At 43.8% G+C, this 126,612-nt stretch overlaps 6 protein-coding genes and 1 long non-coding RNA gene across 14 annotated transcripts; 2 read left to right on the forward strand and 5 right to left on the reverse strand.

Moving 5' to 3' along the window:
• Positions 1-29,954: 29,954 nt before the first annotated feature.
• On the reverse strand, positions 29,955-37,356 carry arrdc2 (arrestin domain containing 2). 2 transcript variants are annotated; one of them, XM_010897526.4, is made up of 7 exons: positions 36,754-37,356; positions 32,999-33,068; positions 32,613-32,863; positions 32,240-32,496; positions 31,907-32,069; positions 31,616-31,770; positions 29,955-31,486 (listed from the first exon to the last, which is right to left on the reverse strand). In XM_010897526.4, exons 1-7 carry the CDS (start codon positions 37,010-37,012, stop codon positions 31,433-31,435), a joined length of 1,209 nt encoding a protein of 402 aa, XP_010895828.2. In that variant the 5' UTR covers positions 37,013-37,356; the 3' UTR covers positions 29,955-31,432. The 2 variants fall into 2 exon arrangements, with proteins under 2 accessions (XP_010895828.2, XP_010895827.2); XM_010897525.4 differs by lacking the exon at positions 36,754-37,356 and adding an exon at positions 33,779-34,490.
• Positions 37,357-39,991: 2,635 nt separating this feature from the next.
• LOC117594799 lies at positions 39,992-42,040 on the reverse strand. The gene is made up of 3 exons (XR_004576047.1): positions 40,568-42,040; positions 40,323-40,475; positions 39,992-40,161 (listed from the first exon to the last, which is right to left on the reverse strand). It is a non-coding gene; the product is annotated as an uncharacterized LOC117594799 (long non-coding RNA).
• Positions 42,041-51,446: 9,406 nt separating this feature from the next.
• On the reverse strand, positions 51,447-60,728 carry LOC105026230. Of its 2 annotated transcripts, XM_020048930.3 has the most exons (10): positions 60,613-60,728; positions 58,855-59,217; positions 58,454-58,560; positions 58,096-58,190; positions 57,838-57,938; positions 56,973-57,091; positions 56,431-56,620; positions 56,218-56,306; positions 52,871-53,012; positions 51,448-52,705 (listed from the first exon to the last, which is right to left on the reverse strand). In XM_020048930.3, the coding sequence occupies exons 1-9, from the start codon at positions 60,614-60,616 to the stop codon at positions 52,872-52,874; spliced, it is 1,209 nt and encodes a 402-aa protein (XP_019904489.2). In that variant the 5' UTR covers positions 60,617-60,728; the 3' UTR covers positions 51,448-52,705; position 52,871. The 2 variants fall into 2 exon arrangements, with proteins under 2 accessions (XP_010895860.3, XP_019904489.2); XM_010897558.4 differs by lacking the exon at positions 60,613-60,728 and having other exon boundaries at positions 51,447-52,705; positions 58,855-60,121.
• Positions 60,729-61,416: 688 nt separating this feature from the next.
• On the forward strand, positions 61,417-64,445 carry LOC105026211 (ubiquitin-60S ribosomal protein L40). The gene is made up of 5 exons (XM_010897524.5): positions 61,417-61,521; positions 61,998-62,109; positions 62,212-62,298; positions 63,880-63,982; positions 64,290-64,445. Exons 2-5 carry the CDS (start codon positions 62,007-62,009, stop codon positions 64,381-64,383), a joined length of 387 nt encoding a protein of 128 aa, XP_010895826.3. The 5' UTR covers positions 61,417-61,521; positions 61,998-62,006; the 3' UTR covers positions 64,384-64,445.
• A 599-nt stretch (positions 64,446-65,044) lies between these two features.
• Positions 65,045-88,808, reverse strand: homer3b (homer scaffold protein 3b). 3 transcript variants are annotated; one of them, XM_010897520.5, is made up of 11 exons: positions 88,278-88,808; positions 87,325-87,375; positions 82,911-83,067; positions 81,384-81,515; positions 81,188-81,295; positions 76,683-76,691; positions 73,341-73,477; positions 71,297-71,453; positions 67,989-68,102; positions 67,484-67,564; positions 65,045-66,788 (listed from the first exon to the last, which is right to left on the reverse strand). In XM_010897520.5, exons 2-11 carry the CDS (start codon positions 87,345-87,347, stop codon positions 66,603-66,605), a joined length of 1,104 nt encoding a protein of 367 aa, XP_010895822.4. In that variant the 5' UTR covers positions 87,348-87,375; positions 88,278-88,808; the 3' UTR covers positions 65,045-66,602. The 3 variants fall into 3 exon arrangements, with proteins under 3 accessions (XP_010895822.4, XP_010895824.4, XP_010895823.4); XM_010897522.5 differs by lacking the exon at positions 87,325-87,375; XM_010897521.5 differs by lacking the exon at positions 76,683-76,691.
• An 8,823-nt stretch (positions 88,809-97,631) lies between these two features.
• Positions 97,632-103,604, forward strand: ddx49 (DEAD (Asp-Glu-Ala-Asp) box polypeptide 49). Its single transcript, XM_010897519.4, has 13 exons — positions 97,632-97,888; positions 98,136-98,259; positions 98,384-98,469; positions 99,129-99,250; positions 99,791-99,978; positions 101,141-101,281; positions 101,442-101,517; positions 101,637-101,713; positions 101,799-101,896; positions 101,991-102,065; positions 102,955-103,043; positions 103,140-103,211; positions 103,311-103,604. Exons 1-13 carry the CDS (start codon positions 97,774-97,776, stop codon positions 103,482-103,484), a joined length of 1,437 nt encoding a protein of 478 aa, XP_010895821.2. The 5' UTR covers positions 97,632-97,773; the 3' UTR covers positions 103,485-103,604.
• Positions 103,605-103,613: 9 nt separating this feature from the next.
• On the reverse strand, positions 103,614-119,373 carry LOC105026208 (UPF1 RNA helicase and ATPase). 4 transcript variants are annotated; one of them, XM_013134866.4, is made up of 24 exons: positions 118,962-119,373; positions 118,057-118,196; positions 117,741-117,830; positions 117,480-117,647; positions 116,759-116,939; positions 115,989-116,150; positions 115,693-115,777; positions 115,349-115,447; positions 114,787-114,895; positions 113,393-113,552; positions 113,114-113,232; positions 112,789-112,953; positions 112,488-112,602; positions 112,169-112,312; positions 111,074-111,287; positions 110,669-110,786; positions 109,671-109,827; positions 109,063-109,205; positions 108,806-108,980; positions 108,503-108,584; positions 108,187-108,348; positions 107,356-107,582; positions 106,619-106,741; positions 103,614-106,481 (listed from the first exon to the last, which is right to left on the reverse strand). In XM_013134866.4, the coding sequence occupies exons 1-23, from the start codon at positions 119,130-119,132 to the stop codon at positions 106,622-106,624; spliced, it is 3,306 nt and encodes a 1,101-aa protein (XP_012990320.1). In that variant the 5' UTR covers positions 119,133-119,373; the 3' UTR covers positions 103,614-106,481; positions 106,619-106,621. The 4 variants fall into 4 exon arrangements, with proteins under 4 accessions (XP_012990320.1, XP_012990318.1, XP_012990319.1 ...); XM_013134864.4 differs by having other exon boundaries at positions 114,787-114,910; XM_013134865.4 differs by having other exon boundaries at positions 115,690-115,777.
• Between the last annotated feature and the right edge of the window lie 7,239 nt (positions 119,374-126,612).

Raw genomic sequence — 126,612 nt, forward strand, 5'->3', positions numbered from 1 at the left:
TTCTGCCCTCTCTGGAAGACTCCTGAAGTACTCTGGAAGACCATGTTCATTTTACCAATGAGCCCGTTGTCTCATGGATCTTCTGGTACCTCTTTGTGGTTCACGCACCCCGACACACCAGATCTACATGTATCGAAACACACCCCGACACACCAGATCTACATGTATCGAAACACACCCCGACACACCAGATCTACATGTATCGAAACACACCCCGACACACCAGATCTACATGTATCGAAACACACCCGACACACCAGATCTACATGTAGCCCAAATGAATGTGCTGTTTGTGTTTTTTAAAGCTAAAAAGTGTTTTTTTTAATGATAAATCATGTTTTTTTTAGTAATCAATAGCTGTAATTTGACCTGGCAGAATGAAGGGCGGTAACCTAGCAGCTAAAGTATAAGACCAGCCCCGTACCCAACGGGTCGATACGCCCAATCCCTGAACCAACAAGCAGGTGACCAAGGCAGGTAGACCTGATGGCTCCATCCACTGTTAATGATTCCCTGGCTGTGACTATTCTCAGGTTGTCTTGTTGAAAACACGGTGGGCAAAAACCAGTTCCAAATTACGCCCCTTCCATTGTGTGTAACAGGACAAATATGAGCACCCAGCAAATTATTAGACTGATAGGAATGCAACAAGACAGTCACTATAATCAGTCACAGGTTGCACTGGAAGGAACAGGTCAGATCAGTGTCAATATTCTGGGGTTGGTCAGCGTCCTAATAGAACTTCCTGACTCAATTACCCCAATTTATTTTGCTTTCTGTAATCTCAGGTAATCAAGTGGAACAATATTATATATATATATATTTTTTTTTAGTTCCTTCACTTATTAGACAAGACAGACTATTTGAATCCCATTGTTTAGACCCAGTCTAGTTTTGCTGTAGCAATTAAACGCTGAGGGTTAATCAATAAACTAAATTGATGATTTTAATCAGTACTGATCCCCAGTGCAAACTTCCTGAGGATTCAATAACTGCCACTATAAATAGGAATGCACACTTGATGTGTGAACCTTTAGGATTTTATGTGCATGTGGGCGATGATAATAATTATTGTAAGTTCATTGTAAATAATGAATCTTCAAAGCGCTTTAAATAGTAAGTTGGAACCTTACCTCATCCACTACGAATGGATGTTTTACAGTTACCACTGGTGCCAGAACATTCACCGCTCAATTGATATCAGGTGGAGAGTTGTGTTGGATGTATGCCACTTAGGAATGAGGGCAATAATTAACTGGACATGATTGGAAAAGGTCCAGGTTGGGGATTGAGCCAGGACACTGGGATCTACACGCTTACACTTCCAATTAGCGCAGTGGGATCTCTAGTGACCACAGAGAGTCTCATCCAAAAAAAGGCACTCTTGTAGCAATGTCCCTTTTACAGCAATGGGGCATTAGGATTTGATCTTAAGACCAGAGGGAAGTGTACCCCCTGCTGGACAGTCAGGGAATGACCAGGACTGACCATACTGCAGTGGGATGCAGGGTGCTATGCTGCTGGCATGCTACTGTATGGCACCACTCCTGTTACTGGTTTATGTAAGAACTTGTTGCACACCACTCCTGTTACTGGATTATGTTAGAACATTTTCTACACCACTCCTGTTACTGGTTTATGTTAGAACATTTTCTACACCACTCCTGTTACTGGATTATGTTAGAACATGTTGTACACGACTCCTGTTACTGGTTTATGTTAGAACATGTTGTACACCACTCCTGTTACTGGTTTATGTTAGAACATGTTGTAAACCACTCCTGTTACTGGTTTATGTTAGAACATGTTGTAAACCACTCCTGTTACTGGTTTATGTTAGAACATGTTGTAAACCACTCCTGTTACTGGTTTATGTTAGAACATTTTCTACACCACTCCTGTTACTGGCTTATGTTCGAACGTGATATTTACTACTCCTGTTATTGGCTTATATTAGAACATGTTGTACACTACTCCTGTTACTGGTTTATGTAAGAACATGTGGTTTACTACTCCTGTTACTGATTTATGTCAGAACATTATATTTACTACTCCTGTTACTGGTTTATGTAAGAACATGGCATTTAATATTCTTGTTCCTGGTTTATGTTAGAACATGATGTTTGCTACTTCTGTTCCTGGTTTATGTTAGAACTTGTCCAGTCTGGGACCTGCCCCTCATGGTGATTCAGGGGTTTTATAACCTACAACCAAAGAACCATATACTGCCAAGCAGCCCCCTGCTCAGAGAATGTTCCTTATGCACTGGGGACCTGCCTTTAAGGAAACATGAAAAGCGCTTTCCTGGGCAATATATCATTCCGGAACATCAGTACCACCTGGAAGAAACCAAAGCAGAGGTCTATAGAGGTCTATATAGGGATTCTACTGTATAACTCAAGCAGGATTTCTTCAGACACACACACACACCACACCCAAAGAGAAATAACTGGACAGTACATTCCCATCCCCCTCTCAGATGGTGGGGATTAGATGTGGCCTGATCTGGATTGGTGTTGATAGTGAAAGTTGGCTACATGTTCATCTTTCAGCCACAGTACCAATGTTGAGGTTTGGTTTGCGACAGAACACATTGGGACTATGTAACTAAGCATTAAATGTTGTAGATTGCTGAAACAATTTTCAGTGATTACAAAAAGAAAAATAGTACTGACTAAAATAACCTCAATTTGTATACTTCTGAAATGCTTTGATTTGGTTTCTTCCTATCCGGTTGGAAGTGGATAAGCTGAAATTGAAAAAACTGAAACAGCATGAACTCTTCCTGTATCTCAAAAGTCCTTTGTAGCAAATGAAAAACACAGAGAAACAGCCGAGCCTCCCTACATCACTCCTCCCTACATCACTCCTCCCTACATCACTCCTCCCTACATCACTCCTCCCTACATCACTCCTCCCTACATCACTCCTCCCTACATCACTCCTCCCTATATCCCTCCTCCCTACATCACTCCTCCCTACATCACTCCTCCCTACATCAATGCTCCCTACATCACTCCTCCCTACATCACTGCTCCCTACATCACTCCTCCCTACATCACTCCTCCCTATATCCCTCCTCCCTACATCCCTCCTGCCTACATCACTCCTCCCTACATCAATGCTCCCTACATCACTCCTCCCTACATCACTGCTCCCTACATCACTCCTCCCTACATCACTCCTCCCTATATCCCTCCTCCCTACATCCCTCCTGCCTACATCACTCCTCCCTACATCACTCCTCCCTACATCCCTCCTCTCTACTCATGTCCTACATTACTGCCCCAAGGACCGGCAGGCACAATTCAAGCCGAACAGCTGTGTGAGGGAAACCACCCCCCTCCTCACATGGGAGCTTTCTCTCACAGGCTCCCCATTCACAGAGCTAAAGACAAGCCCAAACACAGAGGGGGTGGTGACTGCGACTGCCCTGACAGACCAAAACATCCAAAGGTCCTCTACATTGTTTAGCCGCAGCACAGCAGCAGGCCTGGCTCATGTTCTGTGGCATATGTCTGACTGTTCGCTGATGTCGTACTGGAGCCCTGGGCGTTGGGTCTGTTGTGCAGGCAGGGGGAGGGGTTCGCTGATGTCGTACTGGAGCCCTGGGCGTTGGGTCTGTTGTGCAGGCAGGGGGAGGGGTTCGCTGATGTCGTACTGGAGCCCTGGGCGTTGGGTCTGTTGTGCAGGCAGGGGGAGGGGTTCGCTGATGTCGTACTGGAGCCCTGGGCATTGGTTCTGTTGTGCAGAAAAAATAGAAAATAAATATCCATAACAATGTAAACTAGTAGCAATTCCAAGTGTGTAGAAAAGGGGTACATGGACAATATGAAAGAAATTTAAAAAATTATAAATATAAGTGTAAGTGTAATAGTGTCTATGAATGGTATGTTAAAACACACTCATGTACATTGAATGAGCATAGAAAGTCATCAGAGCATTTGAAGTGTCCAACCGCACAACCATCTCGTTGATGAACACGGAGAGGGGCTACAAACAAACACATTTTACGACGATGAAAACGGTCAAATAAACACTGGTTTGAATGCATCAATATTTTGTAACATTACGTTCATGCCAAAAGTACCTACAACTTCTTGAGTTTCTGCAAAGCCAAAAAATATATATGATTTGTAGGAATATCAGTAAAGAGGTTGGAACTAGAGGCTAATGTAAGTGTAATGTTGCTAGTGGTGGCTTTTAAGAAGAAGAAAATACACCCATAAATACTTTCGGATGTGATTACAGGACTTAATATGTTATAAACAGGGACAATCAGCCATTAGGCCATTGGTGGAAGTGCCCCACTTCTGATTGGTTAAGACAAAGATAGTAGTGTGGTATAGTACAGACCATTATTATTATTATTATTATTAATATATATCCCAAAACTTTTGGTGCACTGAGATAGGGATCCATCCATCCATCTTCTACCGCTTATCCGGGGCCGGGTCGCGGGGGCAGCAGTCTAAGCAGGGATGCCCAGACTTCCCTCTCCCCAGACACTTCCTCTAGCTCTTCCGGGGGGACACCGAGGCGTTCCCAGGCCAGCCGGGAGACATAGTCCCTCCAGCGTGTCCTAGGTCTTCCCCGGGGTCTCCTCCCGGTGGGATGGGACCGGAACACCTTCCCAGGAAGGCGTTCCGGAGGCATCCGAAAAAGATGCCCAAGCCACCTCAGCTGACCCCTCTCGATGTGGAGGAGCAACGGCTCTACTCTGAGCTCCTCCCGGGTGACCGAGCTTCTCACCCTATCTCTAAGGGATCGCCCAGCCACCCTGCGGAGAAAACTCATTTCGGCCGCCTGTATCCGGGATCTTGTCCTTTCGGTCATGACCCAAAGCTCATGACCATAGGTGAGAGTAGGAACGTAGATTGACTGGTAAATCGAGAGCTTCGCCTTGCGGCTCAGCTCTTTCTTCACCACGACAGACCGATACATCGACTGCATTACTGCAGAAGCTGCACCGATCCGTCTGTCAATCTCCCGTTCCATCCTTCCCTCACTCGTGAACAAGACCCCTAGATACTTAAACTCCTCCACTTGAGGCAGGCACTCTCCACCAACCTGAAGTGGGCAAGCCACCCTTTTCCGACTGAGGACCATGGCCTCGGATTTGGAGGTACTGATTTTCATCCCCACCGCTTCACACTCGGCTGCAAACCGTCCCAGTGCATGCTGAAGGTCCTGGTTAGAAGGGGCCAACACGACAACATCATCTGCAAAGAGCAGAGACGAAATCGTGTGGTCCCCAAACCTGACACCCTCCGGCCCCTGGCTGCGCCTAGAAATTCTGTCCATAAAAATTACAAACAGAACCGGTGACAAAGGGCAGCCCTGCCGGAGTCCAACATGCACTGGGAACAAGTCTGACTTACTGCCGGCAATGCGGACCAAGCTCCTGCTTCGGTTGTATAGGGACCTGACAGCCCTTAGCAAAGGACCCAGGACCCCATATTCCCCAAGCACCCTCCACAAGATGCCGCGAGGGACACAGTCGAATGCCTTCTCCAAATCCACAAAACACATGTGGATTGGTTGGGCAAACTCCCATGAACCCTCCAACACCCCGTAGAGGGTATAGAGCTGGTCCAGTGTTCCACGGCCCGGACGAAAACCACACTGTTCCTCCTGAATCCGAGGTTCTACTATCGGCCGTATTCTCCTCTCCAGAACCCTGGCATAGACTTTCCCGGGGAGGCTGAGAAGTGTGATCCCCCTATAGTTGGAACACACCCTCCGGTCCCCCTTCTTAAAAAGAGGGACCACCACCCCGGTCTGCCATCCCAGAGGCACTGTCCCCGACCGCCACGCGATGTTGCACAGGCGTGTCAACCAAGACAGCCCCACAACATCCAGAGACTTGAGGTACTCAGGGCGGATCTCATCCACCCCCGGTGCCTTGCCACCGAGGAGTTTCTTGACCACCTCTGTGACTTCAGCCCGGGTGATGGACGAGTCCACCACTGAGCCCTCATCCTCTGCTTCCTCAATGGAAGACATGTCAGCGGGATTGAGGAGATCCTCGAAGTACTCCTTCCACCGCCCGACGACATCCTCAGTTGAGGTCAACAGCTGCCCACCTCTACTGTAAACAGCGTTGGTAGGGCACTGTTTCCCTCTCCTGAGGCGCCGGATGGTTTGCCAGAATCTCTTCGAGGCCAGCCGATAGTCCTTCTCCATGGCCTCACCGAACTCCTCCCAGGCCCGAGTTTTTGCCTCCACAACCACCCGGGCTGCAGCCCGCTTGGCCTGTCGGTACCCGTCAGCTGCCTCAGGAGTCCCACAAGCCAACCAGGCCTGATAGGACTCCTTCTTCAGCTTGACGGCATCCCTTACTTCCGGTGTGAGAGAGGATGGACTGAGATAGGGAGGCTATGTATAAAGTGTTGTCATTTCTAAAATGTGAAACCAATATGTACAACAAATTCCCTGAAGAAAAGCTGAGTCTATACTGACTCCCCAACCTCATATTGATTTCAAATACAAACATTTGGAGTATAGAGCCTAAAAAAATATTCACTTTACTTAACTTTTACTTATAAAGTTACCTGGGCTGATCAGCTGATGACGATATGCACAGTACATTGCCAATTACTGTCAATTTTGGACGTGTCCACTAACATTAGATAGCCATTGCAATCTTCACAACACATCACTTTGCATAGGCTAGCTGAACTGTTTCGTTAGACTGCTATCGGGGCCAGGAAGTGTTACGTTGGTGTTTTTTGAGGATGACCTTCAAAGAAATGTGTGGTTCCTACTGGTCAAGGATTTGAGGTGAGAGAAATCGTCGGCAATGTTTTTTTAATGTTTGGTTCCATGGTATATTGATGCTTTGATGTCCCATTCTACTTCAATTATTTAATGTCGCAGAGGGCAGTCCAGAACCTCAGACAAAGGATATCAAGTATCTGGATATATTCTGAAGGAATGATGTGTGTGTGTGTTTGTGTTTATGTGTGTGTGTTGTTGTTGTACTATCTGTCCCCACTCAGAAACAAAGGAAAATAATGCCAATTATGGACATTTGGACTTAAACAACAAGCTTTAACTAAGTTACGGGTTAAGTTTATAGTTGGGGTTGATATTTTTCAAGGAACAAAACTGCCAATACTCATCTTAAAATAAAACCCACATGGATGTGTGTGTGTGTGTGTGTGTGTGTGGGGTTAGGGTTGCTGACACACATGTGGCCACAGACAAATATCACCACAAACGTACATGTATCTACACAACAACATGTAAACCGCATCGTCACACACCTGATTACCCCGCAGAAACATTTTGTCCGACAAGCAAGGGGCAGATGAGGCGTTAAGTAACACCCCTGCTAACCTCGCTGTGGCGCGGGGCCAGCTAAAAGCAGCCCGAACCGGAGTGAGCCAGTGCTGTGAGACCCCGCCCACACCGCTGTCATCACCACCCTCGCCCGCTTTCGACAACCCCAGTACACACACGCACGCACACACACACACACACACACACAACCACTTCCTTTTCTCTCCTTCCTCTGTGCTGTGTGCTCTTGTCTCTCTCGTCACACCAACACAGATGTGCACATCCATAGCCAACATCTACACTGATTCGTTTATTCTTCCCCCCCCCAGTCAGAACATGGTCCTGGGCCTATTTCAGGTCCCATTGGCGCCATTGACATGGTCACTGTTTTCTATAAGTCACTGAAGGAGACTCCACCACAGTTGACCTGTGAAGTTCAACTTGAGAGTGTGTCTTTCCTGTTATTCGAGATATGTAGCTGGTGTGGTCTGGGCAAATTACTGTCGAATGGCTGCTTGCTCACACAACAGTTGTTTAAGGACTTTCTAAATCGGTTGCACATTTGAATGGAGGATGATTTCCCTAAATACAATAGTGATTTAAACATGCAATTCTTCTGCCATGGTGCACTTTGTGCCAAATCCATCCCATCTTTCCTCCCCCGAAAAGAATGTGTGTTTGTGTTTATGTCCAGGCTAGGATAAACATTGATGAAAAACACTTGCTAATGCTGTTTTTCTGTTAGTTCCTTTTCATGTATTGCTTCACTCTGTTCTTCATTGCTGCTCCAGTAGATCTTTGAGGAATCGGGGCCTAGACCAACACCTGGTTTCAATCAGTTCCACAGTTGGAGTGATTGGAAAGTGACCCCGGTAATTGTTTCCCGGAACAGAGAATAGCTTTGCGGCTAAAGAGAGTACACATCAAAACTCCCAACCATTCACATCCAGTTCACATCACTGCTTGTCACACACAAAACAACTGACGGGCAAGTACTCTTGACAAACACACAACTTTAGACAAAACAAACAAGTTCCCAAGTTGAGCGTAATTTACTTACAACATTCCTGATTTCCAAGAAAACATGAGTATATTCATCATCGGAAGTGTGTGGGCAATAACTCATTGTTCTTCAGAATGCGCATACTGTGATTTTGTTTATTACTTAACCAGTCAGACATCATACATACAGAATAAACTGAATACTGACTGAGATTGGCATTACACCCTGCAAGGGATGTTCTGACTTTGCCTGCAGTGCTGTTGTCATTCAAAGATGACATGGTTGATGAAGTCAGTGACGGCTTCAGCCTTTGATGCAATTATTTTTCTCGCTTTTTTTTCAGGTGGAAATGCTGTGGGCATCTGGATCTCCGAGTAGATGAGGAAGACAATCACCCCCACTTGGTATGAAAAAGTGACATGAGCTATAAAAAAACTTTGATGGGTCTGTTCACCACTCTGTGAAAGACTGTGTGGGCAAATATAACGTTTCAAGAATAAAGTTTCAAATATAACGTTTCAAGAATAACGTTTCAAATATAACGTTTCAAGAATAACATTTCAAGAATAACGTTTCCCCATGTCAAATTGCAAAGAGTTTGGGGATCTCATCATCTACGGTACACAATATCATTAAAAGATTCAGAGAATCTGGAGTAACCTCTGTAACCATGGGACAAGGCACAAAACCAACATCGGATGGTCGTGATCTTCGGGTCCACAGGTGGCACTGGGATGGCACCCAAACGGCATTGGAGAGAGGGCATCCCAGTGGTAATGACAGCCCATCTGGCAAGTCAGCAAGGGTGGACAGTATCAAGCCTTCCTGGTCACCTTCACTCCCCTGGGCCAGGCTACACCTAATCATAGACCATGCTGTAGAGATGAGTCTTTAGTAGACATTTGAAAGTTTGGACTGAAGTTTGATTGGCAAATCATTCCACAGGAGTGGAGCTCTATGAGAAAAGGCCCTGCCTCCGACTGTTTGTTCAGAAATTCTAGGTACAATTAAAAGGCCTGCATCTTGCGATCGTAGGTTACGTGTAGGTATGTATGGCTGGATCATTTCAGCAAGGTAAGTAGGAGCAAGTCCATGTATTGGTTTATAGGTTAACAATAAAACCTTAAAATCAGCCCTAACCCTATCAGCCAGCCAGGACGCTAGTACAGGAGTAATGTGTTACATTTTTTTTGTTCTAGTTAGTATTCTTTCAGCCGTGTGCAGCACTAATTGAAGTTTATTTATTGATTTGTCAGGGTAACTGGAAAGAAGAGCATTACAGCAATCTAATCTAGAAGTAACAAAAGCATGGATTCGTTTTTCTGCATCCGTTTTTGATAGAAAGTTTCTGATGTTGCAATGATTCGAAGATGAAAATAAGCAACTCTTGAGACATATATGTTCATCAAAGGAGAGGTCAGGGTCAAGGGTAACACCGTGTTTTCTTACAGTCTTTAGGGGTACAACCATGAAGACGGCGTGGTTCACAGTGAGATCTGTTAACAACCCTATTTATAACTGATGAGGGCTGTAGGAGCATTCATCGATCACTGTTTTATTTTTTACTCAGTCATTGAAAAAATCTTCTAGGTGTGATAAGAAGCAGAACATCTTGGCGAATAATAAACATGTTGTCTAAAATATAATTTAAAAAAAAGCGAAGATGATCCAGCATAAGATGTATGTTATACAACAATTTTACCCGAAAAAACTGCAGCCGTAAAAAAATCTCTGGGGTCAGTTTCTTTTAACAATCGTTCCATTCATCAAAGTAATCACATTTTATGTTCAATGAAGGGATAAAACTAGTGTACATCATACACTTCTCAGGTTGCAGAATATATTTATCTCCTCACAAATAGCTGCCTTGTTTTTGATGAAGGCCCCAAACTCAAGCAGTGAAGCATTTCACACCACAAAGCAGCAAAACGTTTTCATGTGGGAGTGTCTCATCATCTACTGAGCCTTTTAAATTTGTTTGCTTTTAATTTTTAAAGCCCCACGATGTTATGGTCACACGCTCTACTTCAGCATGAGACAAGGTGTGGGTAAAGTGGGGAATTTCTGACTCTGCTGTGATTGGCCGCTGCAGGCTTTGTTCTCCCCAGAGCTGCGCCTGACAACAGCTGAGCCAATGGCAGAGGGCCTCAGGCGTGGCTTTTGTGGTGTTCTGACACAGAGAGCTGTTTCCTGTAAAACGACAGAGCTTGGTGTGTTGTGGCCATGCTGTCACTCTGGGGATGTTCAAGCACATGCAGCTGCCTGCCCTCACACTCTGACAGAGACAGAAAGAGCTTTTGGTTTTGCTTCCTCATTGTTGTTATCTCTAGACCTAAAGCCAGGGGCTAATAAGGAAATAATGTAATAAACTTGGTTGATAATTAACAAACTGACACTGTTCCTTTTCTCAGTTTGTTAATTATCAACCAAGTTTATTACACAAACTGACACTGTTCCCCTTTCCTTGAACTGCCACCTTAATGTGGTGGAGGGGTTTGAGTACCCGAGTGACCCTAGGAGCTATGTTTTCTTTGGCTATATGCCCCTGGTAGGGTCTCCCAAGGCAAACAGGTCCTAGGCGACGGGTCAGACTAAGTGCGGTTCAAAAACCCCTTAATGATGAAAAAGATTTTGTGTCCTGTGATGTCGCCCGGTATGGCGCAGCCGGGGCCCCACCCTGGAGCCAGGCCCGGGGTTGGGGCTCGTTCGCGAGCGCCTGGTGACCGAGCCTTTCCCCATGGGGCCCGGCCGGGCCCAGCCCGAACGAGCGACATGGGGCCGCCCTCCCGTGGGCTCACCACCTACAGGAGGGACCACAAGGGGCCGGTGCGGAGAGGATCGGGCGGCAGTCGAAGGCGGGGGCCTAGACAATCCGATCCCTGGACACGGAAACTAGCTCTAGGAACGTGGAACGTCACCTCGCTGGCGGGGAAGGAGCCTGAGATTGTGCGTGAGGTTGAGAGGTTCTGACTAGAGGTAGTCGGGATCACCTCTACGCACGGCTTGGGCTCTGGAACCACACTCCTTGAGAGAGGATGGACTCTTCACCACTCTGGAGTTGCCCATGGTGAGAGGCGGCGGGCTGGTGTGGGTTTGCTTATAGCTCCCCAGCTCTGCCGCCATGTGTTGGAGTTTACCCCGGTGAACGAGAGGGTCGTTTCCCTGCGCCTACGGGTCGGGGATAGGTCTCTCACTGTTGTTTGTGCCTACGGGCCGAACGGCAGTGCAGAGTACCCGACCTTCTTGGAGTCTCTGGGAGGGGTGCTGGAAAGTGCTCCGACTGGGGACTCTATCGTTCTACTGGGGGACTTCAACGCCCACGTGGGGAACGACAGTGACACCTGGAGGGGCATGATTGGGAGGAACGGCCCCCCTGATCTGAACCCGAGCGGTGTTCAGTTATTGGACTTCTGTGCTAGTCACAGTTTGTCCATAACCAACACCATGTTCAAGCATAAGGGTGTCCATCAGTGCACGTGGCACCAGGACACCCTAGGCCGCAGGTCGATGATCGACTTTGTTGTCGTCTCATCTGACCTGCGGCCGTATGTCTTGGACACTCGGGTGAAGAGAGGGGCGGAGCTGTCAACTGATCACCACCTGGTGGTGAGTTGGATCCGATGGCGGAGGAGGAAGCTGGACAGAAGCGTACTGTAAGGGTCTGCTGGGAACGTCTGGCCGAGTCTCCTGTCAGAGAGATTTTTAACTCCCACCTCCAGCAGAGCTTCGACTGGATCCCGAGGGAGGCTGGAGATATTGAGTCCGAGTGGACCATGTTCTCCACCGCCATTGTCGAAGCGGCCGCTCGGAGTTGTGGCCGTAAGGTCTCCGGTGCCTGTCGAGGCGGCAATCCCAGAACCCGGTGGTGGACACCGGAAGTAAGGGATGCTGTCAAGCTGAAGAAGGAGTCCTATCAGGCCTGGTTGGCTTGTGGGACTCCTGAGGCAGCTGGCGGGTACCGACAGGCCAAGCGGACTGCAGCCCGGGTGGTTGTGGAGGCAAAAACTCGGGCCTGGGAGGAGTTTGGTGAGGCCATGGAGAAGGACTATCGGCTGGCCTCGAAGAGATTCTGGCAAACCATCCGGCGCCTCAGGAGAGGGAAACAGTGCCCTACCAACGCTGTTTACAGTAGAGGTGGGCAGCTGTTGACCTCAGCTGGGGATGTCGTCGGGCGGTGGAAGGAGTACTTCGAGGATCTCCTCAATCCCGCTGTCACGTCTTCCACTGAGGAAGCAGAGGTTGAGGGCTCAGAGGTGGACTCGTCCATCACCCAGGCTGAAGTCACAGAGGTGGTCAAGAAACTCCTCGGTGGCAAGGCACCGGGGAAGGAGAATACGGCCGATAGTAGAACCTCGGATTCAGGAGGAACAGTGTGGTTTTCGTCCAGGCCGTGGAACACTGGACCAGCTCCATACCCTCTACAGGGTGATGGAGGGTTCATGGGAGTTTGCCCAACCAATCCACATGTGTTTTGTGGATTTGGAGAAGGCATTCGACTGTGTCCCTCGTGGCATCCTGTGGAGGGTGCTTCGAGAATATGGGGTCCTGGGTCCTTTGCTAAGGGCTGTCAGGTCCCTGTACGACCGAAGCAGGAGCTTGGTCCGCATTGCCGGCAGTAAGTCAGACTTGTTCCCTGTGCATGTTGGACTCCGGCAGGGCTGCCCTTTGTCGCCGGTTCTGTTTGTAATTTTTATGGACAGAATTTCTAGGCGCAGCCAGGGGCCGGAGAGTGTCAGGTTTGGGGACCACACAATTTCGTCTCTGCTCTTTGTGGATGATGTTGTCCTGTTGGCCCCTTCAAGCCAGGACCTTCAGCATGCACTTGGACGGTTTGCAGCCGAGTGTGAAGCGGTGGGGATGAAAATCAGTACCTCCAAATCCGAGGCCATGGTCCTCAGTCGGAAAAGGGTGGCTTGCCCACTTCAGGTTGGTGGAGAGTACCTGCCTCAAGTGGAGGAGTTTAAGTATCTAGGGGTCTTGTTCACGAGTGAGGGAAGGATGGAACGGGAGATTGACAGACGGATTGGTGCAGCTTCTGCAGTAATGCGGTCGATGTATCGGTCTGTCGTGGTGAAGAAAGAGCTGAGCCGCAAGGCGAAGCTCTCGATTTACCGGTCAATCTATGTTCCTACTCTCACCTATGGTCATGAGCTTTGGGTCATGACCAAAAGGACAAGATCCCGGATACAGGCGGACAAAATGAGCTTTCTCCGCAGGGTGGCTGGGCGATCCCTTAGAGATCACCCGGGAGGAGCGCAGAGTAGAGCCGCTGCTCCTCCACATCGAGAGGGGTCAGCTGAGGTGGCTTGGGCATCCGTTTCGGATGCCTCCGGAATGCCTTCCTGGGAAGGTGTTCCGGTCCTGTCCCACCGGGAGGAGACCCCAGGGAAGACCTAGGACACGCTGGAGGGACTATGTCTCCCAGCTGGCCTGGGAACGCCTCGGTGTCCCCCCGGAAGAGCTGGAGGAAGTGTCTGGGGAGAGGGAGGTCTGGGCATCCCTGCTTAGACTGCTGCCCCCGCGACCCGGCCCCGGATAAGCGATAGATGATGCCATGCCATGCCACACTGTTCCTTGAAAAAAAGACATGGACAATTCCATTGGAAGATCAACCTGAGCATAGATGAAGTTAGTCATTGCCAGATGAAACCATTTTCACAATTATTCTTAAGGTCTACATGTAAATGTTCAGGCTTTAAGAAATCAAATGTATTTTGACCATTACAAAGAGGCCATGTATGAAAAAAGTACCTGAAGAAAATCATATTCCATGGCTTTTAGAAAGGGCTTACAGAACATTTTTACATTAATCTTTAGTCTTTTACCAAAAGCTATTGGTAAATATCCTAAAATTAATGTGTTTTGGTTAAGATTGTCTGGAAAAATATCTGCTAAGTTAACTTTATACATAGGTCACAGCAGTACTATTTTTGGAAGCGTTTGAAAAGTTTTATCAGCAACTTTGAATAGTCCTGTTGGAGTGTTTTTATTCTTTAAATGAAAGAACCACAAAATACTTCATACTGTGTAAAGTGAAGTCTTATAATTGTCAGAAAATACATTATTATGGACAGTTAAAAACATGAATGTGTTCTGATGTAGGCTGTTATTATGTAGAGTGGGATGAGTAGTGGGCTGCAGTAGCAGAACATGTTTCAGAGGTGGTGGCTTACATTCCTGAAAAACCCTAGGCCTCAAGAAATCTATACGATTCAAATATAAAATATATAATGACAGTTTGCACTATATGGCTCATGTAATTTGCTGTGCTACTAGCTTTCTAAGCGGGCAAAAATATTCTGCTCCATTCTGCTCCATGCCAAGAAGTACTCTCATCCACCCAGACTAACACTGCTCCAAACAAATTAAATTACCATCCTTCATCCCTACAGAACCCGTAGAAATGTTTGTTAGGGCAGGAAGGTGATCTGTCCCTCAGTCCGCCTGGCTATCCATCCGTCGGTCAGCCACCCCAACCCCAATAGGGTCCTGATGTTGCCTTCCCTGGTGTTGATGGCCGACAGCGAAGCCAGACAATGAGGCCTCTGTAAGAAAGGCATTCCACTGCCCTCTGTCTCTAGAGGGTTCACAATGTCCTCTCCCTTCATGACCCCAATATATGCTTCTCCACCCAGCCTGTCCCTCACCAACACTCCCACACTATCTGATCCAAGCCTCTATTGCTGATCTCCCTGTGCCAGGTTCTGTGATCTGGACTGCGATAGGCACTGGGATAAACAACCACTGTTTAATAACCCAACAGCTTTGAGAAACCAGTAAGGATAAACCACCTTTAATACCTTTTTCTTATTCTCTTATTGCATTATTTCTCCATTGCAGCCGCAAGTGGACAATAAACCACTCTTGAACAATAAACCACATTTGTGGACAATAACCCAGACTTGAACAAACACAAGACTGGGCTTAAGTACATTATAAGCAGGAGGTTTCCATTTGTTGATTAGACAATGTTTTTTCTAATCCTCTGGAGGAGCACTCCAGCTGGGTTTGGGGCCGGAGAAGGAGTGAGGGAGAGAGGGAGAGAAGGAGTGAGGGAGTGAGGGATGAGGGAGAGAGTGACAGAAGGAGTGATGGAGAGAGGGATGAGGGAGCGAGGGATGAGGGAGAGAGGGATGAGGGAGAGAGGGATGAGGGAGAGAGGGAGAGAGGGATGAGGGAGAGAGGGATGAGGGAGAGAGGGATGAGGGAGAGAGGGATGAGGGATGAGGGAGAGAGGGATGAGGGATGAGGGAGAGAAGGATGAGGGATGAGGGAGAGAGGGAGAGTGGGATGAGGGATGAGGGAGAGAGGGATGAGGGAGAGGGGGAGAGAGGGATGAGGGAGAGAGGGATGAGGGAGAGAGGGATGAAGGAGAGAGGGATGAGGGAGAGAGGGATGAGGGATGAGTGAGAGAGGGAGAGAAGGATGAGGGAGAGAGGGATGAGGGATGAGGGAGAGAGTGATGAGGGAGAGAGGGAGAGTGGGATGAGGGATAAGGGAGAGAGGGATGAGGGAGAGAGGGATGAGGCAGCAGGGTTAAAGTGTTCTGACCCAAATTCTTTTACTGAAACTTTTAGTAAATATCCTAAAACAAATGTGTTTTGGTTAAGATTGTCCGGAAAAAGATTTCTTTATACACAGTCAACATCAGTACTATTTTTGGAAGGGTTAGAAAAGTGTTTATCAACATCTTTGAATAGTGACATATTTTCCATTCAAGATCACCTGTGTCGTTCTCGGAAGGACATGGTGCCGCGGGGGGCTAATAATAACAAGCAAAGTGGTCTGGATCTGGATCTGGATCTGGATTTGGGCTAGTGCGGCACAGACTCAATGCTAATCTCGTTCTCAGACACTTTCACCCAATGGGAGCCTTCAGGATCCAAGAAGAAAGTTCCCAGCACAACCAACCAATCATCTCACCTGACACTGTCCCCCGTGTGTCTTGTACAGCCAAACACCAAACATTGCCAGAGCTTACCTGTGAAGTTATTCTGGGACAGGTGAGCACTCAGTTTACCCACGCAGTCTCCATAGACACTGCACTGAATCCATGTTGATTGTGAAAAAATGCTAGCTAACTGTTGTAATATTGTATTTTGTGATGTGGACTATTACCTGGCTAGCTTCTCTTTTGTTCATGAAGTGGCTGGTTAAGTCAAGGTTGGATGTTGTTGAGAAAGTTGTTTGTTTACTTGATCAAATATCAGAAATACCATTCAATCTGGAGCCATGCCTTGCCGTGTATTGATTTGCTAAAATCAAAAGATGACATTTAAGGTCACTCCCTCATCCTGTTTCCATCCACTGAAGAGACCGGAAGCAGTCAAAGTTTAATCTAAAACATTTTGTGTACACAACCAGGCAGTGGTGTGTACAGGCAGCTCCACAATCATTAGGAGCTCCTATTATGCAGCCCCAAACCAACATGTTGGGCTTATATGGCCACAGGCTCCAGTTATCTCCATGAGAAGTAATTGAAGCGCTAAAATGTTTGACATAGAAGTTGAGTAAACAGTAAATCCTACAGAAAATCTGAAAGCAAATGCAGCCCCACTTTCAATTTACTTTGTTATGCCATCGGCGACGTCATTAGTTTGGTGTGCAGAAGTGGGTATGGCTGTAGAAGTGTATCTCTGGTGTATTTCACCCTCTGTTGCAATAATAGTGCAGCCTGTTCATGAGTCTAGCAATGGAGTGGCTGAATTGAAGGGAAATACCCATGACGTATCTGCTTGGCTATACTGCATTTAAGTCACATGTTCTTCAGGAATGCAGATGACACCAAGATGTGCACCCAGTATTCCCCTGGACAAACATGAAAGACAAAACAGGTCTTTTTGCTGACATGTCAAAATACACTAGGCTCTAACCTTCGAACAGCATTACTCAAGCATGTATTTCAATTCATCCAATGACCTGCTTTTACACAAGCACTTGGGCTTTAGCTCAGTGAAAACAAACCAGGCAGGTTTCATTTTCTTTTTTAAATGAAAGATTAAACAAGGAGGGCAGGGTAATGGATAAGATAATTAGGTGTTCAGTCCATCTCAAATGGAGGGTCAGCAGGGATTAGAGGAGCACCTGTTTCATTACCCCTGTCCACGAGCCCTGCCAGGCTTACTCAGAAGTAGCAGTTAGCTGTGAGCTGGAGGACAGATGTTAGCCCGTGGTCCTCTGACTCACCTCCTCTTCTGCCTAGGAACCGGTTCTCCAAAATCACACGTTCCCTCTAAAATGTGTTGAGGAGGGTCATTTTTTACCTATGCACATGAATCAACAGACAAGGAGGCCGAAGATTCTGTTCCCTTGTTGATTTGGTTGCAAATCAGCTCCCCGGTAGGGTCTTCTGCCAACTGGTATGGTGTGGTGGAGAGAGGGGCATGGCGTTTTGGCGTTTTGGTTGCATGCGATGTGGGCACACTGCTATGACTTAAAGAGAGGTGGCCTCTTCGCTGTGCTTTTAAAAGCTTAATTTATATGGGATGCGCCTTGGAGAGTTGGCTGTTTATAGCAGGGCCTTGGGTAGAGAGAGTTGGCAGGGGGTCCCATACTATGATTTACAACTGCCCACTCGGTCACTTTTTCCCACAGGAAACCCTCTGTGGTGCGCTATCACGGTGCTAACGCTAACAACAATGCTTACTCTAACTGGAGTCAGTGTGAAGGATTTTTCTAACTTGGAGGATTGTGCTCATTGTTTGTTAGCTAAAAGAGGAAAGTGGGGTGTTTTTAACAAACTGGAAAGTGAGATGTTTTTAATGTCTTGATTCAGTTAATCTCTACCAAAAATGAGACAAATGCATAAATACAAATAAAAAATGTCACTTAAGAAATAGTGAGTAGTTGACGCCAATTGATAATGCGTGTATCTACAGTTGTGCTCAAACGTTTGCATATCCTTGGAGAATTGGTAATATATGTACCATTTGTAAAGAAAACATGAGTGAGCAGGAAAAACACATGTATTTTATTTCTTATGTGATTCACATTCAACTGTAGGTCATAACAGAATGGCACAATCATAAAACAAAACATGGCAACAAAGAAAAAAGTTAACTGACCCCTGATCAAAAGTCTGCATACCCTTAGTTCTTAATACTGTGTATTACCCCCTTTAGCATCAATGACAGCGTGCAGTCTTTTGTAATAGTTGTCAATGAGGCCCCGAATTCTAGCAGGTGGTATATCTGCCCATTCGTCTTGGAAAAATTCCTCCAGTTCATGCAAAATCTTTGGTCGTCTTGCATGAACCTCACATTTGAGATCTCCCCAGAGTGGCTTGATGATATTAAGGTCAGGAGACTCTGATGGCCACTCCAGAACCTTCAACTTTTTCTGCTGTAACCACTGGAGGGTCAACTTGGCCTTGTGCTTAGGGTCATTGTCATGCTGGAAAGTCCAAGAGCATCCCATATGCAGCTTTCGTACAGAAGAATGCAAATTGTCTGCCAGTATTTTCTCATAACATGCTGCATTCATCTTGCCATAAATGTTCTGAAAATTCCCCCCAGAAGGTGTGAGGTGTGTCAAGGTTTTGTCGGGCATAATGTAACTGGGCTATTTTGTGTAATTGGCACGTTAATGGCTTCTTTCTGGAAACTCGATCATGCTCATCTTTGTCTAAGTATTATCGTATTGTTCTCCTTGAAATAACCACACCATCTTTTTCCAGAGCAGCCTGTGTTTCTCCTGAGGTTACCTGTGGGATTTTCTTTGTGTCCCCAACAATTCTTCTGGCAGTTTTGGTTGAAATCTTTCTTGGTCTATCTGACCTTGGCTTGGTATCAAGCTTGGTATCTAATTGCAATTTAAAAAGCCACAGCCACAGGAAATTCACCTATAATTGTCATTTTAACCTGTGTGTTTCACCTTGTGTGTCTGTAACAATGTAACAATAAACTTTTGATCAGGGCCATTTGGGTGATTTCTCTTGTCATTATGATTTCAAAAGGAGCCAAACAACTATGTGGTAATAAATGGCTTCATATGGTCACTATCCTAAAAAAAAAAAAGAAAAGAAAATGAAACGCAATCGTCATATTTATGCAAACTTATAAACAACTGTATAAATAAAACTGGAAAAATCTAATCTGGTTTATCAGTTGTGTCCGTGAAAACATAATTAACTGTTGTTGGTTGTGGGCTTGTGTCGACTTTACACGCAGCTTTCCACGAATCCTCCTCCACACATCTGCCTGTGGGCTGACATCTCCGTTGTTCGTCGTTCCTCGATGGTGAGTTCATCACTCACATCATTTTAATGCTGTTTTGATAAGACTATCTGTTCTTGTGTCCTGTGAGAGTTAGGTAAAAACAACCCGTTCTCAAAGGTTAAAAACAGAGGCTCTCCATGCCTGACACATTTGGGAGTTTCCGCTGTTTTCATATATTTTCAAACTCCTTCAGGGCTATAGCATTTCTTCCCATCCCTCTATTGTCCTTGAGGGATCTAAATAAATAAACAGACTCAGTTTTGTTTCATTTCATGGTAAAACCTGACCAACATAACATTTTGCATATGTTAGGCACATACTAAAAAAGACACTGTTTTGGGAAATATAATCCAGGTTAAATCTTGGGCCTTTGTTACAGGAATATAATGTACACTGAACAAAATTATAAACGGAACACTTTTATTTTTGCCCCCATTTATCAATCTAAGACTTTCTTTATGTACACAAAAGGCCTATTTCTCTCAAATGTTGTTCACAAATCTGTCTAAATCTGTGTTAGTGAGAACTTCTTTTTTGCAGAGATAATCCATCCACCTCACAGGTGTGGCATATCAAGATTAGACAGCATGATTATTGCACAGGTGTGTATTGGGGTGTCCAAAAACCAGTCAGTATCTGGTGTGACCACCATTTGCCTCACGCAGTGCAACACATCTCTCTTGCATAGAGTTGATCAGGTTGTTGATTGTGGCCTGTGGAATGTTGGTCCACTCCTCTTGCGAAGTTGCTGGATATTGGCAGGACCTGGAACAAGCTGTCGTATATGCCGATCCAGAGCATCCCAAACATGCTCGAAGGCTGACATGTCCGATGAGTATGCTGGCTATGCAAGAACTGGGATGTTTTCAGCTTCCAGGAATTGTGTACAGATCCTTGCAACATGGGGCCGTGCATTATCATGCTGCAACATGAGGTGATGGTCGTAGATGAATGGCACAACAATGGGCCTCAGGATCTCGTCACGGTATCTCTGTGCATTCAAAATGGCATCAAGAAAATTCACCTGTGTTCGTTGTCCATAACACACGCCTGTCCATACCATAACCCCACCGCCACCATGGGCCACTCGACCCACAACGTTGACATCAGCAAACCGCTCACCCACACGACGCCATACACGCTGTCTTCCATCTGCCCTGTACAGTGAAAACTGTGATTCATCCATGAAGAGAACACCTCTCCAAAGTGTCAGATGCCATCGAATGTGAGCATTTGCCCACTCAAGTCGGTAACGACGACGAACTGCAGTCAGGTCGAGTCCCCGATGATGACGACGAGCATGCAGATGAGCTGCCCTGAGACGGTTTCTGACAGTTTGTGCAGAAATCCTTTGGTTATGCAAACCGATTGAAGATGCTGGATTTGGAGGTCCTGGGCTGGTGTGGTTACACGTGGTCTGTGGTTGGATGTACTGCCAAATTCTCTGAAACGCCTTTGGAGACGGCTTATGGTAGAGAAATGAACATTTAATTAATGGGCAACAGCTCTGGTGGACATTCCTGCAGTCAGCATGCCAATTGCACATTCCCTCAAAGCTTGCAACATCTGTGGCATTGTGCTGTGTGATGCAACTGCACATTTTAGAGTGGCCTAAAAAGAGCATCCTTTCTTCCCATGATTGACATTATTTCTACCACACCATTTCTTGGCTGCACATGGCAGGACAAAGGGACTCAATTTCATTGTATGCCAAAGAGAAGCTTGCCATTCTATAGCCAAACTTTAGCCTATGGTCATCTTATACCGCGTTGATGGAATGTACCATGAGGCATTTGCAGATGACCAGTGCAATATGAAGACCATCATTATGAATCTGATAACTTCTCTATTTTCATTTAATAATGAGACATACATATGCAAGTAAAGATCTATTTTGCACATGACTGATAGAGACAAGACTGAGCTGTGGTTTTCTGACCATAACAGGATTTCAGGGAAAGATAAACAAGCTATTGAATGGTGGGGGTGTGGCCTGGGAGCTGTGCAGGCCTACCGTAGGAGGTGTGGCCTGGGAGCTGTGCCAGCCCACTGCAGGAAATATGGCCTGGGAGCTGTGCAGGCCTACTGCAGGAGGTGTGGCTTGGGAGCTGTGCAGGCCTACTGCAGGAGGTGTGTCTTGGGAGCTGTGCAGTGCTCCTGCAGGAGGTGTGGCTTGGGAGCTGTGCAGGCCTACTACAGGAGGTGTGGCTTGGGAGCTGTGCAGGCCTACTGCAGGAAGTGTGGCCTGGGAGCTGTGCAGTGCTACTGCAGGAGGTCCTCAGCACAATCAAAAATGTCATTATTCTTACATTTATTGCCCGCTTTGTTACCAACAGCACTTTGGTAAGGGTTCTGTAGATCTATAGAATTAAGTTGTATAATGTAATATGTAATACTACTGACGCTACTGGAAACCATGGCACTCCATGAATGAAGTACAATTGTAATATTCCCCAAAACTACAAACCTGCAGGTTTCCCCACAGATATGTGTGTACATATTCAATGTTTACAAGTACAATTACCAGCACAGCTGTCAAACTGCGATGAACAATGTGTGCCACATGGTACGATTTTACAGAGACATAGGGGTCCTTGGGGTCCTTGGGGTCCTTGGAGGCCCTGAGACCATTTAATGGCCTTATTTAATGGCCTTATTTAATGGCCTTATTTAATGGCCTTATTTTGGCTGTAACGTACTTTGTCATATTGTACGTATGGCTGATTTCATGGACAGACCGAAAATAGACCAAGGAGATCTGCCATTTACGGCAAAAGTAAAACCGAGTCAATCACAGTCGGTTTAAAGTTGATCTGAGCCTGGTCGTTGTTTGCTAAATGCGTTTAGAAGGGTAAAAACCTTTCTTACGGCCCAACGAGTGAGCAGAGATTAGACCGTGTGAGGATCTGTCGTTGTGTCAGTCACAGAGAGTTCAGATGGGGCAACTGGTCTCCACCAGCTTGAATATCCCCTCTGAGCCCTGCACAGAGGACCCAGCCGCTGCCTGGCGCATTTACCACCTCCACCTAATGCGTTAGACCATCAGCCCTGTGAATTCACTTCTCAATAACTGTAACTCTGCAGAGATACGAAATTGCCCACGGTAAGGAAAGTAGTGGTTCAAGCTTCTGTGAAAGACCCTGGGATAAAAGGGCTGTGACGGATGATGGGTCACTTAGGCCATGACACGTCTGTCAGCTGATGACAGAAAGGTCAGCAGTGAGCGCCCGTAGCTTGTAGAGAACACCCTGACCCAGATAGACCTCTCTAAGTCTGCCTCAGAGTGGAATGGACCGGTAACCCCCTCCCCTCCCCAACCCACTCACACCCCTGCCCTCCCCCATTTGTCTGCCTCTCCCAAATAAAGCTCCCTACTTCATTTAGCCTCAGTGGGTGTTAGTCACCGGAATCTCAATACAAAGCTGTTGATTTAACTCTCCATGGTTCAGCTGACCCCCAAGCTTGGTGGCGTTGTCCAAGAAATATTTTCCAACTTGTGCCCTTAACTCTGCATGAAAAGAAACCCGCCCATTGGCGTAGCCAGGGGTTACGGAGGGGGTGGTTTAAATCTGATGAGAACCCCACTCCGGGTCCCAAAGCCCCCTCCATCCCACTTTAGCGGTCCCTTTTTCCTTTCACAGCCACTTGACCTTGCCCCATGCTCTAGTCAATTCTCTGGATCTTATCGCCATTGACAACAGCCTTGTTTATATCAGGCTCGTCCCTTGTCTAGTCTTTGTTTACTCTAGTCTTTGTTTACTCTAGTCTTTGTTTACTCTAGTCTTTGTTTACTTGCATGCACAGATTGACGTCAAAATGCAGGACAACCCTTCCGCCCTGGGGACCAAAATAAAAGGATGAAGTTTCAGTGGTAAAACGATGAAACCCATAGACCTGTTTTATTGACAGTTTCGTTCATTCTCACAGACCCGTTAAATAAATTGTTGCTTGAGTAGCGAAACAACAGCAAAAGAGGGTTGACCCCAATCTGACCCTTATGGGATATTGCAGTGACTCTGAATGTCAGATGGCGTGACAGAGACGATGTGACATGTCTGTTTGATATTTCAGAGAAAGTGAGAGACAGCCGCAAAGAGTCTGAGTGGTTTTTTACTAAAATAGATGCATGTCTGTTTGATTCATATCTCTATCGTTATTCATGTTGCGTTTCCTCTTCTACTATCTTTTATATCGCGTAAAAAAATTACTGTTTGGAGGATACCCAGAATCAGGAGGGGAAAAATCTTCCAACCAGGATTTTGGAAAAAATTTATTAAATTCTGTTTAAAAAAATGCAAACTATGGGCTAAACCAGTGCAAACATATAGATTCAGACATCCCACTGAAAATCAAGATGATGTTTTCCCTTTTGGTGATGATAAAATGATACAAACGGCACAGAGCAGCCTCCACTGATATAACCCAGGCTGAGTGTGCTGTATTAACATCTGTTGGAATCCCGGGCCACTTCTCTAGGGAAAGGAAACACCCCCCAACGGGACAGAGATGGAATTACGTATCCAGTGGCCGGCACAAAACAACGCTCCCGTTACACAGAGGCTCAGACACGGTCAGACGGAGTGGTCAGATTCTGGTCCCACTCGGACACAAAAACGTGAGAACAGTTGTTCTTAATAGCATGTTTGTCCACTGGAGTGAAACTGTTTTTGGCAGTAGCACTGGTCGTTCAATATATTAACATCGATGGATTATTCAATAGATCTATATAGTGGTGGGCAGCTTGCTTATCCCAACAAATATATATGACATGTATGAATCTCTACTGTTGTTGGTTTTATTCAGCATAGACCAAACAAACAGGGGATGTCATAAGGTCTCCCAGGGGACTGTGTCAAAACCTCCCAGTGTTCAGAGTGTATCTCACAACAAGTTCTCATTTGCAGGGCAGTGTGCCGATATGCAGTGGGTGATAATGAACTTCAAAGGTTATATTCAAAGCTGCAAGCCTACATCAAAATATGTTATGGTCCAGTACACCATAAGATAAGAATCACAAGTCTGTCTTGACATTGTGGATTGGGTTCCATCTGCCCTTGCTTTAACGGGACATGGTGTTCTATTTTCCTGGAAAGCGTGTCCATTGAGCAATACGTTTAAGTCAAAACGAACTTGTCTCAACAGCTTACACGCCTTTGTTTTCATTTTCCAGCCTGAGAATATTATGTGCTAATCTCACTTTCAAAGCTGAAGAAAATACATTCCTCGCTGCACTCCGAAGTTATGCAGGCAAAACTCTGCAGTTGCCTTGTAGAGCTGGCGCGTGGCCAACAGGCAACACAATAACACGGCCGTGCGCATGCTATTCCGCTGCACCAGAGGGAGGGAAAATCACTTGAATATTCCTTTGACGCAAATAACACTGAAGGAACACATTTGCACTATTTAGATACGTCCGCTATGCCTCTCCCCGCCCAACATCACCACCAAAAACATTTCAGCTTCACACTTCACAGTGGCTAGGCTAAGATAGATTGAAACATAAAGTCATAGTAGGCTTACAATTATTTAATATTTGAATAAAGAAGTTATCGTTGCTTAAATCTTTTACAGAAGCTTATATGCTATATGGCACTGGAACGGGCATTCATGACCAAATACGTTTTTGAGACCTGTTTGTTCCCCAATAGAGAAGACGTGTGCCTGGAAAAGAGCAGTTCTTTCAAAATGACCATGTCAAATTCTACAGGATTTCTATCTAGTATGAGTTGTTTAAGCCTGGCACAGATATTTTTACTAAAATCTCTGCTACTAACACCTCTGCCTAAAATCGTTTTACAAAAATCTCTGCTGATGTAGCATATAATGAGACAAAACAAGAGAGATGAGAGAAAATCATCTGACATCATCATTCTCTTTGTATGGTGTGTGTGTGTGTGTGTGTGTGTGTGTGTGGACATTTCAGTGGCATGTGAAAGAGCTCTCAACAAAGAGCATAGCAGTCAGAGGAAGCAGCGGCAGACATATACCAAGAAGAGCAATAAACAAAAAGCCTTGTATGAACCAACGTGTTGACATCTGTCAAGGGAGAAATGACCGCCTTCGGATAACTCTGAGGGTTGACTGGAAAGGATTGGTCCAAAAAGGGGTCTAGAATGTTTTTTTTTTTGCCAGACCCACATGACATCAGTGAAAAGTTCAACACCAGGCACAGGACATCTTAGTACAGCAGCTATAATGGATTGCTTTGGACTGTTGTTACTCTGTTGTTACTCTGATTTGTTACTCTGATTTGACCTTTAGGGACTGGGTTCAACAGCTAACAGCCCCGAGTGTCAACAAGTGTCAACAAGACACTCATATGGTCCACTCCCCCCTCATCCCCCGACTTCACACTGCCTCTCCTGATGAAAAGACAAAAAGACAATACATTTGAAAAATGTATCTGTACTGTGATTTGGTGAGTTGTGTCTTGGTCAGTTGTAGAGACACTGCAAACAATGCAGGGACTTCACAGGCCTAAACTGAATTGACATTTAGGACTTTTGGTTATAAATGCAGATTGTGCAGATTTTGTGTCCTCTAGTAGCACTAACAGATTTCCAAAATGTATTTTGTGTGATAGGTGGAGATAATGTCTGAGTCATTTTAGATGTTAGAGGCTGAGGTCCGTGCATAGGAACACTGTGTTCAGCAAGAGTTTGGACATTTTAATAGGGTGATCATGTGATTGTATTTCCCCTGTAAGAAATCTTAGAAATGATCATATTTCATAGTTTATATTTGGGGATATATCGACAAATACCCAGAGTTTTCTGTGTAAAAGAAGACACATCAATGGAAGTTAGAAAAGTTTAATTTGAACAACAACTCCTGCTGCTGTGTTAGCCAATACAAGCATGCTGACTCGCGTGGAGAACTGGCAAGAAAACTGGCAAATTGTTTTTCTTATCTGATCAAACTTCAGCTTTTGTGCTGTTATAACCAGTACTTTTAGACAAATTAAAAACAAAAAGTTAGGTAGACAGGTGAGCTGGTGGGAGTTGTTGAAAGGGAGACATGCATCAGGTGGGAGTTGTAGTTTTTGAGGAAATTTTTTAAAACTGGCACAGGGGAGGTTAATTCACTCTACAACGTGTAGGTATTTGAACATGTATCATAAGAATATGACAATGCACAGTTTCATGTCAATTTCATTTGTAAACTTTTGCTCAACTTCCGGTGTATAGTTTTGCTATAACATACTGGCTTCCGCCAAACACCCCCAGAAAACGAATCACTTTTTAAAGACACAGTGCTTCTGTCTAAAAGGCAAACAAACACACAAACACAAAAAAGGCCGATACAAACGGTGTTAGGAAGGAATGTCAGGCTCTCCGGCTCAAGACGAAACATTCTGCCACCATGGATGGTGGGATGGTTTTATCTGGACGCTGCATTCCCTGTGTCACAACTCCAAAAACAACAACGACTACGTCTTTGACATGTGCCTTCCGAGGACACAGTGGTGCTCCTCGGCCATTTCCAGAGGCTGCTGTAGTTGCCTGGATGCCAGCCAATGTGGAATATCATGGTTACGTTTTTGAAAGGGATGTAAAACAGGACAAGCAACTTCCTTGTTGCGACCTTGACACCCTGTCCTGGCAATGCCGCACGGGTGTATATGCCTGTGTTCTGGTTGGCCCTCATTCCCTCATGTTTGGGTCAGAGCAGACAGAAGATGAGGGGAGGTAACGTAATAATACATTGCTGCTTTGTTTTGTCACAACAGTATAGCAACACAATGCTACGTAGCATTCCCATAGGTTAGATTGGTGTTCAACCACTATGGGAGGTAATAACATACAAGGGCATTATAATGGATTTCCTTGGGCAGTTACCATGAAAAAGCATCCCATATTGGTGACAGTTCCCCCAGCTACTCCCAGTTGAATGCATATGAAAGTGGATTCCCCGTTTCAAACACTTTACAAATATTAATTTGTGTGAAATTATCACAGTAGCACACTAAATGGAGAAAGGAGGTCCCTTAGAAGTAAGAACATTTGCTCTGACATCACTCTCTCACACTTTCTGAAACTTGCACAAATTCCTTAAGGCCTTTTCCAATTTGTGTTTTCTAGTTTTCCTTGTTACATGCAGACCTGCATGTTGGAGGCAGGAGTGCTAGAGAACCTTCCTGTGTACACAACTGGAATAAACTACCAGAAGATCTGAGATGTGCCCCAAACATATGAAATTTTCAATCCCGGTTAAAAACACTTCTCTTTTCACGTGCCAATGACTGAGCACTTAAACTTAACCACACTGTTTAACCTTATAGCTTCCTATGTTTACATCCGGTTTTTTATCTTTATATGTTTTCTCTTTGTATTTTTTATTATTATGTTTTCATTTGTTTTTATGTTTTCATTTGAGTATTTGTTTTTATGTTATTCTATTTCTATATTTTTTTTCTTTTTCTTTGTAAAGCACATTGAATTGCTTCGATGTATGAATTGCGCTATATAAATGCACTTGCTAACTTGCTGTGAGCAACTAACAACCCCCGGGTGACCTGGTTTCTGATACAGGCTTCTTTCGGGATTCTTTGGAAGAACCCAAGCATAGACCATTTGTAACTATTTGAGATTGTAGAAGCGGCCATGTAGAACCAGCACGCTGGCTTGAAAATGACTCACATACTGATGTATTTTTTGAAACATAATTTTGTCAGGAAGTCGTACTGAGACTGAGATGATCCCTCATGATAAACGTGTGCTAGGCCTGATGCAGCCTTGAAAAAAGTAGTTTGGACCAAAACCTTGGGTGTGATATGTCTGTCTCTGTCTATTCATTATCAGCCAGGAGGTTCCGCTTGCTGCTTGTTTACAATGTCTGGCAGTAAATGAGTGAAATACAAATGATAACTGAATCAATGGCAAGGCAAGGCAATTTTATTTATATAGCACATTTCATACCCAATGGTCATTCAAAGTGCTTTACATAAATATCCATTTGACAGAGGCACAATGCACACACAGACACACACACTGTCAGCCTGCTGCCACATGATTAACCAAGTGTTATAACCATGGAACAAGCACACTCAGCAGACACAACAGAAGAAAAAAAAACAGCACTGTGACGAGACGAAGAATCAGTCCATCCAGAGGAGCCAAAAGAACGTATTCCCACACTGGGAAACGAAGAACGACACGGACTGCTATGCTTTCCCTTCTTCCTCTTTGTTCTTTCAAACACTCAGTGCAGTTCCCCTTTCTGTATGAGGATTAGCTGATGTAACATCACACAACACAGGCGTGTGTGCTGCCACAGTAACGTATCCCAGGCTCTGCTCCTGCTTGCTACAGGTGGAATTTGTCCAGCAGAACACCAGGCACACCAGGCACACCATCATTCCAGCGGGAGAATCCCGACAGCCAGCTGAATGGTTCAAAGCCCTGTTGGTTTGTAATCTGTGTCATAACCTCCAAGTTTAATTTGTCAGGACACACACTGTATAGTAAAGGTATCGCTTAACTGCACGCCAAGCCATTATCTCACCATTAGCTCAAGCCAGAGTCTGCACCTATAGGTTCGGTGAGAGATTCAAACTGTTTGGGGTCATGGTTTGAAACCTTCTGTAGTGAGAGAAGTGTATTGTCACTGATGCACTGCCAAATCAATAACACAACCGTGGCGTTGTTTCATCCAGCGCAGATAGAAGGCATATTAGCCCACAGATGTTCTGTTTCCGGTGAAAGAGATTAAAATGCAGCTAACACATTGCCACCTAAAACAAGGCATTGAACGTTTGGTCATGTAAACCAGCCACAGGTGGTTTCAGTTTTATAAAAGAAAAAAAATGAAAACATGAATCAAACTGTAGCAGGTCAGTGCAATCATTATATACTGTTCTCAATGTATACAAAAGAAACAAACACCTGCCAAAGGTAGATATATAATGTAACTGTACAATGTGAAAATAACCAGCCATTGCCACTTCAGAGGCCAGTAATAATTTTTTCCATGGCCTGCTCAATCTGATTTAGTGTTCTTCAGGTAAACCATGTCGGTTGCACTGAACTGCTATACATTATTTTTCTAAACCAGATCATTTAACCCGAGCCATTCAGCTCGATCAAATAACTATTTATACTACTGATAAAATGTGTTCATATTAACGATAAGAAACCATCAAGCGTGTTGCTATTACCAGTTTGCAGATTTAAAACAATCCAATTTAGCATGTTTCTTTCAAATGCATGTCACAGGTTCTCTTTTTAAAATGCTTTTCCAGCAAGCTCAGTACAATATGCATGTAATATCCTCTTCTTTTGGCACTTTTTGGCATTTCTGAACAAGCAGAATTCAACCTATAGTCAATTCTGACCAATGCAATTGTTCGGGACCTGAATGGAGGCAAATAAAAAATGTTCAAGGTTATTTCCTCTTTGTCCTTTATGTGGCAGATATCACAGTTCCTGAACAGAAAACACAAAATCCAAAAATATATATCAGTTTTTTTATTAGGAAAATAATTACAAAAACATTGGCATGTCTGCTCAGTCAACAATGGCATTTGTATAAAATACATTCAGTTTTAGGCATGTGCCACTAAAGTGCACCACAGCCTAGCTGCAATGCTGACCTGAAGTTACCAGTCTCTTCACCACTTGGAAAGGAGGTACAAATCCTCTTTTCTGGAATGTTCTCAAACACACTTCTTTAAGTGAACTCCCAACTTAAGGTGTTACATAACAGTGAGCAAACGTTTCTGCGTAACGTGGTCAACGTTTATAGACTATTTCGAAAACGTCAAGGCACAAGCATCTGGGTTGAATCAAACGGCTGAACTACGCGGGTCAGCTGTTTCCTCTCTAGCTGATTACAAAGCTAATGATCTGATCCTGTAGCAAATACAAACACACACGTCATCCTCTCATCATCATAGCTGCAAAACTTTATACTGACAATCAGTGCCAGCCTCGGTTTTCTGAGGATATGTTATGCTCAGGTTTGTGCTATCAAACTCGCTTAAGCGTAACACCAGCTTGTCTTTCAAATGTATCCACATGCAAAGAACCGAATGGGTTTTCTCCCACATCCGTTACAGTCGTATTAACATTCAGAACATATTGACCATGTCCGTACAGAGGACAGTTGCGGCTTCTGAATCTCTCATGCAATAATTTCTTCGCTTGACACTAAAGGCCTCTGGTATTCCCTTTTGCATAGAATTACCCGTGTACAGTGGCTAAATATTCAACTGTTCTTCACCAAACCATGACTTCTCGGATAAGTGCTTACTTGGAATCATTTGCTTGACTAAAAGTAGAAACAGTCATGGGAACGTCATGATTCGGTCACCATGATACATAACGTCACATCTAGGCTATGTTACCAGGCAACGGGGGAGGGGTTGGGGAGAACAGATGATAGTTACAGCTGCATCAACACCAAATTAGCAGGTCATTTGTTCATTTGCAGAGGTAAACTGAACATATCACATGGCATTCTTTAAGGCACAGCTATCGTCTGCAACTCCAACTCGCCCCCTTAAAAAAATAAAAAAATAAAGTGATCCTCCTGAAATATTTCCCCAAGCTCGGTAAAACACAAAATACATGTTGCGTGGGAATCATTGATTGGCAGGAGGGGCAGCTCTGTTCCCTCAATCAGAGCACAAATCACTTTGGAGGTCAGAAACCATGAGAAAATATTTCCTCTTGTTATTTCCATGTGCTTTACGGAACATGTCCCTCTTTTTTTTTTTTTTTATAAAAAAAAAAGGACTTCTTCCATGAAAAGGTCCCTTTGCCTCCCATCTCCTTCACCCTGTGTGGTACTCCCAGTCCCGTCCAACTACAGAGGCCACATCTTGGGACTGGGTCGCCGGTTTCGGAGAGTAATCGAGGAGAAGACAAATCTCTTCACTTCGTTTGGTTTAAGTTGGGTCATCGCGTGACACTCAAGCGGGTCTCAGGGCTCAACACGTCATGCAACGGCGTCTTATGTTGAGGGGCTGGGGGTTTGGGTCGACCTGTGTGGCCACAAAAGATACAGACGTTTTAATGAAGCACAATGGGGTCTCCACGTTGCACAGAGGCTTGGGTTCATCAAAAAGAAACCTAGGGTTCATTTTACAGAGTATTACGGGGTGCCAGCTCACCTCACAGTACATCGGAGGGGGGCGGAAGCGGAATTCCTGGACAAAGGCCCTAAAAGGATGCTCCAGGATCCCGCCCAGTTCCTCCTCAGGACGGGGGGACGTGGCATTTTGCTGGGCCTCTTCATCGGTCACCACAGAACAGTAGTCGGGAGGAGCTGTGCGGAGAGAGGAATGGAGGGGGCAGGGGTTAGTCAACCACTTCCCTCACGGGTGGAGATTTTTGACAGACGACCGACACCGCGCTTCGGGGGGCGGGGGGGAACACCGTCAGCCCCCAAAACAGACACTTACGCTCGGGCTGCTCGGGGATGGCCATGCGAAGCCACTCCAGGTTGACGCTGTACTGGCTACTGACGCTCGAGGTGCGGCTGCCGAATGGATGCAGGGGGATGGTGCCCATGACCAGGGGCAGCTCCAGGCACAGCTTGGAGGTCCCGGGGACATCCACGCACACCTGCGGCGAAACACACAGAAGGAAGACGGCTATCAGAACTACAGCCCTGACCACTCGGCAGGTTGTGCGGCAGCAACCGTAGACACCAAGCGAATGGGGGGGGGGGCACGACTGGGAACACAACCATGAATGCGCCCGGGGTGCTTTCGGTTGACCGTCGGTGAACTCACCCTGAGCACATACTCCACTCTGATGATGCGGCACTGAAGGATGGAGGGGCCTACGGGCGGGATCTTCATGGCACGACCGTGCCACGTCTCCCGGCGCTGGGCACCCACGATTTCACCGCTAAGTGTGGCCACCACCGCCCGCTTCTGCTTCATGGTCCCCCGGGCGATAAACGTCTGCGTCTGTGTGATGTAGGCCTTGGGCACCACGGAGCGAGATGTGGCGTTGTCAAACTCGGCAAAGACGGGGATCACCTCGCCTGGAAGACGGAGAACAGTGGCGATGAGGCGAAATGTGGCACATTCAGTTAAGTGTTTGACTAAATGACCTGTTTTTCAGGGTCACAAAGTTAAAGGAGGCGCGCTCGGCTCTTACCTGGGGTGTAACCTTTGCGGTCGATCTTTGCGGTTACAGACACCTGTCCGATGTTTCGGTACCACACGCGGGCCATCTTTTCCTTCGTGCCGGCCTGGGGGGCCAACAATGCTGGGGTGTTAATGTCAATGGGCTCAATGACTGTGAATTCTTTCTTGATCTTCTTGACTGTAGCCCAGGGCCTATGAAGCTTCACTTTCACCCAGTAGCGGATGCTTCCATGCTTGCCTTCGAAAGATGTCACCAGTGTCCTGTGTGGGGGGTGGCACTAATTGGTTAAAATGTAGTGGTTTGGATTCGATTTGGGCCTATTTAAATGTGCCCACATTGTGTAGTTGTATGCAGATTCCTAACCAAAACCTTTATGCACACAGGACGATACTTACTCTTCAGGCAACTGGAAACTGAATGGGAACTCATGTCTACCAGCTGGGAGGAGAGTGAGCTCGCCATTATCTAAAGAGAAATGATAAGAACAAGCATTAATGAGTTGAAGCCCTTTCTTAAACACTCATTGGTCACATAATGGATTCCTTCTTGACATATTAATTTACAAACGAAAATGAATACAGACATCACAGAGATCCATTATCATTGTAATGAAAGAGTAATCTTCTGCGTCTCTATTTTCTCATCCAACACAAGAACACCATCACATGGCCTATACTGTTTGAAAGGGGTGGTTCCTTTATTGTCCCGAGAACATGTTTTTGTCAAACTGGGTGCTCTAGCCTGAATGGATCTTTGCAGCATAACCTTGTTTTCTTGGCGATTTAACTTTCATCTTATACAATTTAGGGCTGCATTAAGGACGTATTTTTTTAATTTTGTTTTCAGGGTGAATCCAAACCTAATCGAATTTGCATAACAATTACTGTCAAAATCATTTGACAGGATCAAGTGCTTTGTTTTAAACGGAACACGGAATCAGAAAAAAACTGTCCCCATTTAGCATTGGCAACACGTAAAGGAATTACTTACAAGTTAGTTAAGTCGTTATAACAAAATGTACACATTAGAGAAAAGCCCCACAAAACCGACCCACTTATGTAGTCACAATAAAAACTAATTTCTCTTTAGCAAAATATAATCGAGTTTGTTTGTACATTTAGTTCAATAACAGATCACTTCGTTGCTTTCATTCACAGAGCGAGTGAATGACTAACCTGCTTGCAGAAGCACTTCTCTCCGGTTGAGATATTCAACTTCATCGCTGTAGTTTTGAGTATAAGCTGTACTGGACCCTGCAGAACGAGACTCGGTCCAATGCACTTTAGCAAAACCTTCGGCGTGCAACTTTAGCGAGTGCACTTTTCCTTCCCTTGCAAGATCCAAAACAACTTTCCCAGAGACAACGTCCCCGCTGCTGAAGACGGGTGAGTCGATTTCTGGAGAGTCGAAGACTATGTAAAACTTTTTCACATTGTCAAAAATCATCTTGAGGCTTGTTAATTCCAAATAAAATACTTCACTTAAAATGCTCTTGCTCCTTGCTCTAGTTGTCAAAGAAGTCTGACAGGAAAAGTTTGGCTCTTGAAATCCTTCTTGCTACACTTGCAAAACAAAACTGTTCGAGTGATCGCAGCTACGGCTCCTTTTTGCAAGACGAGAAAGGGGGCGGGCTCTCCGGTTATGTAAGGCCCAGGCAAAGAGTGTAGCAGACTAATAAACGTCTTCCCTGGGTGTGGAGCACCGAAGCGAACGGGGAAAACAGACCCTGGTGATTGATGGTTACAGGTTCTTAGACGAAAACAGGGCAACTGAGCATGCCCCAAGACTGCCAAAGATCCTCCCATTTGACAAAATAGTTTCACATAACATATCACAAGGTAACTGTTATCACTTTTTACCTGTTTATTACATGTTGTGCATGTGCTATGCTTTAGCTGCGAGAACGGTAACTAATTTAGTATAGCTTACGTTTTTTTTTTTTTTATATAAAAGACTGTCAAGGCTAATGACCTATGATGAAGTTCCTTTTTGTCACATCTAGAAAATGTAATTAAAATATGTTACAAGTGCAAAAACACGAAACGTACACGAAGTACGTTTGCTTGGAATGCAAATGCATCGACCTTAAAGAACTTTGAGTAACATTGCGATTGCAAAATCGAAGCTATAATCTTGTCCCAAAAACCCAAGTTGTTTACTTCTGTGTTTCCTGAAAAGTATTCGGGTGTTATACTGCCTCCCTGTGGCGTGAGCGTGATGCAGGGAACAGCTGCACTTAGTCATGAAATGAAAACTACTGCATATGCTACTGACTGGTACTTTAATTCTGTTACCAAACGCCTCCTAGCGGCTATAAAGGAACTGAAAAAGTGCCAACAGTCACGTAGGCCTTCACGTTCTCTAATCCACCTCAGTGAACTAACCCTAGACTGCCTGTAAATGCCGGTTCATATTAGATGAAAACATCTATACATGCATGCACAGCCACACAATATCAAATAATGAATGGCATGAGGAATCATCATCATATAAGTTAGAACTGTGTCAACAGAGTTCTGGTTCTTTACCATATAAAGGAACAACCACACTGCTTTAATGTTTTGCAGTTTACTTTACCTACCATGATTAAATATGTATTTATTTCATATGTAAAAATCCAAAAGCCACAGACATTTAACAATTACTCTGACTAAAGGCACAAAAAAACAGGGTTTCATTTCAGCAGCTATATTAAGAGTCTGTTTACAAATACAATCTAATAGACTGTTCTTGTCTTAACTGATTTTATTCAGCCAAAGCCTAATCAAAGGCATCACTGTAGCACCTATTATGCATTCACTACTAAAACATTCTCAGGAATAACAAAAACCTGGTCAAAGACATTTGACTGTGAAAAAGGGAAAGACTTGAATTAGTGTGTGAAAGCTAAGGTCTGGTTTAAGATTTGGCCACAAGCTCCCACGTGTTGTTTTTCCTGTTGCCTGAGAGACAGAGGCAGCATTTTTTAAAACCCCCAACCCCTTTTCAGATGAGCAGCTGCCTCTGCCTTCTGAGCTTCTCCACTCGCACTTCTTCCGCTTTAGGTGATGCGTTACCAGACCACTAGTCACAGTTTTCTAATGGTCATAATGAAAGAGTGAAGACCCCAAATAATTACCATGTTCTTATTCTGATCAACCTGATCAGATCTAAAACGATGTTCACAATCATACAAAAATGTAGACATTTATGAGTGTATGATGATCATTCGTTTGGCACAAAATCTGGTATCTATAGTTTTTCAAAATATTACATCCTAGGTTACCACAGCTTTTGATCTCAACTAGCAGAACATCCACACTAGATGGGCTAATTCATCAGTTTATTGAAGTCAACACACATTCTTCTTGGGTGAAATGCCATATTTGTTACTCTCACCTCTGAAATGACTCCAGCTCTGTGTACCTCCCTGATCAAAACCTTCTAGACCAACCAATGGATCCGATGGATTGGGCCAAAGCCAAAACATAAAAAAAGTGTTAGGAAAATGTCAGCTGCTACAGACAACTTTTTGTTTTGGAGTTTCCCCAGAATTTTGTGCATGTGTGGATCATGTGAGGCAAATCTTTATTAGACACACAAAAACACCACTGCTTTCAATTACATGCGTTTTACCAGTGAAACTCTCATTCAGCAACGTTATCTATTAATTTCAATTAACCTTTTTCAATTAATTTCATGTTTTGTGTTGCTTTGAAGTAGCCTACGGTGTTGTTTTGAATGATGAATGCCTACTACAAAGACTTTTCAGAGCAGATCAAAAAAGTAGGATTCACAGTTTCAAAATTCATCATTGGCTTTGATATTTTGATTGGTTAGAGACAATTCATTATCTGATTTGTTATGTTTTGTAAAACGCCCCTCATTGAGGTCCCCCTAACAAATTCAATGGAATCAATCTGAAGTATCTACCAAATAATAGGATAGCAGAGGAATTTACTTGCAATCATCAGGCAAGTCTTTACCTGTCCAAGAGTGAGCTTGGCGAAATCAAAACGCATGATTTTACTATGCAATGACATTTGCTAAGCATATGGTCAAATGAATTCAACGAACCTCAAATGATGCTAAACCATTTAAACAAGTGTATTCTACTGAGAAGTAATACATCAGTTGCCAACAGTCAGTGTGCTTTTCCACGAATACATACCTCGGATGAGATGTTGCCTCTTCCTGAAGTAGGTCATCTTAGACGTGTAGTCGTTGTAAATTGAATTAATGCCCACACTGCGATTCTCAAGCCAATGGGCAGTCGCAATTCCTCTTCCAAGGACCTTCATGGAGTTCACTTTTGTCCCTCTATTCAGCTCCAAAACGACCTTACCGGACACTATCACACCACTGGCATACACTGCATCGTCCGGCCCGTCCAACTCCAGTTTAAAACTTTTGATAGTCTTGAAAGTCATTTTAGCAAAACAATAAGCAAAACAATTTCTACCACAAGAAAATATATACTGTGATCCAAGAAGTCGATCCCAGACGGTTTGTAAATCTCGAATTTTAAAACTCTAAACAATTACCAGAAAACAAAAATCGTTCACACCAAGAGATGAAAAATCTTCCAATGAAGGCAAACCAAACGTACCTTCCAAATTAGGATATGGATTCGAGATGGCTGAACACGCTTACAGTAGTCTTTTGAATTCTTTACTGTTACATTGATATGTAGCCTATATTTTTATAATATGATTCATAGATCAAGTTATTATTTAGATACGCGGGTTTCGAAAAAGAAAAAACACATGAAACACAGCGAAGCTCACAGTTTGAAGAATAAACCGAAACCAACATCTGCGGAGTGTTAGATGATTACATCCGGTTTCCAGGGATACAGTCATTTTTAACACAGCTTCCTTCCCCCTAAAAGCAGTATGTTGGAACTGCGCTCAGGCATTTACTTTACGCTTGCTACGTGACAGGATGCTAAGGTCTACTTCAGTGCCTGAAGCCTTCGGTTCGAGGTGCTTAGCGTTCATATATCAACCTCGATTTGACTTGTAGTCCTTTTATGTCCCAATACCCCGTCCCCATTAGTATACGTGTCATGTTATAGCATGTTTGGTAGCCTAATTGTTATCAGAATTAATTAGTTAAATTGAGTTACGTCTAAGCAATTTTAGTGAATTGTCGTATTTCATTGTCTGAAAGCAAGATCCTACGTCATCAACAAGCCAAGCCAGTTTCGGTTTAGTGTCATTTCACAAGAATGACACATCGAAATAGGCATCAAGTGAGAAACTAAGAAAATGGTTCGAGTAATAGATAAAACATTTCCCCAACAGGTTAGAATAAGTGTATTTTCTCAAATATAGAAATAAAAAAAAAACATTCTGTCACAGTAAAAACATTTCAAGTTACTCTAACAACAACTGAATTTTGCTCTGCCAGGAGTATACAGTACACCCCGTAATGTGCATTTTCCCGTTAAACCTACAGTTTGGTCCTACAAATCTTCACAAGCACCTCCCGTATACCCCCTGTAGATAGGCTAATACTTAATACCTGTGAAAGCCTTTTCAACCCTCTTGAACCTCAGTTATCTTGGTGGCAGCCTGGTATACCATATGGATAAGGGGGTCCTACACAGTCATGACCAACAATGTAAATTCAGGTACCAATACCATCAGCCAAATTTAAGGAAAGTAGAAATCTGAGTGGGCAGAAGCAGGCAGACTTGTCCTACATCATCCAGAGGCCCTGGTTTGTATTTAAACTACCTAACTGCTATGTGTGTGGGTATATTGATATTTCAGAATCTAGCTGGATGGTTCACATGTCTGGGTAAATGATTTCTATCTTATTGTGTCAGTAATATTGTCAGGCTTCTTGCAAGGCTCCTCTCGAAGCTTGTACATCATATAGGTAGTTGTGACAGTCAACTCCAGGGATGATTAGTCCGGTCTGAGTTGTTAGTTGATTATGTTACAGTTGTACTCATTAATTTGCATATCCTGGCAATTCCACCAAAATGGTACATGTAGCTTCCTAACATAGCTGCATTAAAGCACACTGGACTAAATTCACTGTTCAAGCCTCCAAGTGGTACTCATTAGGATGTAACCAAACTATAAAGGCCTTCCCACTGCAGACAATGTCAGTCAAGTCACTAAAATGTTTATTATATGTCCTGCTAAAGACACAGCATTGTCACATTAGGTTTTTGCCATTTTTAATGATTTGGACAAACACAACTATGATTTTCATTTGTGAAGTAAAAAATTCACCTGCCAAGCACTGCCAAGAAAAGACCGCCCCTCAGAATTCAGCGTTCAAACAAGAATGGAACTATTGAGAGAAGAAGCCAAAGAAAGGCCAACAATCACTTTGAAGAAACAACAGAGTTTTGGAAAGGAAATCCTATACTATATACAGATGTCCCGGTCTGATCAAATAGGCAAGGAACTAAGAGAAAGCTAATGCTCTTCTCAATGCCATAACCCATTCTAACAAACCTTGCAAATAGTGTTATTTAGTTAGCGAACATTCTTTTTGAATGACTTTTTTTAGGGACTCAGCAGTAACGTCTTTTTTGGGATTAATGGCTGCTGGGAGTTATAGTCTCGGCAGACTTTGCATCCTGTCATGTTAGTTTTTCTAAGTGCTTGGTTGTTGTGAGTTTTTTTTCCAAATTTGAAAGAGATAGTTCTTATCTTACTCGCACATTTGCTCTGGGCTCCTCTCGCTCTCTCTTGCTTGTTTGAAATGACACCGTCCTTTTCCAGGATCTTGTTGAAGCACAGGCTTCATTTCACCACCATTTCTATGACTGAGTACAGTTCACAGTTCAAGAGACAAGGGATATTTGTTAGTTTGCACACATGACATCTCTTTGCTGACTTCCACCAGCGTTGTGCAACGTTGCATGTCTCATCTGCCCTCGTGCATCCCGAAAAGGAGGGGGTGTCGCTAATATTTATGACAGTAAATATAAACTTACTCTCAAACATATCACAGAGTTTCATTCTTTCGAAGTTTTACTCATGAAAGTTAACCAGGCCGATAAATCATTTTACATAGCTACTATTTATAGGCCCCCCGGGCCATACACATTGTTCCTCAATGAGTTTCCAGAATTCTTGTCTAACCTTGTAGTCATGGCAGATAGTATTCTAATTTTTGGCGATTTCAATATCCATATGGAAAACCCCCATGATCCTCTTCAAAAAGCCTTTCAAGCCATAATCGACTCAATGGGTTTCATCCAACATGTCTCAGGTCCAACACATTGCCACAATCACACCTTAGATTTAGTCCTGTCACGAGAAATAGATATTGTAGATCTAATAATTTACCCCCAAAATCCTGGATTATCGGATCACTGTCTTATTACTGTAGCGACCCTGTGTTCATTTAAAGTTCTAAGTTGGTCAGTTATGCTTCATTAGGGGGTGGGGCCTGACAGTTAGGTGGGGCTGGTTTACCTGGTGGGATGTCCCGCAGTGAGGAGGGCATCTCTGGGGGACTTGGGGAAAGCAGGGGCGGGTCCAGGGGTCTCAGGCCATAGCTTATATAAGGTGGGGTTTTGGGAAGCTCTCTCTCTCTCGTGGCTCCACTCCTGTGTGTGATAGAGGACCGTGACAGGTGTACTTGTCTTAGCTAGCTACAGATCTAAGAGGGTTTGTAAAGAACCTGTGTGTTAACAGGTATTGTTGGGCGTAGACAGTGGCCACACAGCTGTCTTGTTAGGGTTAATAAATTCTACCTGGCATTCTTTACCTCTGACTCCGGCTCCTGATTTAGCATCCCGACCAGGGGTGTTACACTGGTGTCAGAAGTGCTTTCGAACTGCCGCCTCGGTCGGAGGGCTAGTTTAGTCGTCAACTCGGATAACGTATCGAGTCGCGTGAGGGAAGATGCTGGGCGCGAGACCTAAGATAAAGAAAGAGCAGGCCGAGGTCAGAATCGACATAGGGGATTGCAGGGCTCCGGGCACATCGTGGTGCTCCGCAGGTGACACCGACCTGAGGGGGAGAGAGAACGTCTTCGTCGGTGCTTTACCCGCCAAGCTGGATCTGACGCAACTACAGGGCGCCGCTCCGGACATAAAGGACCCAATGCCGACGTCACGGCGCGACGATCAGCATTACTATGGCAATGTCAACAAAGATGGCGCGGCGCAGTACCCGGTGGCTAACTGTAGCGTGAAGACACCTAAGTTCTCTGGTGATGCCGACTTTGAAGCTTTCATGGCCCAATTCGAACTTTTAGCAGACTCGGTTGGCTGGAAGGAGGAGCAGAGAGCGCTGCAGTTAGCGATGTGCCTATCCGGAGAAGCAGTTGCTTGCCTGATATTGCTTAGCCCGGATCAAAGACGTGATTATGGGGCGCTAGTCGGGGCACTTACTCGGAGATACGGTCGTGACAGACATCCTGAACTAATTCTTCCGGCACTGGGCCGTAGAGTAAGGTTACCGGGAGAATCGCTCAGATCGTTGGTTAACGACATCGAGGGCCTGACCCGGCGAGCTTACGGTCACATGTCGCCGACCGTGCAGGATGAACTAGCCCGCGACCGTTTCATCTTGGCTTTGACTCCTCCGGAACTGCGAGCACAAACCCAGCTGGCGGGACCACGTTCGCTGCAGGAGGCGTTCGAGGTAGCGAGGAGGAACGAGGTCATCTGGGGGGAGGCTGCCGGGAGGAGAGCAGGAGATTCCGCGGTGGTGAGAACGGCGGAACCATGCACGGTGAGAGAGGAAAAGCCGACGTGGGCGACTGAAATGACAGAGCTTATCCGTGCCATGTCTTTGCATGCTTCGACCCAGGCCAATGAGCAGCGCAGACGGCGTTCTGGCCCCTTAGCCTGCTGGGGGTGTGGCCAGCCCGGTCATTTGCTCCGTGACTGCCCTTCAGCTACCAAGTCCCAGGGAAACGGGAAGGGGTTCGTACAGAGGGGGCGGTACGGACCATAGACACGCCCCCACATACCAGGCAGCTACAGGGCACTCAAGGGAAAGGGAGGGGAAATTCAAATAGAATTGTTGTGGTGGGGCGCACGACGGCTGGCGACTTCTGTCACATACCAATTGCGGTGGAGGGGACAGGGTGTACAGCCTTGGTGGACACTGGGTCCACTGTGACGATTGTGCGGCCGGACATTGTTCCTGAGTGGGTGGCTTGGGAACCAACTGCTGTGCAACTGCGAACTGTTACCGGTGAGACTGCTCCTATGTTAGGAAAAAAACTGATGTCACTGACTGTGGGGGGTAAGACAGTAAAACACCTAGTGTGGGTAGCTAGTGTGCAGGACCCCTGTATCCTGGGCTTAGACTTCCTCAGAGACATTGGCTGCCAGTTAGATCTAGGCACAGGCACCATGCGTTTTGGGGGTGGGCCTGATGTCAAAATGTCCACACCCGGGGTTCTGTTTAGTGGAAAGGGCTGCCGTTCTGCATCCCCTAAGAAGCCGGAAAAAGGGGTGGAAACTCATTTAGACAACGCCACACACGTCCATCAGCTGCCCCCAGATAGCCCCAGTGTCTCACCTCGGGACAACACTGAGACGTCACCAACCACGCCATCATCTCTGCCCCCACCCCTACAGGCCGTAGGGGGGGTTGACGCCTCTCTGGCAGCGGTGGAGGAGGTCTGTCGGAGGAACAACAAGGACCTCAACTCAGAACAAGGGGAGCAGCTGAGACAACTCTTAACCGAGTTCAAGGACAGTTTTGCGTGGAGTGAACAGGATGTGGGCTGTACTCATCTAGTGCAACATGAGATCAACACAGGCGACGCTCAACCGGTGAAGATTCGACCACGTCGCATAGCACTGGCAAGACAGGAAGCAGCGGACAGAGCTGTGGAGGAGATGGAGCAGGCTGACTTCATTGAGCCGTCCAACAGCCCGTGGTCAGCTCCAGTGGTGATGGTACCTAAGAAAGGGGGGAAACTAAGATTCTGTGTCGACTACAGGGGTTTGAATGCAGTGACGCGGAAGGACTCTTACCCAATTCCACGTGTAGACGAGTGCCTCGACCTGGTGAGGGGGTCCTCCTGGTTTTCCTCCCTCGATCTGCGCAGCGGATACTGGCAGGTACCTCTCGCTCCGGAAGCGCGGGCCAAAACCGCGTTTTCTACTCACCGTGGCCACTGGCAGTTCAAGGTGTTGTGTTTTGGGCTGTGCAATGCACCTGCCACATTTGAACGCCTCATGGACCGTGTGCTGTCAGACGTCCCCAGCCAACAGTGTCTGGTGTATCTAGATGACATCCTCGCCCATGGGATCTCCTTTGAAGAGGCACTGGGGGCACTGAGGAGAGTGCTGGAGAGGGTGACGGCGGCAGGTCTGAAACTGCACCCGGAGAAATGCCACTTCATGCGTCGAGAGGTCACGTTCCTCGGGCATCGCGTTGGGGAGAAGGGCATCAGCACCATGCCTGACAAAGTGGAGGCTGTCAGAGACTGGCCGGTCCCAACAACAAAGCAGCAGGTCAAGAGCTTCCTGGGACTGGCCTCCTACTACCGCAGGTTCGTGAGGGGGTTCTCCAACATCGCTTCCCCCATCACGGGCCTACTGGGTAAGGACAGAGAATTTAGTTGGACCAAGGAATGCCAACAAGCGTTTGACTCCCTGAAACGTGCCCTGATCGAAGCCCCCGTCCTTGCTGCCCCTGACCCATCACAGCCGTTTGTACTCGACACCGATGCTAGCAACGTAGGCTTGGGAGCGGTGTTGGCACAGCCTGGTCCAGAAGGAGAGAAAGTGGTGTCATACTTCAGCAGGACCTTCAGTAAGGAAGAACGGCGCTACTGTGTGACACGGCGAGAGCTGTTGGCTGTAGTAGCAGCCATGCGCCACTTCAAATACTATCTATGTGGCATACCTTTCGTTGTGCGCACTGACCACGCTGCTCTCCAGTGGCTGCTGTCCTTTAAGGAGCCCGAGGGGCAGATCGCGCGCTGGCTGGAGGAGCTGCAGTCGTTCAACTTCCGGGTGGAGCACCGGGCCGGTGCTCGCCATGCCAACGCTGACGCACTGTCCCGCCGTCCCTGTGCAGAAGAGGGCTGCGGCTACTGCGAGAAGAGGGTGGCCAGAGAGAGAGAGCTGTGTGAGGAGGAGGGTGCAGTGGCTACGGTGAGCCAGCTGGGGTTTCCGGTGTGCAGAGAGACTCACCTGGTCGACGTCAGTGTGTGGAGGGAGAAACAGGAGGAGGACAGGGAGCTGGCACCGGTGCTACAGTGGGTCCGCGAGGGCCAACGACCGCCGAGAGAGGAGGTGGCACCCCTCTCACCAACAACAAAGAGACTGTGGGCTGGTTTTAACACTTTGAGGCTGGCGGAGGGGGTCCTACAGAGGGGATGGAAGACTCCAGCAACGGGAGAAGTCATCTGGCAGGTAGTGGTTCCAAAAGCTTTGCAGCAGACAGTGTTAGGCCAATTACATGGGGGCCTAGGCTCTGGGCACTTTGGGGCGACCAAGACGCTTAGACGACTTAGGAAAGGGTTTTACTGGGGGCGACATAGACGGGACGTAGAGGACTATTGCAGACAGTGTGACAGCTGTGCAGCAAGGAAGGGCCCACCAGGGCAGTCACATGCCCAACTGCAACAGTTCCCTGTGGGGTCACCTTTGGAAAGGGTGGGGGTTGATGTAGTGGGCCCCTTCCCAGTTTCAGACAAGGGAAATAGGTGGGTGTTGACTGCAATGGACTATTTTACAAAATGGCCTGAAGCATATGCCCTTCCTGACCAAGAGGCTGAGACGGTTGTTGACGCGCTGCTGGGGGGTTTCATCAGCCGGTTTGGGGTACCTGAGGCGATCCACAGCGACCAGGGGAGGAACTTTGAGTCAAGGGTGTTCACCGAAATGTGCCAGCGACTGGGTGTGGAAAAGACCCGCACCACCCCTCTTCATCCTCAGAGTGACGGTCTGGTGGAGAGATTCAACCGCACCTTAGCTCAGCAGCTGGCTATGGTGACGGCAAAACACCAAAAAGATTGGGACACTCACCTTCCCCTGGTCCTCATGGCTTGTCGGTCGGCTGTCCAGGACTCCACCGGCTGCTCACCAGCTCTTCTCATGCTGGGTAGGGAACTCCGCACCCCAGCTGAAATGGTGTTCGGTCACCCTCCAGAGGGAACACCAGTGCTGGCTGGCCTGGACTATGCCCGGAGACTACAGGACCGGCTCGAGTCTGCCCACACCTTCGCCAGAGAGCAGCTACTGAACGCGGGCGCACGACAGAAGCGACACTATGATCTGCGTGCGAGGGGGCGGCACTTCGAGGCGGGTGAACTGGTGTGGCTGCACAATCCAGCAAGGAAGAAGGGGCGATGCCCTAAACTGGACAGTGCCTGGCTAGGCCCCTGCCAGATCTTAGAGCGTGTCGGAGAAGTGGTGTACCGGATCCAAACGCCACCAAGGGGGCGCAAGGTGGTGGTGCACAGGGACAGACTGGCCCCTTACAGGGGCAGACAGACGATGGGGGACGAACAAAGGGACAGTGGGGCCAGCCAGGGGGCGGGGCTTTCAGAGGAGGTTTCCCAGGAGACAGGGACTGAACCACCAGCTGAGTCAGGAGGGGAAGAGACACTTGGTGGGGAGAACAAGTCGAGGCCTCGGAGAGAGAGGAGACCTCCAGGTCGCCTGAGTGACTTTGTTTGTGCCCTCGGGGTCGAGGGCTTGTAAAGGGGGGAGCTGTGTAGCGACCCTGTGTTCATTTAAAGTTCTAAGTTGGTCAGTTATGCTTCATTAGGGGGTGGGGCCTGACAGTTAGGTGGGGCTGGTTTACCTGGTGGGATGTCCCGCAGTGAGGAGGGCATCTCTGGGGGACTTGGGGAAAGCAGGGGCGGGTCCAGGGGTCTCAGGCCATAGCTTATATAAGGTGGGGTTTTGGGAAGCTCTCTCTCTCTCGTGGCTCCACTCCTGTGTGTGATAGAGGACCGTGACAGGTGTACTTGTCTTAGCTAGCTACAGATCTAAGAGGGTTTGTAAAGAACCTGTGTGTTAACAGGTATTGTTGGGCGTAGACAGTGGCCACACAGCTGTCTTGTTAGGGTTAATAAATTCTACCTGGCATTCTTTACCTCTGACTCCGGCTCCTGATTTAGCATCCCGACCAGGGGTGTTACATTACATTTACCGTTAAAACAAGAAATTCACTTGCCCCCCAAACAATGAGTTTCAAAAGCCGTACTATAAATTCTCGGATTACAAATAAATTCCTTGATATTCTTACTAGTTCGCTCTTAAATGACAGAGTAAATAAATCTGTAAACGATCAAATCGAGGATCTAAACTCAATACTGCGAAATACATTAGACATAGTTGCACCACTAAAAACTAAAGAAATACGCAACAAGAAACTTGCTCCCTGGTACACAGACAATACTAGAGCACTTAAGCAAGCCTCCAGAAAATTGGAGCGAAAGTGGCGCTCCACCAAGTTGGAAGTATTTAGACTAGCCTGGATAGACAGTACAGTACAATACCGAAAATCACTCACGTCTGCTCGATCAGCTTATTTCTCCAACCTGATTGAGGCGAACAAAAACAATCCAAAATTTCTCTTTGATACAGTTGCAAAGTTAACAAAAAAGCAAAGCTTAGCATGTGAAGTGGGTCTTCACTTTAGTTGTAATGAATACATGAACTACTTTGATGAAAAGATCGTCACCATTAGAAAACAAATAACTGACTCCCTAAATAGTTATGGTCCTCAAAATCTCAGTTGTCCAAAACATTTCCTGAACCTCCCTGACCAGGTGTCAATGGGGACACTTGAATTTTTTGATACCGTATCGCTCGACACATTTACAAAATGTGTAATGAGTTCTAAACCCACAAACTCTCAGCTAGACCCGATTCCTACAAAATTACTTAAGGAGTTATTTCCTGTGCTAGGTCAGCCAATGCTGAACATAATAAATTGCTCCCTTTCCTCCGGATGCGTACCAAACTCACTAAAAATTGCGGAAATTAAGCCTCTTCTAAAAAAATCTAATCTAGATCCCGACATATTAAACAATTATAGGCCAATATCGAACCTCCCGTTCCTCTCAAAAATCTTAGAAAAATGTGTTTCCCAACAACTGAATGCCTTCCTAAAGACAAAAAACATTTATGAAATATTCCAGTCTGGTTTTAGATCCCATCATAGTACTGAGACTGCACTCGTGAAGGTAACAAATGACCTTCTAATGGCCTCAGACAAAGGTTCCGCATCCGTCCTGTTGCTTCTTGATCTTAGTGCTGCTTTTGACACTATTGATCACTCCCTTCTCTTAGAGAGACTGGAAACCAATATTGGGCTACGTGGACATGTTCTAGCCTGGTTTAAATCTTATTTATCTGAAAGATATCAGTTCGTTAGTGTGGATGGCATATCCTCTGACAAGTCAAAGGTATGCTTTGGAGTTCCTCAAGGCTCGGTTCTGGGCCCATTACTTTTCTCACTATACATGCTCCCTCTGGGCGATGTAATCCGAAATCACAATATTAACTTTCACTGTTATGCTGATGACACACAGTTATATATTTCAATGAAGCATGGAGAAGCCCCTAAATTAGCTATTTTGGAAGCATGCGTTTCAGACATTAGGAAGTGGATGACAGAGAATTTCTTGCTCTTAAACTCAAATAAAACAGAAATGCTCCTTTTAGGACCCAAAAAACAAATAGCGTTGTTAGCAGATCTCACTGTGAACCTCGACGGCTGCATGGTCGTATCCCAAAAAACTGTAAAAAACCTTGGCGTTACCCTTGACCCTGACCTCTCATTTGAAGAACATATAAAATATGTCTCAAGAGTTGCTTATTTTCATCTTCGAAACATCGCAAAAATTAGAAACTTCCTATCAAAAACTGATGCAGAAAAATTAATCCATGCTTTCGTTACTTCTAGATTAGATTACTGCAATGCTCTTATCTCTGGTTATCCAGACAAATTAATAAATAAACTTCAATTAGTGCTGCACACAGCTGCTAGAATCCTAACTAGAACAAAAAAATTTGAACACATTACTCCTGTCCTGGCATCCTTACATTGGCTGCCTGTTAGGGTTAGGGCTGATTTTAAGGTTTTACTCTTAACCTATAAATCAATACATGGACTTGCTCCTACTTACCTTGCTGAAATGATCCAGCCATATATACCTACACGTAACCTTAGATCGCAAGACGCAGGCCTTTTAATTGTACCTAGAATTTCTAAACAAACAATTGGCGGCAGGGCCTTTTCTCATAGAGCTCCACTCCTGTGGAATGATCTGCCAATTAAGGTTAGAAATGCAAACTCAGTGCAAACTTTCAAGTGTCTACTAAAAACTCATCTCTACAGCACGGTTTATAATTAGGTGTAGCCTGGCCCGGGGGCGTGAAGGTGACCAGTAGGCTTGATACTGTCCACCCTTGCTGTCTTGCCAGGTGGGCTCTCGTCGCCACTGGGATGCCCTCCCTCCAATGCCCTTCGGGGGAAGAGTCACTGGCTTGTTGTTGACTCTCTATTGCGCACTTGTGCAGTTGGGCTGTACGCTACTAGCAATACTCGGCCCTCATTCAGGGGGGTTGCGGTTGGTGGGTGTCCCTTTGGTTGATGCCTGGCAATGTGGTTGGATTGATTTCCTGCCTGTTGGGCCCTGTCCGGGGCCTCCCCCGGGTAGGGCCACAGTGTCACCGGACCCCCCCGTCTCAGTTTCCAAGGTGTTACGCTGCTATATTATTGTGCTGGGGGACATGAGGGATGTACTACTAACTTTTCTCAGTTTCCTCCAATTTTAAATTTTAGAAGGAGATGAGGTCCTGGTCCACACCTGCGGATTACCTGGTTTGGGGGGACCGTTGCTGTTCCTGTCCTTGTCCACTTGGTCATACTTCTGACCTAGTCTAAAATCAAATATACTCTGGATTTAGCCAAGAGAAATGTATTTATTATTCCAATTGGACTCTTAATATCTCACCCGGCACAGCCAGAAGAGGACTGGTCACCCCTCTGAGCCTGGGTCCTCTCTAGGTTTCTTCCTAAAATTCGACCTTCTTAGGGAGTTTTTCCTAGCCACTGAAATTCAACACTACTGTTGTTTGCTCCTTGGGGTTTAAGGCCGGGTGTCTCTGTAAAGCACTTTGTGACAACTGCTGTTGTAAAAAGCGCTTTATAAATAAATTTTGATTGATTGATTGATTGATCTGCATACCTCTATGCCGCCCCAGCCACCATTTGCCCCTTGGGAGCTCTTACGTATCTACAGTTGTGCTTCTAAGTTTGCATACCCTTGCAGAAATTGTGAAATCTTGTCTTTTATTTAAGGATAGTGATCATATGAAGCCATTTATTATCACATACTGAAGAGGATTGGGAGAATGTCATATGGTCAGATGAAACCAAAATATAACTTTTTGGTAAAAACTCAACTCGTCATGTTCAGAGGAGAAAGAATGCTGAGTTGCATCCAAAGAACACCATACCTACTGTGAAGCATGGGGGTGGAAACGTCATGCTTTGGGGCTGTTTTTCTGCAAAGGGACCAGGACGACTGATCCATGTAAAGGAAAGAATGAATGTATCGTGAGATTTTGAGTGAAAACCTCCTTCCATCAGCAAGGGCATTGAAGATGAAACGTGGCTGGGTCTTTCAGCATGACAATGATCCCAAACACACCGCCCGGGCAACGAAGGAGTGGCTTCTTAAGAAGCATTTCAAGTTCCTGGAGTGGCCTAGCCAGTCACCAGATCTCAACCCCATTGAAAATCTTTGGAGGGAGTTGAAAGTCTGTGTTGTCCAGCGACAGCCCCAAAACATCACTGCTCTAGAGGAGATCTGCATGGAGGAATGGGCCAAAATACCAGCAACAGTGTGTGAAAACCTTGTGAAGACTTACAGAAAACGTTTGACCTCTGTCATTGCCAAGAAAGGGTATATAACAAAGTATTAAGATTAACTTTTGTTATTGACCAAATACTTATTTTCCACCATAATTTACCAATAAATTCATAAAATATACTACAATGTGATTTTCTGGATTTCTTTTCCTCATTTTGTCTCTCATAGTTGAAGTGTACCTATGATGAAAATTATAGGCCTCTCTCATCTTTTTAAGTGATAGAACTTGCACAATTGGTGGCTGACAAAATTTTTGCCCCACGGTAGCTCCTTTCTAAATCATAGTGATTACAAAAATCACCCAAATGGCCCTGAGCAAAAGTTTACATACCCTTGAATGTTTGGCCTTGTTACAAACACACAAGGTGACACGCACAGGTTAAAATGGCAATTAAAGTTTAATGTAGCTTTTTAAATTGCAATTAGTGTCTGTGTATAAAGAGTCAATAAGTTTGTTAGCTCTGGAGGCAGCAGGCTAGATACTGAGTCATGGGGAGCAGAAATGAACTGTAAAAAGCCCTGTGTAACAAGGTAATGGAACTTTATAAAGATGGAAAATAATATAAAAAGATATCCAAAGCCTTGCACATGCCAGTCAGTACTGTTCAATCACTTATGAAGAAGTGGAAAATTCAGGGATCTCTTGATACCAAGCCAAGGTGAGGTAGACCAAGAAAGATTTCAGCCAAAACTGCCAGAAGAATTGTTCGGGATACTAAGAAAAACACACAGGTAACCTCAGGAGAAATACAGGCTGCTCTGGAAAAAGACAGTGTGGTTGTTTCAAGGAGCACAATACGATGATACTTGAACAGAAATGAGCTACATGGTCGAGTTGCAAGAAAGAAGCCTTTACTGTGCCAATGCCACATAAAATCCAGGTAACAATTTGCCCGACAACACCTTGACACACCTCACACCTTCTGGCACACTGTAATTTTGAGTGACGAGACCAAAATAGAGCTTTACGGTCACAATCATGCAAGACGACCAAAGACTTTGCATAACCTGGAGGCCTTTTGCCAAGATGAATGGGCAGCAATACCACCTGCAATAATTTGGGGCCTCATAGGCAGCTATTACAAAAGACTGCACGCTGTCATTGATGCTAAAGGGGGCAATACACAGCATTAAGATCTAAGGATATGCAGACTTTTGAAAAGGGATCAGTTCACCTTTTGCCGGACCGCGTAAGTGAAGACGGCTAAGAGCGAATGTCACTGACTGACTGACTGACTCACTCACCTCACTGAATGAAAAAAAATATGTTTTTATGCCATGAAATTAAATACCTTTGGCAGACTCGCTAGCAATTTTTCAATTCCTATGACTAGTCCAGTAAGTTAGTAGATACTGGTAAAGCCTATTACTGGCTAATAATTTGTTCAAACGGCCAGTGGCAAAAGTTAACAGTTCATAAATGCTATTTGTGGTGGAGGCAAACTTAGTAAGAAACTTTAGTCTGTTTAACTGTATCAGTATCATTCACAAATAGCCAATTAGTTGTTAAAACCGCCAGTGGCAAAAGAAGGTATATTGACACACATCAAACATAGAGCTCTGTAGTGAAGTGGTTAGCAACACAGCCTTTCACATGGGTGATCCAGGTTCAAATCTCAAGGGGACAATACTTTCTACTGCAGTCTGGCTGAACTAGGCTTGCCTGGTTTCTTTGTTGCCATGTTTTGTTTTATGATAGTGCCATTCTGTTATGACCTACAGTTCAATATGAATCCCATAAGAAATGAAATAAATGTGTTTTGCCTGCTCACTCATGTTTTCTTTACAAATGGTACATATATTACCAATTCTCCAAGGGTATGCAAACCTTGGAGCACAACTGTATGTTATCTCTGGATCATATACTCATCCCTTTTTTGTATCAATCACTCCTTTTTATATTATTGTTTTGGGCTGTTTGTATTGTGTACAAAAAACATCAAACAACCACACCTAATTTATATATAATTTCAGTTTTTTTCTTATTATGGGTAGTCCCCAAACAACCGTTTCTGTGCACTCAGAGAGGCAATAAGAAAAGGTAATGTATTGCCTCCATTAAGTCTAAGGAAATGTCTTGTTTTAATTTAGTTTAGTTGTCACATTCATGTCCAGTCCAAATCTTCAGATTAAAATACCAAAGGGCAGCACATGCTCTGTATAGAAAACAGTTGTGGCCTCAGAACAGAGCCCAGTTGGACCCCCTGATTGGCAGAGTTAAGTTTATAATTGACAGAAATTATAAGTGTCAGAAATGATCATTTATTAGTCAGATAGGACTGACACCAAAGGAGTGCTCTCCAGGAGAATTCAAAGAAGGCCGTCATAACCAGAAGGATGCTGGTGTCAGCACTATCAGCTGTCATCAACAAGTCACGTGTTACTCTTAGCAGGGTTGTCTCTGTGCACAGGCGCCAGACTGAAAGGGTGCATGCAGATTGTTGGCTGAGAGGCTGTTCTGAATCTGCATTGAGACCATACATTCAAGGATCTTTAGACCAAAACTCATGCAGTTCTGTAAGGTCACTCAGAAAGAAGGCATTTGGTTTGGGGGGGGTGTAATAGAATACAACCCAATTTTTAAATGTGACAGGTCGATTTTAAATCCACACATTCAACTGAGTTAGTTGAATGGCAGTTTCAACTGCCGACAATATAATCTGCCGAACAGGGAGCGTTGTTACTTAGCAACCTTATGTTGTAAAGTGCTGTAGTTGCAGATGGGAAAGTTCATATGGTAAAAGTTTGTATGGCATACATAGTGTACTCAGCAGTTATTGACACTTTGCAAAGGACATAAGGATTATAATCGCTTTGATCAAGAGTTTAGACTTTTTGGCAAGGTGCCTGGCCAAGCAGGTGATGCCACAGCAGATTAAGCACGTGTTGGGTTTCCTTCAAGTAGCTGTAGGAAGGGGCCTGGGGTACGAATCAGAAATGGGGTTTTGGTGAGTCACTCTAGCATGGGACATTTGGTCTTTAAAAAGCTTTGGTGTCGCTTGTAACACACTGACACTGCTCTTGAGAGAACTGGTTGAGGGTTGTTTTTCTAGCTGTTCTGTCTGGTTCCTCTGGATGTTCAAAGGTCCTGTTTCTTAGATTAGGAACTAGTTTGCTGCACTTGTGGCACGTGGTGGGGTGGTTTCTCAGGATGGCATGTAGCCTAGTGGTTAAAGCATCTGAACAGTAACTGAAATTTGCTAGATTTAATCACAGTCAGTGTGATGTTTTTCCTCCTTAGCGAGCAAAGCAGTTCACTCTAATCACAACCCATGTCATTTCTGTAGGTGAAAAGAAAATGGTACATTTTAGGGCAAAATATGGAGATACATTGAATTGAAAATAAAATGTAACAGGTCTCAGGGAATTACTGAAAGTTAAAAAAAAGTTTTAAAAAAAGTTTCCAAAAAGTTAACTTCCATACACTTTATTAAGTGAGTTCTTACTTTAGATAAGTATGTGACTAATGTGGGGTCTGGGTGGGTTGTCTGAGTAGCTCCTGGAGAGAGGCTTGTGTCCAAAAGCCTCCTTATGGGTCGTGTTGAAATGTTGCTCGTTGTTAGGGGCTGTGATGTGGCTGAATTTAATCTACAGGGAGAGAGAGAGAGAGAGAGAGAGATACAGGGAGAGAAAGAGGCAGAGAGAGAGAGAGAGAGAGAGAGAGATACAGGGAGAGAAAGAAAGAGGCAGAGAGAGAGAGAGAGAGAGAGAGAGAGAGAGAGAGAGAGAGAGAGAGAGAGAGAGAGAGAGAGAGAGAGAGAGAGAGAGAGAGAGAGAGAGAGAGAGAGAGAGAGAGAGAGAGAGAGAGAGAGAGAGAGAGAGAGAGAGAGAGAGAGAGAGAGAGATACAGGGAGAGAAAGAAAGAGGCAGAGAGAGAGAGAGAGAGAGAGAGAGAGAGAGAGAGATACAGGGAGAGAGAGAGAGAGAGAGAGAGAGAGAGAGAGATACAGGGAGAGAAAGAAAGAGGCAGAGAGAGAAAGAAAGAGGCAGAGAGAGAGAGAGAGAGAGAGAGAGAGAGAGAGAGAGAGAGAGAGAGAGAGAGAGAGAGAGAGAGAGAGAGAGAGAGAGAGAGAGAGAGAGAGAGAGAGAGAGAGAGAGAGAGAGAGAGAGAGAGAGAGAGAGAGAGAGAGAGAGAGAGAGAGAGAGAGAGAGAGAGAGAGAAACAGAAACGGACACGGAGATAAAGGGACAAAGTCATTGAAATACACGATTAAAAGACACAGAAACAGAACATCTTACATATGTACGCTAATGGAAGAGCAGTGTGTGTACATTAACAGTGCATTGATGTCAACCCCCTCGGAGGACATTGGCTATTACATATTCCAAAAAGAGAAGGGCATTGATTGAGCTCTGTGGTTGCAACATACCTCCCTGTTCTGACCCCTGGTGGTGATGATTGTAAGTGCACCCCTCACATGTTTCCTACTCATTTGAAAAACAAAGTGGCCATCCGTATCTTCCATACTGCAGAGTCAGGGTGTGAGATCCTCAGCAACAACCCTGGGATTATGAGTGTGTGCCTGCGTGAGTTTGCAGAGGTCTTTGAGCGTTACATGTGTACAACAGCTAATTAGTGTGGTTAGAATTGATTGTCCACACATTTCTTCACAGCGTGCAACCTTTCCCTGCCCGAAAGCATTTTTCTACTCAGCATTAGCCACAGAAAAATCCTAACACCTTTCCTCTCCAGCAATGCTCATGCTGTTGAATCTACCTGCAACAGTAAACACCTTGTCCATGTGATGAATAGCAGTAGTGACTGGCAGCGGTGCTCCGAAGGCAAATCTGAAGACAATCGGTGTCTTCCCTGCCAACCAGTCTGCCTCTGTATTACAAGAGGCTCAGCGTGTGGTCCGTTACCAATGAGTATTTACACACCGCCCCTTGGGTCGACACCCACCCACCCTCTGTGGTTAACCGTCTTAGTGAAGTGAAAACCTTGATGAACAGTTTTTTTTTGGGGGGGGGGGGGGGGGGTTTAACGACAAAATTGCATCAAACATATATCATGTCCCAGAGGCCCAACTACCTCATCCAGAAACTGGGTCAAGTCAGCATGACAATCAACTGCTGCACCGTCCAGTCCAGGCAAGGAACCTGGTGTTGCACTGGACCCACTCCACAGTTCAACACCACACCCTGAACATCCCAGAGTCAGCTTGAGCCACCTTGGAACATTTGACCTTTTAGTCATTTACCAGACACTTTTATCCAGATCAGCTTATCTTTAAAAAGAGCCAGGTGAAACCACCAGACGGGGCGCTAGTAAAACTAACCACACTCTCCCTGACCCCACCACTGAAACCCTCATTCACACCTCTCCAGCAAAATGACTCCACTCGCTTCCAGCTCAACACGGGACCATCTTCAACCTGCTCAGGCTCACCTTTAAAGCCTTCAATGGACCAGCAGCTCACACGTACCTTACTGACCTGCTACTCCTGACACACATCCACCTGTTCACTGGCACTCCTGACACACATCCACCTGTTCACTGGCACGCCTGACACACATCCACCTGTTCACTGGCTCTCCTGACACACATCCACCTGTTCACTGGCACGCCTGACACACATCCACCTGTTCACTGGCACGCCTGACACACATCCACCTGTTCACTGGCACGCCTGACACACATCCACCTGTTCACTGGCACGCCTGACACACATCCACCTGTTCACTGGCTCTCTTGACAAACATCCACCTGTTCACTGGCTCTCCTGACACACATCCACCTGTTCACTGGCTCTCCTGACACACATCCACCTGTTCACTGGCACTCCTGACACAGCTTTTCCCTGATAGGAAATGGGCATGAGAAACTTAACACAACACAGATGTGCTGACTAGGATAGATAGGGAGTGATGCCTGTTACTGAAGGGCCCCATACATCCTGTCCATACATCCTGCTAGGAGTTGCCCATGTGACTGACATAGGCTATATGGATAGGTCCATTGACCATAGGTTGGAACATACCATACAAGGGTCTGTTGTAGGATAAACCTTTCTTATTGGAGGGTATTGGAATGTGTAATGGTTGGTTATGACCAGTGGCCACCTCTTATGTATCTGGGTATAAAAGGACTGTTTTAACTCTGTAATTATGGGAGAGAGAGAAAATGAGAGAAAAAGGTCAACATCATAGACTCGTGCTGAATAAAGATGGCTCTCCCCTGACTTCTGGTTGCATTTATTTTGTTCATGGATCAAACTTGGACAGAATCTAACACCCCCATCATCACTTTGCAACCGGGCTTCGCTCAGTAGAAAACTTTTAGCAGTACAGCCCCAGTGGATCTCAGTCCATCTCCATGTCAGAACTTCATCTGTATACATAATCAATTCCTGTGGTGTTTTTCCCCATTTTATTTGAATGTGGGATTTCTTTCATATTAACATACGCTTTTAATGGATTTCATTGCTCTGTCAAGTGATGTTGGATGTCAGGAAATGTGTTTTAGTTAACGAGACGTCTTATAATTACTATTGTCGTTGTCATCATCATCATCATCTCCTGGCAGTATAAACGATGGCAGATCACGCTAGTTGTCAAGGGAGCATAATGTGAAATATGCACATAATAAGCCTGACCCTGCAAAGCTTGAGGGAATTTCAATGAAATCCAAATGGACATAATTAACAGTAATCAATTGTAGCACACAACCAGACTAGAGACGCTGATGTTCTTGTCCCTTAGCAGGATTGTTCTTCAATCTCAGTAGCACAGGAACATCTGAGCCACTGAAGGACAGTGTCACTCTGGGGAAAGTCCATCTATAATGGCCTACCTGATGAATATGCCTTGGGCTGACTTCCTGCTTCCTGGAGTGTAGTGGGAGGAAATCCTTTTGAAACGTAGTCATGGCTGGTCCAGGCTCTGAGTTTAAAACAGCAGCAGCAAAGGTCATCCATAGAAAGGTCATCCATGTCATTTTGTGTTTTGGGTTAACAATCCCGTCGACAACTATATTTAAGAACATTTTGGTCCCTGTGTCTCTAACCTTGGCCAGCCAGCACGTGGCCTGAGGTATGGGTGCAGGGCCGAACTCGGATCATCTCCCTTTTGGGATAGTCTTCCTGGGCCGCTGTGCTGTAGAATAGCCCTGCCAGACTTGCTCTACCCAACTCCACATTGCTTCTGGTCCTCGCGTTGGCTCCACTGAGACGCACCGGCAGCTCTCTGTGCTTCCGCTGTGGACGGGAGGGAGATTCAATCAGGCCGGTAAGTAAAGCTAGAGTAGAGTCAGGACCCTGCCCGCCTTGACCGGTTACATAAACAGTGTCTGATGAAACTCATGAACAAGCTGTCGCAAAAATGCAATGACGACACTTAACACCTGGAACTAATCAAGGTTGTCGTCGTTTCAAATTGAAAACAGCCTTTTTAAAATGAAATACAATTTCAAGTACATGTATTTTGAACACTAGTTCTAATCCCTTCCTGAATGAAATGCCTTCAATTCTAATTAAACTCAACCTTGATTTGGATGCCGTTGAAGCCAGTAACACATTTTGCTCAAAACTGGGAGGATTGCGGTTTCACCTCAGAGAAGAAAAGGCCATTGGTTGTGGCCATCATCCTCTGTTTGTTGCGGCCAGGATCAGTATCCCCTCTGGGGATGGAGCTCAGAGTTTTGTTGGTCTGCATCACTGGAGCAGGGGCTGGGGAATAGACCCCAATCCAGGCAGTTGGCCAAGCAGGAGAATTAGAACACTGAAGCATTGAAGCCCGTTTCAGATCAACACACCACTCGCGTGTGGACTACTTCTATTTGCACGTTTACATTTTCATTCGAAATTATTCTATGATTCAATCCTGCTGTAACATCGCTTGCATGTGGCAGGACACAGGTGCAGGCAGAACGTAGGCCTTTCAATAAAAAGAACTAAAACAAGACATGACCTGAAGAACGTTACCAAAAGCAATGCAAAAGAGAGAGGATACAATAGTAAAGGAGGAAAGGTAAACAGGAATGTGATAAGGAACGCAGGTTAGGGCAGTAACAACAAACAGGTGTCTGCGCTCCAAACGAGGGTCAGAGGGCGCTGGAAGATGTGACACCTGCGAGGTGTCTTGGCTCAGTTTCTCACACCGACAAGTAAAAACAGATTGGTGTAATTATTGGTCTAATTGGTTCTGTCAGACAATTAAGTTAATGGAAGTTTTTACAGATTAATGAAGATAATCAATTTGGATATGTTATATTTGATGTTTTATATTTATACCTTTTAAAATATTTTTTTGCATTGTTTTTTTTTGCAGATTATATATTTTGGATGTTTTCAGCATTTTTTTTTTTAAGTGATTGTCTATTTAAAGGAAGATTGCACTAAAATTAAAAAAACATAATTTGAGTTAAATGATTAACGCAGACAGCCCATAATAATATTAAATATCCATGACTTACCTGACTTGGCGCCACAAAACGAATCAGCCATTGTTGATGTCCATTTGTTTTCAGAAAAATCCCCAAGATTGACTTTTAACCGTTTCAACGTATTGACCGGACTTGGTCAATGCAATTGATGCAGTAAACATATGAAAACATGTTTAAAATCAGGATCAGGATTTTCACAGTCACATGTTATTTCAGCGATAAAGTGTGTCAAGTTATTTCACTACAAGATTATGAAGTATTTTAGAAGTTATGGGAATGTTGGCATACCTCGTGGCATTGACATGGCCGAAGGACAAACTATGGGTGGTTTCAGTTTCCAGAATCTTCTGTGGATCTCCCATTGCCACAGAGGAGGGGAATTGCTGAACCAGAAAAGGCAAAGTACATTGAATCCCCGATCTCATCTAAAGCCATTGCAAAGACATGGAATGGGTTTGTCGTGGCCTATTCTTTTCACAGAGAGTTATAAATAACAAGAGAGCTATCAAAGGGCCAGTTTAGACCTCCTCATCGCGTATTTAATGACCCGTACGAAAAACTGTCACATGATTCCATTATTCACAAGCAGCTACTGTATGAACACCATCATTGTGCAGTACTCCAGGCAGTCAGTGGATGTGGATACCTTCTCCACAGGCTGGGGCGGGCTGCACCATTGTCCCTTGAACACATCGTTGTGGTTGGAAACAAAGCGGCAGTCATCCCTGATCTCTTTAATGGTGGGTTCTCCCCCTGAATCACACAGGCATTTATAAAATCTCAATCTGACAACAACAAAAAAAGACATTGAGAGTAATTTTCCCCCCTTGTTTTACCAGGAAAGTTGACTGAGAATACTTTCTCATCTGCCACCACAAACGCAATGGTGTAGTGTTTTTTAAAGCAACTGAAGCAGCATGTATGTCAAACATTGTAAATAGCCTGTGCATACAACTTGTCATAGTATTTAAGGAATGAGAGAATGACACCACAGACTCAGTGCTGATACGCCTACAAAAAGGACATAGCTTTAATAGAGCAACTGACCTAGATGTTTGACCTTGGCCTTGACAATGGGCGCCACGTTGTATGGGGTGAACAAAGCTTGATAAGTGGTCTCAGGAAACTCCATTTGATTCTTCTTGATGGTCGTGACAGGACAGGCGGGCCTGGTCTGGGACAAGGCCTGCCGCTGGAAGCCTTCCGCTTGGGTGCTAAGGAAGTTGACCAGCCTGGGGTCTTTATGCATCTGGAAGTTGGTGCATAACTTAGTCCAGGCAGGTGTGCGGATGTGGTGGATCCGTGGATGGTGGGGATATGACCTGACCGTTTCAGTCAAATACTCCTTGATCCGATTCAGGTCTTTGTGTTCGACCTGGGCAGGGGTAGGTCGAGGGACGGCACCCCTCTCTGAAAGAGTGGCAAAGGAGTTGAAGTCTGTCTGAAAGGATGTCGTAAACGTTTCTTTAAGGCCATCAACACTGTTGCCATTCCGAAAGGGAATATGTGAGGACCGAAGGAATTCTTTTCCCATCAAGGGGGCTTGAATAAATGTGGTTACAGCCATATCATGTCTTGAACTGCTCTTCTTTCTATGTTGTCTTTCTCTTCACATCACCAAGCCTCCCTGTTACAGTTCTTTGTTAGAAGTGTGGAAATAGAATGCAGTGGTATCACCATGGAAACCAATCTAACATACAAATTATGATTACGTCACAATACTGTGAGAACTAAAATAAAAACCCTCTGTTTTCTGAAATGTTTATCATCCTGGCAGAGTTTTTAGCAGTAAACATTCAGATGACAAACAGCCACTGACAATAGATTGTTCTTATACATTGTAAACACCAAATGTGGTTCCATTACCCAAAACATTTGAGGAAACAAACTGCACTGAGAATATGTGAGTACAGGTAGTCACTTAAAATAGTTTTTAATCATTACTCAAACAAGTCAAATGTAACGGGGCCCAGATTTAAGTTGTATTAGCTTAAAATAATTGCGTTACATACTAAACCACACCTCCAAAATTATTTCCAAGTATGTATTGCCCATTCAAATGAACTCTTCAGAATTCAACGAGACAAGGTTATTAAAGTCACTCACAGTCTTTAGTCTTTCATTTGAGTTCCTAGACAAATGTTAAATTCATAATACATTATACATCCCAGGGCCTTATTTTGAGGTCATGGTTGGCAAAGTACAGTGGTCTGAAAGGCATGGTTGAAAGATTCTTATAACTTACAATTCCCTGGAAATGTTCGGAATAATCACAACATCTATACTGAGATGTATGTGTTTGATCACTGTATGGCTAAGATCAAACAATCAGTCAAAGTACATGAAAAAAGGGTAAATGAAACAATTTCAGAATATCAACTTGCAGTAGAGCATGATGGGAAAATTTGCATTTGAAACTTTTTTTTTGAAAAGTCAGCATCACATAAACATTTCAAATTATTAGTAATATTTTACTAGCAATGAGTTCAACTTGCTAGAAACAAATGAATAAAATATGCCTTAAGTTAACAGTGTACTATCATTCGCTAACACATTGCGACAGTTGCCTTGTTATGCTAATAAAGCGCATCTCAATCTATGTAATTCCATTCCACTCATCTCCGTCCAATGTAGCCTATCAAATACGGAACACCATGACATGATTAATTCACCTAATAGTGTACATGCATTTGGCTGCTCTGGGTTACAGAGATCTGAATGAACAGGCGTGACATTAAACACGTATAAGAATGTTTCATGTCTGCTACAATGTTTCTTTTTCCTTAGCAAAGAGAAGTGACTTACCCATTCCACAGTGAAGTGCACCACCTGAATAGTTGTAACTACCCACTTCCTTACCTTAAGTGGTTTTCATGCATCATTTAGCAATTCGGTGGATAACCTTACAATATCAACTTGCCTTGTATCGCCTTCATGTATACACACTGTTTGCATGGCAACACGTCCGAAGATGCTGTTTTAAAACGTATAACAATGGTTCCTAAATGACTGTTGCCGTGGGAACACCTTTTTGGTGTTAATGTTTCACTGTGGCCTATTTTTAGCAATCAAGGTGAACCCGTCCTCTTGAATCTATACATTTATCCATTAGCAAATCCACTAGCATAGAAATATATTATCAAAGATATTCATGTTCAGAGGCCATAATGTTTGTTTGCATTCACTTTATTAGATATTACAGTTAAACAAGATTGTATTTTTGTTTCTGACTATGTACAAATATCACAAACTCATGTCATGAGGCTTTAAAATTATTGTTTTTCAAGAAGACTAAATGGGTATAAAATAATAGTATCTCGAAAGCACAACATTTTATCATGCAAGTGCAGATTTCCACTTTTAAAACGCATCTAACAAAATAGACAATGCTGATATTATTCTAGTAAGATGCACACATCACAAATCCTTATTAGAAATGTTGGCGGAGTTAAACCAGCAGATGGCATTATAATTGTATTATGTAATACCTGATAAAAGTACCTTTGATTGATCGTCTGAGCTGAGGATACAAGTAGTATATATCAAGTTTGTATAATTCTAAGCAGAGTTCTAACTTTTTGGGACTCTTTTAGGAACTATGCCGTTAAAAAAGTATGCCGTTAAATAAATATCGTGTGAAGCAACGCAGGATGTAATGTAACGTAACATCCGCCTTGTACAACCTCTTTCCGTTGAGGCTCAGCTAGCGGCCGGGTGGGTGCACGTTTTCGTCCATTTCTTTTTAAAAGAAATGACATATAAGACGCATTTATAAAGCCATGAAAGTACATTGGTGACACTCCGCTAACGGATACGTGTCCAAGTAGAAATTTGGTTGTCACATGTGAGACGTTTAAGTTGTAGTTATTAGTATGAAAGGATAACGAGCATGTGGCATATACAGGCCTTGGCTGGACGGAATGCTCACTACAGTAGCTCGCCACAGCTACCGCTAGTTAGTAAGTTAGCAAAGTGGTTATGGCTGCTTGTTCTGATCGCTAGATAACTATTATTTATATACATTTTAACTCCCGATATGACTCCATAGCATTGCGTTTCGTGTCAATCGAAGCATGTCATAACGTGCCAGGAATTGGCTAGTTACTACTCGGTAGTGTAAGTTACGCAGGCCACCAAAGCCCTACTAGTTAGTCACTAGCATCAACTCACATGAACTGTTCTCCCAACAGCCTGCCAAGATGCAGATCTTCGTAAAGACGTTGACGGGGAAAACCATCACCCTTGAGGTAGAGCCCAGCGATACCATCGAAAATGTCAAGGCTAAGATCCAGGATAAGGAAGGTAAAGTTGTCTAAGTGCTGGTGGCCTTTACACATGGACGTTAAGTGTACTTTAGTGAGTTTCGTAAGCTAGTAGGTAATATACATATTTTGTTACACTCAGGCATTCCCCCTGATCAACAGCGTCTGATATTTGCTGGCAAACAGCTTGAGGATGGTCGCACTTTGTCAGATTACAACATCCAGAAAGGTAAGAATAAGTTAACAGCTAAATACCAATAATAGGATGGTCGGATCAAATTAAAATGTTGGTACTGGTGTTATACTCTGTGTTCCATGATATACAGCAGCTTTGACAGATCACTTTCATGAGGAAAGGACTTAATATTGCTGGATTTTTAACCCCTTGTCAAGAAGGCACCTGAATTCTTATTACTGTCCAATAACTCATCTGGTTTGTTCGTTGTTATGAACATTTCAGGGCAGAGAGAACTGATGATTCACTGAATCCACTGAATCTTTATTTATGCATATCTGAATTCGTAACAATTTGAAACAACTGAAGAAAACTGTACATTTAGCTACATTTTACCTCTTGTAATGCCTCAGTCATTCATTGAAGGTAGTTTTCTCTTCAAATAAAAATATATATTTTGAGATTTACAGCAAAAACAGTACTAACAATCCTTAAGCGACGTCTCATCCTGCGAATAGTGTTATGTACTGTCACACAACTGGCTGTGCCATATATTGCCACAAGGCACTACTTTCTAAACCCATGTATATTTCATGTTTCAAAATGAATGATTTTACCTAATTTAATTCGAAACACCCTAACAACTTGCCAACACGATATCACATCTCAGTCTGGTAGGGTGAGGAATACCTTGACACTTTTGTTTTTACTGAAAGTTTAATAACACATTTTGTGTTGTGGCGCTTTCTATTTGGGCTCATGCAAGTGCTTTCCATTTGGGCTCATGCCACTACTTAAATTATTGATATTTTAGTCTTGGGTAACTACTCAATGTTAATAAATGATTTATGTACTTTGACAACTACATTAATGACACTTGAAAGACCTGTTAAGCAAGTTTTTTGATAGAATTGGAGTCCACTGTTGTCAAGGTTACGGAACACCCCACTAAGGAGTTGTCCATGTGCAAAACATATGTGATAATGACTGGTCTTCTATATTCACACGTATAGAAAAGCTACATGTACATGTTCTAGCCCAATTCCCCAAACATACCCGGAGGCTAAAATCAAGTGCTGAAATGACGTACGTCGCAAATTCTCAATGTGGACCTTAAAAATGACGATTCATACGCACTCCTGCTCCAAAATAATGATGGAACTAATGCATTTCTGATGAGTTGACATGTGGTGTGTTAATCTGTCGCAGTCTGTTATGGTGAATTTGGGACCAACATTTTGAATGTTGGCATCAGCTTCTCGTTCAAAGCGTATTCCGTTAAATTTTTATTTTTTTTGCTTCAAACATTTCTGCCTCCACCTCATAGCATAAGATTAACTGTATTGCTGTTATGCATAGACAGGCTGTCTCTCTACCAGTAGGCAAAAACCTTTTTGACATGCATTCCAATCTATTTAGTCAGGCAATGTCCACATGACCCTGATATCCTGGCGTATATAATGGATTAGCCTTTAAGTTGTCCTCATGCATGCTACTTAGGAGTTTTCCACAATACAACTTAATATTACAGTTGAGTGTTTTTAAGTCCTGATCAAGTTTGACATGCAGACAACATTGTGAAGCATGCATTTCCCCAAAATGAATAGATAAATGAGTGTGATTGGTCCCCTCCAGAGTCCACCCTGCATCTGGTGCTTCGCCTGCGAGGAGGCATCATTGAGCCGTCTCTGAGACAGCTGGCTCAGAAGTACAACTGCGACAAAATGATCTGCCGCAAGTAAGTACTGCCGCTGTAGTTTCCCATTCAGAGTAATAGACATTTGTCTGGATGGGGAAATGAGGTGACGGAAACAGCAGCAGGAAATCTGCTTCAGCACGACTACGGTAATGTTCCTGTGAACAAAGGGAAACGTTAATGGTCCCCGCTGTCAGCGGTAATGGTCAGTTTGAACGGGCCGCTTTATTGTTTCATATCAACCATATGCGTTTTTAGATGACAGACTGTCTTGATTGTATCAGGAAAATGTATTGGAGTTTATTGGGCCGAAAATTGCCAATAAATATTAACCTGTAATGTGTTTCAGGTGCTATGCTCGCCTTCATCCTCGTGCTGTCAACTGCCGCAAGAAGAAGTGTGGGCACACCAACAACCTGCGCCCCAAGAAGAAGCTGAAGTAATCTGTTGGCAAGATATTTTGTGGGATATGCAGAAGCTTTATGTTAAATAAACGTAAAAAAAATATTTGGATGGCCTGCTTTATTTTACATCAAGCAGATTTTAGTGAAATTCTGGGAAATGCTTAATCCTACCTGTAAATATGCAAATACACCTGGACAAACGTGCATCATTGGTTTTCATTGTCTGTTAGAGAAGCTCCCCTCCCACATTTCTCACAGTACAGCTGGTCACTTCAGTGGTAGTTTTGCTGTTATAGTATCCAATACTTCCTGGCCATGGCCACAGTGATCAATTTGCTCACAAAAGCTCCACAAGATTAGGTGTTAGGTGAAGCAGGACCATTTTTATTAGCTCCTTACTGAAAACCTGAATACTATGAAGTTGCTATTACCTAATGGAAGAGCTGCAAGACTTCATCCATGTTGGGTCTGTGCATCCTGTAGACAAATCCAGATAACGCAGCAAAATTTTTAGATGTGGTTGAGATTGCTTATCTTTGGTTTTCCTAAATCTGTCATGTAAAAGGTGAGTGCAGTCAACAGGATTTGACATACAAGATTGTTCTTTTTCAATGGAACACTGGTCCCAAATTAAAGACATGACTGCCAAACCTTCAGGAATTTCATTCGTACTATTCAAATACATAGCGTCACAAAAAACTACAATGCTGCAACGTTTAATGTTAAAACAGTATTCACAATTGAAGTACATTTAGATTTCACAATATAATTGATTTCCACATACAATGCAATTTCAGTTTAATGTTAAAAAGATCCTCTTAATACCTGAAGTAAAATCAGGTGTTCACTGGCTGTTAATACTGCAAAAATGAATCCTCAATTTCTTTCCCCGTAAGAGCCTCTGCCAAACGACCTACCTTTCCATACCCAAAATCAGATAAGGAAACTGTGATTTTATTTGAACAAACTTCAATGAATTTTGAACGCAGGTTGCTGAGGTATTGGTGCTAATTAAGTAACCCATGTCAAGTATATTAAGAGAAGATCGCAACTGATCCTACACTCACATTTCAATGAAAAATCTAAAGGCAATTTGACAGTTGTACAATTGTTTTCTAATGTATTGTGCAGTACTGTTAAGACGGTATGGTTCATCCATCACACATGGGTAAGAAAAGTGCATCTTTGGTACTGTATTTCGTGTTGTGACTACAGTTGTATGACGATACACAATATGTAAACCTTGTAGACTTGTAAAACAACCATGCTGATGGGATAATGTGCCCCCTGACACTGAATATAGGCATCATGATGCAAACACACAGCTGATTAAACTTCTGATTGTCACCTTTGTTGGATTCAGTTTGGTAGCCACATTGTCTACATGCACAAAGCGAAATGACAACATTGTTCAATGGAATTGCAGTTTGTCATCACGAACGCTTCGGTGTAGATGTCACAGCGCACTGGTCAAAAACAGTACTGCTAATTCAACACACATTTACCTTACTTGTACCCAGCTATATAATCATTAGCAAGAAAAACAAAAACTTGTGTGCATCACTTAAATTCCAGATACCAAGTTAGTTTCAATGACTCAAGTACAGTACATTACTTTATTAACGCTACTTGTGCTTTTAAGTCTGTAAAAGGTTGCACATTGGTTAATGCATATAAGTCATTGTACTTGGCAAGTTCCTTTGCTGACCTCATGCACTTTTGTCTTTGAGTACCCTTACTAATTAGGCCTCTGCCGTGTAGGATTCTGCAGAATTATTCTGGTAGGATCACCATATAATTCATGGCAACTTAATGTTATACAATACATAAAATAATAATGGTAAAATTGTATGAATTGATAATACTGACGAATTTCAAACAATTCTTAGGTACCTACATATCTAAGCGCTAGCCCGGATTCAATTCAACCACATCTGAATTTCAAGTTAACCTCTAATTGCATGTTGACTGAATCATAACCAAAAAGCAACATTTACATGAAAACGGTGTTAAGGTCATTGGAACAATTCTCTTCAAGCAACGTAAAAACAAAGACGTGTGAATGTTATGCTCTCACCATCCACCGTGAAAACCACAGTAGAACTGGTTCTCATGTACCTCTGCAACATGTGGACCCAAGGTTCTACCATTACCCACTCCAGTAACGTGCGCGAGCAAACATTGGACAAAAAAAAAAAAAAGCTAGCTTCCTTTCCTTCTTTGTCCATTGCCCTAGAAAATCCTGTAAATGCTGTATGTTATTTGTCAATGAGCTTGGCCAAGCTTTGTCGCAGGTCGTTCAGGTCGTAGATCTTGACGTCCAGGACGTCAATCACCCGCTGAACCTCACTCTCGGCCCGTTCTCGCTCCTCCAGCGAGGAAGCCAGAGTGTGTTCAGCGCTCTTAACCCGTTCTTCCAGTTCTGTGTTACGGGTCTCCAGATCCTAGAATGATCAGAGGGCTTACTATCAATGTCAGAGGACATCTTGTCAATATCATAAACTTTCCCAACATTTCCCATCCATTTTCAGAACTTTAAAATCAATTCATGATAAGGGGTGTGATTTTAATTCATTTTGCATTACATTTTTGCAGGCTATTTTGCAGTACTCATAAGATTGTAACATTAGTATAATGGACATGCAGCAGCTACTCTTCTTTGAATCCACAGACAAACGCAGTTTGCAGAAGAGTTACGGAAGACAACATCTGACTTAAATGGCAAGACATAAAAAATCCAGATATGACTTACACACTATTTGGACATTTATATACCATATAATAAATTATTTAAGAGAGGTGCTCTGATACAATGTTTTACAAATAATACATTGTAAGAGTTAGTAATTTTATGGCACAACATATCTGAGCAGTGGGACTCTGGCCCTCAAAGCCAGTTCTACTAAATTTGTTTTTATAGCAACCCCATAATCAGGGACTAATTCAGACCTGGGACACCAGGTGGGTGCAATTAATGATGAGGTAGAACAGAACACCAGCAGGCTCCAGCCCCCATAGGGTAACAGCTGAATACCCCTGCTATTGAGTGCAGATATTCCACAAAGTATATGATAATGGCAAATGCTATGCAGTGTAGATAACCCATAAAGCATGTTTCGTCCCAATTACCCAAACCCACCTGAAGTCTCTGAACAGCTTCTTCCTTTTGTTTCTCCAACTCATGGATATCTGATTTCTTGCTTTGTAGATTGTGGATTTCCTAAAAAGGATACCTCAGTTAGCCTTCCTTACGAATGAATGTTTTGGACGTTTTCCGTTCATAGCACATTTGAGCAATAGTCCAGGGTTTGCAGATGCTCCTAAATAACTTTAAAAATCCAATAAACCTGTTTGTTTAGTTGACTGACTGGTTTTCCATAATGCTGTCGGGATTAATTTAATCCATCCAATATAGATGTATACCCAAAGCAATTTCCTTTGAACAAAGGTGGACTTAAGTTAAAATCAAATACCTCTACCAAGTCTTTCTGCTTTCAGATAAAAAGCTCTACAAAAACATTAAAACAACAAGTTTCTTGAGATTTGGAAATGAAAAACCATAGCTTTTTCTTAACGTTTTTTTCTTCTTTGAACTGTGCTATTTAAAGAGCCTGGGGACTAGCAGTCTGATCCACAGGTCTTACCTCGTTTTTTGCTTTGAGCAAGGTTTCCAGCTCTTCCAATGATTGAGTCAGCTCATCCCTCATCTCAGATTCACTCGGACCCGCTCGCCTGCTCTGAGCCTCCAGCTCTGCCACCTTATGGCACACAACACCAGAGACATTCAGAAAGACAATAACACTCTTAATAAGGTCTTTAAATTTTAGTGTACATGCAACGACAATGTATGGTTGAACATCTGCTCATGTCTTCGGTCACCTATGTAAGCTGACAGTTATTTCCTGGGTGAAACACATTTTGGAAACAACTTGCAATTCTCAAGGTCGACAGTGGATTGCTCCAACAGACAAGCAGTCATGCAACACTTGTTTGGGGGTAATTTGGCCATTCTTCTTTGCAGTACTGCTTCAACTGTGATGTTCGAGGGCTTTCTACCATGCATGGCCCGCTTCACATCCCCCTGAATCATCTCAATAGATTTGAGATCTGGGGTTTGAATCGGCCACTCCATTAACCACCATTTCTTTCTTTTTTAATTTCTGTTGGAGCTTGGCTTTGTGTGTTTTTGATCATTGTGCTTTTGTGTTTCGTCTTTGCCAAACGTGGCGCCTAGTGTTGCGGCCAAACAACTCCACCTTTGACTCACCTGTCCAGAGCATATTTTTCCATGAGTTTAGGTCTTTACACAAGTTTTGTCTGGGAAAGATCAGTCATGTCTTGATACCCTTTTCTGGTGGCAGAGGCTTCTTCCTTACTGACCTCCCATGTAGGACAAGGTTGTGCAGCCACTATATGACAGTTGTATGGCACTTTGAAGTTGATTGTGACAAGACAGGTCTGTAGATCCTTTGAGGTCACCCAGGGGTCCTTGGAGACTTCCACGTGCATCGTTCGGGTCAGCTGTTGGCCTGAATTTGGTGGGACGACCTGTCCCATGTAGGGCCTCAGATAGGTGTTTCCAGTCTTTATGGAAGACTGGACCTTCCTCTCTGATTTTCTAAATAATCTGTAGCTGTTTAGGTGCACTTGATTCTAGACATTTTATGTGACGGTAAAAGTTAGAGGTTTACTAACTTTCTGGACAAAGAAACAGCATTTCTGCTTATTTAAATTTCATAAACGGTTTCAACATTTCACTTTTGTGTGACTTGTTATGTCGGGTTACCTTCATCAATGAATGTGGTTGGAATTTTACAGTAAAATATCCCTGTGTCCAAATATGTAGTAAAGAAAACTCCTGTCCTTGTCACAGATGGGCTTTTGCAGCAGTAGAACACAGCAAAATAGTTCCATTCCTATCAGGTAAAATCAAGAAGGCCTGACCAGGCCAAATTATGAAGTCTTAGCCCCCCCAATTATCTTCACACCAAACGTGAGCATGAATAGAATCACACTACAAAACTGACCTGTTTATTGAAAACAAACTAGAATTTGTGAGTACGTGCACAGCCTTCACAATTACCCAATCTTTCTTTGCATCTCTGCAGCTTCAGAGGGAATTTCAAAGTTGCCCTTGATGGAGTCCATGCCATCCATCGAAGCCCTAGAAAGCTTCTGTAGGGGGATTTGGCATTTCAACCTCATCCTGTCAAGTCCACGTGACAGCACTTTACAGAGGGAATGATGTTACTGCCTGAGCACAAGAGCCCTTTCATTCCACAACTGAAACCATCGAAAACAGACCTACTGTTATGATCTCTAAAACTCAAATTGCCTTGCAGGAAAAAGATTTGGAGCCCAAGTGGAATACATTACACTGAAATGAGCTGAAAAGAACTTGGCCAATGTTAGCATTGTGGGAGCACCAACAGATGGGATTTAAGAACGGTGAGTGCTCTTCTATGCCTTGTTGATGTGGTTTGTCTTTGCAGAGGACCTCCTCCCTTTGCTCTTACCCCTTCTCAGCTCCTGTCTACAGAAATGCACGCCAAGACATGAGAGAGCAGGCTAGGGAACAGAGCAGGCTAGGGAACAGAGCATCCCTGCAGTGTCAAATATACCCCTGAAAATAAAACCACCAAGCCCACATTCTGTAAAACCTACCTACCACTTTGAGAGCCTGATGATAAATGGGCTTACTTTGAAAGGGGCATGGCTGAAAATCCTAACCAATCGCTTTCCTTCTCTTCCTCTGGTGGTTTGTCTTTTAGCTCTAACTAGGGCTGGGGAAATGGGGTGTCCTCTCCCAAAACAGTCTTCCTGTCCCACCAAGCCCTGGAGACCTGGTCTACTTCCATTCGCTTGGATGACATTGTTGCAGAAGGGTATAACCTTCACTTTGTTAGACAAGAAGAATGTTGTTCCCCTTAGCGCCTGGAGCTAAAAGGAAAAGGAACTGTTGACAGCCATTTCTTCCCAGGCTGATTTGTTACAGTGGTACTTTAATCTGCCACATGAAAGAACTTCATTAAGCTTGACCAAGGGCACATTTATCTTTTCCGAGTTAAGTGTAAGTTATGCAAAACACATTTCACTCTCTGATCGTTGAGGCACGTCAACAGTGACATCCCCAGAAAGGAATCATTTGAATAAACTAGTGGCGTCCACAGCTTTGACCGTGCTGCATTTACCAACTGTCAGTATGGTTCTTTGATATGTATAAACCATCCTGTAACTACCACCGGACCACTGATCTCCAGTAGGTCTGCTGTTGCTCTGAGGACGGTTTAACGTTTAGCATTCCACTTTAAACATGAAACGTGGCGAGGCCTAAAGCAGGAGTAGACTACATTCAGACGCGGAACGATTTATATTGCAAATTGCTCATAACTAAGCCTGAAATGTTAATGTATATAAAATAATACTTGTATACCTTGATTACATTGCCACTTGTTAAAGGTCGTAAGTAAAATCTTTACTGTAATACCATAAATTCAAGCATGAATGACCAGAAGAAATGCAGTTAGTTTTAAGTTAATGTTTTAAATATTTTCTGTACAAAATTGTGGCCAAGTTTATCCCCATTTAAACTTTCTCGCTAGTCCGTTTATCAGTTTGCTTTTACTTCTAGTGTCCTTCAAACTGGCTCCAGATAATTGCAGAACCATTTCCCCCACCCACAACCACCATGACCTAGCTAGTACCATTCTGGATTCGTTGAGTAAGGGAAGAGAAGGAGGCAAGTTGTTATTGTCTAAATTAAGTCCAGAAAGCGTTCGAAGCAGGATTTTACACAGTGCCCTTTTAACATAATATAAACATTTTCAAAAGTACAAAAAACCTTGCTGCTTTCAGTGAGCAAATATGTAATAACGTGAAGGGGCAAGGTTTGGCTTGAGAGAGACCTGGTCTAAGAGTGCCAGAATAGCAGGTCTGTCATCTTAACTCTTACCTGATCTCTGAGCCTCTCAGTCTCCTCCTGATAATCAGCCAGCTGTTTCTTCCACTCCTCCACACCAGTGTTTGCCTCATGAAGTGCTGCTACTAGCTTAGCGTTGCTATCCTGCAGGGTGAACAGCTCTGCCTCCAGATTAATTTCACATATGGACCTGGAGGAAAGGAAAAAACAAGAATAAAAGTGCTCCATTATTAGAGAAATTAGAGGCCGTAGGCAGCATTACAGCACTGCTCACAAAGTAATATTATGGCAACTCAGGGACCACGGAACGCTTGTCATGTCAGAATGTGGGGCCGTCAGACTGAATGGACTATAGGTTCCAAATAACATGAGGGAGATGGGAAAGTTACATTACTCTCAAGATAAGCATCTTGTACAGTAGCCTACGGAGGCCTTAGGCAAGAACACCCAATGCCGTTTCTAAACGCCTGCCAACTGCTAGCCTACTCACCATAGCAACAGGCAAGAAAAGCCTGAGCAGGGGTTGTCAGAGAGCATGGGCTGTTAAATTGTGTTTTTGTGCATGGAGAAGATGTAGTGCAGACAGCTCTGAGTGGCCTTGCTAATGACCATGGCTTTACTACACATGACTCAGCTTCACACAGTCAGTGGGTTAAAATCTCCCAACAGCAACCTCCACAGAAAACTATGCCGCATTCCGCGATTACTTATTGTATCTAGTACATTTCTGCGGCTAAAACACGGCCCACGAATCCTGTAACATGTGAATGGGTCGTAATCTAATGCTTCGCTTTAGGCGCTAATATGCTTTCCTTGGTTAAATGCGCTCCCCCGTGATGTTGTATGAGGTGAATTGTGTGAGACAGTTGCCTGGTCACATCCCCGTATTTTACGACAATATAAGAGTGCAGCACGCGTGTGCATTTCCATTTACTCGGGCACCATATCGGAAGTTATACCAAAAGAAGCTTTATGTCTGCCTTCGTGAGCACATTTATTATTTTGCGTCACAAGCCACTGAACGTTTAGCATAATTTGGCACGTTAGCGAAAAACGCTGCCCTAGAAATCAGACTATGGTGGGTGCACAGCATGCCTGGCCACACAATGATAGCTGCTTAGGGACTCATTAGACAGCCACGCAGTTCCATGACAACACCAGACAGCGGAAGACAATGGGCTACATTTAACAGTGCACATTTAAAAACAATTGACACACTGTGACAATTACAATAAAATGACAAATTCAGGGACAATGGGTCCATGGATTTTCAGATGTACAGTAGCCCCTGAATAATTTTTTTATATCCTTCCCCAGATCTGTGCCTTGACACGTTCTAAATTGAATTTAAAAAGTGATCTTTTTGTATTTTGTTATGCATTTGCTGAAATCTCTGATAAGTAATCTATATACAAATTATTTCCGTTTCTACTTTTGAACAAGCAGGCTTTAATTGTAATTTTTTTATGTTGTATTCATGCATATCTGACCAAGTGGCAAATGTTTTGGACCCTTAATGACCTCTACTCTACACAGTTGACAACATTAAGTCAAGTAATAAAGAACTCACTGGCTGGTGTCCAGTGTGGGCTAGCGGGAAATCTGTGGTTGAATCTATTCTGTTAGTAGTAGCACAGTGATGGTGGTTTCATGAAGTAGGCCTACTTTAAAATGGTTTACTGTGGTCATAATATTTAAAGTGGGAGGGTGTTGCACATTTTAAATACAGCGGGAGGGTCAAGTAGAAATATTTATTCAGTGAACTTTCACTATGAGTTTTTATCAAACTACTAAGGACAACAGGCTTAGTGTAACTGGACAAGATGGACACGAAGTAAGTCAGAGAGAACCAAAATATTCATTATTTAAAAGCAAAAATATAATTTCCGTGCGTTTCCTCAGTATGAAATAATGGATATTTAGGCCACCCCCCACAGCCGCACATTCAGATAGCCTCGTCCAACCCATAATGTCCGAAAACATAAAGACCGGCCGCATCTATCCCAGTGGCCACAATACCGCGTTGGTCCCACGGCCCAGGGGTGACAGGGCACGCGTTCCCACTCAGTAACATTACCCTTCGGACAGCATCTTCTTGATGCGCTCTTTCTCTGACGTCAGCTGCTCCGTGTCGGCGCTCTTGCTACGGAACAGCTTGTCTTCGGGCCCATTGACAGCGAGCAGCGGTGGAGAGTGGCGTTCCTCTGATAGCTCCTGGGGGACCACAGGGAAATGGTTAGGCACCGGCTGGATGCTGAGTATATGAGGTCAAATTCAATATGTTTGTCCAGCTGTTCTTTGCTCACTGTACTCGCAAGTGAGCTGACCATAAGTAATCTATAGTATGAAGGGAAGGCAGTGATGGTGAATCACACTCCTGTGGAGAGCTACTGGGCTTGCGGACTTTGGCCCAAGCCCCTGCTCTAACACAAAGGTGCCTTCGGGAGTATTCAGACCATTTCGCCTTCTCCACACTTTGTTGTTTCATAGACTGTAAACATAGTTGGTTCACATTTTGTTTTGCCATCGATCTGCACACAATACCCCAATATAACACTACAGATATTCCTGCCAATTTACTGCAAATAGAAAAACAGAAATCTGATGCACATATGTAGATTAGATTAATCTAAACTACTTACATAAGTACATAAGTATTCAGACCCCTTTATTCAGTACTTAGTGGAATTGCCTTTGGCATCGCAGCTTTGAATCCTCTTGGGTATACTTCTAGCAGCTTTGAATACTTTCTAAAAATGACTGTGCACACACCTAATTCTATAAAACAGCTGCTATTTAAATTATATTTTCTTGTGAAATAACTCTTTACTTTTACTGTGAAAGCATCACATATACAGTTTTTTTGGTGAAAGTTCCTTTCCTAAACTTCTTTGGCTGGCTTAGTCAATTGCAGGTGATAATGGACAAAAAAAGTATGCAATGTGCTTCAAGGTCATTTTTTGTATTACACATCCTTTCCAGTCTTTTTTTGCCCCTGTCCCAGCACTTTTTTTAAACGTGTCGCTGGCATCAAATTCTAAGGTGGGGGCATATATTTTACATCTTTGCATTCTGTTTTAATTTCCATTTTACACAGCATCCCAACCTTTTGGGAAATGGGGTTGTAAAATATTTCTTTACTAACCACTTACTTAGATCACACTGAAGCACGCAAAATAAACATTTATTGTTTAAGGCTCATAATCATGCCATGCTAGCCAGTGGAATTGGACTCCCATGTATTCTGATTTAAATATATTTAAACGTGGTCTTGGTTTGGAGCCTCCAGTGCACATATACTTCAGAACGGGTCTGAATCTGACCCCCTGCTCTTTCTGCAAATACTCTGTCTTTCACTACTATGCCTATTTATACTGCCAATCACACGTATAAGTGCAAAAATAAATTAAACTGTAAAAAAATTTTTACAATATAAAAATTCAAGCGATCCATCTTTGTAGCCAGCTATTATATATATTTTTTACCTATGTCATCTGTATTCTTATTCATTGTGCTAGGTGCATTCAGCTGGTTTTCCTTATTCATCTAATGAATAACCAAGGGCACTGTTGACAGTTGCGAGATAACAAGCAGACTCCATTGTGTTCAAATAGTTTCTCACTTACGTGGAACAAAATCAACAGTGTACTTCGGTTGAAGTAGCTAAAGTTTTCTTTAAAAGGACTTATTGGATAATTTGGCATTTGAAAGGTAATACTTTCATATACACCCCTGAAAACAATCTTTCACATTTTCTGTGTGTTTTGAAGCACATTGCTGTGGGTTTCCAGAGAGCCTGTCCACAGTCATTAGTATGAATCCAACAAAGCCAAGCTTAGAAATGGCAAAACAGCCTGGATGATGCTAAAACTGCACTACATATTTCTATTTGTCAACAATTTCCCAGTCAATTAGGGCATGAAGCTATATTCACACCGAAATTCAGGGGACATATGGTCATCTGAAAAATGATCTACACTTGCTGGAAAGTTCTTTTACATTTTTGGAGATATGGATGTGTGCTCTAAATTTACACCACATTCATTGTGATCCTTTTTTTGTTTTTTATTTTGAAACCATTCATAGAATTAAAATTAACAGAATTTACAGACTTTACAAATGTTTGTTGGTTACATTGGGATTTATTTTTGGGGAGTAGTGTGTGTATGTGTATATATATATATATATATATATATATATATATATATATATATATAAAATATACTTTATTAAGTGTTGAACTTGTGTTTTTTTAATCATGTATTTAATTGTCGTTTTGTATTTGTGTTGTATATATAGGTTTGGTGTGTGGTAACACCATGCCAAGAACTGTCCTTGTTTCTTAGAAGAAAGATTATTGATGCTTCCACCATTGACTTTGTTGGTGCATACTTGACGAAATGTCTGTGTGTGATGACTAAACATGGACTCTGATAAACGTCCAGCCCATTCGCGTTTGCTCCGTCGTACTAAGGGCAGCTTTAAGGTCTCTCTTTTGTCAACTACAGCTTAGTTACATAAAAGTTCAGTACAGCTGGAAGCTCATCCCTAAAAAAGACACATGAATCGGTGAGGTACATCTTCACAACTCTTCCTCTTTGGACAGATAGAAAACTAAACCTGAGCTTGACAAGTGCCAAATGTAAGGCCTTACACTTCAGCACTCAGAAAAGCTTGTATTATTAATTAATCTCACAGTCTGTATGTATTCCCCCAAGGATGTTCTTCCATTTCTAAGGCCCAGCAAGTCGCTCAATATACTGTACTGTATCATACGGAGGAAAAAACGTCAAAATAAAACGCACAGGGCCAACATTCAAACGAAGCTGGCCAGGTCCAAAAGGCGAGGGCAAAATAAATTTAAATCAAAGCTAAGACAACTCAACACACCAAAGTCAACAGCTAGGGAGCACATCTCTAAATTATTCATACTGTAGATCATGTTTAAGTAATAAAGGATTACCCATTTTCTATCCGTTTTCACTCATCGCTTACTAATGCATTCCAATTGGAGCAAATGCAAACATGAGACGAGAAGCATCATCATCATCATTTTTTCTTTTTTAAACACTCAGTGTTACGAGAGGGATTGCTTCTTAGGACTGGTGTTCAAAGGATGACATCTCAAGTGCAGAAGTTGACCTAAATGTACCGACAGTGCAGTTATCCTTCCTTTGGTTTCCCAACACTCATAATGAGCTCTTATCATTACACTGTAACTGCATTACCGTAAACAATGGCCTACTAGTGGATATGGGGTCTTCTACAACAATTGGTTCTGAACTCCCAAGTCCCACTAACAATATGCACAAAGACCTCCTGGGCAAGGTGGTGGGGATCATGCCTCTGGAAGAAAGAGCAGTGAGTGTGCCAGTTGGCAGCAGACTGTATAGAGACCTGCAATAGAGCTGACACTCACCTGAGAGAGCTGGGACATGAGCAGTGCAATGGTGTGGCAGTGGCAGCGAGGCAGAGGGCATCCGCGTGGGATGAAAGGAGAGCAGGTAAAAAAAGAGGACAGAAACAGACAGAAGGAAGGCGTTCATGAACAAAGTAGACAAACAAAACGTCAGCATCAGTTATTATACGGAGTCTGTCCCACTGCACACCATCTTATGCAAATCAATATATCGAAAATGGAGTAGCTGACAGTGCATTACTTCAGTCATTCCGTTGTAAAGTTAAAAATGAAACCACAACTATATTTGAATGGAGGTAAATACTAATTGTGCGGAATACTTTGACGTATGTACCATGAGGTACTCTTTTTTTATTTCTACCACATTTTCACTGGGGAAATCAATACTAGGGGAATTACCACTATACCAAAACAACTGAGAAACTAAACACTTTATGTCTTAACATTTTTCAAGCCTTCAAGAAGTTACAGCCATGTGCTCCTGCAAGTACATCGCCACTATTTACTTATTTACTGGAGTCTTTGCTAAATCTATTTCCACGTCTTATACCTCTCCCTTTCCTACACACTTGGTTTCATTGAGACCCTGGAGCAGCTTTATTAATTGATAAGAGCTTTCATCAGAGGCATAGTCAGGGCCAGTCTTCGCCGGCGCTCTTTGTGGGTTTTTAACGGTGAGGTCATATTAAATATAGATAGGCCTCGTACTTGAGCACACCCATCCATCTGCCTTTTCCATATGGCTGCCATGATGTGTGGCACCGGATTGCAGAGAAGCTCCTAGATGCCGTCAAGAATCACTGTGATGCACGACTTGACACATACCCCCAAAATGACCACTAGCCTAATCCGGTTATCTCTCCTTTACTTCCTTGCTGGGGCGGAAAAAGATGTAAGATGCGTAGTGAAGGAACTGTTCAGTAGATGTCAAGATGTCCTAACACTGGGTATTTACTTTGAGTTTTCCCTTTTTTGTCACATTAGGAAGTGGGAAGAAAAAAGGATTTACACGGCCTTGAAATTATTTTCCAAGTTATGTAGATAACTATTCAGACCCTTTGCCATGAAACTCCAAATCAAAGGACAAGATGCATCCTGTCCTTTCATCATCCTTGAGCTGTTGCTAGAAATTCAGTTGACTGGACATTATTTAGACAGGCACACACCTGTTTACATAAGGATGCCAGAGCAAAAACCAAGCTATAAAATCCAAGGAAGACTTCGTAGATCTATGAGAATTGTGTTGAGGCATATCTGGGGAAGGTTATATAAAAACCTCTAACACATTCAAAGTTCCCAGTGCATAGTGGGTTCCATTATTTTGTAATGGAAAAAGTTTGGAACCAGCAAGACTCTTCCAAGAGCCGTCCAGCAAAACTAAGTAACTAGGCAAGAAGTCTTGATCTGGTTGGCGACCAATAACCCAATGGCCACTAACAGGGCTTCAGAGTTTTTCGGAAGAAATGTGAGAATGTGCCAGAAGGAAAACTCTCTGCAGCACTCCATCAATCAGACCTTTTTGGTAGATTGGCTGGACGGAAGCCAACCCTGAGTAAAAGGCATGTGACATGCCGCCTGAAGGACTCTAAGAGCATGAGGGGAAAAAGGCCTTAATCAAATGTATTTATAAAGCCAGTTTTACATCAGCAGTTGTCACTAGGAGTTTTTACAAAACACCCAGCCTGAAACCCCAAGGAGCAAACAATGCCAAGTGCTACCTCTGGCGAAAACAACTCATTCATCACCGGTCTAATACCATCCATGAGGAAGCATGGTGTTGGGAGCATCATGCTATGGGGATGCTTCTCCGCATCAGGGACGGGAGACTGGTCGGGATTAAGAGAAGGATGAACAGAACTACAAAAGAGGTCTTTGAAGGAAAAACCTGATCCAGAGGCGAAAATGCATCTTTCAGCACGACAACAACCCCAGGAACAAAGCCAAGAAAACACTGGTGTGGCTTTGAGACAAGTGTGTGAATGCTCAAGAAGCCCACCCAAAGCCCAGACTTGAACCCCATTGGATATGTTTGGGGAGACAGTTCAGTGACACTGTCCATCAAAATTAATAGATCTTGAGAGGATCTACTAGAAAGAATGTGAGGAATGCTCGCTGCCAAAGGGTCTAACATTTCTTTATAAACACAAATTTAAAAACACATTTTGAATGGTCATTATGGGGTAGTGTGTAGAGTGACAGCAAAAAAAACTAAAATAATGTCTAAAACAAAAATAATGTGAAGGGTTCTAAATACTTTCCAAAGTGACTGTAAGGTATCTAATCAAAGGATACATATCTGTATTCCCAGTCATGGGAAATTCATAGATTAGGGCCAAATGACTTCAATAGACTGATTTTCTAGTTGTTAAATTTATATTTTTATTCAGTACAGTATAATTTAGGTTCTTGGTACATAGATCAGACCAAAATTCTTCTGATTGCCATCTTTAGCAGTCACTGCTATACAGTATAAATTGTACTTCAGTCTTCACATTCTTTCCAATGCACTGTTTTGTGACAACACAAGCATGTGCTTGAATTTATTCAACCATTGGGTGATGGTCGTCTAAGTTTAGCCAATGAATAAGACTTATTTTCCTGGCTTGGCTTCCCCAACGATTTTACCTACACACTGCAGTTGTCTGGGTTATAAAAACAAATTATTCAAATCATTACATCGGTTTAATGCACAACCTCAAGACATGAAGCTGTGACCGTTACGTCGTAGACGTGACATAACATCTGCCATAACTAGATTGACTACCAAGCTCATTACCGTCATCTTTCCCGGGGAGTGGAATCATTTTAGGAGCTACAAGTAGCTTATGCTAAGTGCCAACAGATATTTGTTACGTTTATCGAAACCATTGGTGCTAAATTCATAAATCCCAAATCAATAGGCACCTTCTCTTATCTACAAATCAATACTAGAGGTGCCGTAGTGGGTTCATTCTGCCTCTGGCTAGTCAGCCAAACTCAGTCTGTGCGTTCATAAGGTTCAAAGTATAGTGTTGAGTGAACTCCAGATGGAGGGAAGGAATGGGTCACTGGGCTGAACAAAGAAATGTTATGCGCTCCCGACAGTTTCCTTGGTGACCCCACTGCAATTACATTACACATTTCCACAGGAGCCAAACAAATGTTTCTGGCTGGTCTCCATGGACATGTGGGCATAGCTGGTGGAATTAATTTGATAAAACAGGGAGAAACTGGACCACGTCAGGAAGAGCCGAGGCTGTAAACAAGCACATCTGCAGGACGTGCCGTTGCGAATCACGACCCAGGCCGGAATATCACCAACAGATGCAAACCAGATGAGGAATGCATTGTCGTTTCTGTTGCATTGTTGTATTTATCAACACACAAACAATGACATCCCCAGGCCGTCTATTCTGTCCTGCCCGTTGTTCACTCTAGTACATAATTCTGCCATTAGAAAGCATTTAAAAATGCCAATTAGAATATGGAAACATTCTCAACGGCAGTGCTACTGCAGTCACTCAAAGGCCGTGGTTGGCTGGGAACAGTATGGAGATCTGCAGTCATGTGACTAGCGCTATTCTAAGGAAAATAAATGTGTGCCTTATAGTCTTGGCTGACACTGATGTTGAATGGCTTTTTATTACACACACACACACAACCCCACACACAACCTCTCTACTCTCGCTCAAAATATGCTGCTACAACAACAAATAACCTAAACAGTTCAAGTACTTTGCTTTGCTGAAATAACCACTAAATAAAATGGCCGTGCAATTGATGCAGGTCAGCTCAGTAGCAATGAGCTGTATAACAATGTGATTTCCAAATGCAATTAGTTTGTATTTGCATAGCTTGCGTGGTGGTGTAAGACGCCTCTCTCCCACCCACACTGGCTCAAGCTGTCATTACTGATACAACAAATCCTTCAAACGTTTCCCAGTGCTACATCCCATAATAACGACCACATTCCAAGGAAACAAAGCAAGCCTAACAACCGGAATCCCTTTCAGCACACAAGACGGTATGAGACGATCTATAAGGTAAAATCTTGTACAGCAGACTAACCTGACATATTACACTACTACAATGTTCATACAGCCAGTGATTACCGAACTCAAAGTTAAGAAACCTAAGAAAGTTCAAAGAAAGGCCATCTGGTTATTTTAAAAGTTAGCACCCTAGATAACCTAGAAGAAAATCTCTTTTTCTTTTTAGACCTCAACCGCTTTTACACTTCCCAAGAGGAGACGTTGTGGTCAGTCCGTTTACCTTATAACATCCCCAGATTTCATTCATTAAATCCTTTAATAGAGTTAACCAAATGGGAAAATAATGAAATGGTCAGACAGAGCACCCATCTAATCCCAAGAGGATGAAATGTGTCTAAAATTGAGATTGTGTGTGTGTGGTGTTGTGGGTTACATGAGTCCTGAGGGTGGCACTGGAAAGCCATGCGCTTTCTGACACATGCCTCAGCAGTTAGCTTATGGGGCTAATCGAGCAGCTGCAGTTCCACACCTTACCTGTGGGGCAGCAATGTTCAGCGCAGGGTTTGTTAGCTCAAATTTCTCCTGGGATTTCTCTCTGACAAGACGCGCTGCCTCCTTCACTTCTTTAAACTGGTCTGAAAACTAAGGATGGAAAAGTGAGGCACAATGTAAAGGCATATTCGGTTTGATTAGGCAGCTAAATTAGAAAGGTATGGGCGGGGCGACTGACCTGTTGAAGCTGCTGCTCCGTGGCAAAGCCAAGCCCGTACACAGTGTTTGCACGGCTGTCAGCCCACTGGCCAAACTTCTGGGAGGTTTGGGTGAAGGTCATGTTGGGGGTGATGGTGCTGTTGATGATGGCCTGCGGTGAACGGCAGATCACGTCATCTTAATTTCAACACTATTGACAGATACATCTAATCAAACACAAGTTAAACTTTTTTGATAAAAAAAATGCTGTTTCCTTGTGCACTTTTAGACCAATATCTGATACAGCCCCGTTTAGCATAATTCTTAAGAAATGTCGGTGTGCGTCCTGCTTTCACAATAAGTGTTTTGGACCTTCGTCTTGTTCATGGTTGACTCAATGACGTCAGGTTGGCCAGGCCCGGAGACCATAACACCACAGCCACAATGCTTTTCGGTTGGTACAGCCTACTTCTGTTTAAAGGCAGCATTTTTTGTTTTTTCACCAAATATGAGGTTTGGCACTTACACCAAACTCACGTCACAGTAGTCTGGTTCTGCATTTCGATGTTATCTGGCAAACTACAGTCATACAAAATATATATTTTAGTGGCAGAGGCTTCCTTCTTCCTGATGGCTAATTTAGGTTGCGGTTTCTTTCTGACAGGTGATCCAGGCACTCTGATATTGATTGTGGCAAGAGATGCTAGTAAATCCCTTGACGTGACCCTGGGGTTCTCAGAGACTTCTATGCGCATATTTCGGTCAACTTTTGAGACAAATTTGTTGGACGGCCTGTTCTAGAGAGATTGCCAGTGGTCTGGAGTTTTCTTTAGAAGATTACTTGTCAAACAGTGAAATTATTGTCTTCATTTTGGATATGTAAGCCCTCCCAGAGCCATAGACATCAACAGACTTTCTTCAGAGTATTTTCAAATATTTTGCACCGGTTTTGTTGAACCAGAATGTTTGCCATTTCATGGGATTATAAACGGTAGGGGCATAAATGTGTTTTTCTGCGTAAAGAAATTTCTTTTAAAATTTCAAAATATTAAGTGTAATCTTTCAATGTTATTAGTTAAAGGAAAGAAAATATATATATATTTTGTCCAACCGGTCAACCCTCTGAGGGACTGAGGGCACTCATTCTAGTACTGACAAAAATGTAAAACTAATATCAAAGTGTGCTGACAACCAGTGAGGCACCATTTGTAGGACAAGTCTAGGGCTAAAGGACTGTAAACGTTACATGGACGTTAGCGGAGACCAGGCCAGCTCCCATATAATAATAGTCTGTGTTCACAGGGTTCAGTTTATTTGTGAGTACCAACAATCTAAAGGACTCTCATTTTGCCAGGCTGGTGTAAGGAAAAAGGCTTTTAGACATCAGCATTAGGTTTTAGGGTAAAATGTACAATTGGGGTTAGGCTGTGTGCGCGCGCACACACACACACATGTTGGGTAACATCCAACGAACGTCCCTCGACTCGACAAGACACCGCAGGTCCTTCCTAATGGAGCTACTCCGTTCGCCTCAATCAGAACCACGTCTAACAGAAGTCCAACTCACCTTGGTGCCCCCCACACTGATGATGCGGTACACACTCCGACTGGCATCGTAGAAGAAGGAGACAGTGACTGCGTGCTTGCTAGCAGGGAGCCAGTTCCTCTTGGTGGCCGGGTCGATCTGGAAGACGTGCGCTCTTGCACTGAAGATGGGTTGTTCTCTTAGAGGGGGGGGGGGTAATGCAACGTTGTTTAGCATTAGCGACACAAGGCTGACACTCACTGTCATCCCCGTCCAAGACAAAGTGGTGAAATGGTGTGTTTGCGTCGTTAACAGGCTTTGGCAACCATCTTTTTGGGATGTCAGTAGCCTTTAAAATATTCAAAATTAGTTCATAAAAATATATGTTCTGTTAGAAATGTAAAGGAAATAAAATTTGCACCATATTACATGGGCCAAACATGGAATTCATAAACTGTATTTTCCTATTTTGGTATGCTTACATGCTATAAAACATCAAAATAACAATTAAATATTTACAATTAAGGTTATGCCCTCTTTTTGAAAATAATGGCCAGAATTCTATGGTGTAAAACTGTATGATGTCACAAGGCTGGTTTGATTATAACAGACTAATCACCGTTCCCTGTGTAAAGGAGGTGTGCTGTAGAACACATCAGCCAATCTGGTCTTGGTCCTAAATAATCTTCAAATTTGTTTCCTATTGTTATCTGCTTCCTAGTGAGACCAGGGTTTGAATCCAGCAAGCATATTGGACACGGGGTCCCAAGGAAGGAGGTTGAATTCTCCAGACAGTGTCCAGGGTAGGAGATAAAAGCATATAGTTGCCTTGTCACTCTAGCAACTCCTTGTGGCAACTTGGACACCTGCAAGACTCAATTAAGGCTAACCTTCTAGAGCAGTGTTTCTTAATCCGGGTCCTCGGGACCCAAAGGGGTGCACGTTTTGAATCTTTGCCCTAGCATTGACACACCCGATTCGAATGTTGCCCTACCACTTACACACTTGATGGACATAATCAACTTGCCATCAAGTCTTTAATTTCAATCAGGTGTGTGAGTGCTTGGGCAAAAACAAACCCCTTTGGGTTCCGAGGACCAGGATTAAGAAACACTGCTCTAGAGCCTAAGGCCTCCAGTATAGACTTCCTGGTTAAGCGAACAGCATAAGAACCAGAATGACACTGAATATGCAGTGTGGAAGACATCTCAACATTGACTGGGCTGGGAGGGAGTGGGTTGGGAGTGTGATACCTCAAAAAGGAAAGGCAGAGGGCCAGGCAGGAAGGGAGGAGACACTGACCCCGGCCTTTGACTGACCAGCTAGTGCATTCCAGGCAGCACTGCATGGTCCACAAGAACAACCTCTACCCACCCACACTGCATGGTCCACAAGAACAACCTCTACCCACCCACCCCCCAGCCACACTGCATGGTCCACAAGAACAACCTCTACCCACCCCCACTGCATGGTCCACAAGAACAACCTCTACCCACCCCCCACCACAGCATGGTCCACGAGGACAACCTCTACCCAACCCCCACCCTCAAGCCACACTGCACGGCCCATGAGGACAACCTCTACCAAATCCCCATCCCCAAGCCACACTGCACGGTCCACGAGGACAACCTCTACCAAATCCCCATCCCCAAGCCACACTGCACGGTCCACGAGGACAACCTCTACCCAACCCCCACCCCCAAGCCACACTGCACGGTCCACGAGGACAACCTCTACCCAACCCCCACCCCCAAGCCACACTGCACGGTCCACGAGGACAACCTCTACCCAACCCCCACCCCCAAGCCACACTGCACGGTCCACGAGGACAACCTCTACCCAACCCCCACCCCCAAGCCACACTGCACAGTCCACAAGGACAACCTCTTCTAAAGTATTACATGAAACCAATGAGAAACACATTTGTTTACTGCTTGATTACACATCGAGAGCATTCCATGCTTGCAAAGCCTTTCTATGCATGCCTATTAAGTGTGCAAGTACTGATTAAAACAAAAACTATGGAGCTGTATCACTGTGGGAGAGAGAGGAGAGGACAGCTAGCAAGGTGACGCAGACAGCTGGGCTGGCAGACAGCTGGGCGAGAGGGAGGAAGCTGCAGGGAAAAAAACTCCTCTTGGCCAGAATCCCAGGCTGACATCCTTCCTTATCTTTCCCGTGCTGTACACATGCCACCCACTCCTATAAATTAATTTAAATGTTTCACAACATCAAATTAATTATAGGAGCTGTCGGCGACGGGCACCTTTCAGTGTTTGATAAAATCACTTCTTCCGTGGGAATCACAGACAATTCAGCTCAACGGAAAAGGTATGTCCTGAGCAGAGTGTCAGCGTTGGCATCGGTCAACACCATCAGTGTTAAATCAGTAGTTTTACCTCAGCAGCACTTGACAACAGGCTGTCAAGTTAAATATCAATAGCCAAACACACCTTTAACAATTTCAGCCACTATTTGTTTTTCCTTCTAGCACTGACTTTGATACAACCCAGTTCCTTGGTAGTCCCACCTAGCTATCTTAAAATGTATGCACTAACTGTAAGTTGCTTTGGATAAATGCTAAATGACAAACAACAATAAATGAACTATTCAAATGAAGACTTGAAATTCCAAAATGCAGACTTCACCTTGCTAACAAGACTATACATCAACAAACCAATTATTCAGTATTGGAAATATAGTAGGTAATGAAATTTCATGTTTTCTAGTGCATATTAAAGAACCGAAATGAAGGAGATCGCAGTTAAAGCAGTTGATATTGTGTAATTCTGGAATCAGTAACTGTATTTAATGTGAAAAACACTTTAGATATTAGCCAGTGAGTCACATCCGGTGTTCGGCTCTTAAACTCACTTTCCCAGTTACCCCTGGGTGTTTCCATTCGCCCAGAGACATGGGTGTCATCCCCAGCTAATCCCCCTCAATTGTCTCTTCATCTCAAGCTTAAACTCTCTCAGTATTTCATCACCCAAAGTCACTGATCAGTAAAATGGTCCCCCATGTGGACCTGCTGAAAGGAGCCTAAAATACCCAGAAGTCATTCTGTAGTCCATGAATGCATAAAACTCTGGCCGCAGTAGCTCAAAACTAAGCTTTTGGATTGGAAATTAATGTTCCATGGGGAAAAAATATTGTCAGAATACTACAGGTAAACTCTGACATTAAGAAATACGTGGGAAAAATCTATTTCAACTCAATCACTAAAAATTACCCATTTTTATTTTAACAGTTCCCAAATGTTTGTACAAGTCCTCAGCGACAAAGGTACTTAAATCATCACGACTCAATGGAAAAGATGAATGGTGGAGCCTAATGTAATTGAAATGATTACTAACGATATTGTCAAGTGGTTTAATTACAAGAAAAAAATTAAGTGTCAATAAAACTAATTACATTTGTTAATGCTAAAAGTTAATTTAGAAACATTCAAAAGAAATAGCCCATGGTAGAATGACTAAGTTGCTACCCTTGCTGTGAGCAGGTAAGGGGACACCACTCAGAGACAATTCCAAAATTTTCCAGACAACAACATTGTTTTTTGTGTAGACAAAATTAAATGTGTGAGGGAAAAACTGATTTGGAAAGAGAGTCGGGTGAGACTCAAGACAACATTCCTGAAACAGCTAAAGTGTCCGGCCCAGTTCAGCAACATGACACTGTACAACTAGATACCAAAATAGCATGCTGGAAACACTAACTCATAACAACAAGTCGACATATCAACATCTCAGCTCACATATGGTCTTCAGTCAAGGTGTGGATATTACACCTTAAAAAAAAAAAAAAAGAGATATTCACACACAGACACTTTGGGTTCTCATCAAACAGAATTCTCAAGAACCCATGTGCATTAACAACACAAAACTGGCATTTTGCTGAGAAATTTGGAAACCTTTACTGGCATCATCATCCTTTGTAATATGAACTTCAGATTCTGCTTTTGAATTTAAGGTCATTATAGGCCCTCTTCTGACTGAGAAATTGAATATTGCATGCATAAGCAATAGAAAATATCCGAAAAACAGCAATTAGGCAGCATTTCCTGAACATCAGTCGGCTATAGGACATAAAAGAACACATTGTGGTCTACAGTGGAGAATTGCCCATTTTACTGAAGTTGCACAATATAAAAAACTAAAAGGATAATATTTTGGGGAGAACTGGTCTTGGAACAATGCCTTAGACACAATGTAGTAACTTATAAGGACAAAATCAAAGGAAATACATTTCAGTGCAAAAACCAAATCTGACTATAACAGGCCAGAACATACAGTTTTCACTGCATTAGAGTAATATGCTAAGATCATACACTGGACGTGACAAGATGGAGGACTTAGGGGAGATTACTTTGGTCAATGAGAGGAAGAGTTTTGGGCACAGGACAAATGGGCAATGAGTTTGCACAACGAACACATACGACATGTGTCAATAATACCTTTCTCTGTGTGATGGATACATTTTTTACAGCTCAGGGAAGGATCCTTTTCTGTGGTGGAAAAAGAAGATAAAACGTTCATTCCACTTGTTCAACAGTGTTAAGACAGCTGAGAGCTTTCCTTTCCAGGGCCAAATGAAAACAGTAACTCAGTATTATACGTTTCCAACATTTTCTCTGTGGTGGAAAACTGTGGGAACTTGAGACAGGAGACAATCCCTGTAGGCCCCTCTTAAATACCATACATTAAATAATTCAGGCAACATCTACCACAGCGGCTTAATTCAACATCAATGGAGCCTTGAGGACTGCCCGTCAACCAAATTATGGGGTGGGTTTTAGGTCATCATGATACTAAGGTAAACACAAGTAAACCTGAAGTGGAGAAAGGGGCTAAACATTAGGTACACTTTCAAATGGCTGAGCTTGTGTACCAAACAATCGACCTAAATCTGCACCATTTGTCTGTATGCATCAACATGCATGTATTGTAAGTGGATCCAAAAGTAACATTTTAATCTGATTATTTCAGGCACATCATGAAGATAAGTGGCAGTGAATCCAGAGTCAAGTAGAACCTTCATAAGCATGAGTGTATGCTGAGGGCTGTTATCAAGGATGATGACATTGAAAAAGGGTCAGATGAAATATGTAAGATTAAAACTTATTTCAAATGTACAAAAAACAAAACATTAAGATTTGACTTCATGGGCTATAAAGAACAAATAATTAGGAAGTCTTTGATAGAAAAAAATTGTAGAGTCAATATATGCATAGGCTACATTAGTCATACATTGTTCAATAAGTAAAATCTTAGCGAATATTTCTTATCAAATTTCATACAACATGCGGGTCATTTAAGACATAGTGTACCGCCTTGAACTTTTAGTCCTTGCCTTTCCTAGAGATGTAAAGAAAGTGCGACTTGATTTGAAATAAAAGCCCGTACTCACCCCATATTGTTAGGCTTTCAGTGTCCTCGCAGGGTATAACAATTCCAGTCTTCTCAAGCGAGGTAATGTCTTTCGGTTATTTTCTCTCTTTTTGTCTTTGAAATGATAACGTCTCGAGTGTCACTGTAAAGTAAATTCCTTAATAATTGTGCAGCACGTAGCATTACATCAGCTACACGGATACCTCAAACATTCAGAAGGAAAAAAACATGACTTGCAACCATGTCATTTCCCCCCCAATTGTAGTAGTTCTGTTGTTTGAAGTGAATTTTTACAATACAGTGTTCCTTTGTCCGAAATCTCCAGCGAATCGACTTCTTTTGTTTCTCTTCTTTGGGGTTGCACACTAAATCTTGTAATTCCACGGCTCTCCAAAAATATGTAGAAACTATTGGAAAATCTATGAAAGTACAAATGCGTTCTACTCCTGATGAATGTCAGCGCACGGTAATGAAATCTTTCTGCAATATGCACTTTGTTGTTCCCCCTGCTCAGCCCATTTTGATCTGGCATCCCATTCAAGAACCCCTTTCTTTCCCTTCAATTAGAATGTTAGACCCTCTTTATCGCCATCTGGTGGTTACTATTTAGCGACTCAAATTACAGCATACTGTTCAACCCACTTTGCACACCATTTGAAATGTGAAATACAATATTCCAATGGCTTGCACTTAGGCTGATTTAAAAGCACACTTCCCAGTTGTAATGAGGTTTGAATTAAATAATGGCATTATAAAAAGTTTATCAGTTTTGGCAAGAATGAACAGTTGATGGCAAGAATCAAGAATACCATCACATTATCGTCTTGTTGCTGTTTAGTGTAAAAGGGCTCTGGCAATGAAAGTAGGATACCGTGGGCATAGCAGGCTGGCCATAAACGCCTAATAACCTCTCATGTTCGAGCCCTGGGCGCGAAGTTGTGCCAAAAATAATACGAAATATGTTCTCTTACTATTGAGAGTAAGTAGTTGGATTCACCAGTTAAAATTTAAGAATGACACATTAATAATAGGTCATGGTAAGAAGGAAAAAGGTGTTGAATTGCAGGATTTTTTTTTTTTTAAATGTCAAATTTTATTCTCTACCCCCAACCAGACTTTGGCCCCCAAGAGGCTAGAGAGTTTTTGAAAAGAGAAAAAATGCTATAAAAATGCTGTACCTGAGCTATCCCTGAGCTATACCTGAGCTGTCCCTGAGCTGTCCCTGAGCTGTCCCTGAAAGTAAGTCTGTGTAGAGTGTTTCAAAAGTTTTCAGTGTTTCCTTTTTTTAGTAGCTTTTTACCCCTGCAGAGGAACAATTTGTCTTCCTTTCATCTAATTTAAAATGGGGAATTAAGGTGTTCAAAACATACCAGCAATAAAACGATATTTAAAACATTTGGTTGTCCTTGGCAAAATGCTAGAAAAAGAAGAAAAAAAAGGCATTCATGCTTCAGTTAGTAGAAAGTGGAGACTGGAGAGTTTATGATTTGAGCTTGTGTACCCTCATCGTGTCATGGCTCTGGCTGAGCCCACACAATACACAGTTGACTGACTTCATGTACTGTGCAGAAAGCAAGGCGGCGTGGGGAATACATATCCGTGGTGTAACGTGAAACAGCTCCACGTACACTTTGAATTAAATCTCTCGCATGTTCAAGAGCCATTTGCAGTATGGAATCTCCATACAATATGTACACAAAGGGCACCTGTATCATTTTCCATCCCTTGCCATAGAGACATGAATCTCATGGCATGAATGCAGATGTGCATAACCAAGACACCAAGATGGTTGATGCAGAGATGTTTCTTGAGTCAAGAATCTCTGACCTCCTAGAACAATGCACAGCCACACATGGGGTCGTCTGTGGAAAACATTATGGCTGCCTCATCACTTTTTATTAGTTATTCATTCAAGAACATAATGCCATGCTATCATCACTGATGTTGCAGTCTTTTTCAGTTGCTTAAAAGCATTTTTTGTGGATCTGATCAAAAGTGCAAGGGTCAAATGTATTACCAGAATGTCTGGTCCTTTTCTTGCCTTTGTGGTAGTACGTGGTTTAGGGAAGATTTAGCCACAGGTACTTATTACAGTCACTTATAGGACTTAAAACAACATTGCAGACTGGCAGAGATGCAGAGACTGAAGTTGAGTTACTCCTGAGTCTCCAGCTCTACATTTCATTGTGCTGCTTTGGTATGAATTGAGTGCCTATACATTCAGTGTTGTTAGATTGTGCCCAATGTATTCTCCTTTCCTTATTTCTACTGGACATTCTGTTCCAGCTTTGATAGAGTTTTCAAACATATGAGTAGACAAGCCTGTGTATTTAGTACATGGACCCAGATGCTACCAGTTACTGAGTCCTCCGCACAATGTTCTCTTTTTTTTTTTCATTGATCAGGAAAATATTTAATGTAAACTAAATTATTTGGTGAAATATGCATAAAATATGATTTTCTTTCTTCAAATGTGATCAGTGCAAACAACACATATAGCTCTGATTTGATTGGTACAGTTTGTAGTAGTACAATGCATATTCAAAATAAAATTGCCTTCTCAAAACATAAATACATTAATCAAAACTATATTATACCATCAAATTTAAAAATACATTAATCAAAGAAATTATTACAAAAATGAAAATGAAAGAGTCCAAGCAGACAAAACAGAATATCAGCCTGTCATTAAAAATCCCTGTAGCTCAACACATTTTCTTTCTAAACAGTAAATCATGATGATACAGGGTTATTGAAATGTCATTACTCTCCTTTAATACATATATCTTTAATACATATACATACTGTATATCTCACCAAACAATTTCACCCATTGATTGTGACACAACTAATGACATATAATTCCTGACCCCACAAAATGTAAAATAAGGACATTCTGAATTAATTGGTTTGCTCATAATCCATTTGCATGTATTCAGTGTACTGTACAGGCTGGTCTGGCTCATAGGTTTCTAGAATTTCTATTGGTAAGAAGAAACACAATCAACAAAAGAAATTGGAAGAGCAATGGAAGACCAAAACTGATGTGAAGGAATAGACCTCAACCCATGCCAAAGCAAAAACTTGTAATGGCAAAATAATTTGAATGATGCTTCTTCGTATGCCCAAAATATTGTACAAATCATTAGAATTTGTCCATTACTTTACTTTCTGGCTCTAGCCAGTACAGTGGACTAATTGCATCACTAGAAAACAGGTTGGAATGTCACTGACATGGTCACAATAACAAAATAATGTGCTGCTTCAACGCCTGAGGATTTTAAATGGCTTTTCTAACTGGGCTTCAAGTAGAGTCAAATTTGAACCTAAAAGAATCTAGCAGTGTTATGAAAAGTAGCCTTGAAAAGGGTGGCCCGGGCTGGTCCAGAGCTCTGAGCCGTTGCCTCTGCCGCAAAATCTGCTGCGGCAAGTCTGGCCAACATTTCAAGGAACTAATAATAAAAATTATAAACTCACAATAACCTATACACTTAATTTTTTAGAGCACAAATTCAATCTCCCAAGTACACTTTAAAGACAACAAAGAAAGACGTTTTCAGAACCTCTCAGCAACAAATGAATATTTACATATTTAAAGTATTTATCATAACTCCACGCTACAACGTTGTTGATGTCTTTATGAAATTGAGTTGCCAAATCTTTGTTAAACAAAGTTACATCCCCATAATGTACTTCAACGCCCACGTGGGCAACGACAGTGACACCTGGAGGGGCGTGATTGGGAGGAACGGCCCCCCTGATCTGAACCCGAGTGGTGTTCAGTTATTGGACTTCTGTGCTAGTCACAGTTTGTCCATGACGAACACCATGTTCAAGCATAAGGGTGTCCATCAGTGCACGTGGCACCAGGACACCCTAGGCCGCAGGTCGATGATCGACTTTGTTGTCGTCTCATCTGACCTGCGGCCGTATGTCTTGGACACTCGGGTGAAGAGAGGGGCGGAGCTGTCAACTGATCACCACCTGGTGGTGAGTTGGATCCGATGGCAGGGGAGAAAGCTGGACAGACTCGGCAGGCCCAAGCGTACTGTAAGGGTCTGCTGGGAACGTCTGGCCGAGTCTCCTGTCAGAGAGATCTTTAACTCCCACCTCCGGCAGAGCTTCGACTGGATCCCGAGGGAGGTTGGAGATATTGAGTCCGAATGGACCATGTTCTCCACCGCCATTGTCGAAGCGGCCGCTCGGAGCTGTGGCCGTAAGGTCTCCGGTGCCTGTCGAGGCGGCAATCCCCGAACCCGGTGGTGGACACCGGAAGTAAGGGATGCTGTCAAGCTGAAGAAGGAGTCCTATCAGGCCTGGTTGGCTTGTGGGACTCCTGACGCAGCTGACGGGTACCGACAGGCCAAGCGGGCTGCAGCCCGGGTGGTTGTGGAGGCAAAAACTCGGGCCTGGGAGGAGTTCGGTGAGGCCATGGAGAAGGACTATCGGCTGGCCTCGAAGAGATTCTGGCAAACCATCCGGCGCCTCAGGAGAGGGAAACAGTGCCCTACCAACGCTGTTTACAGTAGAGGTGGGCAGCTGTTGACCTCAACTGAGGATGTCGTCGGGCGGTGGAAGGAATACTTCGAGGATCTCCTCAATCCCGCCGTCACGTCTTCCATTGAGGAAGCAGAGGATGAGGGCTCAGAGGTGGACTCGTCCATCACCCGGGCTGAAGTCACCGAGGTGGTTAAGAAACTCCTCGGTGGCAAGGCACCGGGGGTGGATGAGATCCGCCCTGAGTACCTCAAGTCTCTGGATGTTGTGGGGCTGTCTTGGCTGACACGCCTGTGCAACATCGCGTGGCAGTCGTGGACAGTGCCTCTGGGATGGCAGACCGGGGTGGTGGTCCCTCTTTATAAGAAGGGGGACCGGAGGGTGTGTTCCAACTATAGGGGGATCACACTTCTCAGCCTCCCCGGGAAAGTCTATGCCAGGGTTCTGGAGAGGAGAATACGGCCGATAGTAGAACCTCGGATTCAGGAGGAACAGTGTGGTTTTCGTCCGGGCCGCGGAACACTGGACCAGCTCTATACCCTCTACAGGGTGATGGAGGGTTCATGGGAGTTTGCCCAACCAGTCCACATGTGTTTTGTGGATTTGGAGAAGGCATTCGACTGTGTCCCTCGTGGCATCCTGTGGAGGGTGCTTCGGGAATATGGGGTCCTGGGTCCTTTGCTAAGGGCTGTCAGGTCCCTGTACGACCGAAGCAGGAGCTTGGTCCGCATTGCCGGCAGTAAGTCAGACTTGTTCCCTGTGCATGTTGGACTCCGGCAGGGCTGCCCTTTGTCACCGGTTCTGTTCGTAATTTTTATGGACAGAATTTCTAGGCGCAGCCAGGGGCCGGAGGGTGTCGGGTTTGGGGACCACACGATTTCGTCTCTGCTCTTTGCGGATGATGTTGTCGTGTTGGCCCCTTCAAGCCAGGACCTTCAGCATGCACTTGGACGGTTTGCAGCCGAGTGTGAAGCGGTGGGGATGAAAATCAGTACCTCCAAATCCGAGGCCATGGTCATCAGTCGGAAAAGGGTGGCTTGCCCACTTCAGGTTGGTGGAGAGTGCCTGCCTCAAGTGGAGGAGTTTAAGTATCTAGGGGTCTTGTTCACGAGTGAGGGAAGGATGGAACGGGAGATTGACAGACGGATCGGTGCAGCTTCTGCAGTAATGCGGTCGATGTATCGGTCTGTCGTGGTGAAGAAAGAGCTGAGCCGTAAGGCGAAGCTCTCGATTTACCGGTCAATCTACGTTCCTACTCTCACCTATGGTCATGAGCTTTGGGTCATGACCGAAAGGACAAGATCCCGGATACAGGCGGCCGAAATGAGCTTTCTCCGCAGGGTGGCTGGGCGATCCCTTAGAGATAGGGTGAGAAGCTCGGTCACCCGGGAGGAGCTCAGAGTAGAGCCGCTGCTCCTCCACATCGAGAGGGGTCAGCTGAGGTGGCTTGGGCATCTGTTTCGGATGCCTCCGGGACGCCTTCCTGGGAAGGTGTTCCGGTCCCGTCCCACCGGGAAGAGACCCCGGGGAAGACCTAGGACACGCTGGAGGGACTATGTCTCCCGGCTGGCCTGGGAACACCTCGGTGTCCCCCCGGAAGAGCTGGAGGAAGTGTCTGGGGAGAGGGAAGTCTGGGCATCCCTGCTTAGACTGCTGCCCCCGCGACCCGGCCCCGGATTAAGCGGAAGATGATGCGATGCGATGCGATGCGACATCCCCATAATCTTCATACTTTGGTATTGTCCATCTTGATTACTGCTATGTAGTATGGTCAGATATGACAAAGATCTAGCAAAGCTGCATGCTTGATAAGAGTTGACTAGAAATTGACTGTTTCTCTTTTAGTTTTTATTATAAATGTCACTGTAATGTGTCCAAAGTGAAGTCCAAATTGTCTGAATAACCAAACATTCAACAGCCCAGATACTCATACCACAGAAGACAGACCTTTAGAAAATTGATAAATCACCCTCCTGGCACAACAAGAACTATGATGAAAGATATTTTAAATTAAACTAAATTAAAAATGAAGTATGTTAGAATATTATAATTGAACATCTGAAGATATGTTTAAAAATAATTTAACAATGAATTGCTTTATTATTAATATTACTAGTAGGAGTTGTTGTATATTATTATTGTATTTAATTTTCACTTTTCCTCTGCAACCAATTGTTTCTCCCCTCCCAATTTGGTTATGTTCAATTGGCAATTAAGGCTATGCCTCACCTCACTGCAAATTCAGGAGAGTTGAAGATGGAGACATGCCTGAGGACACTATTCTGCCCCAGCCCTGTTCCCATCTGTATTTTATGAACTATCGGTTATTGGAATATTTAAATACCTTAAAAGGTAATGTACTTTAAAAATCTCCAACTGGCAGAGCTTCTCCTGATCTTTACTTTTCAACAATAATATATTGCTTGTGAATCTCGGCTATTTCTGCAGTTTACAACCAAGAAACATTTAAGGAACTCCTTGAGAAATAGCTGATTTTATTTAGAGCTGGTCAGTGTCACTTGAGTTACCTTGTACATGATTGGAATGAGGTTGGATAAATCTGAACACAGTTACAACACTGGCATTGAACATTTTGTATTATTTCAATCAAGAGCAAGAATAGAATTTTGTGAAAATGTTATTTGGCAACCCTGGAAAGAAATTAAATGATCAGTGAGGGTTCTGACACAGTAACAGTCTTACTGGCAAATGTTGCTAGTTTACTTAAATTTTATATCATTTGATTTTGCAGTTCTTTTATACATTTACAATGCCGTGCATTTACAAAATATTGCTTGCGTAAGTATTGAACTTCTTTGCTGACACACTGAAAGAAATGAGGCCACAATTGGGCTCCACCTTTAAACCATGCATGTATTTAGAAAATGGTACAAAATAATATCCAACTGTTTGGATTTTCCCAGTGATCAAGTGGGATTAATAATCACAAAGTCAAAGTTGCATCACTCTACCCATTGCCAAAGAAAGTCTGAAACTCATTGATCAAATAAGGAGGCTTGTTAGAGAAGCCACCAATCACTGCAGGGATCAGTGTCTGGGAGGGGAGTAATGGCACCTATCTGAGGAAACCTTGTTAATAACTGCTGACTTAGTCCATCACTCAAGGGATAAAAATTGCTTTATTCTCAAACAAAATGTAGGAGTCAGGATTTGGGATTGCCACCTCTCAATCGAGGCAACCAGTGGGTGAGCAATGCTGAATGAATGAGGTATGGATATCATCAACCTTCCTTTGAAAATGGTTGACAAAGTCTTTGTCAACAGAGAGGGAAAGATGGTGGGAGAGCAGGTAGAGGGTAAAGGAGTGGAAGAAGTGGAGGTTTCCTGTGGTTAGAGGAAGAAGCTTGGCTTTTGGAGAAAGTGGCTTTAGTAACAGATACAGAAGAAGAGAAGATTGCTTTGAATAAGCATTGGAAGTAGGTTAAATAGAAAAAAGGTTAAATAACATTTACCACTATGATACCATTGTAGGATTTGTTACACTAGGGATGCATTTTAAGTAAATTCGTCTTTTCTGAAATGGAGGCCACAAACACAAATCTAAATGTTTTAATAATGATGTAATCAAGTTAATAATATAATTGTAATTGTACTCTATTTTGAGCCCACACTGCTTCTGTTATGTTGATAAGCGGTCATTTGGCCTGTCTCTGATTGATAGCCTAGTCATTTACAGTCCACTGAAGCATTTATATGTATAATTCAACAAGGTTTCAATTCCCTATTTTAGTCTGTGCAGCGAATACCACACCTAGATGTTATGTGTCTTGCTCATGTGGACAAAGGTAGTGGATGTTGATAATGATCACTAGCCATTTCAGTCTGAGCCCCTGAAGATGGATTATGTACTGTAAAATAAATAAATGGACACAATCTATGTCTTAGATCAAAATAAAAAAACATATGCACTAATACACTGTTCTGCCACCTCAGCCATTCGGTCATCCATTATCAATATGCCCACTCCTATTTATAGTTTATCTTGAGATCTTGAAAATACAATTTCTGCTATGTCTTGATAAGAAGTAGTTATTTATGAGGCAAGGTGTAGATTATTCATTTGTCTGTAGCCTGCAATTATTTTGATCCTCTGGAATGCATGGTAAATGGCTTTGTAAGAAAGACTGATTTACGAATAATCTTGCATAATTTAATATGTATGAGCAAAAGTCTAAAGAACTTTAAAATACTATATTACTATTTTAGAAACAGATACATTATCTAATCTTTTGTTTTCACTGAAGAAATGGAGCTTGCACAGCAGGCTGGTCTCTGGGGAAGTTATTCTTTTATGTAAATCTGTCACAGCCAAATTCACATGATATGATGTATGACTTTACGTTTACATTAGGGTTCAGAACAGTTGCAAGGGGCAGTTGTGAGCGCAGTTAAAGTGGATTTTTGTAAAGGTGTTGTGGTCTGGGATGGCAGAAATGCCCCAGACATTCATGCCAGTGGTTGCAAGTTCAGATACATGGAGAGGCAATTTTTTCTCTAACTTTGACACTAACCTTCTTTTAAAATGTTCTAATCTCAATCCAGCCCTTCACACAAGTACGTAGTCATACCTAACCTATTCTTAACCTTCAATTGAATTTGTTACATATCTTACCTTTTGGTAAATTCATACCATATTGTATATTTTGGTAGTGTATTGTACTGTACCCCTACATAACCTAAAATATGAATTTGGCTCCCACAGATTTACGTATTATATGTTATATATTCCCCCGAGACCAGGTTGGGCGTGGCAGTCCTCCCTGTATCTGACTAACACTCTAGCACAGTAGGTGGGGGTAATGCACCAATAACATTGGATCCCAAACGCTGAATAAAACACCAACGAAGAAGACAATTTAGGCTGTAGCAACACGTCAACAAAATGCGCCAGTCGTAGGACGCGTAACACGAGGATGATTTTCTGCCATTTCAAGTAATTCTTAACACTTTGGAAAAAGTGAATATTTTGTGATCTGGAACTTTAAAGCTATTACAAAATGTCGGATTTTGCGTCTCTCGGGTTGTCAGATTGGCTGATTCAACAATGTAAACAAATGGGTATCAGTAAGCCAACTCCAATCCAGGAAAACTGTGTGCCACCTATTTTGGAAGGTACTGTAACACTAACGTTTGCTAGCTTGCCATTTATTCATTGTTTGCTATTTTTAAACATATTTTAATTACCTAAAGTGAATGTTCAAATTAATTACTATGGTGTCTTCAAATTCGATCTAAGAGATTGTGCTGGGTATCTGTAAAAGCACTGGACAATTGCTGATGTGAAAAGGGATTTATAAAATACATTGACTACTATCATCATAGTATTTTGATTAGCTCTGAATGGGTTTCTGCCGTACAGGTCGGGATTGTATGGGTTGTGCCAAGACGGGCAGTGGAAAGACGGCTGCCTTTGTGCTACCAGTGCTGCAGAAGTTATCCGAGGACCCATATGGCATTTATTGTTTGGTGCTTACACCTACCAGGTTGGTGAATCTTGAGATATTTGTGCACTATCTAGGCAAGAACTGACTAAAATGACATTTTAAAGGGATGTCTTCTAGTAAAGGAATGTGTAATGTTAAATATTCAAACGTTTTCCTCTTGCAGGGAACTGGCTTATCAGATTGCAGAACAGTTCAGAGTCTTGGGGAAACCAATGGGCCTGCGGGACTGCATCATTGTTGGCGGAATGGGTAATGTTGATAACCAATGATACGGTTTCATATTGCCTTTTAAGGCTTGACCAAACTGGAACAAGTGTCCATCCCATATTTAGGCTGTTCTAGAGGAAAAGTTGTCTGACCCGGTACTATGTGGGCATATTATAACAGCTGCGTTGCACTAGTTAAAATCATTTTGATGGATGAGGAGAATGTGTGGTAATATTGGTCAACATTTAAATGTGACCTCTGAACTGTGGCTAATGTAACGGGTGGTGTGAATGACCAGTGCAATTGTGTATTGAAGTGCTTCCCTATGGCTTCACTGGACAGCTGAATCCCAAATGTCTAATGGCCAAACGGTTCCATCTCAAGAAATAACTAGTAATGTTGTTTGTACATATCTGGATTTCACTGCCAAACTGAGCCTTGGAAATTGTATACTAAATGAACATATTGTGTAGTGTGTGCGAAGTGGCTAATGTGAACATTGGCCTTTTTAAAAGTTGAACTCATGTGATCTTTGTCAGTAGAAAACATAGGAACATATGATTTCCAGTGTCCACCCACATACAAGACCCATTAAGAAAGCATTTGAAATCACAGCCCCGGATAAAATTAACATGCCAGTGTGCCCACAGCCTTAACCATATTTTAAGTACATTTAAATGTTCTGGTGATGTCTCCAACAGACATGATCAAACAGGCTTTGGAGCTCTCTAAGAAGCCCCACATTGTGGTAGCCACTCCAGGAAGACTGGCAGACCACATTCGTAGCTCCGACACCTTCAGCATCAAAAAGATCCAGTTTTTGGTGAGTCTGAAAGAGAATAGGTTCACCCCAGGGTGTGTGTGTGTGTGTGTTTCAGTGGAAACCTTCACGTTTCACACAATGTAATATAAACCTGTGGAATAGTCGCCTTGGCAAATTGGACTCTGGGAGGGAATTAAAATTGGGTAAACATTTTACCATAAACAGTTAGAGCCTGATTGTAATAGTTGCCATGGAAATTGCTTTGGAAACCACTGTTCTAGGAAGCGGCATTCCTCATAATAACACCATTGTCCACTAGAAGAGTACTATAATTTTTTTATTAATTCAGTCAACTAGCAGAGAATATGAAAACGTTGGCTACAGGTTGCTATTGGCTAGGATCACAAAAGACGCACATGGACACCGAATCCTCCTCTGTGGAGCTCTCTGTGAAAGAAAATTTCAGACTCACATTTCTACAGTGATGGAAATGTTGGTCACTAGGGACAACATGGGTGAAGTTCAATGTGAAAGCTTGAAAGCCTGCATTCTGGTATTTATTTGGTCCAGCTTAGAGGTAACGGTTATTGTGTCCAATAGATCCTTGATGAAGCCGACCGGTTGCTTGAGCAAGGCTGCGCAGATTTCACCAAGGACCTGGAAGTGATCCTGGGTGCGGTGCCTGCTAAACGACAGACACTGCTTTTTAGTGCCACCCTCACAGACACACTGCAGGAGTTGAAGGCCATTGCTATGAACCAGCCCTTCTTCTGGGAGAGCAAGTCAGAGTAAGTGCTGATAACAAGATGCACAAACATAACATGCTGATCCACGGATCAGCCATAACATTATGACCAGCTGGCTAATATTGTTTAGGTCACCCTTTTGCCGGCAAAACAGCCCTGACCCGTCGAGGCATGGACTCCACTAGACCTCTGAAGGTGTGCTGTGGTATCTGGAATCAAGACATTAGCAGTAGATCCTTTAAGTCCTGTCATTTGCGAGGTGGGGCCTCCATGGATCAGACTTGTTTGTCCAGCACATCCCACAGATGTTTGATTGGATTGAGATCTGGGGAATTCACCTTGAACTCGTTGTGTTCATCAAACCATTTCTGGACAATTTTTGCTTCGAGGCAGTGCGCATTATCCTGCTGAAAGAGGCCAGTGCCATCAGGGAATACCGTTGCCATGAAAGGGTGCACATGGTCTGCAACAATGCTTAGGTAGGTGGTACGTGTCACAGTAACATCCACATGAATGGCAGGACCCAAGGTTTCCCAGCATCACACTGCCTCCGCCGGCTTGCCTTCTTCCCATAGTGCATCCTAGTGCCACGTGTTCTTCAGGTAAGCAGCGCACACACACCCAGCCCTCCATGTGATGTAAAAGAAAACGTGATTCATCAGACCAGGCCACCTTCTTCCACTGCTCCGTAGCCCAGTTCTGATGCTCACGGCCCCATTGTAGGCACTTTCAGAAGTGGACAGGGGTCAACATGGGCACCCTGACTGGTCTGCGGCTACGCAGCCCCATACGCAACAAACTGCAAAGCACTGTGTGTTCTGACACCTTTCTACCAGTACCAGCATTAACTTTTTCAGCAATTTGAGCTACAGTAGCTCATCTGTTGGATCTGACCACACGGGCCAGCCTTCACTCCCCACGTGGATCAGCGAGCCTTGTCAAAGTCGTTCAGATCGTTACACTTGCCCATTTTTCCTGCTTCTGACACACCTTGATGCCTAATATATCCCACCCACTGACAGGTGCCATGAGGACAAGATTGTGTTATTCACTTCACCTGTCAGTGATCATAATGTTATAGCTGATTGGGGTATATATTAATTTGTATATATTATTTCATTTTATCTTTTTATTTTCAATAAACTGGCATGTCTAAACTTGTTATTATGGGATTAGTATATCTGTAAGTGTATTTGTCTTATAGGGTTCGCACGGTAGAGGAGTTGGACCAAAGGTTCATCCTGACACCAGAGAAAGTGAAAGATGCCTACCTGGTGCATCTAATCCAGAAGTTTCAAGACGAACATGATGACTGGTCCATCATGATCTTCACTAGCACGTGCAAGTATGGATGTCTTCACTCACAAATGTCTTAAGAACCTTGAGAAATATGAAAATAAGGATTAGACCCAAAATGACATGCTGTTGTGTCAGAGCCTTAATACACATCATTATAGAATGACACTTGGACATTGGGTCATTAATGCGTTGTGTTGTTCCTACAGGAATTGCCAAATTCTCACGATGATGCTCCAGAAGTTCAACTTTCCTACCATCTCATTGCATTCAATGATGAAGCAGGTAAACCACCCCAAGCTCCTGGGCTCAAACTGTTGACTGGTGGGTTATAAGACAAGCTGAAACACATTTGATGTGCTTCATAAAAATAAAGACATTGTGCCTTTCTCTCCCCCCCACAGAAACAACGTTTTGCCAACCTTTCCATGTTCAAATCCAGCGTTTACAAAATCCTGATTGCAACTGATGTGGCCTCACGGTAGGTGGGCGCAGTGAGTAATTAGACCGCAGAAACACTAAAAACCCACCGTGACCCTAACGCTTGTCCGTGTCCATGTCGTCAGGGGTCTGGATATCCCAACGGTCCAAGTTGTCATCAACCACAACACGCCGGGCCTACCCAAGACCTACATTCACCGAGTCGGTCGGACGGCCAGAGCCGGTAATATTCCTGTGTCAGTGCCGATGCTTGTCGTGACGTTGGCCACGATGGAACGGATGGAAACGTTAACACAACGTTCCTGGTTTCTCCACAGGAAGGCACGGCGTCTCCATAACACTGGTGACACAGTATGACATCCACTTGGTTCACTCCATCGAGGAGAACACCCGTAAGTGTTTAAGTCTCCCACAATTAAGTGTACACTTTGTAGCCAGTACATTGGGTGAACCACCCCGTTCACCCCCGAAATGTTTTGCGCCCGCAGACAGGCAGTCATCCCCGTGACTGGCTGTAGGTCATCCCCGTGACTGGCTGTAGGGCTGTAGGTCATCCCCGTGACTGGCTGTAGGGCTGTAGGTCATCCCCGTGACTGGCTGTAGGGCTGTAGGTCATCCCCGTGACTGGCTGTAGGTCATCCCCGTGACTGGCTATAGGGCTGTAGGTCATCCCCGTGACTGGCTATAGGGCTGTAGGTCATCCCCGTGACTGGCTATAGGGCTGTAGGTCATCCCCGTGACTGGCTATAGGGCTGTAGGTCATCCCCGTGACTGGCTATAGGGCTGTAGGTCATCCCCGTGACTGGCTATAGGGCTGTAGGTCATCCCCGTGACTGGCTATAGGGCTGTAGGTCATCCCCGTGACTGGCTATAGGGCTGTAGGTCATCCCCGTGACTGGCTATAGGGCCGGCAGACAGGCGTCCACACGTTCAGTTACTGGTTTGATTGAATATTTAGAACGGGGTGAAATGGAGGAAAACTAAGTGAACTTGGGTGTTTTCGCAGTGTTGGCATCAGTGCCAGGCACATCACTTCCAGCGCCTGTCTAAGTTCTAGCCACAGATATGAAGCAACAGTGGCTGAACACGAGCGTCCACTCTGGGGGAACACCTGGGGGCAGTGGGTGAAAACACACTCGTTGTTTGGAGGGGGTCGTATGAGAACTGTGAATATCAACAAGCATCCAGCAACAGGCAGCTACTGGCGCAGCACAGCGGTTGAGCATAGCAGGATATGATCACAGAAAGCTAATATTTGTTTTTGCCTTCTTGCTTGTCCAGAGACCAAACTTAAAGAATATCCGGTGGAGGAAAAAGAGGTTCTGAAGATCCTCACCCAAGTCAACGTGACCAGGCGGGAGTGTGAAATTGTACAAAACTCATTTCTATACACATTTCTTCATTTTAAATATGTACCTGGGCTCATTATAGCCGTGTCACTGATGTCTCTCCATTTCCTTTTGTAGCAACTTGAGTCGACAGATTTTGATGAGAAAAAGGAGATCAACAAGAGAAAACAGATTATTTTGGAGGGGAAAGTAAGTAAATATTATGTGTGTCACACCAGCATTGTCAGTGTTAAAGGACAAGTGTTTTCAGCCATTTGTCTTTCCATTCTAAATGCTGTCCTGTAACAGGATCCAGACATGGAGGCGAAGAGAAAAGCTGAACTGGAGAAGCTGAAGGGGAAGAAAAGGAGATTCAAGGATAAGATACAGGAAACCATTCAGAACAAGCAGTACGGGATGCAGAAGAAGAAACTGATGAAGCAAAAACACATTCAGAAGAAAAAGGCAGAGAAGTCTACCTAATGAACGTTTAATGAATTGTGTATATAGAAAAGTTGCCCATAGTTAAATATCTAGGGTAACATGTTTTCTGTAAATTGTTCCTAATAAGTGGCAGTGGATAAACATTTATTTTGTAAATCACTCAAAGCCTCTCAGAAGCAAACTTTATTGATTTTAAAATTTTACAAGAAATGATGTACACTGCAAAGAGTCTTTGTTAATCTTTACTGCAAATAGGACAGTCATTTATGCAGGGCCTATTTCAACTTCAGACCGGCTAACTTAACATGGCTGTAAACCAGACTGTTGGCTTGCATCAGTGTTAAGTCAATGTATCTTTAGTGCACTTTTTCATAGTGAGAATATGAATGCCCTAAAAGGAGGAAGGCAGAGGGTACCATCCCAAAATGTGTCAAATTTTAATTTTGGTTATTTTCCATTAATTCCCACAGTATTGTTTTACAATACCATGTTTCTAGTTCGAAGCACAGCCCTGGCTATATTATCAAAAACGATTGCTGAATTTGCATTCAACGTAATAAGTTCTATAAATTATCACCTTGGTCAAAACGAAGTATACAGCAAAGATATTCCCTGACAGGAATTAGAGTAAATTTCATAATAGCTAAACTGGGAAAATGAAATTTCATGATAAAATCAAGAGAAAGAAATCATAAAGCCTGTCAAACAACAAAGTTTTTGCACAATGTTTCAACCACGACTAGCTAGTTGACAGCATGATTGTCATACAATGTGTTTTGGATTGACAAATCCGGTGATGACAAAGAAACAAAAGGAATGAACATCAAAGCAGGTGGCAAGCTAAACTGAATACATTCTCAAAGCATCCAGATAACATTCCTAAAACAGACATAAGGATTTCATAAGAACAAAACAGTCCCAAGGACTGTTCAAGGGTTGGTTTAAAACCTGACAAATTAAAACAAGTATGTCACTGCCATGTCATCTGATAACTACTCAAACAGTGTAGAGGTTCATGTCAAAGATTGCAATATACAACCCGCTTTAATATCACACAAGCAAATAGAGCAAACAACAGTAGGGAGCTGACATTATACTCCAATTCACGGGAAATCATTGAGGGATTAGGAGCCACATGAATATGTAGGAAACAATGGGTGAATTACTGGGAAGCCCAAAGTTACAGTACAAAGTAGAATCTGCAAAAGGAAAGTCTGGTTTGATGGTTTCTAACAGAAGGTGGTGATTGCACCATAAAAACAAAGAGACAAAAGGGTCCTGTATAACCCACAACATACTGGCCTGTGGATCTTTCCATAAAGTTGGTATACGCTGGTTTAGGATGCTTTTAACTACATTCATGTTCGTGCCGCTTTATTCCTTTAAATCATTCAAGGAACTTGTGCACACTGCTTCAGATTCACTAAATTTGTTGAGAGAAAATATTCTCAGCCATTTCACTGATAGTGTATAAACTGGTGTGAAATGGTTTCCAATAGTTTGGATTTGACAAGCGAACACTAGTGTAGTAACATTGTCTGCATTTCACAGGAAGAATCACATTAAAGTTTACACTATTTGATTCTCCATTCTAAATTAAAACAAAATTAAAACTCTGTATCCATTCCCAGATTTCTTGTCAACAGCCGTTCCTCCAGCCATCTTTGTCTGTTCTTGCACTTGACTGTTTATTTTACACACTCAGCCACCCACCTTAAACTTCAATAGTAACAAGTGTGTAGACTTCGGTAGAAATCAGATTCCATTAGTAGCTCAATCGTCAATTTGAATCTTGTCATGCAAATCAGTATCACAACCACCAGGACTTACCCATGTTAAACATTACCTAAAGCTGAGGCCAATGGAAGCATACAAAAGGTTTAAAAACAACGCAAATGCTCTGTTCAATAGTACAGTGGGTGGTATCTCACCCCCTCTGTCAACAGATCGTAAAAGCCTTTGCTGGAACTTCAAATAATATTGACGTAATAATTCTTCAATGCTGGTCATTTTTTTTATATCAACATTTTTTTTTTTTTGCTTTGTGCTCTGCAATAAGAAAAGGTACTCCAGAAACAAAGTGTCACGATTCCAGATCTCTTGGATACACATCCTTTCTCTGACATCCCCACGCTACTCAACTTCTAGTAAACCACCTGTTTCTGAAAAGACCTTGTGAAAAAGCCAGTGGTTCCCAAGGCAATCAAAGGCATTTAAATTCAAAGTTCTTTAATCTCAGACTTTAGCGCAGAAACCTTTTCAACTCAAAGTTGAACGACAACGACTTGAAGTGTCCACTGTTCCTCTTGGAGACTGTTCCTCTTGGAGACTGTTCCTCTTGGAGACTGTTCCTCTTGCGGCCATTTGATTAGATTTCAGGTCTAATAGATCAACACTGCCACTCATCCTCCACATCAATCCAATCGAGTCTGGGTATCAAACGGGTTTGACAACCGATCAACTTTGAGGTGAGGATTTCCTGTGTTGCCTTTTTGAAGCGTTTCACACCACCCCTCCCCCCCCAGACTTTCTTGTTATCCGCTTTCAGAGAGTTAACGGAATGCAGTCCCCCAGCCAAGTTGCTCGAGAACTTGTTTTTCCCTTTTCACTGCTAAATTAGTGAGGTCCCTTGGAAAACTGGTCATTCCGATGGACAGAGGCGTGAGGTGGGGAGCGGAGGTGGGGAAGGGGTTTTGGAAGTGGTGGGGGAGGGCATCTTTCCTTGCCTCGTTTTGTTTCCTCGTTCACGTTGCGTCTACGTCACGACAGCTCGAACTCCTGCCGCTGCCTCGCTCTCCTCGTCCCCGTGCGCCAGCTGGGGTTCCTCACTCCCACTCGCTCTCTCTTCCTGGCCGTCTCTTCTGTCTGTCGCTTTCTCTCTCATGATTGGTTGGTTTCTCTCTCCTGTTGCTTTCACACAATGGTGCTTCAGTTGTAGCAGAGGAAAACAGGTATCCGTTTTTTGTTTTTATTATTACCCAGATTAAAATGCTGATGAACTAAGCTCAGCTCAAGCCTAGCTCCTCTTCCAACAACCTGAGGAAAGGAAAAGTTTTAAAGATTTTAAATGGATCTGATAAACCCAATTTTCTGTGGAGGACAAAGCATTAACAGTAGTTGCTGATTAGACAAGACGACAGTAGCCGTAGTGAAGGGCGGAGCAGTGGTCTTACACTTTAGTACTGTGACAGCCCTGTCACGCCTCCGTGCTGATACGCACGTTCACCCTGGTAGGTGGAGTCCTGGGACAGAGCCACGTCGATCTGGGATTTGAACTCATCACCCAGATAACTGTCCTGTTGAAACAGAAAAGCCCAACTACATGAACAATAGAACAAGATTTATTTTTTAAACATTTCCTTGAAAGAGTTTGATGTCAGCAATATCAACCTCCAACCAGTAAATCAGGCTGCGCTTTTGCCATATTGATTACTACCCATAATGCTTCTTGCTTGTTGTTCATATGGCAAGGGTTAAGCAAAACAACCAAGTATACGCCTGGCCAACAGGCAAGATGATGCTGCTATTAACATTACTACTCATAGCACTGAACTCTCTACAACTGAATTATGGTTAGGAGACAATGAGATTTGGCATACGATTCACAAATTGATAATGGGAATAGACATTTAAAGCCAGAGTTTTAGATTGGGTGTAGATGTATCAGGCCAGGGTATGACAAGCTATAGAGGAGTAGAGTTAGGCCAGGGTATGATCAGCTATGGAGGAGTAGAGTTAGGCCAGGGTATGACAAGCTATAGAGGAGTAGAGTTAGGCCAGGGTATGACAAGCTTTAGAGGAGTAGAGTTAGGCCAGGGTATGACAAGCTATAGAGGAGTAGAGTTAGGCCAGCGTATGATCAGCTATAATGGGGTTAGACCAGGGTATGATTTGGGGGCCACATTGTTACCTGGGACAGTTCAGGCTGGGAGAGGCCTGGCTGGCTCATCTGGGAAGGCTGGCTCATGTTGATGTAGCCCTGGGTGAGAGGCCCCTGGGAGAAGGGCTGGGAAGATATGGACTGGCTGGCCTGACTGGTGGGCCCATTGCCCTGCCCGCTGCCCCCGTGATTCCCCATCCCCCGGGTCCTCTGGCGCCCCCCACGGCCTGCTTTGCCTTTCAGTGCCCCACCACGACCTGGGTGGCACAGACACTTATGTTTGTTCTCAATCACAAAAACAGCTGAAAGAAACACCATGAACATGCATTTCAAAGGAGAAATAGTAGGGTTTTACGAGGGTGTTCCAAGAACCATATTCAACTTCTCTTTTTTAAATTGATTTGGTTGACATTTTCAAATGTGCATTTTTCCACCTTCAGACAAATCTGACAATGTAATAAGTTCAGGGCTCTGAATAGCAATCAAAAGCCTGCTTCTTATTTTTTTTTTACTTAAAGTGCTCTATAATGCAGGAAAATCGGCCTGGGTCAGAACTGAACAAATCACTTATTTCATTATGTTATTATGAAGTGAACAGTGGTTTCTATGTTACTGCTCTGCTGCAGCCCAGTTTGGTTTCTACAGAACCGATAAATGTTTCAACCAGGCAACAGACTGGTCTTGCAGAGTCCAAATATAACCGGTGTCTCGTTCAGCACGGCTGCTTGACTGAACAAACCCCGGCTGACCAACAGCTTACCCACCAAGCAGTCAACCAGTTCACAGGACAGGGGAAACCCAAGGCTTCACACAGAGATAATGCACCAAATAATGAACAGCGACTGTCCGCTTCCTGATCACCTGCAGCCGGGCCGTTGGACTGAGCCAGATACCCTGGGGGGGGCATCGGAGGCATCACCAGGTTGAAGGGAATGGGCATGTTCATGGCCCCCATGTGGGCTGGCCCCGCCCCAATCATGCCCATCTGGTCATGGGTTTGGAAGTACATGTTGGATGGACGCCCTGTAGAGAGAAACACACACAGAGGAGGGGGGGGGGTCACAGCGGTCACATTTTCCAACATTAACAGGAATAGTTGAGGAACTTCTACCATTACAATCTATTCAAGAGGTTCAAGAGGATTCACATTTACAAATGAAGCTACTCTTCCACTGACCTGCGCTGCTGCGGTCGTAGGCAGACCCAGGGATGAGGGCCTCCCGGGCATCATACATGGCAGTGCTCATGAAGCGGGCTCCCTGGAACACAGACAGGGGCTTCAGTACCCCCCAAAAAACAGACTGCACTCAACATGGTCAGACCAGTCACTACACATTACCCAGTAAAAGGGTTCCTGAGAAACCCCTTTTTAAAAAAAAATTATTATACGACGGAACTAAAAAACACAGATTAAATACACATCCTGTAAAGGCATGCCAACTGTTCACCGGTCTGACTCAGAGCACGTATGACCACTCACAGGGTTGATGGCGTTGACCAGCTTGCGGGGCTTGCTGAACTGCATCAGGCTCTCCCTCAGGTTGTTCAGGGGTCCCTCCACCAGGACCTTCTGCTCCTTGTAGTAGTTGAGCAGGTGGTTCCACAGAGGTTGCTTGGACAGGGCCTTGGGGTTGCCCACAATGATCACCCCGTACCTGAACACAGCACACACACTCCATTCAGCTGCCCGTCCAGGAAATCTGTGGTCAAACTGCAGACTAGTGGTCCAGATCTTACTTGGCTCTGGTGAGGGCCACGTTGAGACGGCGAGGGTCGTTCAGGAAGCCGATGCCCTGGTGCTCATTGGCTCTGACGCAAGACAAGATGATGAAGTCCTTCTCCCTGCCCTGGAACGCGTCCACGCTGGCAATCTCCACCTCCTGTTTGCGAGACATTTTACATTTAACCAGAGTGACTTATAGGATCATATAGAGCTTAGTGTGGATATATAATAGCGTACCTGGTATCGCTTAGTGTGGATATATAATAGCGTACCTGGTAGAGCCTAGTGTGGATATATAATAGCGTACCTGGTAGAGCCTAGTGTGGATATATAATAGCGTACCTGGTAGAGCCTAGTGTGGATATATAATAGCGTACCTGGTAGAGCCTAGTGTGGATATATAATAGCGTACCTGGTAGAGCCTAGTGTGGATATATAATAGCGTACCTGGTAGAGCTTAGTGTGGATATATAATAGCGTACCTGGTAGAGCTTGGTGTGGATATATAATAGCGTACCTGGTAGAGCCTAGTGTGGATATATAATAGCGTACCTGGTAGAGCCTAGTGTGGATATATAATAGCGTACCTGGTAGAGCTTAGTGTGGATATATAATAGCGTACCTGGTAGAGCTTGGTGTGGAGGGAACCACTGAACTGCATGTATTGCACCAGGTAGGACCTCTGGCCCTCATAGGGGGTGATGATGCCTATCTGGTCAGGCTTGGCCCCAGCCTTCAGCAGCCTGGTGGTGATCTTCTCCACATTGGCTGCCTCAGTTCTAGGGCGTTTCAAACAATGTCAATCAACCTAAATAATTAGACACTACGGCTGAACCACAAACTAAACTCTTGGCTCTTAAAGCCTGTTATTGAGTGGCTACTGAAAGTTGTTTTTGATAAACATCCCTTGATTCTAGACAGGTGTTTAGGGAAAATTACAACGGACATGATGCACACTTAACCACCTCAACTGCCACTTATCAATATTACATTTCCAAGTCATTCACAAGCATCACAGGAAAACATCTCTACTCGGGCACCGAATATGCACCATGTCCAGTGACTTCCCCCAAGTGGATGTGTGTAGCTGCCACCATCTTGCTGCCCGTCCAGCTTCACTGACAAACAGAGGGATGGACTTTTGGAACGGTGGACCACAATGCACCTCACAGTGCAGCACTGACTCAGGGAAGAGCTGCGTCACTAAAACGTTCATGTCTCTACAGAGGTTTTCATGTACATTCCCAAATAACTCGAGCACCAAGCTCCTCGGCTGGATGTAATATCACACGACTTGGACCTGTTCAGCAACATGTCAGAGTGAACTGTGGCTTTGTTGACTCATGCAAGACTTAGTCTGACTATTGACAGCAACACAGTAGTGAACGTTGTTGCTCAGCAACAGGCTAACATTCAGCCTCGTCAGAGGGTTCCTAAGGCCGCCATGGAGCCCTCGGTTACTCGGCAACAAGCAAGGCCCTGACTGACTCAGAAGACGCGTATCACATGACTGCATGCTTGAAGGGATCAACGTTTTCCGTTTCAGATTTAGCCAGTGTGCATTACAAAAAGAGCCACAAATCGTTTAGAAGGGAACCGTGACTGGACGGCGAGTAGCACCTGTTCAGGTAGGATGTCCCAGAGCTAGCGATTTCCTCCTGGCCCTGAGTCACGTAGAAGAACATGGGCTTGTCTGGCTGTGGCCACTGGAAATCAAAGCCTTTCTTGATGCGATCAGCTGCCCAGGAGAAACAGAATTTCCAACATGGTTAGTATGGGAAGGCCTTTATTAAGAAGAAATAACAGCATATACCGAATTTACCCAAAGAGCAATATGACAACACAAGCTTTACAGTCAGTATATCAACACACCAAGGCATTGGCATCTGAAAAACTACTTGAATTCAACTGATCTACAATGCAACTTTCAGATCTTCTAAGGAACTTCAAAAACGTTCCACACGTGCAACCCTGCACATTTCCCGAGGGATCTGCAATAGGAATCAGACCCCGACGGTTCCTCACCAGCCGTGACGCCGTTCTGCAGGGAGCCCTCGTAGAAGATGTTGGACGGGAAGGCGCTGAGGGCCGGGTGCATGCGGTACTGGACCTGCAGGCGGATGGGTCGGATGCCCAGAACCACCAGCCGTTCAAACAGGGACTGGGACAGGCCGGCCTTGGCTGCCTTCTTACACATCACCACCGGGCCCAGCTGGCAGTGGTCCCCCACCAGGATCAGCTGGAGGGGAGGGGTTAAGAGACTCGTTGATAATCAATAGGCCAGATTTATTTGGTCGTTCGAGTTGTAGTGAAATCGAATCGGTGACTTTCACATTGTCCGGTGTACTCCTTAAAAGACGATTACGTCAACCCCCCCCCCAAAACTAATTTCTTCTTGAGCCTATGATCCTGTTCTCTCACGTGAGGTCTGTGAGAGGATCATTGGGTTTAAGCCAAAGCATACAAAGTGTCTGCCTCAGTCACACTCTGGAAGGATGTCAATCGCCTACAAGTGCAGCAGGTATGTCCTTTGATTCAATCGTTTTTACTGAATAGTGGCGACTTCCCTTGACAGACCCTTCCGGGACAGACTCTTAGTTCTGGGGAAAATGTGCTTGATAAAACTGTGATATGTTGTCTCGCCTAACTGAAACCAGAAATTAAGCAAATAACTCAATAACCTTAAGCGAATAAGCTAATGCGCGCTGTTTAACTGTTTGACAGAGAGTGCTTTCTATTTCACTCTTATGTACAATATGACCCCTTCAACTCAAGTTCATGACTCTCTGGTTATAACCCACAACATGTCTTGTCCCCTTTCTGACTCTCACAGGCACAGTAGGACCAGTTCAAATGACTGTAGCACAATCACAATTTGAAGCAATAAATGTTCTTTTCAACATTAAATTATTACACAACCTTCCCAGAACTTAAAAATAAAGAAGGGATCATGTTTTGACAACATTAAAACAACTTAATGTGTTGTCAGGATAGTAAAAACAGAAAAAATAAAAGCCAGTTAAAAAAAATTTATAATTGTTTTCTAGGCAAGCCGTCCCTGATGCAGAGAGGTTTGAGAGAGGCTGTGCTGACCCACTGAAATGTAAAATGGGTACGTACCTGCTTGGCCCCCAGAACCACAGGCACCATGCACTCTGGCTCTGTGGCCTGTGTGCTCTCATCGATCAGGATGGAGCGGAACTGCATCTTGGCCAGACGAGGGTCTCCGGCCCCCACACAGGTGCAGCAGATCACATCCGCATTCTAACCAAGTACAGAGGAGAGATAGTTAAACGGGTTAAAGGCTTGCTTAAAATTTCACGGGAAACATAGCTTCACAAAGCCCAGAGGAAAAAAAAACATGTCAGTTGACAGGCCTGGCCGTCCCGTTCTCCTAACACGGTAGCATTAGTGGCTAGGAAAGGTGTCCACGTCTCACCATGAGCAGCTCCCTCTCAGCGGTGCGTTTCAGGGCCCGGTAGCGCTTCTCGTCAGCGGACGACAGCTCCCCGGTCTCATCCTTCAGCTGCTGCAGCTTCTGCAGTTCTGGCATACTGAGGGACAGACGAGAGACCCATTAACAACACACAGAATTACACTGACAGACTGGGCAGGGATGTAACACTGAGCAAAAACCTGTTTGCAAGTCTGGCCACAGTGTTAAGACCCACCGACAAAATCACCAGTCCAGACAGCTAGAACAGTGCTACTGGCACAACTAAGATTCAGGCAGCGCTCACCTGTCCATGTTGCGGATCTGGTTGTGCAGAGCCAGGAAGGAGACAGGGGAGTCAATGGCCTCCCTGCTCTTAGCACACAGCCTCACCACCTTCAGGCCCGACATGTGGATCTTCTCGGTCAGCTGATCCACCGCAATGTTACTGGGAGCACAAACCAGCACAGGCCTGCAGGAACCAAATGCAACAGACGGGTTCAGAGAACAGAAACCATGTTCACACGTAACACACTACTAACACGTGATAACGCGACATCGCTACACTGCCCTAAAGATTTTGGTAGCGGTTTAATGGACAGACTAGGCATAAAGTCTGGTGATCGTCTCACCCGTTGCCCTGCCTGGCCAGGTGGTAGACGATGGTGGCAGAAGTGACCGTTTTGCCAGTCCCGGGAGGCCCCTGGATGAGACTGAGAGGTCTTTGTAGCACCGTCTTCACAGCATACACCTGTGTTAACGCCCACATCAGAAAACAATACTGTCACGAAATCAAACCCCAAAAAGAGTTCCTCATGATTACAAGGCCGCACAGGTATCAGGTTCCCGAGTGGAATAATTCACTACATCCGTGACGTTCAGGCTTTGTCTCCCGTGAGTCGGGGTCACACCTGAGAGTGGTTGAGGTCCGGCAGGCCCTGGGCAGTGAAGCGTTTGGGCAGCTGACACTTGATGACCACGTCCTCCACCTCGTGACCCAGCAGCTTGTGGTAGATGTAGCCCGACACGGATGTCTCGTCCACGGCGAAGGTCTTCAGAGCACTCTGCATCCTGAAACCCAGCCGAGGTGAACAAGTTACAGGGCCGATAGGGGAGTAACGGTACGCGTATTCCTACCGTACCATTTGGGTACAGGACGTTTGGTTCGGTACGTGTTGTGATCTGAATGAATATGGTCTAGTTTCAACCACACACACACACGTTACTTTTTTGTTTGCGAAACTAAATGAAAAATCTAGTTTCCCCCGGAGATGGATCTTGGAGCTGTAACAAATGAAGTAGCATAGAACATGTAACGCAACCTCACAAATAAACACAAATGAAATGAAAATCACGACTTTCAGCTATACTAGGTAGGAGTTTTTCGGTAAAAACGTTTGTCCCCTATAAGCATGTTTCGTAAGCTGATGAGGCCCTATAAAAGAGTTGTTTAGCAACACAGACAGTTCATTTATAATTTTTGGAGCCTGCCGCTACTTTCCAGCAAATTCTGTTCCAGAAATCCCATTCCAGCCAACCGCCTTCTGCGAGGCAGGCCTTCCTCCTTGGCTTATTTTGTGAAAGCGCATTTTACCTGGATGAGATATACATATACACATATACATATATAACATAAGTATGCCATAGGGAGCGAAGTTGGCTTACTGTAAGAAACTATAATGGCAGCTAGAGGCCAGGACCACAAACTGCCAATTCCTCCCTTGTCTACTGTAGCTACAAAACACACTACAAAACCGCAAAAAAGCGAAAGACTTTGACTAGCTGTCTGTAGCTAGCTACCAGGAACCCAAAGCTAACATCAGCAAGGCTAAGAATAATGTCAAACTCTTGAGTTAGCACTTTTTTGGAATGGTTCATTCTATTTTTTACGTTAGTAATGGGAACTGCTTTCTGACCGGGGAGTAATTGCAAAATGCACTAATTTCTTTACTGAAAAAAATCCTACATAGTGCAGCTTAAACTACAGTGCCCATGAGCAAAGTTTATTACTTTGTAATAAATTAAAACAAATGTTGTTATGTTTGGCATGTCTTTTTCCACTGTACCAAAATCGTACCGGACCGTGACTTTTGCATACCGTTACACCCAAGGGCCGATAAATTGAGATCAACGATAACAACACAAGCAGGTTGCCTTCACACCGTGTAAAAACGGTGTGTTTCAGAACACATGCGTGACGAACCGTGCAAAACGCAGCGTAAGCAGAGCAAACGGTACGCTTTGCTGGTCAGAGCATCACCATCACAAGCACAACTAATTACATACTCTGATCTGCTCAACGTACCTGTCAAAGGAGGTGGACTTCCAGACAAAATCCACCTGGAAGTTATGGGGTATTTCCACTGGCGCCCCGACACTGCTGCGCAACTCTATAGCAATCTCATCTCCATAGTCTTTCACAAAGGGTGCTAAGGAAATAAGTACAGCAAAATAGCCTTTCCTCCTTGTGGAATGTTAGAAAGAAAAAGATGGGATTCAGCTCGAGTGGGGCTAGTGGTAGGGGGGAAAGAAAGCAATACAAAGCCTTTCCCTATTGGAAAGTAAACTAACTACTAGTCCTCTTATAGGGAGCGCTACGTCACACTAGAGAACGTTGGCATTTCCATATCGCTAGAATTATCTTCCTATTCAATTTATTTTGTTTGCAAGGTGTCAAACGTTCCAAATGAATAATGTGCTTACATTTCTTATCGTCCATGAAAGAAATGGCTGGCATTTGAGAGGTTTAGACCGTTCAGATTGGGCTACAATGTGACAACGGATTTTCCCCCCACACCCCATCATGGAAAAAGAAAGATGGAGAGGTGGATCCTGTTTGGTGGTCAGCAGGCGTAAGTAAAGGATACTGTCGGGGACTTTGATGACATGCCCAACGCCCTTCCAGAGGGGGGCCAGGTCTCCTTTGTAGCGCAGGCAGATCTCATCTCCCTGCATCAGCCTCATGTCTGCGCAAACCAGCACACACAGAAAGACGTTAGGGACCGCTCTACTCACACCCGTAGCACAACACACGTGAACGATGGCTCCGGCGAGGCAGGCAAAATACAATACCGTACACATACATGGACACACAGCCACACACACGGCACAAAAGAAATGGCACACAACCGGACACCTGGGGTACGGAATGGGTAGGATGCACAACAGAAACACCGCTACACACGGGAAAGAGGACTGAAACAATTACCACCTGAATCCGTCTTGGGCAGGGAGAAATAGGCAATCCGCTTTTTATTGAGCCCCAGGTCCCACCTGACCGTTATATTATCTTGGGTCTGCAGGAGGGGGGGGGGCAAAAACATTCAGAGAGTAAATATCAGCAACATGAAACTGCTGTTTTCAAGCACAGTGTTGTTTCGTCTTCATCCGACAGCGTTACAGGCAAGGTTCCCAATGATTACATCTTCTAATGAAAGACAGATGAGTAAACTCAGTTCATCTGGGAGTCACGTCAGCCTCGGCAGGAGAGCGACGTGGACGCTGTACCTGGGACTCTTTAAGCTTCTTGTCGTAGTCGGCTTCCAGCTTGACCAGCGGGCCGAAGATGTTCTGGTACTGGTAGGCGTCCTCGTAGCGCAGCAGCACATGCTGTGGCTCCTCGTCCACGCCGGGCTTCTCCAGGTCCTCCAGACTGGCTGTGGGATTGTCCTGAGGCGAGAGGGGACCCTTTCAATCAGGTCTACTGGGAAACAATGACTGCCGCCATCCAGCTACAGCCACCACCCCCCCACCACAAGAGAGGCAAAAGTTATTTGAATTACATGCCGCCCCCCCCCCAGCACAGGGCCAGGAAACTGTTTCCAGAGAGCAGCAACGTGGGCAGGATTTCGATTTAACCAACCTGGAGCAGAACAGGTGTGTCTAATTAATTTAGCCAATTAATCAGTTCACTGGTTGGCTGAATTCAACACACTTGGCCATCTGATGTAGGTTTTCCTTAATGCACCTCCACTATAACTAGTTAGAACCACCACATAACCCATTAAGTACACCTAAAAACTAGTAAACCCCCCCCCCCACCCGGAGGCAGAAAACATGGGGGGAGCAAGATGTCCCCCTCCCCACAGGGTTGGGGAAACCAAGGGACCAGAGTTCAGTTAAAGACAAATCCCATGCAACCTTCTGCTCTCTAGAAACCAGGTTTCCCACAGCAGCCCCAGTTAGTCTAATGCTGTAGTGCTTTGTCTTTATTACTAGCGGCTAGGCTAAGTGTTCAGGACATACTCCTGGACTGCCTGGTGGAGCTAACCCAGTACCTTCCAGAGTTCCTCCAGCTTGTTGATCTGCTGGGCGGTGATCTGGCGAGCCCGGAGCTGCTCCTGCTCTGAGGGGATCTTCACCAGCCAAGACAGGAAGCAGCGGTCTTGGATCAGCGGTTGCCACTGGGAGCTGTCCCAGTTGATGTCCTTCAGGCTGCTCTGACTGGCACATGGCTGCCTAGGAGCACAAACATTCGGATGCAGTCAGAACAGAGTACATTTCTATTATAAAAACATTTGGGATTTATTGGCAGACAATTCAGTGAAAATGATCCACACCGACCAGTTATTGCAGCAATAATAGAAGGCAGAATATTAGTTTACAGGGTAAGAAATAGTTAAACAATTAAGCAACATAGGTCATCATATTTCCCAGTGGTTTATGAAAGTATTCAGACCCCTTCAGTTTCTCCACATTTTGTTGTGTAAGAATTATTTTATAACTGTTTTGTTGCCATCAATCTATTCAACACACAATATACCACAAAAAACTGAAATATCATAAGTACATAAGCATTTAGACACTTTGCCATGCCAGGCCAAGTTGAGCTCAGATACATCTTGAATTCATTGATAATCCTTGAGATATCTTTAGAACTTGATTTAATTGGAATCCACAAGGCAAATTCAATTCAAATTTACTGGACATGCCTTTCTACGGTCCCACACATAAGGTATATATCAGAGTAAACCCCCCCCCAAATCCCATTATACACACCTGCACAACAGTACGACCACAGAGTCTGCCTTGGCAGGGATGAAGCCCAGGAGGAAGACATTGCGACAGCCGCAGTTGTAGCACTCCAGCACCGTCTCGCCCAGGGGCCCGTCTTTGTGCAGAGTCACCTCTTTACATTTGGCCCTCACCAAGTGGTTGACGATGTGGCTAAACAGAACCAGAAGAGAGCATCAAGGTACCGGCACACTAGCGTTACGGAGACACCTTTCAGGCAAACAAGTCGTGGGCCATGTAGCTTACCTGCCAGACGTATTGCCGCGTCCGTTGCAGAACCACTTCTTGCTCGTGTTGCAGTAAACTACACATGCCGGATCATGGATGCCACAGTAACTGAAAGACAGAGCAACAGTCCCTTTATGAGCTCCAGGTCGCACGTTTTAACTTATAAGCGGCTACAGCAGGTCCAATAGCACAATTACTTAACAGGAAAAACTTTCTCTGCAAATGCAAAATTCTATAGAGGTCTTGCCCATATGAGCAAGTAGTTTACCATAAAATCCTCAGACAATTTAACCAACCAACATCATGGTCATGTGTTGAGCTCTCTCTGTCCTACCTGCAGGCATGCAGCGGGAGGTCTTTGGTGTAATAGGTGTCCTCCTCGTCCTCCTCAAAGTTTAACTCAGCAAGGAGTTGGCTAGCTTTGGCCACATCATCCACCCCTCCATTGTGGAGTCCTTCATCGGGACCATTCACCTGCAGATGGAGAATGGTGGAGTTAGGACCGCAACAGGGCTAAAAGCATGGAGGCATTGCTATGGCAGTAGATAAAAGTAGAACCAGCTTTTTTGCTATTAGCCTATAGTATATAAACACACATTTAATGCTATATATGAGTGAAATAACAAACCTCAACTACAGTACTTATTGACTAACTTTGCTATTTACTGTTACCACTAGCCCAGCCAACATGCATAAAATCATGACCACCTAAACTTGTCACTTAAATCAAGTAACTAGTTGTTAAACTTTTAATATGACAAACTTTTAACAAGCACAATCTGTAATAGGCCTTTTATTTTTGGAGAAGAAAACGTCTATGGCTATTCACAGTACTAGTACAGTAGTTAACAGTAGTTAACGTTAATTAACTAACGGTGGCTAGCTAGCTAGTTCGCTAGTATAACTTACAACTAACTATATTAATAGGAAGTGGTTGCTAGTAAGTATATGGAAATATATAGAAATATAAAGTAATGACAAGAAAACACGAGTCCGCAAGCTAGCGGGCTCACGTCAGCTACTGTAGCTAGCTAGATACTAAGTACTACTATACGTTCCAGTACAGTACTGTAAGGTTAACGTAGCAAGCTAACTGTTGTTAGCATTAGCAGGTACTTGTGTTCATTGATAATGGTGGCGGTAAGCAAGCTAGATAACGTTACTTGCTAGCTATCTTAACGTTAGCTAGCTAGCAATAGTGTGTTTATCTAGCTAACTGCTCACACGAATAATACTAACCTGATTGTCCAGTTGACTTTGGGTTTGGCCTTGAGTTTGTGTCTGGCTAGGTAAAGTAAAATCGGTAAACTCGTACTCCGAGCCCTGTGTATCTGCTCCAAGTAGCTCCGTTTCCTCCGTGTCCAGGAAGGTGAGCGTTTGAGAACTCGGCCCGTACGCCTCCACACTCATCTCGACACAAGTTGCGCTGACTAAACGAACTCCGGTGTTGTGATGATTAATATTATTAAGATCCTGTGTGATAACGTTATAGCTAGCTATGTTTATCGAAAGTAATATTTGCGACAAACACTTTTCCTTCGAATAAGATTTGAAACTAAACAAAATTCTAACCGCACTAGAAATTGAACCGAAAACACAAGCTCGAGAGGCACTCCAACTCCAAACAGTGACGAACCTACCAGCGCCACACAACGTAAGTGCGTAGAACACGACAAAGTGACGTTACCACAGATTAGGCGGGACAAGGAATTCTTGAAAATACTTTTTTTTTTTTTATCAAATAATCCTTATCCGACAGAAGAGCTTCGTTTTTATAGAAAAAAAGAATACGGGGAAAAGCATAGACATAACAAACACACACACACACACATATATATCCTTGTCCTGAGCAATATAATTTTTTGTCAAGATTCCCTGTTTGAATAATGGTTAAATAAAATAGAAATAAAAATGTGTTTGTATATTCAGGCATTATACGCTTCATTGCAAAGTAGTGAAAGATGAGTTATTGCTGAAAGAGCAGATCACATTCAAACCCCCACTGCACAGCAAGTAAGCACCTGAGGCAGCAGATAAGACTATTGGACCAACCTGTGGCCACAAGTTCTTTATACAAAATACTCTTAAGTGCTAATCATATGAGATGAGTGGGGTGTGAGCAGCAAGAGGATATTCTATGCACATTCCATCTTGTATATGTCTATCTAGATGTAGGGAGTCGAGCCGAGACTTGAGAGTAGTGTAGTGCAGATGTTTAATTATGAGTTAACAGATTGGGGATTGCTTGATATGGCAAGTATAGTCCTGTTGGTAAAATGTGTATGTTTTGATTATCAGCACTGTTACTGTCTTTTCAACCTAATAACTGATGCATTTTTTCCCTTCCAATTCATGAAACCACTGTTTTGCAACACATTCTTAAACTGTTGAAGTATTTACTTATCAAGACCAATTGGACAATAGTTACATTTCTGAGAAAAATATAAAAAAATGCAAACAGTTTGTCCTGATTTTTTATGTAGTATTGTAAAACAAAACTATGTTTGGAGATTTGAGTTACAAATTGAAAAATGTAATGTAAAAATAAACAATCATGGCCTTTAAAAACCATGAGCTTAAATAAGTGGATTTAGAGCCTTTTCAATCTGGCTTCTGACCACTTCACAGTACTGAAACTGCCCTCTGCAAATTTGTTAATGAGCTTCTTGTCTCTGCTGATGCTGGCGCCCTCAACATCCTTATCCTGCTGGACCTGAGTGCTGCCTTCGACACAGTCAATCACCAGATCCTCCTCACCAGGCTCAAAGCCTTGGGTGTTGTGGGAGCCGAAACTTTCCTGGTTACACTCATACCTCACCAACCGTACTCACAACATTTTGGTCCATGGTCATAATTCTGACTCAGCTATAGTCACACAGGGTGTCCCCCTGGGTTCCGTTCTTGGGGTCCTGCTCTTTACCATCTACAAACACCCCCTTGGTCAGATCCTCTGTCACCTTAAACTGGACTTCCACTGCTACTTCGATGACCCTCAGATCTACCTCAGCACTAAACCCCTCAACAACCCTCCTCTGTCTCATAATGAAACTGACACTCAGATCTACCTGAACACTAAACTCCTCAACAACCCTCCTCTGTCTCATAATGAAACTGACACTCAGATCTACCTCAGCACTAAACCCCTCAACAACCCTCCTCTGTCTCATAATGAAACTGACACTCAGATCTACCTGAACACTAAACCCCTCAACAACCCTCCTCTGTCTCATAATGAAACTGACACTCAGATCTACCTGAACACTAAACCCCTCAACAACCCTCCTCTGTCTCATAATGAAACTGACACTCAGATCTACCTGAACACTAAACCCCTCACCAACCCTCCTCTGTCTCATATTGAAACTTGCCTGGCAACAATAAAAACATGTCTGCAACAGAACTTCCTCAAGCTTAACGGTGACAAAACTGAACTTTTACTACTTGGTACAAAATCCACACTAACCAAAGCCGGCACCTTCAACTTTACTATTGATGACTCTGTTGTATCTCCATCCCCTCATGCATGCAACATCTGTGTCATACTGCACTCCTCACTCAGCTTCAAACAACACATAAAACAGACAGTCAAATCCTCATTCTTCCACCTCCGCAATATTGCCCAGTTACAGTCTTCCCTGTCCCGCACTGCCGCTGAAACCCTAATGCAGTGGGGAGAACAAGTATTTGATACACTGCCAATTTTGCAGGTTTTCCCGCTAACAAAGCATGTAGAAGTCTGTAATTTATATCATAGGTACTTATCAACTGTGAGTGACGGAATCTAAAACAAAAATCCAGAAAATCACATTGTATGATTTTTAAGTGATTCATTTGCATTTTATTGCATGACATAAGTATTTGATACATCAGAAAAACAGAACTTAATATTTGGTACAGAAACCTTTGTTTGCAGTTACAGAGATCATACGTTTCCTGTAGTTCTTGACCAGGTTTGCACACACTGCAGCAGGGATTTTGGCCCACTCCTCCATACAGACCTTCTCCAGCTCATTCAGGTTTCGGGTCTGTCGCTGGGCAATACGGACTTTCAGCTCCCTCCAAAGATTTTCTATTGGGTTCAGGTCTGGAGACTGGCTAGACCACTCCAGGACCTTGAGATGATTCTTACGGAGCCACTCCTTAGTTGCCCTGGCTGTGTGTTTTGGGTTATTGTCATGCTGGAAGATCCAGTCACGACCCATCTTCAATGCTCTTACTGAGGGGAGGAGGTTGTTGGCCAAGATCTCGCGATACATGGCCCCATCCATCCTCCCCTCAATACGGTGCAGTCATCCTGTCCCCATTGCAGAAAAGCATCCCCAAAGAATGATGTTTCCACCTCCATGCTTCACGGTTGGGATGGTGTTCTTGGGGTTGTACTCATCCTTCTTCTTTCTCCAAACATGGCGAGTGTCTCATCAGACCACATGACCTTCTCCCATTCCTTCTCTGGATCATCCATATGATCACTGGCAAACATCAGACGGGCCTGGACATGCACTGGCTTGAGCAGGGGGACCTTGCGTGTGCTGCAGGATTTTAATCCATGATGGTGTAGTGTGTTACTAATGGTTTTCTTTGAGACTGTGGTCCCAGCTCTCTTCAGGTCATTGACCAGGTCCTGCCATGTAGTTCTGGGCTGATCCCTCACCTTCCTCATGATCATTGATGCCCCACGAGGTGAGATCTTGCATGGAGCCCCAGACCGAAGGAGACTGACTGTCATCTTGAACTTCTTCCATTTTCTAATAATTACGCCAACAGTTGTTGCCTTCTCACAAAGCTGCTTACCTATTGTCCTGTAGCCAATCCCAGCCTTGTGCAGGTCTACAGTTTTATCCCTGATGTCCTTACACAGCTCTCTGGTCTTGGCCATTGTGGAGAGATTGGAGTCTGTTTGACTGAGTGTGTGGACAGGTGTCTTTTATACAGGTAACAAGTTCAAACAGGTGCAGTTAATGCTTAAAAACTAACAGGTCTGTGAGAGCCGGAATTCTTACTGGTTGGTAGGTGATCAAATACTTATGTCATGCAATAAAATGCAAATTAATTATTTAAAAATCATACAAGGGGATTTTCTGGATTTTTGTTTTAGATTCCGTCTCTCACAGAAGTGTACCTATGATAAAAATTACAGACCTCTAAATGCTTTGTAAGTGGAAAAACCTGCAAAATTGACAGTGTATCAAATACTTGTTCTCCCCACTGTACATGCATTCATTTCTGACCGTCTTGACTATTGCAATTCTCTCCTTTCTGGCATTTACACTTCATCTCTCCATAAGCTACAACTAGTTCACAACTCAGCTGCAAGACTTCCCACACACTCCAAATCCTATCAGCACATCACCCCCATCCTACAAAGAACTCCACTGGCTTCCAATCTCTAAACGCATCGACTTCTTCTCATGTATAAAGCCCTTCACCAGCTTGCTCCACCCAATCTCTCGGAACTTATTCCCCAATTCCCTTCCTCCAAGTCACTCCGCTCTGCCACTGCTGGCCTCTTTATCATCCCTCGCATTGATGGTAAAGCGTCTTTGGTTCCTTGAAAAGCGCTTTATAAATGTAATGTATTATTATTTATTATTATTATTATTACACAGTATATCCAACTGGCCTTAAAAGTACTGACCACTTATGACCACTTACGACTCCAGGACCACTACATTAGCAGGATCATCTGAGACCGGCGGCCCGAATGGCCGAAGAATTTCAGAAAACGTTCTCAGGACATTTTCATTCAGAGGTACTGAATTCTTGATCGCTGGACCTCCTAGGCCGACTGACCATAACCACTGTTGACGTTCATGACAAAATGAAAATCAAACTTGGTATCTTTGAAGTTGTACGGTCTACAAAGAGAGCCACACAGGAAACCAACATTATATTAATTTATTCTAACGTTAATGCAGACACTCCTTTTCACAATGTTTTTTTCTGTAAAAAAAAAAGTATTCAGTTCAGTCGAATAGCAATCAGGGAAAATACAGATGAACCTGACATGAATCTAGATGTCATGATAATAAAATCTGATATGTACACGTGAAGTACACTGAGACGGCATAACATTTACAGGATGTTATAGGTTTCATGGGTTTGAAATTGTATTAATAAATAGCAACCATTAGAAATCCTGCATTCCTTCCCCTTACACAACAATGTACAGGACCCATCATCTCAAAGGAATCTGGTCTTCTCAACAAGCAAGTAAGGACAGTATGAGTGCAGTCATTACAATTTGTAAGTTCTGGCACAATGACAAAGTCCCTGATGGATCTTTCTTTTGCAATATAAACTCTGCTCATGTCATAACTTTGTCATAAGTGGTAGATGACAGTGTAATATAGGTTAACAAACAAAAAAGCAATTGATAGTCCATGAATGCTCCAGTACAACACTAAGCCTTCAAAACCCTTTCCCCCCCCCTGGTTGTGCTGTTGATGACATGTTTAACTGTCAGCCTGACTCCATTCTTGGTCAAAGACAAACTGTCTGTGACACTAATTGCTGATGTGTTCTGTACAGAGCCAATTGCCCTGGCCCATGACACTGCTGACTTTCATCTTTTGGCTACTACTGTACTATCAGTGGTCTAGGAAAAACGTAATATCAACAGTCATTTCATGAATAGTGGTAACTGGTTCTACATAACTTAACACACCAACCTAAAAGGTGGTCTAGATAGAAAACATGAATTATTTCACTGAAGGCAGCAATTCCACAAGGACTGACAAATAAGGGAAGGATATTGCTGTTAAGGGCAGATGGTTCTGACTTGCAAATTTGTATGCATACTGAATATATCTATTGGAAATTATATAGAAGTGTTTGTACCACAGGATGAAATGGCTTTTGAAATACAGTATATGCAACATAAAAGACACAGTGAGGGGAAAAAATATTTAATCCCCTGCACGTTTGCCCACTGACACAGAAATGATCAGTCTATAATTTTAATGGTAGGTTTATTTGAACAGTGAGAGACAGAATAACAACAAAAAAATACAGAAAAAAACCATGTCAAAAATGTTATAAATTGATTTTCATTTTCATTTTAATGAGTGAAATAAGTAATTGATCCCCTTTCAATCAGAAAGATTTCTGGCTCCCAGGTGTCTTTTATACAGGTAACAGGGAGTGCTCCTACTCTTGTTACCTGTACAAAAGACACCTGTCCACAGAAGCAAGCAAGCAATCAATCAGATTCCAAACTCTCCACCATGGCCAAGACCAAAGAGCTGTCCAAGGATGTCAGGGACAAGATTGGAGACCCACACAAGGCTGGAATGGGCTACAAGACCATCGCCAAGTAGCTTGGTGAGAAGGTGAGCACAGTTGGTGCGATTATTCACAAATGGAAGAAATACAAAAGAACTGTCAATCTACCTGTCTGGGGCTCCATGCAAGATCTCACCTCGTGGAGTTGCAATGATCATGAAAACGGTGAGGAATCAGCCCAGAACTACACGGGAAGATATTGTCAATGATTTCAAAGCAGCTGGGACCATAGTCACCAAAAAAAACTATTTGTAACACACTAGGCCGTGAAGGACTGAAATCCTGCAGCGCACGCAAGGTCCCCCCTGCTCAAGAAAGCACATGTACAGGCCCGTCTAAAGTTTGCCAAAGAACATCTGAATGATTCAGAGGAGAACTGGGTGAAAGTGTTGTGGTCAGATGAGACCAAAATCGAGCTCTTTGGCATCGACTCAACTCGCCGTGTTTGGAGGAAGAAGAATGCTGCCTATGACCCCAAGAACACCATCCCCACTGTCAAAAATGGAGGTGGAAACATTATGCTTTGGGGGTGTTTTTCTGTTAAGGGCACAAGACAACTTCACCACATCAAAGGGACGATGGACGGGGCCATGTACCGCCAAATCATGGGTGAGAACCTCCACCCCTCCGCCAGGGCATTGAAAATCAGTCGTGGATGGGTATTCCAGCATGACAATTACCCAAAACACACCGCCAAGGCAACAAAGGAGTGGCTCAAGAAGAAGCACATTAAGGTCCTGGAGTGGCCTAGCCATTCTCCAGACTTTAATCCAATAGAAAATCTGTGGAGGGAGCTGAAGGTTCGAGTTGCCAAACATCTAAATCGAAACAGTAATGATTTGGAGAAGATCTGCAAAGAGGAGTGGGACAAAATCCCTCCTGAGATGTGTGCAAACCTGGTGGCCAACTACAAGAAACATCTGATCTCTGTGATTGCCAACAAGGGTTTGCCACCAAGTACTAAGTCATGTTTTGCAGAGGGGTTGAATATTTATTTATATATCAACATGCAAATCAATTTATAATATTTTTGACATGCGTTTTTCTGGATTGTTTTGTTGTTATTCTGTCTCTCACAGTTCAAATAAACCTTTAAATTACAGACTTATCATTTCTTTGTCAGTTGGCAAACATACAAAATCAGCAGGGGATCAAATAATTTTTCCCTCACTGTAGAACCCACAAATGGAGGGAACTGAAAACAAATACTAAGCTCAGAAAAAGAAATGACAAATAAAAACAAGAACAAAATCAAACCTAAAGCTAAACATTCAAAACGATTTAGAACAAGTAAAAATGAAAGTGCTACAGAAATGCAAGTACAGGGTCAAACTCCAACCTGGCTGCCTACCTGCTCACTCAAATGAAATTCTTGGCTGGGAGAAACATACTTATCTGATATAAGTTCATTGAACAAATATTTACCAAACAACACCAAACAGTTAAAATTGGGCCAACAGATGTATGTAAACATGATACAACCAACTCGTTCCCTGATAAATGTAAAGAACCTCAGCATAGAAGGCTAAATTACAACTTCTTATAAAGAAAAGACTCAAGAAACAATAAGTAATCAATGTATATGAGAAACATTTGGCTTTTGCAAGAT

The sequence above is a fragment of the Esox lucius genome, chromosome 8, assembly GCF_011004845.1.
Source record: "Esox lucius isolate fEsoLuc1 chromosome 8, fEsoLuc1.pri, whole genome shotgun sequence".
In the NCBI taxonomy this organism is placed as follows: Eukaryota; Metazoa; Chordata; class Actinopteri; order Esociformes; family Esocidae; genus Esox; species Esox lucius.

Coding starts and splice junctions, on each gene's coding strand:
- LOC105026230 (XM_010897558.4), bottom strand. CDS start 59,374: ATGGCTGTAACCACATTTATTCAAGCCCCCTTGATGGGAAAAGAATTC. Junction 57,939..58,095: donor GGCCATGTCAATGCCACGAG/GTATGCCAACAT, acceptor GCATTGACCAAG/TCCGGTCAATACGTTGAAAC. Junction 56,307..56,430: donor CCACGTGCTGGCTGGCCAAG/GTTAGAGACACA, acceptor TTTTAAACTCAG/AGCCTGGACCAGCCATGACT.
- LOC105026211 (XM_010897524.5), top strand. CDS start 62,007: ATGCAGATCTTCGTAAAGACGTTGACGGGGAAAACCATCACCCTTGAG. Junction 62,110..62,211: donor TAAGATCCAGGATAAGGAAG/GTAAAGTTGTCT, acceptor TGTTACACTCAG/GCATTCCCCCTGATCAACAG. Junction 62,299..63,879: donor AGATTACAACATCCAGAAAG/GTAAGAATAAGT, acceptor GGTCCCCTCCAG/AGTCCACCCTGCATCTGGTG.
- homer3b (XM_010897520.5), bottom strand. CDS start 87,347: ATGTATCCATCACACAGAGAAAG. Junction 67,565..67,988: donor TGCTCAAAGCAAAAAACGAG/GTAAGACCTGTG, acceptor TATCCTTTTTAG/GAAATCCACAATCTACAAAG. Junction 66,789..67,483: donor AAGCTGTTCAGAGACTTCAG/GTGGGTTTGGGT, acceptor TGATCATTCTAG/GATCTGGAGACCCGTAACAC.
- arrdc2 (XM_010897525.4), bottom strand. CDS start 34,049: ATGATTTTTGACAATGTGAAAAAGTTTTACATAGTCTTCGACTCTCCA. Junction 31,771..31,906: donor CATCCCCGAGCAGCCCGAGC/GTAAGTGTCTGT, acceptor CTCTCCGCACAG/CTCCTCCCGACTACTGTTCT. Junction 31,487..31,615: donor CCCCTCCGATGTACTGTGAG/GTGAGCTGGCAC, acceptor GTGGCCACACAG/GTCGACCCAAACCCCCAGCC.
- LOC105026208 (XM_013134863.4), bottom strand. CDS start 119,132: ATGAGTGTGGAGGCGTACGGGCCGAGTTCTCAAACGCTCACCTTCCTG. Junction 112,313..112,487: donor CTGAGAGGGAGCTGCTCATG/GTGAGACGTGGA, acceptor GTACTTGGTTAG/AATGCGGATGTGATCTGCTG. Junction 107,583..108,186: donor GTCCAACGGCCCGGCTGCAG/GTGATCAGGAAG, acceptor TGTGCCACCCAG/GTCGTGGTGGGGCACTGAAA.
- ddx49 (XM_010897519.4), top strand. CDS start 97,774: ATGTCGGATTTTGCGTCTCTCGGGTTGTCAGATTGGCTGATTCAACAA. Junction 101,282..101,441: donor ATCTTCACTAGCACGTGCAA/GTATGGATGTCT, acceptor TTGTTCCTACAG/GAATTGCCAAATTCTCACGA. Junction 101,897..101,990: donor CGGTCGGACGGCCAGAGCCG/GTAATATTCCTG, acceptor GTTTCTCCACAG/GAAGGCACGGCGTCTCCATA.